The sequence below is a fragment of the Lathamus discolor genome, chromosome 2, assembly GCF_037157495.1.
Source record: "Lathamus discolor isolate bLatDis1 chromosome 2, bLatDis1.hap1, whole genome shotgun sequence".
NCBI classification, from domain to species: domain Eukaryota; kingdom Metazoa; phylum Chordata; class Aves; order Psittaciformes; family Psittacidae; genus Lathamus; species Lathamus discolor.
Genome location: NC_088885.1, coordinates 100,910,472 through 101,054,650, shown reverse-complemented (window position 1 = coordinate 101,054,650; position 144,179 = coordinate 100,910,472). Strand labels below are relative to the sequence as shown.

At 37.2% G+C, this 144,179-nt stretch overlaps 1 protein-coding gene across 3 annotated transcripts; it reads right to left on the bottom strand.

Annotated features, from left to right (window-relative positions):
• Window positions 1-70,246: 70,246 nt before the first annotated feature.
• NETO1 (neuropilin and tolloid like 1) lies at window positions 70,247-142,216 on the bottom strand. Of its 3 annotated transcripts, none has more exons than XM_065667901.1 (11): window positions 141,332-142,216; window positions 137,737-137,790; window positions 136,236-136,373; window positions 126,896-127,144; window positions 105,202-105,243; window positions 104,961-105,088; window positions 90,264-90,492; window positions 77,111-77,224; window positions 74,558-75,116; window positions 73,326-73,400; window positions 70,247-72,543 (listed from the first exon to the last, which is right to left on the bottom strand). In XM_065667901.1, exons 1-10 carry the CDS (start codon window positions 141,357-141,359, stop codon window positions 73,340-73,342), a joined length of 1,602 nt encoding a protein of 533 aa, XP_065523973.1. In that variant the 5' UTR covers window positions 141,360-142,216; the 3' UTR covers window positions 70,247-72,543; window positions 73,326-73,339. The 3 variants fall into 3 exon arrangements, with proteins under 3 accessions (XP_065523973.1, XP_065523974.1, XP_065523975.1); XM_065667902.1 differs by having other exon boundaries at window positions 70,247-72,110; XM_065667903.1 differs by having other exon boundaries at window positions 73,326-73,376.
• Window positions 142,217-144,179: the final 1,963 nt, after the last annotated feature.

Below are 144,179 nucleotides of genomic sequence, written 5' to 3'. Positions count from 1 at the left end.
GAGTCTCCTCTAGGCCAAAGCCTATTAAACTTAACTTTCTCTTTTTAAAAATTTGTCATATTGACTGGATGCAGAAGCAGACTTCACCCCATGTAAACCAGTTTAGCCCTGGATTAAACTGAAATCTCTCTCTGTTCCTCCTTCAGAGGTGGCTAGCTTCATATCCACAATGAAACAACCACCGGAATATATGGAAAAGTTAATTTGATAGTTCATACCTAAATTCAAGCCTTGCTCAGACTATTAATGAATCACTATAATAGTAACATTTCAAAATATTAAACACTCCAGGGTTTTGGAGTTGAAGCACCTTTTTCTAATCCTTAGAAATTTCCCCCGTTCACCTCACATTGTTATGTATCTAATCATTAATTTAAACTTTAAAAGTCACGATGGGTGTCTAAAAATTAAATCTAATCAGACTGCAAACACTGACTTGTAATATATCAAGCCCACACTAGTTCTTTTTAGGATTTCTTTTACAAATGACAAGTTTCAAGTGACACAGACTTTTTCTTGCTTCAGAGCACATACCCTTAGCGTTGTCATTCTTGCAAGACATAATGGATATTTCAGAGCAATGGATAACTGGATCTATCAAAAGATTGATCATGAAGTTTCAACCAATTCTGAGGATTATTGTTATCTTCAAATCCATAGCTGCCTAGTGTAGATAGGCATCATTCTCACCTCTTGGTCTCCACATGGATTGCCTTAGGTCGCATTTAGGCTGGAGTCAGTCAACTTAAAATATCCAAAATATCCTTCTCTATCTTTTTCTTATGTAAAGTAGATACCTTTTCCCTCTGCAGAAGTTATTTTCCTAAAAACACAGGTCAGATGAAATAATGTGGTCCTTTCTTCAGAGGGAATGGCAATTTATGACAGGGGATTATTACAAAACATTTACTACTCAAATGCATTTCTGCAGATAAAATGAGTTAAAGGTGAAAGAAAATTGCCCCTTAAAATGGGATACTTCAGCTTAATAACCACATTGCATAGAACTGTATTTTTTCATTCCATTATATAATTTTGTGTGATCACACATGTCATAGACAATAAATAGCTAGACTACCTGGGATTGTCAACAGATCAAACTAACTAAAATGAACAATTGCTATGACTACTTGTTGCAATTTAAGACCAAATTGATGGCATGGAACACTTTCACAGACAACCCCTTGTCGTGGGGAAAGAGCTTGTGTTCCCCTTGTGAGGTTGGGAGTTATGCTGGTGGTGGCATATGCCTCCGGTAGGGTCTCCCATGCCCAACAAGTCTCAACTGAAGGGTCAGACAAAGTGTGTCCATGGGCAGGATGGACTCACTAGCCTTTGGGCAACCATCCTAGGAGAAGGACAACTCTAACTTTATACCCTGGCAGATGGAGCTCATTTAGCCCTGTAAGGCCATCCATCTAAGAGAAGGACACTCTAACCAAACCTATGACCTGACGACTTTGCTGTCACTGTCCAAGCTCGCTAGGCCCTGACCGATAAACCTCAGGTGTAAAGGGTGGGGCCAGTTCTGTGCACGCTGTGCTTCACCTAAAATATCCACTGCACAGGCCCGAAGGGTTTACCCACACTTGCAAAGCCCTGTAGCGACAGGCGAGGGACAAAACGGCAGGTGATAAGGTGCACTGGAAGTCACAGACCCAACCCTGCATGCAGGTGGTTCAGGACATTGGCTGCTCGAGACTGACTCAGGAGATGACAGTCTTGTTCAGCAACATCCTGAATGACCAAGCAGCCTTTTTCCAAAGAGAGTCCTGCTTGCTCCATATGGAGAGAGGCCTAGAAAAGGTGGCCTAACCAAAGCTCATCTCCCCCTCCACCTGGCTGGCTAGCTGCGGCCAATGGGCATCTTCTGTTGCGGTAGATTAAAGACAAAGAGACAAAGGCATACGCCTGCCTCCAAAGGTGTGTCCAGATTGACACTCACATGTTGGAATATCAGAACCGCGCTTGATAACAGTGGGTGTCCTGAGTGCCGTTCTGCCTTAATTGCCCATGAACTGTCATGACTCAACATGGATATTGCTGCTTTCAGTGAAGTTCGCCTTCATGAGGAAGGTAGCCTTAAAGAACATGGTGCTGCCTATACACTCTACTGGTCAGGCAAATCCAAACCTGAAAGTCATCTTTCTGGAGTTGGCTTCATGATTAAAAACTCCATCGTCTCTAAACTTGAAAATTTGCCCATAGGTCATTCCGATTGTATTACCTCCTTACGTCTTCCACTACAAAATTAACAACACATTGTTCTTTTCAGCATATATGCTCCAACTCTGCAAGCTGACCCTGCAGAAAAAGACAAATTTTACTCCAACCTGCATCGCCTCACTCAAAAGGTTCCTATAAATGATAAGATCATAATCTTTGGTGACTACAAAGCCCGCATAGGTAACAACTTTGAAGCCTGGAAGGGAGTACTAGGCAAGCACGGTGTTGGTAGCTGCAATAACGGTCGCCTCTTGCTAGAGTTTTGTGCAGAGCAGCAGCTTACCATTACCAACACTATCTTCCAGCAGAAAGACAGTCGGAAGACAACCTGGATGCATCCTCGATCTAAACATTGGCACCTTATTGATTATGTCTTAGTGTGCCAGAGTAATGTTCATGATGTCTGTCACACCCGTGTGATGTCTAGTGCAGAATGTCACACAGACCACCACCTTGTGTGTTGCAAACTTAACTTCCACTTCAAGCCCAAACCTAAGAGAGGCTGCATTCCAAGGAGGAGGCTCAATGCTAATAATCTCCAAATAGTTGCAGTGAGGGACAGCTTTCAGGCTAACCTTCAAACTAAGCTTGAAGACCATCTTATAGATTCTTCTTCTGAAGTGCTTTGGCAGCATATTAAAAATAGCATCCTGAAGTCCTCTGTAGAATCCTTTGGGTTCTCCTTAAAGAAAAACAAAGACTGGTTTAATGATAACAATCAGGAGGCCAGAACTAGCTGACAAAGAAGAGATCTGCTCATCAAGCATACCTCGCTCAGCCACTTGTCATGTAAGAAAAGCAGCATTTCGTCTTGTATGTAGTAAATTCCAACAGAAACTTCGAGACATCCAGAACAAGTGGTGGCTCAGCCTGGCAGAAAAGACTCAATTATGTGCAGATTTGAGTGACCACAGAGGATTCTATGAGGCTCTGAAAGCAGTTTGTGGACCCACATTTCAGGTACAAAGCCCCTTACTTAGTGTAGATGGCCAAATGCTTCTTACAGATAAAATCTCCATCCTGAATCATTGGTCTGAACATTTTCAAACACTCTTCAGTGCTAACCATGTAGTCCAAGGTGAAGGAATCCAGCATATTTTGCAACATTTGGTGAAAAACAAGTTGGATATAGACCCTACCACAGGAGAGACTCTTAAGGCTATACAGGAGATGAAAACTGGCAAGGCAGCTGGGGTCGACGGAATCCCACCCGAAATCTGGAAACACGGAGGCCAAGTACTTCATGCTAGATTTCACGAGCTAGTTGTGCGCTGTTGAGAACAAGGTAAATTACCATTAGATTTTCTTGATGCAATCATCGTCACTCTGTATAAGAAGAAAGGTATAAAGTCAGACTGCTCAAGCTACTGAGGCATAACTCTGCTCTCCATTGCTGGAAAAATTCTTGCAAGAATACTATTGAAGAGATTAGTACCCGCTATCGCAGAAGAACTTCTACCTGAAAGTCAGTGTGGTTTCAGAGTTAATAGAAGTACCACAGACACGGTATTTGTTCTCAGACGGCTGCAAGAAAACTGTAGAGAACAGAATAAGGGGCTCTATGTAACTTCTGTTGACCTCACCAAAGCTTTTGACACTGTGAGCAGAAAAGGCCTGTTGCTGATCTTGGAACGATTAGGTTGTCCCCCCAGGTTCCTCAGAATAATTATTTTGTTACATGAGGATAAGCAAGGGCAAGTCAGATATGGCAACGCACTCTCTGAGCCCTTCCCAATAACCAATGGTGTGAAACAGGGTTGCATTCTCTCACCAACTTTATTCACAATCTTCTTCAGCATGATGCTCCAAAGGGCTATGGTAGACCTCGACAAACAAAACAGCATTTATATCCGATATCGTACCTATGGGAGCCTATTCAATCTAAGGCGACTGAAGGCCCACACTAAGACCTTAAATCATCTTGTCTGTGAACTGCTTTTTGCTGACAATGCCGCCCTTGTTGCCCACACAGAAGCAGCTCTGCAGCGTTTAACATCTTGCTTTGCAGAGGCAGCTGAGCTTTTTGGGCTGGAAGTCAGCTTGAAGAAGACAGTAGTTCTCTACCAACCTGCACCACAGGAAGATTATCATCATCCCCACATTACCACTGGTGAGTCAGAGCTTAAGTCAGTTCAACAGTTCAGCTTTCTGGGATTTCCTTGGATGCCACGATCGACAAAGAGATAGACAACAGAATAGCAAAGGCATATAGAGCCTTCAGACAACTCCATAAAAGAGTCTGGTACAATAATCACCTGAATAAAAGTACAAAGATTAGTGTCTATAGAGCCATTGTACAGTCTACTCTTTTATATGGGTCTGAATCATGGGTTATTTACCGCCATCACCTGTGACTCCTCGAACGCTTTCATCAGCACTGCCTCTGTACAATTCTAAACATTCACTGGACTGACTATGTGTCAAATGTTACTGTCCTTGAACAGGCAGGGGTCACCAGTATCGAGGCCATATTGTTGAAATTGCAGCTGTGCTGGGAAAAGCACGTCTCTAGGATGAAGGATCATCGCCTCCCTAAGATTGTATTTTACGGTGAACTTGCCACTGGTTGCCACAAGAGAAGTGCCCCAAAGAAGAGATATAAGGACTCCCTGAAACAATACCTTAGCCTTGGCCATATTGACTACCATCAGTGGTCCACCTTGGCCTCCAATTGGGAGACTTGGAGAAACACCATACATAACCCCATTGTCTCCTTTGAGAACTCACGCAGAACTAGTCTCGAGGAGAAAAGACAACGTAGAAAGAATCGTGCCCCGCCTATACCAACCAAGGAGACCTTTCATTGTGCTTTTTCTAACTGGATTTGTCTATCCCACATTGGCCTTTTTAGTCATCAGCACGCTTGTAGTAAGCATGGATAAAGCCCTTCCTAAATCTTCGTTCGCGAAGTCAAGCCATGATGATGATGATGGCATGGAAACTAAATAGACTTAGGTAACAAACTAGTTGCAGATACATGCAGAGTTTTACAATACTCAATGCTGCAAATTTTCTTTGTGTTTGGTTTCATTTAGTCTGTTGTCCTTGAATAGATGCAAGAGGACTGTTGTCATGCACAAATGTCTCTAAGCCATGGAATATCATACTTGGGTTTAAGTAACCCCAATGATTTTTGCATACCAGCAAAATCTGCAACTCACAAGTTCTTTGTTTGCTAGGGACTCAGACATGATATCACAGTACAGTTTGAGGATAAAGCCTTCCAGTGGCCTTCAGTATATAGAATGACTGCCAAATCAGGTGAAGTCATTTAAAATACATTTCCCATACTGCATCTGGTGTCAACAATACTCTCAATTTTTTGTAAGGAGAATGTAGTAATAATGGAATAATAATAAAATGGTAATGGATTGGTAATGGTAAATGAGGTGAGGAAAACATGATTTTTCCAAATTCTAGGTAAAGATAATTCTATCCTCAGTTGATGCTGGCATTGGTATCAAGATGTGTTCCATTGTGAACAAAAAGCAGTTGGTAGCTCTAAATTAATAAGCGAATTAAATGCTTGTGAAAATGCCAGCTGACAGTCTCAAAGCTGAAAAGATTTTTCTTCTGTAACCAGTTCTGCCAAGATTGAAGTACTAACAGCATTTCCTGCAAACATCTTACAGTGAAGGCATTAGTCCATCTTGAAGAGGCCTCAACTGCCATGGTCAAACCAGGTTACTAATATCTGAATTTGAACACACTGGTCCCAAATAAATGAGGAAATAGATCACTGAAATAATCAAGTTAAGCAATGGAAATGGAAAGTACTTATATGTGCCCTATTTTAGCCTTGCTATGTGAAAGATCAATGTAACTGTATGAAGTGGATTAAGCTACAGTATTTCTCACTAGCTGAGGAACTGATCAATAAATAAATAACAACTAGATCTACAAGGACAGCATTTTTTATTCAAAGAGCAAATTGAGCAACAATCAAACTAAAAAATGTGAATTAGCTACATACTCACTTACTGATCAACTTCTTATCTGAAATCAATTTCAGCAATAAGCATTATAATGTGCTACAAGAACAAAGATTTCTTATAAAAAACAACAGTTCTGCTTAGGTTTTGTGCTGAAGCTTCTCAAAACATAGGGCAAAGTATCCACGAATGATATGACCATTACAAATTATGTAAAGAATTTTTAATTTTCAAATTTTTATTTCCCTGCTAATATTTAGGGTCTTCTTTTCCCCTAGAGAATTTTTATTAATTAATTTGCAATTATTTTGATCTAAAATAATATTAGATTTCTTTCCCAGATAGAAAATTAATGTTTTAATACTCCCCTTTCCATGACTGCTGATTACCTAAAAAAATTTTGGTAGTCAAACAAATAGTTTGACTGTTGAGTTTGAGGACAGACTTCTGGAAGACTATGAATCAGAGGTTAATTTGGCTTTTCTTCTCATTCATGGCATCAGATGTTCTGTCAAATTTACCAGCTCTAGTACAGCTATCCATGGAAACAACCTATTCTTGTAGTCTCCTGTTTGGAGCTTTGATAACTTACATTTATTTCAGGTCTCATAAGTAGCAAACTCATCTTGGAATTTGGGGATAGAGTGTCTAAAAGTAGTATGCCAAAGTTCCTTTTGGGTCCACTCTGTTTTTAGGCTGTGTTGTTGTCATGGTTTGAGCCCAGCTGGTAATTCAGAACCATGCAGCCACTCGCTTACTCCCTCCCTTTCCCCACCTCTCCACGTGGGATGGGGAGGAGAATTGAAAGAATGTAAACCCCACAGGTTGAGATAAGAACAGTCCAATAACTAAAGTATAATACAAAACTACTACTAATAATACTACTACTACTAAGGGAAATAACAAGGGGAGAGATTATAAAATTAAAAGGGGAAAAGAAAACAGTAAACACAAGTGATGCACAATACAATTTTTCACCAGCTGCTGTCTGATACCCAGCCTGACGAAAGCAGCAATCTGGGCCTTCTGAGTAACTTCCCTCAGTTTATACACTGGGCATGATGTGCTGTGGTATGGAATCCCCTTTGGCTAGTTTGGGTCAGGTGTCCTGTCTCTGTTCTCTCCCAGGTTCTTGTGCCCCTTCTCACTGGCAGAGCATGGGACTGAAAAGTCTTTGATCAGGGTAAACACTACTTAACAACAACTAAAACACTGGTGTGATTTCAGCATTGTTCTCAGACAATCTTCTCAGACACTGTTCTCAGCGCTGCACCAGGTAACAGGAAGGAGGAAACCCCAAACCAAACCTGTTACAGCTGAAACCAGGAGAGTTGTGCTTTTTTTTTTTTTTCCCTTGACAGTATACTTACAAAAAATTAAACCCTAGAATTCTGACTTAGGCATACAGACACTTGGCATCTATTTAAAATTTTAATAAAATATGTAGGGTACTTTCCATTCTCAGCCTCCTAGGGCCAGTGAGTAATGAGCTGACATTTGCTCATATCTAGTGAACAGAGTTTTTTGAAAGAACTAATGAAGAGCTTCTTATTAAAAATATTAATAAAATGTTATGTGACTGACAGCCGTTAACAGTTTAATTTGGAAAGAAAACAAAGCAGTATATGTTATGTCTTCTGTATAGAAATGGATAATGTCATATAAAGTGCTGTTCAAAATTAAAAAGTTATTTAGGTTTCAAGTGGAGCTGAAGCAAATTTAAAGAGTTAGAAGAAATCTTTCCAGAGACAGACAGGAACACACATGGACTCCTTAGATGACACTTCAGCATTAAAACATTCTCCTTAAGAATTGTGCAAGTAATAAAGATGATTCTCAGAACGAGAAACTTTCTTTCTATGGGATGAAATAACATTTGGACTTCTTTGAAATAAAATTTCAAATCTCATCAAGCTACAGTGACATTAAAGACCCTTCAGAAAACAAGGAGAAAAAAAAAAAAACTAAAACCAACTAACCAAATACAAAAAACAACACCACGATAGGAATCTAGAACACAAACAAGAAACATGTTAGAGAATAATAGAATCATAGAATAGTTAGGGTTGGAAAGGACCTTAAGGCCATCTGGTTCCGACCCCCTGCCATGGGCAGGGACACCTCACACTAAACCACGCCACCCAAGTCTCTGTCCAACCTGGACGTGAGCACCTCCAGGGATGGAGCATTCACAACTTCCTTGGGCAACCCATTCCAGTGCCTTACAGTAAAGAACTTCTTCCTTATATCCAATCTAAACTTCCCCTGTTTAAGTTTTAACCCATTACCCCTTGTCCTATCACTACAGTCCCTAATGAAGAGTCCCTCACCAGCATCCTTATAGGCCCCCTTCAGGTACTGGAAGGCTGCTATGAGGTCTCCATGCAGCCTTCTCTTCTCCAGGCTGAACAGCCCCAACATTCTCAGCCTGTCTTCATACGGGAGGTGCTCCAGCCGCCTGATCATCTTCGTGGCCCTCCTCTGGACTTGTTCCAACAGTTCCATGTCCTTTTTATGTTGAGGACACAAGAACTGTACACAATACTCCAAGTGAAGGCCCACGAGAGCAGAGCAGAAGGGCAGGATCACCTCCTTCGACTTCCTAGTCACACTCCTTTTGATGCAGCCCAGGATATGTTTGGCTTTCTGGGCTGCAAGCACACACTGAAGCTGCCTCATGTTAAGTTTCTCATCGACCAACACCCCCAAGTCCTTCTCCATAGGGCTGCTCTGAATCTCTTCTTTGCCCAATCTGTAGCTGTGCCTGGGATTGCTCCAACCCAGGTGTAGGACCTTGCACTTGGCATGGTTAAACTTCATAAGGTTGGCATCAGCCCACCTCACAAGCGTGTCAAAGTCCTTCTGGATGGCATCCCTTCCCTCCAGCTTATCAACCGAACCACACAGCTTGGTGTCATCGGCAAACTTGCTGATCCCACTCAATCCCACTGTCCATGTCACTGACAAAGATGTTGAACAAGACTGGTCCCAACACCGATCCCTGAGGTACACCACTCGTTATTGGTCTCCAGCTGGACATTGAGCCATTTACCGCAACTCTTTGCGTGCAGCCATCCAGCCAGTTCTTTATCCATCGAGTTGTTCATCTGTCAAATTGATGTCTCTCCAATTTAGAGACAAGGATGTCATGTGGGACAGTTCTGAGATTCCATTCTCTTAAGGGCAGAAACAATTAAATAATTAAATGACTATTGTGAATTTATCAAGGGTGTCTTCACCAGCTACAAAAACAAGGCATGAACATGCTGAGTCAATTAACAGATGATTAAAAACATATTTACTCAGACTATAAATACCTTTGTTGCGCAGCTTCAGCGAGATTCTCAAGATTGCAGTCTCTGGAGGGTTATTGTTATTTTGTGGCTGGCTGCCTTGGTCTGGCTTTGGCAGCATGAACTCTGTAATGGTTCTGAACCATCTTGGTTCGATAATCCCATTTTGGGGAATATCTCATGTTGAGACTCACAAAAGACTGAGGAAGTTAACTTGGGTATGTACACGAGAAAAGATTGAAAAACAGCGATTGAAGTGGAAACTGTACCTGTCATGACATATTCTTCTTTCAGTTTCTATAACCCTTCCGTCTCAGAAGGGTTTTTTAATTTTGGTTCTACACACTTTTTTTCCCCTTTGTTTTATTCCCCGCCCCCATACCCTCCCCAGGCAAGTACATAACACCATATGGCTTCGAGGCTACTATATCAGTATTTTGCAAAGATAGTACGAAGGAAATATCATGAAAACGGGTCATTCTCTAAATGAAATGCTTAAATCCTGTTGTTACTGAAAAGGTGGCAACACCTCATCTTACACTGTTTTTGCAGTTTAAACTTCAGATTCTACAGAGGTGATGCCTCTTTGTGAATAAGAAGAAATGGTTTCATTTATCTGAATTTGAGATTTCTAATTTCCACTAACTTTACTGGTTAAATATAACACCTTCAGGAACTCCTCTTAAGAATTTTCTTTGGTTTTAAAATGCATTGAGTTATTCAAGTAGTGTATAAGAAGTTAGTGCAAAGTCCTACAAAACTAAGTACGCTTATCCTACAATGAAAACTCATCTTACTGATGACATATTCAAGGAAAGCTGACTTCTAATTCTGGAATTAATACACTTTGTCTTTGAATTTGTGAAATTTGATGATTTCAAATTTGTTACCATTGTCTAAAATCTCTAAAAGGAGGTTATATAAAAGACATTCTGACTGAGATGATCATTAGTTTTCGCTTGTGTCTTTAACTTTTTTCCTCAGATTTGCTTTTATTTATGATTCAATTATGACAGTTCATAATTGTAATATAGTGCTTGATTTTTAATATAGTGCTTGATTTTTAATTCAGATGTTGTAGCAAGGCAAAGATGTGCAATACTAAAAATCTCAAGGGGCATTAGGAAAGACAATGATGAGAACTGACCTACTAATCATTGTGTTCCAGATTTCAAGTTAGTAACTTCTGGAGCAAATTTATCTAGCATTCAGTAATTTAACACTCTTTTCTTTTGTAGGAGTGACATTTTTGAAGATAACTGGAGTGTAGTTTATACATTAAGTAGTTTATTTTGAGGGAAAAAAAAATCATTAAATTCCAGGTCAGTAAGAATTCAGGGACAGCAGCTGCAGTTTAACAAATGTATTTGAATTTTCCAAGGATAATAGAGCAAAGAGACAAAGGCAGGTAGTTGATATTATTTGTTTTAGACTTCTAAAGCACATTTTACATGGCATGACACATAAAAGCCATTTTGAAAATAAAATCTCTTGGGGTTATAGGAGGAATAACAAAGTGAATTGGAATGTGGCTAGGGGAAAAGAGCAAAGATCTATGATTTGTGCGGTAAACCTGGGCTAAAAGGCAGTCATTCCTGTAGTCCATTAGAATATATTTGTTAATGTTCTTGTGCAGCTCCTGAATCTTTTTTTCTAGCAGTAAACGACAGTTTATAAATTATATTAATTTTTTGCCACGGTAAATGGTATGAAATTATAGATTAGCAACCTAATTCTAGATCCTGGTGAACCTGGGTAATCAAATTCAGCATAAGCTAATTAGATGTTGAATGCCAATTTATTTGATCTCCTTTACAAATACCTATTTTATTGTACTTCTATAGTATTGATGGAGAAAAAAAAATTATGATTTTGTACCTTTCTACTGCTTATCTTTATCTGCTTATGTTAAATAACATTTTAAAAATGTATAATAATTGTGTGTTAAAAGTTGTTAAATCCTTTCCTGTTACTAGTCACTAGTTTAAATTAAAGTACGGAGTTAATCTGTATTGTCAGGTTTGCTTGTCTTTATTTTAGTGTCGAACTAGAGACCAATTTATGTTTTACAGCTCTAGACAAAAGCGTACCTTTCTGTAAATGAGAAGGAAGTATCTTGAGTTGGAAGTGAACCATAAAAATCATTCAGTTCATCTCCTGTTTAATACATCCTGTATGAACCATGGAATTTCAAATATCTTCTGCAGCTATAATTAAGAAATATGGGAAATTATTGGGGAAAAATGGTATTTATGAAATTGCATATTAAATGACCAATCAAAAAATTAAATTTACCTTTTTTAACTGAGAACTAAGTGCTTATGATGAATAGTCGAAGGACATTCAGAATAAGAATCATAAAGCACTTTAACTCAACACTGGGTGAGTTTTTTTGATTTTTCATTACAAAGTCTGGGTGACTTGGCACAATATAGTTCTACAACAGGAACTTCAGATTTTAGATCTATTAACAGCAAGTAAATTATTTATCAATTTACGGTATATCAGGATTAATTTGCAGCTGGCAGGCATCAGTGAGCCATAGATTAGCATAACACCACTATGGCTTCCAATACCTTCTGAGCAATCTATTTCGGACCAGAAGTTTTTAACAGACACTTATTTAATTTTTACTGAAAACATAAAAGACACCCAAGTTGCTTTGCTCGTTTGCTATTACTCTGTCTATAGGCATAACACTATGTTTTATAGTGACTGGAAGGAGAGACTGAATTTGTTGCCAGTTGTTTCTGAAAATGTTAAATACAGCTACTTAGAGGAAGGGACTTTCACTGTATGTGGAAACCAGCAACAAAACCTGGAATCATCCTGAAACAATTTTGTGATCTTGTTACAGTGGGAGAAAAAGTGGCAATGACAGCAAGACACAGTTGTAGATAGCAATAGCCCATTTCTTCAGAGTGATCTCATCAGGGGGACCAGTCTTGTTAGTTTCTTCCTTCCCAAAGGGCTTGTGCCAGGCAAAATTTAGCAGGTAAACAACTGCCATTGCACTAAAAAAAGATGTTCCGATTCTCCCATTGCTTAAACTTTGTACTTTTACTCCATATCATGCAACTGTGAACTCAATAGCATATTGTTGCCTCCTTTAGCTGCTGCTGCTTCTTCTCTATATAATAACTGCAAGCAGTGATAGCCTTTTAGGTCTTTGCTGCTTTCTGAAGTATCCTGAACTTTCTAAGCTACCTGACATTTCATTATCACTGATTCTCTTCCCTCCTGAAACTTTATGTCATACTAGATCAAGAGCTTAGAAAAAAACCCAGGAAATGTTAGGCATTTTTCTTTTCAGATGTGTTCCAATGGAAAAGAAAGCTTTCAGCAGAAGGGGATTTATCCCAAAATAGGAGCTTCTGAAAATTCCCCTGTAAATTTCAGAATAGGCCTTATGCATACTTAAGATCCCAAGTTAAACCAAGTGAAAGGAACAGATGAGGATATCATCAAGGAGACAGTTTTCTTTAGGTGAACTAAAAGTTTTAGTATATTGAGTTAGAAATGGTCAGTAATGTATTTTTAATTCCTTAAAATACTTGTAAAATTACATTTTTTTTCCCATAAGAACATTAAAAGGACTAATCCCCAATGAATACCAAGTTCTGAGTGAGAAGTGAATCTCCTGAACTAGCACTAGATTTAGAAGAGAATGTTATGTATCACTAAAATTATTCACATAGGGTTTTCTTTATTAAAAATACAGTTGTGTCGTGGTTTAAACCCAACCACAAACCTCGTTCACTCACTCCCCGCCCCTTCTTGCCCTCCCCCTGCTCCTGGAGGGACAGAGAGGAGAATCGAAAAGAATGCAACTCCCACGGGTTGAGATAAGAACAGTTTAGTAACTAAGGTATAACACAAATCACTACTGCTACCACCAATCATAATAATGATAAAGGAAATAACAAGGGAAGAGAATCCAACATCTCAGCACCAGCCAACAGATAACTCGCCCCACTCCCCCCAGCCGAGCACCGACCAATACCTCGTCCAGCCCTGCAGTCCCTAGCCCTTCCGGGTAACTCCCCGTTACATCCTGGGCATGACGTGCTGTGGTATGAAATACCTCTTTGGTCAGTTTGGGTCAGGTGTCCTGTCTCTGCTTCCTCCCAGCTTCCCCTCCTCCCTGGCAGAGCATGAGGCTCAGAAAGTCCTTGGTCAGACCAAACACTTGAGCAGCAACTGAAAACATCAGCGTTATCAGCTCTCTTCTCAGGCCAAAAAATGAAAACATAGCACTGCACTAGCTACTAAGAAGGAGAAAAATGACTGCTACTGCTGAACCCAGGACAAGCTGTAATCAAAAATTTCTTTTTTTATTTTCCCCCACAAGAAAACGTCACTTATAGTCAAATATAATTTGGAAATGCCAAAATTATTTGCATTTTAAAAATCAAATATGATAATTTTAATTTATTATAAAATTTCATCTTAAAAAAAAAAAACAAAACAAATAAAGAAAAAAAACCCAACACTGAAAAAATACATGCCCCAAGCCCATCAACTACCAAAATTTGAAGTGGTATGGCATACTGAAGTTCTGTTTAAAAATGACCCAAAACCTCACAAGAAATTATGTTTTTCTAACAGATTATTTTGACTATCTGAACAATCATTGACTAATTTTTTTTCTTTTTGCACATTTTTATCAACAGAGTTGAATCCATCTCATAACAAAATTTTATTTCTTAATGAGAAGAGCATTTTCTGTAGCACTGGATGAGAGGATGCAGTCAGTTCTGTTCAAACCAACACATTTTTGTAACTTACAACATCATGAATCTGTCAAAATGCCAAACAAAAAACTAATCTGAAACTTTTTCTGAGTTCTATGAATGAATAAAATTTGCATCAATTTTCTTTTGATTCAGCCTGATGTAGAAAAATCAATAGAAAGGAAATAAGACTGTGCAATATTTCTTAAAAAAATAAATCAAACAAATGATCTGTGATTTATTTTTCACTATGACTGATACACCTATGCCACCATTATGTCAGGGTTGGCTGATGTATATTCTACTTCTCCAACGTGTTCTAATTGGCCTTATGTCATGGAAACAAACCTGATTTTTTTCTCACCTGTAGTTTAGAGAAAGTTTATTTCTTCCAAATTAAAATAACCACTGTTGGAAGTAAGAATTGAAAGGGTAATAAAGCCAGCTCACTAGGTAGTTTTTGTGCATATGTTAAGTTACAAAAGCATTTAACTTTTCAAACAAGAAATAAATAGTTATTAAAAATAGTGATTAAATATTACATTCTGATTAGTGATACTTTAAAAGGTAAAACAAACAAACAAAATCTCAAACCTTAAAAAAAAAAAATTAAACAGCCCTACCAATATCAGTATATAATCAACAAGAAGTACCCAAATGGTGTAGGGTACATTAATAAAAAGGGCAAAACCTGTGAGCTTGTCAGAATAGAAGGTAAGTTAGGTTAATTAACCGTACAGTGATGGCCACTTCTAGCAGATAATGGACCTCAATTATGTACTGTGATTGACCAAATAATATCTATGTATATCCTTGTTCGTCTACAAAGAGAAATAGCAGACAGCTAGTCATAAGGTACAAGCAGAACCAGTTCCAGAAGTACTTATTAACATACATAAGAAATCCAGTGATTTTGATAACATTTGTGTAATTTCTTACCACTTCCATTCATGCACTAGCCACGTACAGTTTGTCACCCATCAAATGTTGTAAATGCGCAACATTTGTTTGGCAAACTTGTATTTCTGGCTCTCCTTGAATGAAAGATCTGTGTTGGTTTTGTGGCTTGCTCAGGTTTTTCTTGTTTTAATTTTTGGTTTGCTTTAGGTTTAGAATTTTTTTGGTTGTTGGTTGGTTTGTTTTTTTTAATCTCAAAGTATGTTCATCCTGCAGGTGTATTATCGGTTCACACTTCTAAAATAAACTCCTTGGAAATCCTCAAGACAGGCAGCTGGGAATCTGGCGTATAAATGAGAGAATAAAGCAAATGAGTGTACTTAAAAGCTCACTGTCAACTTTTGCCCTTTTTTCCTTTTTTTTTTTTTTTTTTTCCCTGTGCCCTGCTATTACTATAAACAGTGTCTCAGATTATGGTAATACAAAATGATGAGAAAGGGGGTGTCATGGTTTAAACCGAGCCACACAGCTCGTTCATTCACTCCCCCTCCTTTTCTCCCTCTTTCTTTCCTTCCCCCGGCCCCTTCCCCCCCCCCTTCCCCCGGGAGATGGGGAGGAGAATCGAGAGAATGTAACTCCCACTGGTTGAGATAAGAACGGCCCAGTAACTAAGGTATAACACAAATCACTACTGCTACCACCAATAATAATAATGATAAGAGAAAATAACAAGGGAAGAGAATACAATACCACCTGCCAAACGAGTTCGACCCCCTTCTGGGTAACTCCCAGTTACCTCCCTGGGCATGACGTGCTGTGGTATAGAATACCTCTTTGGCTAGCTTGGGTCAGGTGCCCTGTCTCTGCTTCCTCCCGGCCTCCCCTCGCCCCTAGCAGAGCATGAGATTCACAAAGTCCTTAGCCAGAGTAAACATTACTTAGCAACAACTAAAACCATCGGTGTTATCAGCTCTGTTCCCAGGCTGAAAGTCAAAACACAGCAATGCACCAGCTACTAAGAAGGAGAAAAACTGACTGCTACTGCTAAACCCAGGACAGGGGGGAAAAGCCATCTTTCCGTTGAAAGAAACACATGTACTCAGGTAGGCATCATGTAAAGTTATTTTCAACACTTTACACTCATCTGATCTGATTTATAGGCTTGCCACATATGACAGGAGACTCAAAAGTTAGAATAACATGTGTAAACCAGACATATTGGTAAAGGAAACCAGAACAAGAATCTCAGTGTCTGATGTCCCTTAAATTCATGTTTGTACACATGTATACACATCCTTATCCAAACACACATTAGATTTAGGTTACCATTGGCTGGAGATGTGTTTCCTTAAAACAAAAACAAACAAACAAACAAACAAACAAACAAACAAACAAAACACAAACCAGACAAGCCAAAACCAAAACGAAACAAGAAACCAACAAAAAAACTTAGGCTAAAGATAAAACCTCTGGGCAGGAACAAACCAGGAATTGCTGGGTAAGGAGGGGCAAAAGAACTCCTGGGCAGAAAATAGAAAGAAAATGTTCAGGGAGGAGGGAAATATTGTACATGAACATAAATGAAGCAAACCTGAAATTACACAGAAGTGAGTCAGGCAATGGTAACAGTAGTAGATTTCCTTATTGAATAATTTACCTTGCGCCTAGACTGCCTTCAGAAATTAAGTCAGGTTTTGGCATCCAGACAACCTTGTGCACATACTCTTAGAAAGAAGATTCTTCACAGCATTCCTGGAAAGATGAAAAGATCAACAGTTTTATTTTGTTTTGGTTTGTTTTTTAATAAATAAATATTGCTACTTAAGAAAGATGAGCTACTACTTTCCTACTCGATGAGTACGTGATATGGAGTACTTTCATAAACAGAGATAGCCTTTTGTCATATTGCTGTTACACTCTAAACCAGAAATTGAAAGCTAGGAATCTTGATATTTAACCTAACTCAGATGAATAGTCACGTAACATGATAGCAGAATGGATACGATTTTCAAATTCAGGTACAAAGTGTGGATGTCTGTCTTATACTATCTGATCTGCAGATACAATGCGTCTGAATCATCCACAACAGTTTTCTTGACCAAACAGATGAGGGTTTAATTTTGCCATATGGTTGAAACCTGTATCAGCAGGGGTTGGGTTGCAGAAAGCTGCTACATTTGGTATTATATTCCTTGTTGTTGTCTTTTACATGGGCAAGATAGAATTCCCATTTGTCCAGTAAGGCTAGAGTCAATGGCTAATCTAGAATATGGAGAAGACAGTTTCGAAAAAGTTTAAAAAGTAATTAACTGTCCCCGACTCAGTAACAGAATGCCAGTATTTAGTCTAATTAAAATACTAAAATTATTTGAGGGATGGAGAATGAAATTTTTCATTTCTGAATGTACTTCCATATAGGAGCAGACACAAGGGTTGTATCTACACCTATAAGTAACTCAGAAATAGTGAATCTACCAAACAAAATGGATGATGATAAGGATCCAGTGTCTACACTACCTTTTTTTTTCTCTTGAGTCTTTATTTTAGACTTGATTTAGTTTCATCTGGTGGCCTGATTTCCCAAGAGCTTTTGGATGGCATTCAGTGCGGTCCTAGGGAAGATCTAGAATAGCTTCATCCCAAAGAAATATAGCTTTTGCATGCCTGAAGCTACTCCACTCTGACAACTAAAGGAGTTCAAAATGCACAGCTTCAAAACAATCTGTGCACAGCTAAGCTATTCAAGCTAAAATGGTAATGTAAGTGCACCCAGCAGAAGTGAGAGACTCAAACTGGCACTGCTGTATCAGTTTGAGGAAAAGCATATGATTTTACTTTCTAGCACATGCTTCCACTCTTATTATCTTCCTATGGCTGAGAATGAAGAGAACCTGCTTCCTCTGAAAGACCCAGGAAGGATAAGGGTAATGATATTCAAGAAAATGTTCTCCTATCATCTTCATTCACAGACTCCAAGTAGGGCATTTATCTTGAGCCAGATTGAGGGATGTATTGATTTGAGAACCATTATTTATGATAACAAATACTGTTTTATTTTTCAGAGAGCTGACATCTGATGTTCTCTCTGATGGAAATGAAATTATAGATGAGAGAAAAAGGAAGTCACTCATGAATCATTGCATTTTTATGACAATGAATGGTTTTACAGACATCAGAAGACAGATGCTCACCACATACATTTTAATACATTTAAATTATCATTTCCCACTTCTAAATTTTGTGTGTTTATTGTGTTATCTCCTGACAGATATCAGGGCCACATCAATAAGTATCTTCCTGATTTTGTCTATAAAGTATATATCCCAGGGCAGAACATGTAAACATTAAACCAAAACTCTGAAAATCCATGCTTGCTCTTTATAATCCAAAATAACCCCTTCTCTGCAGTTTAATGTGCCTTTTTATTGTATGTATTCCAACAATTACCAGTATATCTTTGCTATATTAACATCAACAACAACATAAGAGATATAGTTTACCTCAGAAATTGCTCTTTAAAATAAGCATATTTAAGTTATGTTTATATATATTTAATGGTCAAATATCCACCACAAATAGCCACCATATCTAATCCAGCATAACAGTTCAGGAAGCTATCATTACTCTTCTCACTTTGTTTTAACTTTTTTTTGTCACAAAAATTTTGAAATGATCTTAAAGAAATTCATATTAAAACATCTGTATTTCTTGAACTTTTTGTTAATGTCTTTTTAGAATTCAGTTTGCTGTCCAGCGATTTTGAATAAAAAAGCCAGAAGGATTAGATTTTGTTTGGTTTTGCTGGTCCAAGAATGAAAGTAACTCAAGGGATATGAAGTTGCGAGACTACAAGAAGCTGTATAGAATTTTGTATAAATTTTATAGACAGTCATTCTTGTTTACCTGAATCTACATGCATAGTATATCATACTTATCTCTATACTTTCTACAAAGCAGAAGCTGCCTGGAGAAGGACAATTCCTTTTTTCTTAATAGGCCTAACCACGGCTTTTAAACCCAGTGTGGCCTATAATAATGTTTCCAAAAGTAGACTGCTGCTAAACATAAAGCAAATACTACTTTAAGAATATATTATTTCTTCAGGGATCTGCACAAACAGTTTTATGGTAATTAAGAAATCTGGTTTAACATGGTCCCTCAAATTTGTTTTACTAAAGAACATGCATGGTGTGCTACAGCACCATAAATTCTTTGTATACATATATAGACACATACAGACTTCTTCATTCACAAATATTTATTTATTTATGTGCAAGCTGAAATATATGTGTAAATGTAAGAACTTGATAAATACATTTTAAAACACAAAAAGAATTACTTAAACCTTTTCTTGCTTCTAATTTTTCGGACTTCATGAATGATATGATAGGAAACACTCTGGTGTTTAATTACTTCCAGATGTTCAACAGAAATTCTTCATACTTTTAAAAACAAAATCTACTGCAGATTGAATCATCTTGTTTGGGAATCTAATGCTTCATAAGAGCTTAATGCTTTCAAAATGTTGATGCTTATGATTTTTAGTTCAATAATGAAGAAGTTTGTACCAAGAAGTACCAGTCTCTATCTATTTCAGCATTTCTGAATGTATTTCCATTTCTGCCTTTCATAAATATCAACAAGTAATATCAAAGGAAAGTTATAATATGAAACCAGGAAATACTTAATGCTTCAATGTGAAAATTATCCTATGGTCACCTGTGACCTGTTTTCCTGTGCAGAACTTCTCTGTTAGACTAAAATAAACAACACTGATAACATGCCTGAAAGCAGTATTTTTCTGTGAAAGTGCAAGCAGTTAAAATCAGGCTTTTTTGTTTAATGTTTTGGAATGAAACATCGTTTGCGTAGGTAAAATATTGTCATTTATACACTGTTCTGAAAAACATTGTGACATTGAGGAAGTTCTTCAATATTTTACCTCTGAGGATGAAATTCTAACTCTGCCAAAGTCAGATCTTATACTCACTTTATCAAAGTTGAAGGTGAACTATTTTTTTTCAGAGTTTATATCAGAAGATAAATACACGTCTTACGTATATACTATGGTTTTTTCTGTAACACACTGCTGTGATAGTTAAAAGTACTGGAGTGGACAGAATCTTACCATAACTGAAAGACCACTCCTTGTACTGAAAAACAAACAAACAAAAAAAAAAAGCTGAACATATAAAGCCAACTGTAACTGATAACTTGCTTATGTAAGCACATCTCCCTAAATATACTTGCAATCTATGTATGATGTTCAGAGATAATGTAAAAAAAAAGAAGTTTGTGTTTTTGGTTTTTTTTTTTTGCAATATTTGGTAACAATGTAGAATGGAGAACCAGAAAAATCTTTCTACAACAATCAATTTCTGTTCTACAATAACCTTACAGTACAGCTGCTGGTCTATTATGCCAATCAGTGTGTAAAGTTTGATGAAATTATTGTTCCTGTAAATGAAAAAATTTACCTGAGAACTTTTCATTGACATTTCATTTTTACGTCAGATGTACTCAATTTTGAGTGAAAGGAGAAGTTATTATACAAGAGATTAAAAGTCAGGGTAAGCTTTTTGCTGATACTAGTTCTAACTGGAGGAGCCACATTGTGCTGAAGTACAAGAGTGGCCAACAAGACATGTATGTACATGCCATAAAAGTGGTTGAGATGCAATAATTACACCAAACTTTACAGTCCAACTAGAGGATTGCTACACAATTATTGCAGAATTCCATGATTCTATGATATGAATCAGACATTCAAGTACAACCAGAGAGCAATGAATCACAGAAAAAAAGGCAAATATATAGATATGCACCAGTCATTTTAAAACATTATGTCTACACAGAGATTATTTATATCTTAAAATATAAAAGCACCACCTTAATGTTTCTTTGATGGGCTTTTGGTGTCATTAAATTCTGAAGGCCTATGACATTTTATGAATGTCTTTAAAATACCCAACAAACTCAACTGAACCCAAAATAAAAAGCTAACAGAACAAACTTCCTATGGAAGAATACAGATATACTGCTGGTATATTTTTATGGAAGTTGTTGATGACTTTACATAACCATGTCTTTCATTTCTGAGCATTTGCAGACCTTGAAAAAATTTGTTGGTGTTATGTCTAGTATGAATATGAAATTATGGTTTAAAATGCATTTCTTACAATAAGAAAATACATCCACAGTGAAATTTCCATTTTGTGATATAATTCTGATGCAATGGTAAGTCAGCTGCCTGTCTGAGGGGCTTATTTTCACATCTTCTAGTGAGGATGTTAAGTTTTCCATGAGGAAATCATGCAGTTATGAAATGTAAAGGCTTCTAGTTTCATCTAAATTATGATAATTTCTCTTCCACCCAATTTCAAAATGTTTTCTAGCTAAATAGTTGTGTTAAGAATGTCACCTGACTTTCCTTTTGCCTAAAAAAAGAAAGCAATGAAACCAAACCCAAACAAACAAAACAAAATAAACCCAAAGAGACTAGAAAAACTCCAAACAAACTCAGTTTCTTGGGAATGGGTTGGGAAAGCAAGAGTGGAATGTCAGCTGGAGTGTGCTGAAAACAAAAACCCCTACAGAAACCGGGAGAAGACGAACTATAACATGGTGACCATGGGAAAGATGAAGAATTTTTTTTCAACAGAGTTTAATAGAAAAGGAAATCTGAACTATGAGTCAATAAACTGCCTTCTAGTATTTGTCCTTGCTGTGTTCAAAAAAAGAGTACATTCTCTCTGTATCTGCTGTCTAAATAAACAAATCTGTCCTAGTAAAATACCCATATATATATATATACATATAATCTTCTAACAAAAGGCTATTTTCATGAGTTCAAATATTAGTTAAGTAGTCACACAGAAAGGGAAAATATATTTTAGCATATAATCACCAAATAATTTAGGTTGGAGTGACCTCTTGTATTTATCCGGTTCAACTTTCTTCTCACAGTAGGGACAATTTGTATCAGGTGGCTGGTCACCTGTACTGTACTGTATCACAGTAACGGTATTTTTCTAATATGTAACTGGAATTTTTCATGTTACAGATTGTGTTTGTTGCCTCTCATCCTGTCACTGTGCCCTTCCAGGATGAGTCTGGATCCATCTTCAAGTATATCTTTTATTAGAACATATATGAAGACAGCAATTAAACCTCCCCTCAGCCTTCTTTTTTTTTAAGTTGGAACAAAGCCAGTTCTCTCAGCATCTTCTTGCACTTCATGTGCCTCTTGACCATCTTGGTGTTTCTCTGCTGGATCCAATCCAGTATGTCCATGTCTTCTTCTTCTGCAATGCCAAAACTGGACGCTGTGCTTCATATATAGTTTCACAGGCATTGGATAAAGGAGAATAATTGCTTCTAGCCTGCTGGTTACATTCTTTCTTATAGAGACCACAATGCACCTAGAAAAAACATCACCACAAGGACACACTTTTGACTCAGGTTTAACTTGTGGACTACCAGGATGCTCAAGATCTTTTCTGTAGAGCTTCTCTATACCCCAGCCTGTATGATCGTAGGGGGTTATTCCTTCCCAGATGTAGGATTTTTCATTTCCTTTTGTTAAACTTATAGAGATTCTTGTAAGCCCACTTCTCTGGCTTGTTGAAATCCCTCTACATAGCAGCTCTGCATTACAAAGTATTGACCACTCTCCCCAGTTTTGTCCAGCAGCAAAATGAGAAATGCCTCTAGTAACCAACTTCCACATGGACTTCGTAGCTTTAATCACAACTTTTTCAAAATCAGGCTTAAGACAGTTTTCTATCAAGCTTCTTATGCATATATTTCATCCATATCTCATCAATTTGCCTGTAAGTATACTACGGAAGAATATTTCAGAAAACTTGCAGAAATCAAGGTCAACAACATCCAGGGATCTCTCATTGCATAGTGCCAGTAATGCCATTACGGAGGGCAATCATGTTGGCCAGGCAAAATATTTCCTTGGTAATTTTGTGCTGGCTCTTCCTTCCCATTCATCCTTATCCTTCTTAAGCCTGGCCATAGATTCAGCATCTGAATACTGCACATGGCCAGGAACTAGATCCAAATGAGATCGGAATGGTTTCCTTTAAGCAACATGGTATCATCTTAGACCTGAGCTGCTTGCTTTTTCTTCCTTTTTTTTTTTTTTTGACTCCTTTTTTTCTTTTTTTTTCCCTTTTTTTTTTTTTTTTTTTATGCTCTTTTCTGAGGTCGGATCATTATTTGCAGTGAAAAGCTCACTGTCTTGTTGCAGCTTTCTGTTATCAATAATGACCATAATGTGAAAAAGTTCAGCTCCAACTTTTCTCTGGTCTCAACTGCTCTTAGCATTACTATCTTAGGAACAATTCTTTTTTCTATGAAGTAATTTTTTCTGAGGCCAATTTCGCATTTTCTATCTGCAACAAAAGGAAGGTGTTCCAGGCAAACCCTAATGGCTTGTACTCTAAATCAAACAGCAAGGTAGGACAAGTTATTATGAACATACACTGAGCCTCAAGGGTCCTGAAAAGTGTAACTCAGGTTTTCTTTTTTCCTTCCAATTAAATTAACAGATTAAGGGAGTTTTTTGTCTATCTGACAATAGTGAATATTTTATTTGACAATGTTTTGTTTGAGAAAACCACAGGGAACTCCCAGGTTGGAATTTTGATTTCCTCTCTTTATAATGGACTTTGGCTGCTACCCTGTCATATAATTAATATATATTCTAGCCACCAGAGAAGGATACTCTGTCAGTACCTTTCCCAGATAAAAGCCACATTAGAAGCATTTCCATATCTGACTGAAAAAGGTAGAAGTTAGCACACAGAAAGTTATCTTGGTGCATCACCCTTCTGCATGATTTTTGACAGCTAAACCTACCTGAGAAATTTGATACCTTCTCAGAAGCAGGTCAATAAATGTGAACAAAATTAAATTAATTGCTAGATAAAATGAATTCTGAAAAGTATGAATAGCTTGACAACTATAATGGGAAGGGTAAAATTTCTTGTGTAAAGTTTGAGAAAGGATTCTGGTTTTAGATTATTTTTACTTTGGAGAAAGATCAGAAGGCCAGATAAGCTGAAACATGGCACTAAGAATGACACTACATATTTTGTAGCCCTTGGCTCAATGACCTGGGTTTCTACATGGACTTGGCCACCTTAGTAGAAATGCAAAAGAATAACTTAACATACAAAAAAACCCACAAAAAAAAAAAAAAAAAACAACAAAAAACCCAAACCTACAAAACAAAAAAAAGGAGAGAAATAATATAGATAAAATAAGAAAGACAAAGGTGGGTGTCTCATTCCTAATAAAAATATTATGGTTTTTAGAGACTGTGAAATCAAATTAAATCAAGATCTGTAGATGTTCTGAAAAGACAAAGCACAAACGAGGTAGCAAACAAAGTCCAAGAACCTCAGCTGAATTGATGAAACTAATTAACAAACTAATTAACACAGAAATGCCTGCTTTTATAGTTGACATATGAGATATTGTAATCTTTCAACACAGACTAGAAGTAAAAAAAAAAAAAAAAGAAAAAAAAGAAAAAAGAAAAGAGGCCCACTATTTAGCAGTGCTGATGATACGACTAATTTCTAAAAAAGTACACAGTAGACATAACGGTGTGTACTACTAGTACACATAACAAATTTGTGGGTCTCATAGATGATGCATTAACCTCTCTCAGCCTTAGAACTGTCTCAAGAATCTACCACTAAAATGAAAATGCCTTTCAACTGTGTAACATTAATAAAACAAAACATCCAGTGTTATTAGTGCAATATCAATAAGAAAGATAAGAAAGGATGAAGTCAGATTTGTTACTTCCAACACTCATGATGGGATAATATTGCCTTACCCATAATTTTAACAGACCCTTTATAGATTAAAACACATAGAACGAGTGTGGTTTCAAATGAAAATATTTCCTTTTCTCCTCTCATAAATATCAGAAGTATCAAAACCCTCTGCTTTACGCTGTGTAAAAATAAGACACTGAAAGTCTTCCCCTTGGTAGCCATTCCAAGGCGTCGATGTATAATGTATTTAGTCACTGCAAGATTAGAAAGCCTTTCAAATAACATCAAATTTAGCAAAAGTAAAGGAAATTAAAAATACATTTTTACATTATGAATCTAAAGAAATAAGTAAGATACTTCAAGTGAATCCTTCTACAAGAACCTGACTGGTTACCAGAAACTCTATGGCTGCACCATGCTGATAATCAGGGTAGTAATGCTCAAAGTGCATTTTCTAGCACATATAAGCACATTATTACAAGGTTTGCTTGAGAAGACACAAAATAAAAACAAACAACTATTCCCCTCATGCACACAAACTCCAGATAAAAGGATAATGATCAAAAGAAATTTAGTTATTTAGAATATGAAAAATAACTTTAAGTGTGGTTTTACTACTTGCACTGAAGTCTCAGATTCACATTTAGCGATTTGAGCATCTCAACTCATGCACAGAAAAAACAGCATAAAGTCCAGTGACAGGCAGGAAAAGCAGCCCCGTGAAACCATGTGTACCTCCTTACTCTAGTATCAGAAGATAAAGCATTTTTTAATACAACCTTCTGTACCTTAACGGTTGCATTTGTGTTGGAGAAAGGAGGAAAAACATCTTCAGTGGAGCTCATAAAATGAAAAGATGTGACTAGCTTTAGCTAGCTATAACAATAGAATTTGGAGGGAATACCATTATGGGAAATTAGTAGTTATTGTTACTGTCTGCAAATTAATGGTGCAATAGATCATATGTACTGAAACAAAGAAATGATTGTTTGATCTACATTTGAGTTTATTTTCTTTGCAGAGTTGTTCTGAGTTTAATACACAAGGTTTGCCCCTGATTTGAATTTGGTATACAAAAAAGTACTAGAATTTGCATTTTGGGATTGTTTAGACTCAGGTGGATTGGCTTTTCGAGGAGTGTAAGGTAGCTTAGAAGCAATACAGATCATTCAGAAATTAAAGAAATGCACCACATTAACTCTTAACTTGAACACATTCACTTTAGAGCTATCTGTTTGCTCTCAGTAATTTCTTTCAAAATACTCACTATTGAACTCACATATTTTCAAATACATAATTACAACAGCAACATAGATTAATATTTTCTCCATTTACAATACTTAGCGTGCTGTACTAACTCTTACATTGAACTTCAAGATTCAATGAAGAATGGATAAAGCCAAGAAAGCTGAGAAATCATTTTGGCTAATAGGTGTTTTTATAGACTCAAGCACCAATGAGGCCAGAACAACATTCCTACTTAAAAACACCTGAAATTATAGTTTTTCAGAGTATGGAGCATTATCTAGTTGCTCTTTGACTTAAATCTGGTACAGGTTTTCTCCAAGGAGCTCTTGGTTTCTACAATCAATATTTAAATAAAACTTATAAAATTATTAAAGAAAATATTTAAACAATCCAAACTCCTTTCCAGTGCAGACTTTAAATGTAAGCCACCATCTATCCTTTTGAGTTATTTTTACTGTTTCATAAATGTCCCAACAATTATTCCTGTATATTAGGTGAAACATATAAATTAATAGATTTTTACATTATTAATTTAAAACACTTATAAAAAAATTGAGAGTCAGTTCTATAAACAAGAAGGGCAGAGAGTTCATATTATTTAACTCATGAATTATAAATCACTATTGTAGAGCTCAGAGGTGCAATACAAAGAGAATAGACAACACAGCTGTCCTTGACTTCAAGAATAAAATACTAAGAAAACACAAGAGACTGGCATCCGTGATTATCTCCAATACATCATCATAACAGAATCACAGTTTGTCGGGTTAGGCCTCACATTTTGTGGATAGCAACTGAAACTTGACCTGGTATCTTCAGAAGAGATACTATGAAGTAGGTGGTAGCTTGCCTTTTTCATGACTGAACATTTCAGTGGTATTTTCACAGAACAGCCATAAGGTGGCTTTAAGTTTTGCATTAGAACAGGCTGACATGGGTTTTCTTCCATTATTTTTTTTTTTGAGTAACATCTTTAAAGGTGTGGAAAGAAAAAAAGTAGGACTTTTAGCTTGTAACACCTTTCCCTTTGTTTTTATTGAGAGTTTATAGGCTGAATATTATGGTGCTCAATGGGAACTGAACATAAGCACATTAGTGGTTGGCACTGTTAGAGTGGTTTTAAAGAAGGCTCTTCCATATGCCTTCTTCTTCTTCTGCCTTCCAAAAGTACTAACGGCTCACTGGAACTTAGTTTAGTAATACCTGTAATTATCAGGAGTTATATGGACAATTTCTTTCCTCTTTTTTTTTTCTTCTCCTTTTTCTTATCCTCTAATCCAAAACATTGAAATTCAAGAATGATTATAAATGTTACACTAAGATACTGTAGCTGAAAGCAGTGCAAACTGCAAATAATGGCAATATAAGTCCAAAGTTAGAGAAAACAAACAAACAAAAAATATAAATTAACATTAGTATCATTCTGGCATGAAGGTGGAAGGAGTCTGAGTCAACATAATGCCCTGGGGAAAATTAAGGTCAACACCCCAATGCTCAGTTTCTAGACTCCATATCTGTGGCAGAAATAAAAATGGCACTTTATAACCAACATCATTAATCCTAACTATCAACACTTAAAAGCAATTGTGTTAATTAAAGACTTTGCACAATGTTTATTTCTTTTCATATGTATGGTATTATAGCATATCTTAACAAAACTGGCATTGTTAATATGTAATGTATTCTCTTGTTATAGCTCTTTCAGAGATAATTATTTTGACCATGAGAAGAGATGTTTTTAATAATTGCACTTGTGTAATAGGACTTTAGGCAGCTATATGACAAGGCTCATTAACCCTGTACCATGCAAATGTTAACATACTGTTAACTGGGGAGAAAAAAACAAACTCTATAATACAAGAAATTAGAGAAAACACAGTCTAGCGCAACTGCTAAAGGCTGCTAGAGCACGAGCTTTACAGATACCCCGACTCTTTCTGGAGTATCGGTCCTTATGTACGGTGACAAAGCTCAACTTATTCCACTCTCACTTCGATAGCAAATGTCTTTCTTCCAAGAAAAAAAAAAAAATTGTCTTAAATAGCTTTTCATAATAAATAATGCCTGTCTCTAAGTCTCAAGTTGAACTCGAAATTATATTTTAGAATAAACCGGAGCAAACAAGTGAAACCGTCACATTCAATTTTGAAACATATACAGTTTTATTCAAAAATTGTTAAATCTCTAAAGCCTATTATGTTAAACAGTTATTTATGATGTCTTCAAATGTCAGGAGTATTCAGACTAGTCAGATGCTAATGTCTGAAGTTGCTACCTATCAGATTTAAGAGTCTACAGAAAGAAACAAACAAAAGATCATAGCCTCAGTTTCAGCTTCTTTTGAGGTTTATCATGCTTCCAATTATTTTTGACTCCCACAGATTTCATTTTGGGAACAAGAGAAAAAGCGGTAATAACCAGACTGTAATTAAAATGCTGGGAGCACAAAAAAATAACAGTAAAATAAAAGAACAAAACTTCTCCTTATGAAAAGTTTCATACTGCTGGAGGTGGTCTTCAAAGACTTCAAGCTTGAATTCAGGAAAACAGATCTACAAAAGAGACCTACAAAGCTATTGTCATTTGGTTCTGAATGACTGAAATCACAAGGGACATTTCTTTTGGTCAGCTCAGAGAGAGAGACAAAGGAATGAAAACAAACACAATATTCAGAGTAGGAATAGGGAGGTGCAGCCGTTGCACAACGCCGTTGCAGAACTGCCAGTGAAATACTCTGTACAGTTCTGAGTACACAAGGAGCTCAAGCTGGGACATGAGTAGGAAGGGAAAGCCACTGCAGGCAACCAGATTTATAAGAGGAGGTTTCACCTCCACCTAAATGGATGGAAACTGCAGATGAGAGAATAAACCCTGCTGAGATTTTCTCTTTCCCTTCCAGAAACATTTAAGGTATTGAAACACAAACACAAAATGTTAAAAAAGTCAAAATAATAGACCTTTATTTGGACGGCTAATTTTTCTAAAAGTAAAACTTTTTCTGCATGATACTTCTTACATTTTAACTGTAATTCCTCATATGTAAGACAGATTCCTATTCCATTACTGAGACCATCACACAGAAAACATGACTCCAGTGAGTGCTGTAGCACATCATTCTCTTCAAAACAATTGCACATAGACAGCCTCCTGTCTAGGAACAGCAACACATTGAGAATATTGGGTAGAAGGAAACCTTCTAAAAGCAAGTAAAAAATATAAGTGGTTTTGAAAGCAAAAGAAGCTTTTCAGTAGCTTCCACTTCTGCTGATCTCACAGTTCAGAAATACTGGAGAACCACTTCTGAGCAATAAGACGGGCTTACAGTGAAAAGGAAGGCTGTTCTACTGTGCAATAAAATATTCACCCTAAAGAATTGAAAACCGAACATTAACAAGGATAAGAACCAAGAATAAACAATTCATTATGTCAAAGAAAATAGTAACAAGCTTACCCAATGGATCACCAAGTGTTACATTGCATTTTCTTACAGCACACAATGCTATGTATTTTAAGAGAACGATAATGATTCACTTAAGAAAATATCATCAGTTTGCAAAGCAAAACCAAAAAATGAGTGAAGACATTTCAACAGAAGACATCTGCTGAGGACTCAAGTGGTACTGAATAGAAACCTACCAATTAAAAATCCAAAATATTAATAAAACAAGCTTCAACACGTAAGACTAAGACACTTCAGGTGTCTGTGTTTTCGGATGATAACAGGGAGCCAGTGGCAGTGTGCCGTCACTTTTATAAATATACCCTCTTTCATCTAAAATACAGTAGAGTTCACTGTATTTTGCATAACTTTTAGTAGAGGCTACAACCTAATTGCTCTAGTGCTTTCTGAGGCCTAATACATCCATTTACTCTCATGCTAGCATTATTCCTTAGCTCAAAACAAGACAAGCATGTTCCTTATCTACACACCATGCTTTTTTCTTTTTTTTTCCAGAACAAGTATAACCTTTCTAAATATTTATAGTGGTACACTGTTTAAGACATTAAAGACACAAAAGGCATTACAGCTTACCTGTATTAGCTTTCATTAATAGCTGGAAAATGTATTAAAACCATCAGTTTCTATGATTCAGCATTGAAACATCTTTATCTCTTAGTCTGGATACTAAGAAATTAGCAGTTCTTCCTTCCCAATGACAAGCAAATTAAATCAAACAAAATCTATGCAAAGGGATAAAAGGGATAAAAGGAAAGTATCTTGTCAAACTGAAAAACAATTAGTAGGTAAGAGAACCATCCCCCAACAACTCTGACCTCCAGTCTCCTTCTGTACATGACTGGAGAAGTAGATAGCCAAAGCTCCTTCCCACTACAAAGTTTTTACCCATCTCAAAAGTTATTGTCCATATTTTGAGAGCCCAGCTGTGGGGAATTTACTGTAATTGGCTTCTCCTTGAAGGCAGTTTTCAGGAGTTTTACTACCAAGATGAAGATAATAGGTTGAAAGAAAGCTCTGCACAGTAGCTTTTAGCCTGGATGGCCATTCAGGATGGTTCACACATGTGCAGATTAGCAGATTGTCATTCCTCTCTCTGCCATGGATTATGACTTCATGTTGGCCACCCTTCTGGCTGTCTGTTTGCCCTGGTTTTTACTCTAGAGCAAACAAACCTACCCAAACCCACCACCACCACCACCAAAAAAGCCCTCCCAAACACCCAAATCTAAACAAATAAACAAAACCCACCACCTATTTTAGAACTGGCAGCGAGGGGTGTATGTGTGTGTATGTGTGTGTGTGTGTGTGTACTGCATGTTTTCTTGTTAATTGAGAATCTGGTCCCCAGGAGTACTTTCTGTTTCTGAGAGTCCATCTCTTTCTAGGGGTGGGAAACCTTTGTATATGTTTTCATCGAAGCTTTTTTTTATATATATATAGGTTTTTTTAGGTTATTTTTAGTTTTTTATTAGAGTAATGAGAAATATCCTCTTTCTAAATGGGGAAATTTTCTTTTACAGAAGGAAAGTCAAACATCCAGGCATTTATCTTTCTCTGCTTTGAAGCTATTTTCTCTGTGGAAGGATCTGGCACTCCATATCTATACAATAGACGAAATTTGCAAAACGTGTCACTTTAAAATCTTGGATGGCCCTGAGACTGTTATGCAGACAATTAAACAGCAGATCATACTTACCAAACACAGAACTACTGCATCAATTAAACTAATTAATGCATCTCATTTTCTAGAATTTACTTTCATTATTATCACTTCTATTTGGAGAGTAGTTTGAGAAGGCTGATTTAATTCACTAAAGGCATCTTTTTGGTTTGGTTTGGTTTGGTTTGGTTTTCCCTGAAAATGCTAAGTACAGGAGAAACCAAACAGAAAGCTAGAACACCTGTCCTAAGTGGGGATTTACCATCATAGCAACAGACTGTCAAATTGAAAGAAATCCAGAAAGAGCTATTTACTCAGGAAGATCTTTTTCTATTTCTTTTTATTTTTTCTTCCTGAAAAAGTTCTTCTTTTTTTTTTTTCCCCCCACAATGAAATAAGAGAGAGTAAAGCCAAGAAAACAAACCCCACCTACAAGCTAAAGCTATATTGCCTATTAATGTAATTCAAACTTCAAAATCTTGTAGCCTACAATAAAGTGATACAGTTTAAACAAAATTAGATTGGTGTCTAAACACTGAATCATTTATGAGCACATTACATAAATATATTTACATTTTGTGCTACATTTTCTGCATTTGGCCTAAAATGCAGCTCTGTAGTTTGACACTTTAAATTACCCTTTCTTCAAATCAAGTCCTTTGGATAATTGAAGCTACTTTAACATAAAATGAAAGAACTGAAGTATTTCTAATCTCAAGATGTAATTTTATAGGGTTTATTGCTTTATTTTAAAGTAAATACTAAAGATATTTGTCAAACAATAACATTTAATCTTCATACCTATTTTTTCCATGCAAACTTTAAATTAAGTACCTTCAGATAGATTTACTTCTGTAAATTAAAATGAATATATTTTATTCAGAACTACCTAAATACCTGGAGCAGGTTATGAATAAAATATGATAATACCTATCCACTTGTCACTTGCGTCTGAGATCATATGGATTTGAAAATGGAGTTGAAATTTCTTGTCATTCAGGTTCCTGGAAAATTATTTATGGATTGCACTGTAGGATCACAGTGGCTTCCCAAACTTTCCATTTAATGTAGAATTTTTTACGAAGGAGCATCTTACGTACAAAGAAGTAAATATAACTGCATATAGAACATTGTCTTCTTGAGTTTTCAGACAAGTCAGCAGATGATTCAGAAACACAAATAAGATCCCAGCAGAATATTTTGCAACTTGCCATAAAGTTATTAAGTTTCAAATACTGATGAACATGTATAAAACAGAAAAAAAAGAAAACACCTCACTGTAGCCCACTGGATGTATGATGACAATGTAATTGATGGTTGTGCTGAACAATTTTATGGCTATTGTAAAGAAAAGAAGGAAGCAGGATTGAAAGACACATAGACAAAACACAGGCAGAGGTCAAATACACAGAGAGAAAGATCATAAACAGCAATTGTCCTAAGCACATGTGATGGATTCCTAAGCTGGTGAGAGCTCTGAGATGTTTATGTGTTCAGACCTACTTCCACATAGGACTGCCCATAAGGACCCAGACTTTCAAGTTCTGAAGGCACAATTTTATTTTACTGTAAATCAAGACTGAGATCTTTAACAAAGAAAATTCAAAGTGACTTGGGCAAGCATAATACGGATAAGGTTCATGCCCAACTCACCCATTTCGTCATATTTCTTTGTCAAGTTAGTTTGCTTCCAGGCTTAATTTGAGTTACTCAGTAAGTTTTTGAGCTGCAGTAAACTGTGCACAGTTTAGAAAAGGAGTTTAGAGAAGCTCTTCTTTCTCTACTAAAACTGGCCTCCCTCTGCTCCTTTCAGTAGCCTCACAGTCTTGCTGTTTGAACTGCTGACAACCATTCCTCTAGTTCTTCCCAGCACCCCTTGCAGTTTCTTATTTCTCCTGTGTTTGACCAGGATCAGTAGTCACTGAAGGCAAAGGACAATATCCCTTTTAAGTGGCTCTACCTGACCCAGTCTTTAAGGAATTAATATAACCTAATTATGTATAAAGAGGGAAAAGTCCAAGTATCATCTCTCCCGACACCCATCTTCTACTAAATTGTTGTATTTATAGCAAAAGGCATCAGAAATAACAAATAACAGTCAGATACTACAATATCCACATTTCCCATGAACACCAAAGGAATTTCATTAACACTGGAGGATGGCATGCTTTTCCATGTGTAATCCCACCCACAATAAAACTGACAATCACTTGAAATCAATCTGCAACTCCTCCATATGACATTTCACTCTTGTCAGGTCAGAAATCATGGGTGATCTACTTAAAGTAATTTTTCCACCCCCAAAATACCCTCACTAACTCCTTTAATCCCCACTATCATCAAGAACCATTTTTCAGTTTCCCTTAAGTCCGTTAGATGGCCTCCTTGTCTCCAAGACTCTGAAAACAAAGACATAGCTTTCTGTGATGTGAATGAACCTGCAGTCAGTGCCTCTGGAATGCCACGCAAATCCAGATGGGCAATTTCCTGCCAAAATCTGTCTAATCCATTATGTCACTTTCTTACCAGTCTAAAGAATTGTACATCATGCTAAAGACAACAGCATCAACAACAACGACAAAAAGGTAGAATGGTAGTAATTTTCATGTGCAACAGAAACAGCCTGGAACTGATAAAACAATCACCTTTTTAGTTACCAAATACGCAGATTTTCTAGAGGGAATCCTGTGCCTGCTTAACATGGAGATCAAGGACAAGCAGGTGTGTCATTGTCTTTGCAGATCCTATATGTTTCCTAATGACATTCCCGATCACATGAGCTCCAGATCTGGTAGGGGTTGGTAAGGGAATGGGTCACATTACAAAGTCAGGGCCTGTAAAACAAGCACCTCAGTGAATGCTGATATATCCCTCCTGAGAACAACTGACTCCTTGACTTCCTGACTAATGGACACTTACAGTGCTTTAAAGAGACATAAGAGTTAACATTTCCCCACATACAGACAATTATTTTCTAATGTATTTCCTCTGTCTGCTTGGTCAGCTCTGAGCAGAGGCAGCTCTGTGGAAACTCCCTGACACCTTTTCTGAAGCTGGAGGCAGAAGAGAATGTGGTACAAACACATTAGTTACGCAAGTTTCTTTCTAGCATCATTTTGACCTAGATTCGGCTGAGGACTGTGGCTTTAAGGCTGTAAGAAGTCCTACCACATTCAAAATAGAACAAATTTCACAGTTAAAATAGTCATATCTCTGATACTTTACTGCAGCAGGCAACTGTGAATATCCTTCTCTGCTGTGTTTTGGTTATGGTCAAAATATTCACTGACAGTCCTGGTAGCCAAGAATGAGATTTCCTACTTATCACAGACACATTTGGTTACGAGAAGTTCTTAACCTTTCTAAACTAAACCACTAGACAATTAATTGATTTACCATTGTTGTCTGGGAAGAAACTTATTTGCTGGAAAGTGAAGATGTCAATAACATTACTTTGGGTCAGACAGTGGCTTGGCATGTAATGTGAGTGGACACATTAATTCATGCGCATTGAGGTAAAACACGAAAGTATCTCACGGTGAAACCGTAAAGATAAAAACCAAATTTCTGTAAGTCTGGGATGCCACAGGGCACGAAGGCATCTTGAGTTTAATTCATGGAGAAGTCTTGAGTTTAATTTATGTCCACTTCCTTTTTGCTCCGTCTTCCTCTTAAACTGATACTGTTACATCTTTGGGGAAAATAATCTCTCAGAGAAAATTAAGTAATCAGGCTGTTATTTATTATACTGCCTATAAAGTGCTTTCTTTTGCTGCTCGTCTCTCTATCCGTTAAAAAACTCTTCCAGAGCTCTGGCTACAGCAAAACCTGTATGGTGTCCAAAGTGTACACCCTGCTGTACAGCCTGCAGTTCCGTCTTTCAACTAGGAAACCTCAGCCTCTTGCTGAGCTCAACAGATGTCCCTTCCTCTTTCAGTCATGTCTACATTTCTCCTTTCATCTTGGTATTTAAATGCTGTAGTGTTTCCCAGCCTTTGTGAGCAGAGGCTGTGATCCCCCAAACTAAACACAGCCAGGGCAGAGCTGAGCCCCTCAGTCATGGGTGTAGTGCCCCTGGGAACATGTGTTTAAGACAGGGTAAATTACGCTGCACAGGAGCTGAGTAATAAAAATGTGTGAGAAACACCGCTACAAAGACCGAAGCGAGAGAAGGAGGAGTGGGAGACGGTGCTCCAGGTATGTGAGCAGAGACCCCCCCGCCAGAGGCCTATAGTGAATCAGATATCCACACTGGGGAGGACCCCACACTGAATCAGGTGGACATGACCTGAAAGAAGCTGCAGACTGTGGGAGGGACCCATACTGTAGTAGGGGAAAAGCATGGGGGAGGAAGAAACAGCAGAGATGACCTTTATGGACTAACCATGACCCCCTTTCCCTATTGCCCTGTACCACTGTGGGGGAAGGAGGCTTAGGAGACAGGAGTCAAGAGGTGAGTTTGAAGCTGGCAGGAATGAAGGGTGGAAGGAAGGTGTTTTATTGTTTTATTTTGTTTTTCGCTGACCTATTCTATTCTTAATTATCAACAAATTAAATTAATCTTCCAGAAGGTGAGTCTGTTTTGCCCATCACAGTAATAGGTAAGCAGTATTTCTGTCTTTATGTCAGCCCATGAGCTTTTACATCCTATTTTCTACCCATCTTGTTGAGTAGGTGAAGTGAGATTGGAGCTAGGTGAGCATCTGGCAGTCAGCCAAGGTCAACCCACTAGCCAAAAAAATAGAAAGCAACTAAAATAGGACCACCACTGCATGTTTCACTCTGCTTCAGTATTACAATTTTTTTTCAGCTGAAGTGGATCCTTTCTCTATGTTTCCTATTAGTAAAGTGGCTTCTTTGGAGGTTCAGGGAATCACTAAAGCTGTTTATACTGGGAGCATTTGCAGAAAGGAACAGCTGCAATAGAAAACAGGAAAGGGCAAGGGAAGATCCTTATCAAGTGCATTGTCTGTAACAAGAAACCTGCTGTCATCACACTATTTTAAATTTCACCCATGCAGAGAGCAGCATATGCAAAGATGACCAAATTCTCTGCACACATCACAGTTATAATGCTATACTTGGAGTTTTCTGCCTGCTCTTCAAGGACGCCATTCCTAACACATCTCTGTGCCCTCACACCTTGTTAGTCACCCGTTTTCGTGCAGATTTCTCAGCTGTGGAATATCATATGCTTTAAAGTAGCTTTTGCAGACACTTACTCAATTCATACACCTGATTCTGTCTCTGCAACCCAGCTCAGGGGTTTGTGTCACACAGCCCTTAATCACAAGGCTGTGTGCTCATGTTTTGGCTCATGTGACTTTATGCTCATGAGAGGTGTCATGCAGAAGGCTTTGATAGTCAGTACAATGCCCAGCACAACCTTCTGAACATGTCCACGCAGTAAATAATGCAGCATTTATCTGGTAAGATTGTTTCAGAGATTATGAAAGTAACTGGCACCCTCTGGTGGTGTATGGTTCCTACTGCTTAAAAGCTCTGTCACTACATGTCATATGCAGTGCCAAAATTACAGTACCAGTTTCTGACTTGATGACAAAATCACCTACAAGCCCTAGGAAAAATGCCAGAGCTGTCCAAATCTGAAATCAGGCTCTACTACATTAAACTGCTTAGATTTCAACCCACCATGCTCTCCAGAATGAGAAACAATTAAGAAAAAGCCATTCCTCTTTTCAGTCTTAGACATTTTAAAAAATAAAACAGTGCAACAAAGAAAAAAAAGTAAAAAAAAAAAAAAAATAAAAAAACCCCAAAAAAAACAGAAGACACCACACCTGAAAAATGTCAACAGCCTAAATTTGTACCTTTTCTTTGGGTTTAAGGTGCTGAAAGTTTACAAAAACACCATAGGCAATTAAAATGAAGTCAAGCAGGAAGATAACAGAGCTATAAAGTTTGCAGTTGCTTTCCTACCCATGTGTCTCTTCCTACAAGAAATGTTACGGTAGAATTGAGATCTGGTTTTATTTTTTTTTTTATTTTTTAGGTTTTACAATAGCAAATCATAATTTAAATGCCAGAACCAATCTAATTCAAATTTCAGATTGGTTTGATTGACATGTAGGAACAATTAAGGTGGCTTTACTGGTGCCTACTCAGTCATGCAGAAGATTATGTAAACTCCCCCAGAGCATTTGTTCATAGAAAGGGCAACACACAGAACCATACACATCACATGTCATGTTAGGAAGGGCAAAAAGGCAAATATTATCAGACCTGGGGCTGGAGATGCCCTCATTCTTTTCTTTTTGTCAATGGAGCGTTATTGCTGACAATATTGAGAATGTCATGGCCATTACTCTGACAGCACATGAACTAGTGGGGTAGGGATGCCTGATTTTGCAAAATCATGTCGTTTGCAGGCAGCACATGACACCTGTAAAGTACAGGTGGGAGCTGCAGTGTATTCAAGGCTCCCCGAAGAGCCATCTCTGCTGTCTCATAATAATTGTGGTGATGTATTGAGCAGTTTGCCAAACAAACCAACCAAACAAAAACTAAAAAAAAAAAAAAAGATAAAATTGCCTGTGTACTTGATAGCTTTTGTCTTAATTACCTGTTCCTCCTGAAAAAAAAGTATTTCTGCTAGTATCAACCCAGTCTTGCCACTGTTTTCATGGAAATGCATTAGATCATGCTTTGCCTTTCCTCTAAAGAAAGGGAACAATTGGAGAGATCCAGTGTCAGAGATCAGCCATATTTTGGCCCCAGCTTGATTATTTCTAGGTAGGCTGGTATTTACTACACTTTTGAGTACTTTCATCATCACTGTCATTGTTTAAGTCCAGCAGGCAACTAAGTACCATGCAGCTGCTTGCTCAATCTCCCTCTTTGTGGGATGGGGAGAAGAATAGGAAAAAAGGAAAAAGAAACGTGGGTTGAGATTAGAATAGTTTAATAATCAAAAGAAAAGTAATAAAAGTAGTAATAATAATAGGAAATAAAGAGAGAGAGAAAGGAATAAATCCCAGCCCACCAGAAAAAAGACAACAGATGATGTACCATACAAGTGCTCACCACCAGTGACCAGCTCATCACCAAGCAGCAGCCGGTCCCTTCCAGGTAACAGCCCCCAGTTTATATACTGAGCATGACGTGCTGTGGTATGGAATACCCCTTTGGCTAATTTGGGTCAGCTGGCCTGGCTGTGCTCCCTCCTGGCTTCTTGTGCCCCTCCTCACTGGCAGAGCATGAGAGACTGAAAAAGTCCTTGATCAGAGTAAGTGCAACTAATACTTCATTACATTGTCAGCATTATTCCCAGAGTAAAGTCACAACACAGCACTGCACTAGCTACTAGGAAGAAAATTAACTATCTCAGCTGAAACCAATACAACCATGCTGGATGATCACCATTGTGAAGAGGAGATGACTGCTGTCTCTACCTCATACACAGCAAAACTGAAATGAAGATTTACAAGATTACTTGTGCAATGTCACACAGGTTGTCTACATCAAGTTCCTATAGCAAATTTATTGTCCTACCAGCACAAGCATCTTTCACTAAGTTTTAGAATCTATTTTGGTAACTAAACAACAGACAAAACCAATAAAAGTAATGTTTGCCACTTGGTTTTCCTAAATCCCCTATCACAGAACAAATAGAAAGTGCCTTTGAAAGTCACATAATCAAATTCCTTGTTCAAAGCAGTGCTAACTTCAAAGGTATTTGGGGCCTCTAGTTGATCAAGATTAATCCAATTCAGCAAAATATTGCAACATATTTGTAAAAGATATTCAGTGATTCATAGAAAAACATCCTTTCCTCATCGTTAAAGCTCTTCCTTTTAGACAGTATTTTGTTTGACTCATATATAAAAATAAGCTATATTTAAGCATCATTTAACACTTTTTGGGGCTGGGGAGAATTCCTCAGTTTCCCATTCTTCCTTTCTTCCAGTGGTGACACCCAGTCAGATATAAAATAGACTGAAAGTGGAAGTTCCCACAAAGCAGCGGCTACCGGGTGCACAGTGTACAAGTCCAGGTGAAGTCTGATGAGATGCCAGCACTACTTCCGTATGGATCTGACACATTAGTATCTGATTAATGCTTCATGAAGAATTTTAGTGGTGAGGAAGAAAAAAATATTCTCTTCTCTACTATATGGTAGGGTGTGAATATCCCCGTTTTCACTAAACCTGCTCTGTCATCAGCTAAGCTCTCCACATTTCATTTTCAAAGATTATGTAAGCCCCCCTGGTGGTTAGAAGTACAGACTTTAAAGCTGAAATAGGTTTAATCTTGTTGCTTTCCACCCTGGGACAAGGAGGAAATGGAAAACTGCCTATTTATTTAGCAAGTTAATAATTCAGCTATTGATCGCAACAGTTTAAGGAAGTTCATACTTTCACCACAATTCTAAAAAACACTAATTCTAATTAAAACTAATTCTAGAAAACAAGTCAGTCTTCATTTATTTATCTATGTTATAATTTAACTTCTGGCAGCATAAAATACTGTTGCAATATTAATTTTATATTTACACCAACTTTCTTTAGTCTGGAAAGTTTTCATCTATTCCGCACTTCTACTTACTGTGGCAGTGGTCTGAAACTGCCTCAGAAAATTGGTTTTCAGGTCTCTTCATGCAGTGTTTGGTCTTTACAGTCAATTAAGTTGAGGAGGACAATTCTGGAAATGTCAACTAAGACTTTCAGTGTAAATGCAGGTAGTATTGTTTGCCAATGTCTGTCTCCTGTGCTCAAGTCTTCCCTCTGCTGATGAATATGGATGTTTATTTTGCTTCAACTGGTAAGGAAAAATGTAATATAATGGTCATCGTGTTTACTTTCCCTTTCACATTTTCTGTTTATGCTGAATGCGGATCTCAGATGCAGTTGCCATAGTCATTTAGAAATGAAACTTTGGTCTGTCATGTCGTAATTTAGCTACCGAATTTAGTTTTGAGCTTGCAAAATATAAGGACTGAAAATACAACAATCCACACATACAAGACATACAAGAAAAAACACTTGTTTTTCTCTTGTATAAATAATACATAATAAAGAAGGTTAAACTTGTCATTAATTTTTGCAGACCTCTGTAAAATGTGACCTTTCACCAAGCTGACAGATTTAGAAAAAAAACCAAAAGCTAGTGCAAATATTTGAACATAGGGCATATATGTTTATTGTGAGACTGGTACTTACCAGGAAAAACCTAAAATCAGCTCTGAGTTTGGCAAAAAAGTTACTGGAGCAGATTCTGGTTCAGATTGCAGAAGGGTATGCTTGCATGCTCTAAAGGTCACCATTATAGCACTAACGCATACATCAGCAGAGATCTACTTGCTTTGTGTTTCTCTGGAACTGCTAATGACTCCTGGGTGTATTTAAAGCTAATCTTAGCTTTAAAGGGTTGGGAGCATTGTTCAGGTTAGCAAAGAGCTGTAAACTAAGTCAAGGGTTGTGTATAGAAAGACTGAACAGTTCAGAATTAGTGCTGCAACCATCAAGAGCTGGAAAGCCTGTTCCAGTGGTGGTATCTGAGGCTACCAAGGGTGGGCAAGTTTTGAACACACTCCCACATCTGAGCCTTTCCTAATTCATCCTGAGTCTGCCAAGGATGGCTCATTTGCTCGGACTATCAGAGCCTAGTGAGCCACAGCTTTGACTACTGCCTCCAAGAGAAATCAAACAGGCTATTGGGAAAACCTGGTTTAATTTTGTTTTGCTTTCTGGAATTGGCATTGGGTGTACAAAGACTGTTCCAGTCATCTGAAAATTTAGAGCTGTAGCTATTTATAGGGTGGGCACTTGTATATATTTGATTCAAGCATCTGCAGGGCCAACTAGCTTTGTGTTGGTCTAGCAGGGGCTGCATGGCTGTGATTAAAACTAGAGATGAGGTTAGGATTAAGTCAATAGACACCTCTGGGATCCGGTGGGTTTACTGCATACAGATTACTAAATCTGAAACCAAGTAATATTTAGGATTTGTGCAGGCAAGGTTCCCTGTTCAAATTTTTATTTAAAACACTCGTTGCTTCTTGGCACAAGTGTTTCCACATGATGACACCATAGCACTTGATAACTTTGTATAACTTAGATTAAAAATTTATATTGGTAAATTGGAGATTTGAAGCTCATTGTAAGGAGGAGACATTTTAAGACTTGGGAAAGCTCCTGGTCAAAAGCACAGAGCTTTAGACTGTGGTAGATTTGTCTACTGTCTCTCTCTTCTAAGGAGAGAGGTATAAAAAGCACATCAACCCATGAGTTGCCTCACTATGAATGTATTTTTCACTAATAAATTTCATTATAAAGAAAATTATCTTTAAAGGACTAAATCATTTAAAAATTGCAACATATTTTCTGTGTTAAGCCTCTTGTTTTTATAAATACATGTTGGGTGAAGAGCTCACTTTTCTCTATGTCAGACAAAAGTGGTTTGTATCTGCTGATACTAAAATTAAAAAAGAGGCAAAAAGGCACTTACATGACACAGAGTGTTTATATAAAAATATAATACAGGGATTAGTATGGATGAGAAAATCCAGGAAAAGTTTAGAAATACCATTTTGAACAGTTGTTCAATGAGGAAGAAAATTGATTTTTAATTTCCATACATCATTTTGATGTATGTGTGAGTGAGGCTTTTTGACTTTTCCTACTGAGAGAGAGGAAAAAGGAAATGTGATCCTTTATTTTTCTTTAGACTTCCTCCTCTCTCTTTTTATGTGGCTAAGATAGAGTAGGAAAACATAGCCAGTTAACACTGAATGTTTTTAAGTAGAAGATTGTCTAGAGAAAGTTGATTAAAAACAAAGGTAAAGATTCTGAAGCCTTTTGAAATTAACAACCTTTCAAACACTTCCTTAAATGAGACACAAAACCTGATCATTTCTCAAACCAGTCTAATAGGTGTGGTCAGTAGTATGCTGCAACAATAAGTCTAGCAAAGAAATCTAGCAAAGAATTATAGCACAACTACACAGTTTTATGGATGTCTTAGAAGATTTTGTAACTGGGGCTGGCACTTTCACTTCACTTCAGGCTGTATCACAGCCCTAAAATCCAGCCTAATTAAGGAATGTCCAGACATTTCCGGGGCAAAGAGATGAACAGAAAAGTCTCACTTTTCTTTCATTGCTGGTACAAGCACTTTGTAATAATTTGCTAATTTCCGACTCTTTGCTCTTGCTGATGCTTGATCACAGAGGATGAGACCTCACACTCACCCTTGTTCCTTTCTTGATCAATAGGAGAAATAGAAGCAGACAGCCATGTTTTATTTCTCTTGTGCAGCCTAGTATCTTAAACACATCGAAGACTGTCCATGAACTTCTTTCTCTTATAGAGTTCAGCATGCTTTATGCAAGTCTGTAACTCCGCAGGATTTTTTAAAAGGTTGTAGACTGATAGTCTTAGCCCTTTTCCATTCTCCCTGTTGTACCCAGGAACTACATTATTTCAACATTTCACCTCCACGTATCACTGTGATTTTGGTGAGCTCTCTGTTGATGCCAGCAGAGTAACATTCGCTTAAAGAGGCAGCTATTCCAAATGCACTGAGTTTCATGTACTGCCTGTATCTGGTTTATATGGGAATTTGAAATGCTTGTTTGAAGTTGATCTTTGCCTGCTAATGAACAAGTGGAACCTGATTGTCAGTTGTCATGTGATTTGCACTTCCACTACAGGTTTAGGAAGAAGAAGGAGGAGATAGGAAGAAGAAGGAGGAGATAGGTGTTGCCTTTTCAAATGTTTACTTTTCTCTGTAAGAAAATCCTCAGAACAAGACCCTTCATATCTTCCTAACTATTTGAGCTTGTATCAAAAATTCAATTCATTACAGTTGTAGTTTTGACAAAGCACTATATTTTGATTGAATAGCATTTTTAAACAGATTAAAAATATTTTCTTTTTTAAAAGAAAAAAAAAATCATTCTTGCGATAATATTTGTATAGAAGACCAAAAAAAAAAAAAAAAAAAAGAATTAATTATTTGGAGGTGAGAACATTGAACCAAAGAAATAACCAGTTAAAAGCTATCACCAACTAGTGTCAAAAGCATAATTCATATTCTTTCTGTATCTATCTATATTACAACCAGGCTAGAATATCAAAAGGAAAATTTTCTTTTCTTCATACTTCACGTTACCCGGACTTTCCCTAACAGGAATGTTTTGTTCTCTTTCTTTGCCAGTAGGTGTCTCTGTTATCCTTTGTAAAACACCAAATGTATGACATTCAGTTTCCTGCACCGTGCCCAAACAAGTCTTTATTCCTCTCTCTTATGCTGTTATTTGGAAGGGAGAACATATGTACTGGTTGTTTTAAAGATGTTAGAGTGCATCTCTCCGTAGGTTTTTAAAGTTTATGCAGGACAACTAACTAGGAAAATTTTTGCAGTGTTGCATCCCAGCAGAGAGAAAAGAATTTCTTAATACTGGTTTGTCCGAGTCCAAATAAAATTAAAGGCGTCAATTAAAAAAATGGCATGAGCAAGTATTTTTTTCAGCAATTTTGTACATATCTTTGGTCAGCGTATCTCTTTCACAAGTGGAGCAAACAAGCAAGATAGACAGGTTCTTACAGCAGTAAAGTATCCGTTGCCTCTCACAATCTCTGTGAACTTACTATTTCTATATTGTCATTTGAGTGAAGCAACTCCTGTTACTTCACATAAAAAGATTAATCAAAGCTGTACAATCAAAATAGAAACTTTATAAAATAGCCCTGACACAGGTGGCTGTGAGCGACCAGAGTTTTTCATCGTAATCTGTACTGTCTGGGCAGCAAGGAAACTTCATCTGTCAGATCAGCCAAAGACGCATGGTCTGCCTGAGTATTAGAAGCTTCTTAAGCAAGAGCTAGATGCAGGCTGATGCAGACTCTATTAAGCTGACAGAAATAATTCAAGAGTTTATCTGGCTGGTCTAAGAGAAGGGTTAGTAATTTTCTGGTTTACATATTTTGGTCCTCCTCTTTGGTAAGGCTAGTAGATCTGGGGACTGAGCTAGAATTTTTACCTGACTGTATTACATGAACAAAACTGGTACCTAAATCATAGACTCATAGAATCAGCTGGGTAGGAAAAGACCTCTAAGATCGAATCATCATTGCAAAGCCCTTTTTGTTTGTGGATTCTGGTAGCATTAAAACCAGCTTTATTTTCACAAACCACCCAAAGTTGTAAGCAGTTGGAAAACCCAGTTTATAACTTCTAAAGAATAGATTATTTCATTCAAGAATAATTGAGAAACAATAAATGTGGAATCCACAAAGTGTATTTCACATAAATCCCTTTTCAGAGCAGAAACAAGTTTTAATGCCAACTGAGTGCATGCTTTATGTTGAAGAAGAAACAACTTAGTGTACCATCTGTTGCTTTTAATAGCAAATGAACAACATAAGTTGTAGTTAATACTGTTGATGTAAAATATAAGAGGGATGTTATAAAACTGCTCACTGGCAGATATAAATATGTTCTGAAATATGAATGAGCTCAAGCTATTCAATATGCAACTTTTATGAGCCAGCTGTTCTCAAAAGATAAGGCAGCACTACAATTTTAACAAACCTTTTGCCAGGCAAACGCAAGCGCACTTCACTGGCCCACAGAATGATAGGAGAAGGCATTTCATATCTAAAGCACAGACAGTGTGACAGATCCATTCTATTAAAACCCTTCAATCTTAGGGGAAATAATTATGTCTTGTACAGAAGTGTCACACTTCTCACAACCTGAGAGGTGGTATGAAAATGTCAGCACGAATATATATATATATATATATATATATATATCTTTAGAAGAGACTCTTGTGACAAATTAAAGATTTTTTTTTTTTTTGCAGGGGTGTCCAGAAAAGTCCAAATAGCAGTTCTTCATTTTTTGCTTGACATATGATGCTGCAATGAGATTAGTTATATAGGTCTTGGTCCTGTACATGCTTATGTACTGGGGCATGCCATATGACTAACAGCCTAGACAATCCATACTATAGTTCCCCTTGACAAACAATATTAAATTACAAAGGAGTGGATCTGTATCATTTTTCTCATTTTAAAACTTAACTTTATACTCCTTCTGTAAAATATGCATTTTAAAATCCTTGGATGATTAACACTATGATTTAAGAAGTTCGTTTAGCTTATTTTCATTAATAATTGTTGTTTTCCTTCTTCTAGATCGTATATCATTGCTTTTATTTTCTGTGAAAAGTTCTTTCTTGTCCTGAATGGTTTAAGAAAACAGAAAAAAGTGTTTTTTTGACAGAGAACAAGTTGCTGAAACCTTTTCAATATTGCCTATTAATGTTTGAACTTTTGGGGGAGGAACCTTTGGTAGTTTTGTTGGTTCGTCTAGAACACAACTAGGTGCTTTTTGTCTTCATTAATTTTAAATAATAAACCAGGAAAACACTAAGGCAAGCTATTTTTCAAAGACTTTTTAAATTTCATTGAAAACATGCAAGTTATGAATCATGCAGTCTTTAATTCAGTGTCCTGTTGTATTTCTCACCAGTGATGAATTATATTCTAGTTAACTAGAATTATAGTATCTTCTGGCCTAGGTGCCGGCCCAGACATTCTCAGATTCTGTGATACTTTTCAACACCTACACAGAACATTGGTCAATAATAGGTGGAAACTATCTGTTTGAGTCAATTTAGACCAAAATTATTACAAAATTGTCAGAAAAAAATGGTGAGATCATCTCACAGAATTTTAGTCATCCAGAATGTGTGTTGCCTAAGCTAGTCTTTTTGATTCCGTAGAAAATATTTGCCTTGGTTTTGTTTTTAATCTTGTTTGCATGTGTGAGTATAAATGAATAAATTAGGTCAATGATGGTAGTAGTAGATTTATTTACATGTGGTGCTTGAATTTATTCGTCTTGGAGTAGGGTGTTAAGAGGTTTATGACAGTCTTAGTGCACATAAATTTATCTAATTTAATCTACCTCACACATTTGATGCATTTAGCCTGTAAATTTACACATTTGAAGATATATATCTCAAGAGAACTGTTCTTGAAACTTCAGCTTTTTCTGTTTCATGTGATGTGTGCTTTGTCCTGCTTTGCCTTATTTTTATAGAGCTCTGAAATCCTTTAGTATTGATCAAATTGACATTTCCTTGAAAGCATTCCAGGGAGCCCTGTAATGTCCTTGGCAATTCTGCTACTAAAAAATTGTTTCCTTTCAGATGGCAAGGGCTATCTTAATAATCCTTGGTAGGAGACATAAGAAGACAAGTATTAAAATGGGTTTTAATAACGTAGTTCAGTATTGCGTGTTCCCATCATGGAGACGATAGCTTCAAATTATTGACAACAGAGAGGTTTATTGATGCACAGATGTCTCATAAAACCTTTTCATCAAGATGACAATAAACACACTCTATTAACTCCTTGCAGTTTTTGATTACTCTAGCATGACCACATAATATTAAAAAGAAAACAAATAACTAACCTTAAAGGAAGACAACCTGCCCAGGATTCTATTACCTGGATTCTATGTTTGTTTTAATTCAAGTGTGTGGATTCCTTTCAGTAATTGTTGCTTTAGGTTACAAAAAGTTTGCTCATGATATTTCAGATCTCAATCCATTTATTTAGGTGATAACTGTGGATGATTTTTTAAATTCCAGTTTTACACAGATGCAATTCATTACGTGTAAGTGAATTCAGAATAGTACTTTTGGTGTGTTCAGTGTGTTCAATAAGCTTTTTAAAATTATACTGAAAAAACTTTCCATAAATTCACAGTTAGCAGATATGCACAGGGCTTTCTTGGTCTTTTCTCCATACCATAGAGCTGTACCCAGACATGTATCTCACTGAAGCAGTAACTATGACAATGACAACAAAGAAATTCTGTAACTATGCACATACATACATACATATTAAATTCTGCTGAGAAGTGAATCCTTAAAACAAGTGAAATCATTCTTCAGCTTTGAAAGAGGTTTTGGATTTAGTGAATAATGTTATAAAGCAAAAAGATTTATTCTTTCAATTATATAAGACAGTAGCAATTGCTTTTGATGCAAAACAAGTCCAGAAAAAAATGGTACTTGAATGAATAAATGGATTAGCCTGTGGTCTGCTGTTGGTTAATTTACACACCAGTCATACCCTTTTATACTTCATATAGTGACACAGTTCTTTCTTCAGTATAGAAAAACATGTGACATTGTTCCACTGGTTAGCAGAAACTGACAAAATTTACAAAAGACTGGCTGATGAATAGGAAAAACTGGTAATGAAAAAAAAAAACAAATTCAAGTAGGCTGACATAATAAAAATGAAATTAATAGTTTCAGATGATAACACTGCACTAGTAACTTGATTCAAAACAGAAAAATATGTCTAGTGGGTATTTTATTTTTTTTATATGCTTGAGATTAAAGGATTAAAGAATGACAGACATTTTATTAGCAAAGAAATGTAGAAGAATGGCATGCCAGGCAAATACATTTTAAAACAAAAAAACCTTATTTATAGAGAGCAGACATGGCAGGAAGCTTGCTATTTAGTAAATTTTTACAAATGATCAATGGATTTAGCTATCTCAAAATACCTTTGTTGCTCTCACAGTTTGCCCCTGTCTCTTTCTAGGAAAGAAAGTGGCAATGAAGATTATAAAAGCAGAACTGAATTTTCCTGCCTTAAAAGTGAGAGGCTGAGCATGAAAGGGGCTAAAGAATAGCAAACTCCCTGTAGATCCAAGCTTGCTGCTCGGAAGAGTATGGGACAGCAGCCAAGATCTATTGCTGCTGCTCTCAACCCCAACAGTAATTGCCTAACTCCTGATATTTCGCTCTTCTTCAACAAAATATTTGCTTCGCTATACAGTGCTGTGACCCAGGTGGCAGGGTCACAGCCCCAGAAATCACTTCACCCATGGTACACGTTTGGTACAGTCTTGTACCGAGGATGTATTTTTTCCTTCCTTGATTGTAATTCATGTCATTTGTAGGTCTTCCCTAACTGGGAAATAGCTTTCCCTGCTTGTCCCCATATGCCCAGAATATCGCAAAATTTGGTATATTGCATTCTTCAAGTATATTATTCTTGCCCTGCTGGGATACAAACTCTTGACTCTGTTATTTTTGTGTACATCAACTAAAACATAAGCCTAGCCAAAAGCTTTTTCAAACACCTTAAATTTAGTCCAGTTTGAGAATTTTCATGGTGATTATACCACTTCTTCAATAGTCATATTCAGAAGTACTGACTGCAATGCATTTCCTTGGTTTAATTTAATATCAATGCCAAGTAGTTCCAAGGACGCCTTTTTTTACTGTTTTTAAATTGCAAATCAGCTCTTTATCCAATTGCTTTATCAGAATTTTCAGTTCCTTACATTTTCTGCTAAGAGGCAAAATATCACACAGTATTTAGTGATCTATAAATCTGTGCCTGCTATAGCCACATTATTTCAAAAACATTTGACATCTCAAAAATGTTTGGTATGTACTGGTTCTTTTCATCACAACCTATGCTACTATTTTGTAATATTTTTTCTGTGGAGAGATAAATTTATATAAAATTAACAAAAGTATGCTTTTGTAGACCATAATGAGGAAGATATGAACTTTAGCTTTCATTTTGTTAGTCATTAAAGAGATTGAAAGTAAACTGAGATAACAACCATTTTCTTTCATTAATTTGATATTTCTTTTAACCTTTAAAGATAAAATTGCTTTTTATATTCTTTGACTTAAGGAGGGTTGGAAATAGATGATCTTTAAGGTCACTTCCAACCTTAACCATTCTATGATTCTGTGATAATTAAGCTAACCATGGAGGTTCTGTTAACATTTAGTGTGTTGCTGCACCTTACCAGGTAGCTCTCAAAACTCTCCAAAAATTATAAATACTAAACTAATGGCTCAGGTAGTGTGGAATGATCTAATTGTCTGGGGAAAAATGCAACCAACCGAACCCTACAAAAACACCAAACAAAATCAACCAATCAATCAATCAATCAATCAACCAACCAACCAACCAACCAACTCCTCCACCCTGTGAAGGTCAAGACTTAGTTTAGATTTCTCAGGAGAGGTTTGGAGGTTTTCCCAGATATGCTTTACAGCCTTCAAAATATAGAAGCAAACATTCTTGTACAAATTTTCAGATATCTCCATTGCCTTCAGCAGGAAGCGAGCCTAACATGTGGAAAAGGATTGTTTCATTTCAGTTCTTTTTCAGCAGGATGACTCCAGTGAATACTTTTCTTTGCTTGAATTTCCCAAGAGACGAGCTGCTTTGCTGCCCTGAATGTCCCCTAAGTACCCAGCCCTGCCAAAAGTGCATGCAGATGAAAAGCAGACACTAAGCTTTTATTGTTGGACTTTCCTGATGTGGAACCTGGATCTGGGGTCTACATTTCCCTTCCTTTTCTCTATTTACTCATCATGTATATTCAGTACCTACTAGATCGTCTTCTTTCCCTGGGCAGGACACATTTCAATAGCAATAGCACTTGAAATTAGATGTAGCCTTTACAGATTCTGACATTATTTATTCAAGTCAGGATCAATTTCAAATATTTTCTACTGCAGCATTGCTACAAAAGTATATATCCTTAAAGGATATAGCCATCACAATACTGATTTCAAAATTAGTTTTTTTATTAGAACCAAGCGAATCATACCAATATGTTGAGTAAACAATGTCTTTATGTAGGTTCTTAGATCTGTTCACTTCCCAGACAGCAGGGAGGGATAATGCCTGTTTTTATATTCCTCCAGCAATATAGAGCATATGCCTGCCCAGTTTGGCTGCCAGACACCAGTGGATTTCTGCCCTCAATATTTCCTGTTTATACAGATGGCTTTAAAAATGCTACTGGAAGAGAAAACAACTTGCACTGTAGGAATCACCTTATACAGGATACAAGAATTAACAAGGAAAACTGTTTTCATCCTTCTCTCCTTCTCAGCTAGAAAACTTTAGCATAACTTGGCTGTGGGTTTTGAAACTAAACTTATTTTTGTCTGTTATATTTAGTCATGTTAAGATTTTCAACATGGTATTTTGAAGATCCCATTTAAAGGATTCGTTACAGTTTTGGATATTTGACTTCCCTGTATTAGTCATGTTTTTCATTCCCCTCCAAATGCATGGAAGGAAATAATTCAGGTGAATCACCCATCACATACTTCACACTTGACTTTGGATGTAATGAATCACTCTCTAGAGAGGCCTATGCTTCCTGCTGACTGCAAGGGGAACCAAGCAAAACAAGATGTAGATAAACTATAGGTAGAGCCAGCATTTCATTCCAGAATCATGCTGAAGTCAGAGAAAAAAATTCCTATCACTCTCAGCTGTCATCAGGCCTCCAACCTTTCTAATACGAACTGCCATCTGTAGGACTACTGCCACCAGTTATATAATAATAATGTGCCTCAGCAAAGTTACATATTCCTTTTAAAAGTGTGGGTGGCAGAAATTCTAGCAGCTGGTTTTCCTGATCCAGAATATGATTAATGCTCAGTCAGTCAGAAAAAGAGTCCCATCCTAACTGCCTGCACTCATATCTGGTGAATTTTGCCCCTATCACTTTCAAACAAACAGATTGATGCAGAAGAGCTGCCACTAACTTTTCGTTTAGTCACTAACTTGGTTTACGGTGAGTGTAAATATTAGAGGTGAAATGTGGCCTGTTCTGCTCAGTAAACCTTTTAACATTGACTTCAGTGGGACTAAGGTTTTGTCCCAGAAAAGCTCCTCTTTTTGTGGACTAAATCCCTAACCTACAAAAAGTGCAAAAAGTAACTCAATATATTTTGCGCAAACAGTTAACAGCCAATCTTACGTTTCCTTTAACATCAGTACATGCTCACCTCATCTGACAGTTCACAAACCCCATGTATAATACCTGTCGCTACGTTAGATTTGATATGATGACAGTACCACACTGCTGTTTGCTGACATTGCAGTTGTTCTACAGCAACAATATGTAAGCTTGCTATAGCAATATAGATAGCTACTTTGGTCTATCATTGAAACAGAAATTAAAAAGAAAGAGCTTGCAGAAATTAATACTGCATGCCATTAGTTGGCATAATGGAACTATAAGGAGTTAGTGTTTTTCTTATTTTTATGAATTCTAAGTATAAAATCAAATACTTTTAAAAATCTTACAGTAAATTTGTAAACAAATGAAATTGTTGTACCTGGAAAAATTATAAGGATTGCCTCTGAATGAATATGATGGAGATAGAGTCACATAATCTCTTAATAGCCACCTTATCACCTTCATTAAATTAGAGAAATCAGAAAAAAACTCTCCTTGGCCATTTGATCTTAGAAGTCAAATCCAGAAGCATATTATTTAAAAAATATTCAAAGAAAAGTTTCTGTATTTCAGTGATCAGCAGTGTACAAGTTTGCGGATTACACAGTTGTTGCCTAAACTTTCAAATATCTACACTTTTATGTAACACATATTCTCCGAATAAATTTTTGCCAACACAGGATTCACAAGCAACACAGCAAAGCTGTTGCCTTTGAAGCAAAATGCAGTTTTTGTGCAATCTATTCTATGAAGTTAATCTGCACTAAATAGAATTTATATTTGAACCAAAGTTCAGTCAATTTTAGATGAAATGCAATAATGACTCTGCATTGGCAGTACTATGATGAAAGCTTTACATAAAGAAATGGATTTTTTTTTCTTTGTTCTAAGTAAAATGAGGTGGGTTTTTTTTTTTGTCGCAGTACCTGTAGTACTTGGAAGCAATTCATTTTACTTCATTGCATTCAATACTGTATTAGCCCTGGGAAAATTATAACGAAAGAGTTGAAAGAGTCTGTCATGTAAAAGATAGAGGGTTTTTATGGCGTGTATGTGTGTGTGTGGGGAGCCTGTTCCGAAGAATGAAGTAAAAGATAGCTAGTCATTACACAACAGCCACATACACTTACCCAATCCAAAATGCTCATTTTCTATACAGACAGCAGGCTAGTGGCTACTTCAGTGAAGCTACTGTATAGATTTGGACTATACAATTGTGTCCCTGCTAACATGGTATTGTGAAGCTATTAGGTACATCTGAGAGCATTTAAATGCAAATAGGATATGAGCTTGTCAGTGACTAAAACAATCTTCCAGGCAACGGCCTTAGTGATTAGAAACCATCTGGTATTGTGAAAGCATACAATATTTTCAACATTTCCACAAGGCAAAAGGATGCATTTTTATCTCCTACAACAATAGAAACACCTATGCTTTATTCTTAGATCTCTGGCAATTAATATACAATATCAGATCCATCTTGCTATTTTTCCTCTGGGTTACTCCTGGAATATAAATAAATCAGAAACCTGGAAGAGATAGTGCCATAAAATACAAAAACAAAATTTAAGAAGAACACACACACAAACAGATGAGTACCTGACAAAATAAAGGAATCTTGTTGAAAACTTTGTGTCCTTTTAACCTGATAAATGTATGAAAGACAGAAAGCAAAATGTAAGTTTGATAGTTCACCTGTGAGATTTCCTTACAATTTTATGTTCTGCATTTTCAGTGTGTTATATAGAAGTGGATTCAAAATAATTTATCTAAAACCTTTCTCTTCTCTAAACATTAGAAGCTCAGGGTTTAGAATTTTAATGCTGCACAGACTGAAATGAAAACATTCTAGTCTGTCACTAAAGCTAAACTACTCTACACAATTTTTGTTTCAAAGATAGTATAGCCTAAAAAAAATATAAGGGCAGGGTGTTATCTACAAAAAAAAAAACAAAAAAAAACAAAAAAAAAAACCCAACAAAACCAACCCCCCCCAAAAAAAAAACCCAAAACAAAACCAAAACTAATGTCACCACCTTCAGTGCTAGTCTAGGAGGTTAAGTAATAGTTAATACTGATATCAGATAATTTGAAATTTAAATTAATAATTGCAGTTATTGTCTTCAACATCATATTTATATGACATTTATAATTTTCAGCTTGATTTGGCAGTTTGTAGAAGTTGACAACAATGCAGAACTTCAGCTCCAGAATTTGTAAGTAAGTGATAAGAATTTATAAAAGATATGGAAGAAAGTAATTATAAAATATTTCATTTGGAGAGTTTCACTAGTTAGAGGAATAACAGGAGATGCCCACCACAGCCATGTAAACGATGCAGGTTTTAAGCATGGTGAAACTGTTGAAACATACAGGTCTGTATGCCTATCAAAATCGGGTAGTGGTTAATCCACTGTAGTTCTGATCAGCTTGCATGGGTAAGATTTAACAGGGCCAGCAGTGCATGTTGCCAGGCTGAATAGACATCTTCTACAGATCATCTTAGATCCTGTACACAGAAATGTGGTTTTGGGACTGCATGATAAAGAAACTGGAGCTATTTCTGCATGTTATTTTTACACATACCAAAATCAGATCTCTATTTGCTATTCATATAATTCATGGAACATCTTTCAAAAAAATTTCTCAAAAATTAAACACACCAGAAGTACTGAAACTGAGTCGTCAAAACAGCGAATAGCAAATAGTTCAAATGTGTATGAAAGAGAATCACAGAATCACAGAATCACAGAATCCCAAGGGTTGGAAGGGACCTCAAAAGATCATCTAGTCCAACCCCCCCACAAGAGCAGGGTAACCTACAGTACATCACACAGGAACTTGTCCAGGCGGGCCTTGAATATCTCCAGTGTAGGAGACTCCACAACCCCCCTGGGCAACCTGTTCCAGTGCTCTGTCACTCTTACAGTAAAGAAGTTCTTCCTGATGTTAACGTGGAACTTCCTATGCTCCAGTTTACACCCATTGCCCCTTGTCCTATCACTGTCTGAGTGTGTGTCTGCGTGTAGCACATTTCCACAGCTCAGTTAAGAAACAGTAATTTTTTCCTTGCATAGGTGAGTATGTACAGTGAGACTTTCTTTCAAGCTCTCAAAACTCAAGATTCCTAGATGCTAGTGCTCTGGGATATACCAAATCTAAGCAAGGAAACTAATTTCCAGTGACATAAATCTATGTGAGACTATCAATCAGCTGTGAATCAAAATGCTTATTTTGCTTTCTGTGTGTAAAATCTTAGGTTAAGAGACCTAGATACGGTTTCTCTCTTAACATGCATTGCTTCTGTACAAAATCAACATTATTACTCTTCAGTACTCGTAAAAGATGTGTCTCCACAATAATAGATTATTTTACAAGTAATAGATTCTTTTATAGCCTTATTTCAATCATTAGATGCAATACAAAGTAATCAGTACTGTTTGCCAATGTTTTATTCAATATCGCTATGTGTAATACCTATTTAAGTAATTAATTTTCATATCAGCACCCACTTGTTTTCTTTTTGTATATGAGAGGATGAATTATTTTTCTGTATGCTTTTGAGTTATTATCATAAATAAACCTTAATCAATGAGAAAACAAACCTGTATCGACATTCAGTTCCCCATAATTTTTGATTCATTTTCTTAATTAGATAACAATAAGATATTCCTGATGTATTTGAGATAATGATAATTTCATAGATATCTACACAGCTAACATAACGTAAAAGATTTTAAAGATAAGATGGCAGCAACTCTTAGTTGGTCTGTAGACAACATGAAGTTCTAGAGATAACATACAAAGTTTCTCCAGAACATGCTGTTTGAGCTGGGACAATATGCAATTTACCACACCACATTGGCATACTTGAACATACTTGAATACCTGTTTTTCATATTTCTGTGTTATTTCACAGAAGAAGAAAAGGAAAAAAAATAGGTAGACAAAAGGAAGTTTATTGACAGCCCTGTAATTTGGTCACTTTGAATTATCACACATATGCAGATTCCTTTTCAAACTGAAGATGTAACTCATCATAAAACTAAATACAGTCTTCTTTTGTAACATCAGTCACTCACACTGCTGATCCTCCAAATCCCATTCATCCTTGCACACATATTTTCCTTGTATTACTTTTCTTGCCAAAGCTGTTGAAAGGTTTATAGCGTGCGCCCTTCACAGTTTGTTAACTCATCTTTACTGAATTAAAATCTAATAACATAGATGACAGAAGTAATTTACACAATATGAAGGAAAAAAAAATCCATAACTTTTCAGTAGTGTTATAGTATTTTTTCAAGAATATAAAGAGACATATCACCAACATTCTCTTGCAAGTGAGGAAAAAGAGATTCATTAGAGCAGGCAGTATATTAACAGTTTTAATTAATGGTCGTGCACAAAGTCTAAGAACTAGTAATACGAAAATAATAAACTGAAATGACTCTATAAAAGAACAAGTGAGTGCAACATTTATTAGGAAACCATACAATATAAGTGCAACCTTCAGAAACTGGTGGCCCAAAGTCAATCTCAAGACCATAGTTCCAATTTACGCATACAGATTTACAGTTTGATTGCATTAAAAACTATAGTCATACCAATCTGCCCCACAAAATATAACTTTCAAAACTTAATAATCTACCTTTCTAGTGTTGAAAGATAATTTTTGACCTATACAACATTGTAAACTGCATAAATGGTGTCAAAAAGGTCACACCAATCAAGTGAGATATGAACTATGACAAGAGTCATCTAAAAAAAAAAGTAACATTTTCCTAAGAAAACAAATTATCAGGTGAAACAATGGTCCAAATTACAATGCATTGACTATAAATTTTCATGTAAAATTTGTCTTAACTAATAAGACTAATGCATTCAATTTGTAATGGGAAAAGAAATTTGGATTAGATGTAAAAGCAAGAATTCTTCAGAAGTTCCACTATATCATTATATTTCCAGAAAGGACTTTTTCAAGCAGTGCCATTTCCATTTAAGCTCAGTTGCTGTCAGAGAGGGGACTGGAATTATTGTGGAGGATGGAACAGCCTCAGAAGCACTAACAACCTCCCCCATACTATTTTTTCACTAGAAATCATTAGTTTTGTCAAATATTATGCACATACTACAGATAAGTCTCTGTATACGTTCCAGGTAAAACAAAATTTTCAGAGTCATTTCTTTCTATGCATCCTATTATGCCTAGGAAAGGAGGACAGAACTCTCTGTTAAAAAATATGACAATTTTTGACTGAAACTTTAGGCTGCCAGCCAGAAATGGAAGATACAAACACCCTCACATAGAAAGATAAAAAATAGACGGTATCAGGAGTGTCTGGACTTGAGATGTCTCTGAACATCTGACAGAAATCTTTCAGGCTCCCTCTTCTTTCCTTTGCAAATAATTTGTTTTAGAGCTGTGGAATTTGCAATTGGCTGTGTCCAGGTCCTCTCAATATTGCAATAAGGATTTCTGGAAGCCAAAAGGCTTTATGAGACACTCTTGAACCTCTAGCCTTGACTGCAGGCTTTTTGTTAGTCCTGATCACAAGGTTTTTAAGGTTCTCAGTTTGCATCTGAAGGGATGCAGAAGCAACTCATACGTGCAAATTTATATGTGTTTTGAGTTGTCGTATTTATTCCTCTCATAATGAGTGGAGAGATAGAGGTAGTTTTGAGGCACAGTTCATCAGACAACTTCAAACAACTGCACGAGCTTAAAAGATTTCTGCTACAAAGTTGCTATCTGTAAAGGAAAACTTGAGCAGCTAGCTCAGACAGAGCTCAGTCCTGCAAATATCTATGTACCTACACCACGTAACTTATCAAGCCTATGAAGCCAAAAGCCTTGAAGTCATTGCTCAGACTATGCTTTCAGGCCTTCAGGATTTCAGACATTTACATGACTTGAAATAGAACTATTCCTTGGAAAGTACACAGGTTCAACAGGTATGGAAGGATTTAAATTTCTTTTACTTCCTCTTTAATTTTTAAAAAATATTTAAACTTATTCAGGAAAAACAACAACAAAACAGGAACTTTGTAACCCCCTACTATTTGTTCTTTTTAAAGAAATCCTTTAATTTCTTTCCATTTTGTAGCATATTTAGATCCCTTTTATAGAAATAAAAATTTTGAAAATGGTCACTCCAATGGAAAAATCAATGTCTTTGTGTTGTTACTATTAGTTTTCATTACAGCCATTGTCACACAAAATGAGGTCTCTAGTGAGACTGGTTTTTATTTCTGAATTTTAAAGATTCACATGCTAGACTTCTGGGAGCTTTAAACTTAGTTCATAAGAGGAAAGGGAGAATTTAAGACATACTCAGAAATTTATCTACATTGTTTCTCATAATTTATCATTTTATGATATGAATATGAAGCCCTGCATTCTAGACAAACTATTTTGAATGCAACTGGCAATGCTTAGACTTTAATTTTTGTTTTTTTACTTTTAAGATACGCTGGGGATTCCCCATGGGAAATGAGCCATACACATAGCCATACTCATGAGCAAAATATGAGTGTACCGGTGTCTTCAGCATCTTCTAAGATCTCAGGAAAGGATGCCACTTGCTTATAGCAGGCTTCTGCTGGGACTCAATTCATTTTAGGAAGTAAAGGCCTGATCCAAACCCCGCTGAAGTCAATGGAAAAAGACTCCCATTGACTACAATGGGCTCTGGATCATGCCCTAAATCCAATGTCTTCATAAATGCAGGATTAAAAATAAGATGTCCTTCCAGTAGCCTGGAGTACCTAAGTTCCCATCAATTTCAGCAGAACAATTTCACTTTAGATTGCTGTCCACTGGATTTTGAAAGGTGAAGCCAAGGTCTTTTTCAGTGACAAGAAAAACTTGACTGGGAACATTTCCAGTTCCTAGTTATATTCATTCCCACCAGTTCAGTCAAAAGCTGTAAGCATCCTAATGAGAAAACAGCAAGAACAAGAGAAACCAAAGAAACACATGTTGTTCAGTGCATGCTTCAAAAACACAGGATAGGCTCAGATTTGATCAATCAAAAAATTATAGTGCAGTTAACTATATTAGGTTTTTGGTTGCATTTTTAAACTAACAGACAAGGTAAGATACAAGGTTTTTCATAGTGTTTTCTCAGTTTGCACAACAAAGCACAATCAGTTCATAAACAGTGAAAAATAGCAGATAGATATTAACATTACAAATAATAACAGCTTTAAGTTTTCAGAACTTGCAGATATGAAATGTGAATGTTATATTACCACAAGATTTGACAGAGAGACAGAAAATGGATAGAATTACTACAGTGTAATTAAAATCAGATAAAAAATATATCTGTATTATGATCAGATTTATAATAAAAATTTGAAACATATACAGTTTGTGCTTGTACTGTTTAAAATTTGTATTTCTGATGAACCACTGGACAGATCAGCCATTCCAAAAGAGCTCTAGTGTTATCCTTTGTTCGCACTTCATTAAGTTGCTATTGGTAGCAATTACGATTTGGTTATTCATATTGACAAGAATGTCTCAAAAGTAGAAGCAATTTACTTTTGTAATTGATTACTATTTGTTTCACTAAAAAATAGTAGATAGGCATGCACTTTATAATAAAAATCTTTCTAAAGTATACTGTGGATTTCAAAAAATAATCAGTTTTACCATAATTTCAATAGGATTTACTATTAACACGTCAGCACATTTACTGTAATGTTTGCAGACATGTTACTACTCTACCACTAAGCCAGTGAAATATATCAATTTAAACTAAGTTTTGAGCTGAAGAAGAACGGGGTTTGTCTTCACTTTTACTTCAGATATTTTACCAGAACCATTTCTGAAATACTGTTTGACTACTAATATTTAGCTTAAGGCAACTCCAAAACCTGCTGCTAACATTTAGGATAATTAATTTAGAGATAAAGGAGGCAGATCCTAAATCTGCACAGAAAAATGCGCCAGTTTTCCAGAAGAATGGATTTATTTTTCATGCGCATGAGTATAAACTTGGTCATTCAAGGACTCTCCCGAAATACAGAAGAAAGTTTGCATGCATAGCATGAATCACCTTAGGCTCATGTACTTCTCTCCAAAATACCTGAATATTATAATAAATTGGTGGGGTTTGGATATCTTTCTTTTCCTTGTTGAATTTAAAAAAATAAAAATAAAAAAATAAATAAAAACCCAAACAAACAGAAACCTACATGACTTTTTATTTTTTTTTTTTTCTGTAAAATAAACAGATAATTTTACAAACTTTGCCTGTTTCTGGCAAAGGAAAATTTGCCTTGATCTACAGCATCTTTAATAATATCTAAAACTAGTCATGAGTGACATCAAGGAGCACCTGATTTGAGACAAATGTCTGTGACATTTATTTCTTTTTCTTCTTCACTGAACAAGTTCTATGATTCTAAGTTCTGCCCAGACACACTACTTCAGCCTAGAATTTAATATTTAGTAACACAAAAGCTAATTCAATTGCAATGCGGTTGAACAGATGAAGTACAAGGCTTTTTTTTTTTTAGTTTGATTCAGTAGCTTTTTCCATCTCTTCATTATTGTTTAACTTGATATATAATCAGTACTTTTTCATTCAAATCACAGTTTCTTGAACTTGACGGAAAAAAATGAAAGCCTCCCATCACCTAGATCATTTGAAAAAAGAAGAAAATTCATGTAGGTCATCTGTTGTTGGTTGAAGACAATATAGACAAAAAAAAGTTTTAGTATCTATTTTTTAAAATAAAAAGCACTAATTTGCTTTGATGTGGTTTTAAATTTATCCAAGGATGTCCATTTACCACTTTCTAGATGAAAGGTATAGCTATGATCAGCAAGATGAATAAGCGAGGTTTAGCAACTTCTTTCTCAAGTCATATAGAGTTGAGCTACTAAAATTAGATATGGTCACTGGATTGCAAATTATATCTTGATCTATGGCTCCCATTTCATTTAACTAAACAAATGTTAAATCCTTGCCTCTAGAGTGACAATGGCCGAAATACAAACCCTATAATTTGTCCAAGATGTACAGTGCACAGAAAGTGTTCCCTGTTGATTTTCAGACAGAAAATATATTAGTATGATAAAATGATTTGCTGGAGAAGATTTCACAGCACAATGCTGTATTGAGAAAAAATCTTTTTTTTCCTTACTTTGTCTACAACAAGGAAAAAGGAAAATGCTCAAACATCTTTATCAGAGGGAAAAGTTAATGCTATGATGGCATCTGATATATTGTTTAAGCTAGTTTTTAAGTCAACAATTAGACAAAGGTGTTTGTCAATTCTAAATCTTTCAATATTTATTTCAGACAGAAATTTCAGATCAGTCTGCAATGTTGCTTGGGGACCTAGAGAAATCAATAAACAGGGCCATGATGAATTCACGGGACAGTTTTGCCATTAGAAAAACTTGCAAGCAGACAACAGCTCAATTCTTACAAGGAGCAGGAATCACTGTCATGCATCTAACACCCTAAACAGTGTAACTTAGGTTTTTACAATAAAAAAAAAAAAGTTAGTAGCCTTAGTTACATTGAACGTAGTTAGAAATAACTTACTGACTTATCAAGTCAGTAGATGGGTGGGATTTTATTGTCTGCCTTCTATCCCCCTACAGACATTAACTCCAAGTAAACATCTTATTTTTATTTATTTTTCAGATGCCTAACAAAGATCACCAGCTATCATCTTGCTGTGTGCAGCTGCACAGAAGAGAGATAATTAATATCTTTTTCACCTTGCACATACAGCCTAAGTCAGTAATTGTAGTGCAAAATCTTTGCTTAGACCAAAGTTATGATTTTCAAATATCTACTGGAAAGGAGAAAAATATGCATTCATTCAAGTAGCAGCCAGGCTATGTACCTACTTCAAGCCAAATCATTCCCTTTCTCTTTCCTATCTTCTCTCCACCACTAAAGTAAATATCCTCTTCCTATATATAAGAACATACTAGCATTCTAGCATGTTTCTAGAGGTGTTGCTTTGCCCACACCTCTTCCTTCACACTCTTATCTGAATCTGTAGTCCCTGGTATCACATTCTTTTCACCTGCATTGTCAGGCACACAACCAATGCCACAAAGTGGATCAAAAGGGATCACTTTTAGTTGTCACTGATGTAAAATAATAAGTACTGGCCTGATAGCTTTAAAAAGAATGAATGGATATGAATGCAATGAGGCTTCAGAAATGAAACCAAGAATTGGTAGTATTAATCTTGTTTTCACAATGGGTGTTTTGTGAACTAGAAAGGAGGTTTATTTTGTCTGGAGAGCCTTGAGGAGAACCAAATTCTTATTAATCAAATGATCTTATTTTTTTTTTTTAATTAAAAGAGGAGAGTAGATGCTCGCTCTCATATCCCTTATTCGTCACCTCATTTCCCAATTCATCCTCAGGCAATCACATTTGGTAGATCAAGCCTCCAATAGAAAAAAAAAAAGCTATTTTTTTTCTCTTTTTAGAAACCATCAAAAACTGAATCTTTTCTCTAAAGTTTTAAAATAAAACAGCCCCCCTTTATCTACACACAAAGGAACTCTTAATTAAAACTTAATGAAAGGCAGAAGAAAAAGTGATAATACAGTATCAAGGGACAGGTAGACAAGAAGGAAGCATTCACCCTGAGATATTTAATTGGTTATCTGGAAGTAAGAAGAAACTGTGGGTTATGAGTCTGATTCTAACCTTATTAAAGTCTGTGGCAAAAAGCCCGGTAAGTTCATTTGGGCTGACATGAAGCTCTAATTGAATTAAGAACCAATTTCAGATAGAATATGTTACATTCTTCCCTTCATCTTCCCATTTTAGCAGAAAGAAATAAGAAAGATTTATTGGTATCTGTCACAGACAGAGGTAGTTGAGTTTGTTTTTACCTGAATCAAAAATAAGTACTCATGAGGAAAATAACTTTGACTATGAATTCATTGAAATAACACTGCTGGACACTGAGTCTTTTCAGAGAAACTGACTGCCCTACTGAAGCATCTAAATCCTGTCCTACACTAAGACCTGAGGTATCAAAAGAGAATTAGTTGAGGAATAAAGATACACCTCCTTGTGCTTGCAGTCCCCTATGCTACTCAGTGCCTGCTGTAAGTTCACAGAAGGTGCAAGTTCATATAAGGAGGAGCTACCTAAAGAGACCTTCAGTCCTTTTTACTGGATGCAAGATGACTTATCAGTTGCTAGTGGTGAAAGAGCACTAATAGTAGATCAGGAAAAGACCTCCATTTCCCCTTGCCAACAACAGCACCTCAGGGGGTCACATTCCTCCAGCTGCTACTGGTTGCTGCCACTTCATTGACTTTGGTCATCTGTGACAATGACAGAGCTGGGACCAGGGAGATCGGTTTCAGAAGTAGAGACCAACTCTATTTCAAGAAGACCAATGCAGATGAACAATCACCTAGTACTAAATGAGAAGAATATCAAACAGCTTGAATCTCTTTCATATTCTTTTTGATGACAGCAAAAGAAGTACTTACACAGAAGAGTGACTTTATTTACAGTGCTTTGGTTTCTTATGTACAATAGGGCTAAGGAGAACAACAAACCTCTAGAAGTTTTTCAAACAAGGCTATTTCCTTCCCAACTCTCCCTGCAATGGCACAGGCTTGGGGAAATATCAAGTACCCATCATTCCCCTTGGCTCCTTTTGTATTTATCCCAGTAAGTGTCCAACCCATCTAAGATCTTCTGAAGGCAAATTTGCCTTTGAAACACTAAGTTCCCCTGACTAACAGCTTTTAACATTCATCAAGAGTAATTGGAAGACATAAAAAACAATTACAAAACAAAAATAAAGTAAGTATGGAGTTTCTTTAGTCATAATCTGTTAGAACAGATGTTTCCTAAGCATTGTGACATTTTAGCTGTATGGGTTTTTTTCCCCAGAATAAAACGATACCAGCAAATTGATAAATCTTTTTAATTTATGTTCATCACCATAACAATTGAAATACATTTTGTAATGCCAAGCTTGAAATAATCTGGAAATGGATGAATGCCTTCCTTTGTATTTCTCTGTCCAACTTCCTTGTGCAATATCAGTCCAAATGCTTGCAGCATTATCTTGGGCACATTTGCAGTTTTCAGCAATCCTATGACTGGCTATTGCTGTCTGGGGATATATAAGCTCTTGTGTTCATAATGGAGCATCCACGTACCTGGGAGATATGCATATTAAGTGATGGAAAGCTTGCCATGTTAGAAAATTGTATGCATATTTCAGCATTTTTACAAATTAGTCTGTTAAACTCTACTATATGCATGACTGGGGGTAGGGGAGAGATTCATGACTGTTGTTCAAATTTGAGCTTCCTGCAAATTTTTAATCTAGAATATATTTCCTGTTGGAAACAGCAAAGGCAAAATGCTGCAATATTCTCAAATCCTGTTTTTTGGATTTATGAATTTTATGAAACTTCAATAACAAGCTTTGGGTAGGCTTGTATAAGCATCAGCACTTCATGTTATGACCGAAATCTTGTATCAGCACAGAATTGTCCCCAAACAACACATACACAAGCAGTAGATGTAGAGATAAGCATTATTATTAACATGAAAGAAAAAACCTGAATTATGCTTTTCTTCTCCCTTTCTCCTTCACAATGCTTATCATTTTAGACATCAGAATATGAAAAAGGACAGATGCAAGCTCCTCAGAAATAACTTTGCACTGCCTTTTCTCTAAAAGGCCCTTTATCAGGGTTTTGTGGATTTGGAACTTGAATGTAACCTTATATTACATCACTGCATATTTTTCCCCTATTTTTCAAACAATACTAGGCTCAACAGGACTTCCACACCACAGTTCCTCTTTCTGAATAATCTATAAAATATGTAGAGAAGAAGAAGGTGTTGGAACTGTCTGGCTAACAGCTTTCAAAAGTATTTAGGCATGTAGAAAGTTCATAATTCATAGAACTATATGAAGCAACCATAAATAATATTTTAGCAGACAATACCTGATCCATGTCTAAAAACCTCCCAAAACATAAACTCATTAGAGGATTTGAAAATTGTCTAAAAGGAACAGAAGCGACTACAATTCACTCTATACTGTACATTAATTTTATGCACAAGTGTACAGTAATTTATTTACTTACCACTGGCGCTGTTTTGGATGTGTTTTTTTTTCTCAGCAGCCTCCTTTGTATTCCGCTTTCTCTTGTATGTACTTTGAAACTGAGGATAATAAGGACTGTTTTCACATGCTGAAAATAGAACTGTGGCATAACCTTAGCTAGCTGAAACTTTAGGTTTTGTTTCTACCCTAGCAGTAGAAGGATCCAGGTGGCTACAGTATTCAGATTCTTCTTTACATTGAGAAAATATATTAGCGATCATCACATGCAAAGATTTTCTTCTTCCTTCTGAACCAGCTGGTACTCACCACTGACAAAAGTCAGCTCCCAGTGGAATAACAGTTCTTGAAGGGTTTGAAGAGCTTAGAAACATTACATACATGTCGGGTGGGGGTGGTGACATACAAAAATTTTGATCTTCAGAGTTTCATGCTCAAGGTAAATGTCATTTGAGCCATGTTCAACAAGAAATACTTCAGATGGGTGTTTATCAGTGAACAGGTCTCAAGAAAGTTAAAGAAAATCCAGAGTGATTTAAAATTAACTTAGCTACTCTATTATATCTACTTTGACTGCTGAAGTGTAGAGATAGATCCAGATAATACAGACATAAAGTTTAACTAGGCTAAGTTCTCCATCACCCACTAACCTGTTACTACTGTCACAGGTGAAGGTGGGATTTGCAGTGCTAGCAAAAATTACCCCAGGTCTGTCACAAACAGCATTGCCTCTGAATAATCAGCCCATTTAGTGTCATCAGCAACAAGGGACGGTGAACCCACCCTCACAGATTGGATGACAAGATTCCAATTCAGGAGCTAGACTGGAGCCTCAGTAAGAAAATTAGTTTCCTTTCAACTTCATTGGATATTATCCTTGCATATGTATGAGCTTGAGACCTTATAGTATGGAAATCAGAGGGAGATGCTAAGTTTTTCAGAATTTCATATTTCCTAGGTTCAGAATCACAACCATACTTATAAGCTCTTTCCCTACCATGATATACTTCTGTTGCTTCTCAAAGACTGCATTTTTTACCTCATTTTTAAATGTCTGCTTCATCATGGTGCACAGATTCTACAGAAAGGCACCTGTGCCAAAAGTATTTAATTCTGAGATAGAAGAACCACTCATTTTCTCAAACCATTAAAAAGTTTCTAAATGTTCACTTTCTTTTCGCTATACTCCAAACAGATGTGTGTTTAAAACTTTATGCTACATAAATGTTATGTTCTTGTTGAGATTTCCATAAAAGTGCATGCCTGTTGAGATTTCTGCCTTTTGATCAAAGCCAGTTGAATAATTAAATCTTAGAGAACTAAAATCATGCAAATCTTCTAGAGTACTTTCCTCTTTTTATTTTTATTCATCTTGGATCTAATCATTTTCCAGCAGCACATTAAGTGATTCAGCTAAACTCTAATGACATCTGATAGTCTTTTGTAAAAAAAGCTCTATATCTTATCACAGCAAATTTTTTGACTCCACACCAAGATAAGAGACTGAATTGCAAAAGACATGTTAATCCAATAGATATATAAAGAGTACAAAGTTTGCATTACAAAAGGAGAAGGCATAAAACTAAGAATTCTAGATGATTTTAAGGAGAAGAATCACAGATCTGAAAACCTTAGCATACATAATAGTAATGTCACATTATCTTTGATCCCTTCTGCTATGAACTGAAAGTTTCCAATATTAATATCACGCTTTTTCAATCACCAATGTGATGGCAATAATAAAAAATGGAGCTGACATTCACATTATTTCTAATAATTTTAAGTTATTACTAGCTGACTAATGCTCAATGCCTAAATTGGTGTAGACTTTCCACCAACACACTGAAAATTAGCAAGCTTCTTTATGTCACTAAAGTGACTCTCAAATGACAGCACAAATCTCTGGTCCTGCATCTTTGCCATGCGACTTAGATAACAGTTGAAGAAATTCGCTGGAAGAGCTTTAATGTACTGTTTCATTCTTAAAGAGCTGCCAGATATACTCATAATATCAAACAAAATCACCCCATGCATGTTTTCTACACCAAAACAGTCAGTAGAATGTGTGAATGAAAAAGTTGGAAAGGAATTAAAAATCTCTTCTATTTGGCAAGGAAAACTTAAAATGCAGAGACTCAACTCCAAACAAAAAAGAGAGTAATTCTTTTGGGCCAGCAAAATCATTTATACTTAAAATGTCTGTCCCAAAATAAAGGGCATTTAAAACAAAGGCTCTTTGTTACAGATTTTTAAATATTAGATTTATAATTGTAAACTGGTATACAAATACAAAATAATTTATATTCTTCAGTTGAACTCAATTTTATGATAACACAAAATTTGTTACAAAATGCGGTCTGTGTAGCAACCAAGTATTCAGATGATGGTCTTCTAAGTTAAAAATTATTGCTGCATTGATCACTGGGATAATATGATTACTTTAGATTTCTGGCATTCTCCTTTATTGTTTTACTTCCTTTTCTCACTTACATGGGTCAGTTAAGTATAGAGCATTGAATCATTGATTTGTCAAACCAAGGGAAAGAACAGCTCACCTTTATTTTCACTGATGCTGAAAGCTCTTCTAGCACTAAGCATGAAATGAGGACTGAAGCTTTCCTTCCCCAAAGTAAACTGTGTTCTGTGCATCACTAAAGATGGTGAAAGCTATTTGCTTTTAACAAACTCATTTTTCCTAATTTAAATTTTTGTTCAACCCAGGAAAAAGCAGGATCTAGAAGGATAATGTGAGCAGAGCATGAATCATGACCTGCAGTTTAGTTAGAGAAATCTCAGATGGAAGCATCTTCATTTACAGGTGAAGTTAATGCAGCTGAATGATTCATTTAACCAGATACATGTATCAAGCATCTGTGCAAACCCCCCCCATTATTATTATTATTTTTACATTATCTGCAGTAAGTGCCATGGATGCCTTTCACATCCAACTAAATTATATGCCAAGTAATCACTTTCAAATGAAACCACCATTTTAGATGTAGCTGAGTGCTTTTAATATGTCCCTCAGTGGAGCTGAGGACAGAATAAAGAACGGCAAACTTAAAAGCTCTGAGTAACTAGATATTGCAGAGCTGTCCACTGCATGTGGCAGCACAGGCCTGCCACTGTAGGCCCTGTAAGCCCTTGTCTGCCTACATTTATGTGAACATCTGTAAGTCCTTCCAGAGCCCTGAATAGAATCAGTACTCGCAGTTATGGTATCCTGCTTTCTGGGATAAAGTAGTATTGCACTTCTGTCTTCACTTATCTGAGAGTTAAGAGGTGAAATGCTGCTGCACAGTGTTGGTCAGGCCTGTTTGGTAATGCAATCTGAGAAAGCTTGTTTCAGTTTTTCATCATGGGCTGCTCAGATTGTTTTTCTACTTCTAGTTACAGTTTGCTGGTTGAAGCGGATGGCAGCTTCCTTTTATTCCCATAGTGACCCTGTTGGGAGATTGCAGACCAGCACGACTCCTTTTCCTGGGGAAAAAGATGGAGGGAAGCAGCAACTCCTGCTTCTCCTGTTAGCTGATGTTCTTACTTTGCTGATGATAGCCCTGCCACACTACTGGCTGATGTTTGCCAGGCTGTGCAGCTTAAATGTGTTTTATCAGGCATGTGAAGGAGGCTAGGAGAGTGATTTATGTTGTGTGAAGGGACGTACTAATATAAATACAGCATAGGAGGAAAAAGGAAAGTGCTTGAAACAAAATTTGGCTTGGCAATGATGCAGCTGTCACTGGTAGAGGAAAAGGAGTGGAGGCGAGTTCTCTTTGTGGCACATTGAGGTACAATTATAGGAGGAGCAGGAATGCAATCCCAGAGGTAGATGGCCCAGACAACAATGAAGCATAGGCATTAAAATACAAATCTGGTGTCCCTAATAAGCCCATACTCCAGTCCGTTCCCATGTGTCTTCATAGCTTTTGTTGTCCTGCACAAATTAAAGGTAATTAATATATGCTGCAATCACATGTTTTCATTTTGCTGTTTATAGGTAAGGTAAGGTTAAGATGGCTCTGAAGTGATAGATGGGAATGAGCCAGGCAGATGCAAAGATAACACACGGTCAGTGAGCTAGTAAAATTTCAGCATTTTCCATGCATTTGGAGGGAACAGAACTAAATTCACTGTGACAGCAATGAAAAGCAGCAGTGATAAATGTGTAAAGTGATCCTCAAGAAGAAGAGAGATGATGCTAAGGTAATGATGAAGAAGAGCAATGAGACCATTCACATCAAATGTTGAGTCAGGAAAGAGGAGATAAGAGACTTCTAGATCAGATATGGCCTTTTGTGTTAAAGAGTTTTAAATGGTTCAGATTTCATCCTTTGTATATCACTTAGTTTTTCAGCTGTGCTCCCTCAGCTGGCTCAGCTGGAGTATCTTTGTGGTAGCAGGGAGATTGCACATAAAGTGGAACATAAGAAAAAACAAAAGGGCCAACTTCTTGTTTGAAGCACAATGTTCTCTAAAGCACAGGTATTACAAGTATCTTTTGGAGTTGTACATAGGTAGTTGGACATTTTTATTTTGTGGCTAAGGAATCTGTCCTAAATGCATCTGCCAGTTTGTGAGCGAATGGGAGCAACAACCCTTCCTTCTTGTAATTACCATACTTTTCTCTGTTTCTTTTCTTTGTTTGGCCTTATTTTTTTAATTTTTCTTTTAGCAGGAAACATTTCTACTTTCTCTGTTCTTTCCCGTTGGTTACATCATTGTTCAGGAGAGTAACTCCATCATAAAAATGGAGAAAAATAGAAGGATAAGGTACTAACACTACTCGGATCTTTTTTTTTTTTTTTTCCCAAGAGGTTTTTTAGAATTGAAAGGATAATAAAGGTTTACACTGGAATGGTTTACAAAATGGATTTCCTGAGATCTTTAAATGATGATTACAGAAAAGACTTCACAAACTGAAAAGTCCTTATTTCATAGAGCAGACGAAAATGTTTGGGAGTGGTTGTGTACATTATCATCCTAAAGGAAAAATACATACATAACACTATACCCATGGGAAAAGGAAAAAACCAAACTCAAACAAACAAACAAAACAAACAAAAAAATGAAACACCCCACCCCCACCCCCCGGAAAAACTATGAACAATATTGTAATGTGCTGTGATAACAAAAAAACCCTCACCTTTAAAAAATATATGAGAAATGAGCATAGTGTCAACATAGCTAGACATCACACACACACTGAACCAGTCAAACCAAAATGATCTAGTGAATATCATTCTTAGGTTTAGCTTAAGGCAAACATCAGGTAAAATGCACGAAGCTAATACCAGCTCAGCTAATCCACAGTAATTTACTAAGTTGTATACAGAACACATGTAGCTGTGTTAATCAGCCAAACTTTCTTCCCATAAAATGAAAAAAGTATGTAGTCAATTATCAGGTTTTAGCATTCTCTTTATAGCTAATTGTACTTGCATAAACTTGAAGTTGCTTAAACTACCTTGTCTGTTCGAACCAGCTTGCTTGAACTGCTTTCTGTTTTTAAGTGGCTGTATAATAATAAAAAAAACTCATAGGAAAGGCAAAATATTTACTTTAAGAAACAACCCCTTTTAATATTTTGAGTTTTATAGATCACATTGAGGTATTTTGCTATTGTGTGATACCCAATAAAAGTTATCTATCTTTACTGTTTGCAGTATAGTGGACTTGGCTAATATTTACAGTGATTATATACAGAATAAAATTAATTGAAATGAAATATTTCAGTTATAGCATTTTAATTGAATTCATTTTTGTTTATTTATTAAGAGAAAAATTTATAATTTGACTCTGTTCCCACAATATATGCATCTTTTGTCACTACAATAGTGTTTTTTTAAAGGTTATACCTAGTTATTAGACAACTTGTTTCTAAAGGAGTTTCCAAGATCAAGTAATCATTACCATTCTCACTTTGTCTGGCCTGCTCTGTTTATACAGGTCAACACTTCACTGGAAAAATCATTGCATTTCATTGTGTACTTCTCTAGGAGGTACTAGACCAACTCTGTGTTTCAGTGGGATTTAGGCACTTACATATAGCAATTTTAAAATCCAAGGCTTCAGCATTTCCCTAGGTGACAAATATAATTAATTCAAATCTGAATTCACATATTTAGATTTCTCCTTATATATTTATTTATACACTATTTCCATTAGCAAATACTTATAAATATACATAAATGTGTGTGCATGTTCATGTATTTCCTTCAGGAAGTCTTTCATTCTTCCTTGATTTTACAATGGATGCATGGATGTGCAAATAAAATATTTAAGAAAGGATCATGAGAGAGGTCTTGGAAAGATTAAGGAAAAAAACAGTTATAAAGTATATGAACTTGGTAAGAGATATTGATTTGTAAATGAACTACTAATATATGCTAAAAAATCCATATAATTCAAAGATGACTCAATGACTCTCGATGACTGCAGCCAAGGGAGGACTGCTTTTTTGCAGCTAACGTGATAACAAACAAATCAATCAAGCTAAAATCAACTTATGTAAAATACATTACAAATATAGTATACAAAAAAAAAAGGCAAATACCTGAAACCCTTGTTCTTCTCGTGTCATTTATAAATCACATTCATAGAAATTGTTTTATATAAATCAGATTACCTGTACTTTTAATTACACAAATTATGTATCATATATTTAAATAGGTGATATAGATCACCTTTTTTTTTGTGTCAATCTTTCGATTTCTTCTCAGCTACTTATGCTTTGGGAAGATCCATGGAATTCTTCCTACTTTTCCAATAAAACTAGAAATATTTTTATGTAGGAAAACCTAACAACCATGAATGACACAGTATGTTTAAGAAGGAACTGGGATTTGTTTTGAAACAGAATTTGGAAGACAACACTTTACACACTAATAAAACTATAATTTTATGCATATTGACTTCTTAAATGAGGGGGGGTTCAACTTTACATAATTGTGGCTTTTCAATCTGCAAAAATTCCTTAATAACATAGCCTCTAAAGTTTGATTTTGTTGTTGGTTACTAATGTTTATAGCATGAATTATGAATTTGAGTTTATCTTGAATAAGGAAATTTTTTGTATTTGCAGCACTAAAACTGAAGCCCAGCCATAACATTTGTATGACTGGTAAAAATGATAAAAATCTCTGCTACACTGAAGGAAACCTCCTACTAATTGCCATGGAAATAAATTAGTTAAGAGCACAGAATTGAATACAAAGGTTACCAGAAACCTTTTAACTGAAATTAGGCAATCACCAACTTTATGTATGATAGATTCATTTAAATAATTAAAAAAAAAAAAAAAGGCATTTTGCTTTTCAGTAAGTGAGGGATGAAAGACAGTTGATTCTCTGACGTACCTGTGTTTCAAGCTCCTAGAAGCTACATTTTGAATTTAATCTTCTGAATTACACAAGATTTGTATATTTGGTAAAAGAAAACATTGCCATTAAACTCAAGGTAAGAAATTATTCTACATTGTTTTATGTATTTTTATATAAAAAGTTACAAGTAGCAAGCATATGACACAGAAATGGAACAGTAACGGCAATAATTGTGAATGCATGCTTTTTACAATGTATCTAATAAAGGGTTTTTTGCCAACTCAAATATTCAGTAAACACACATGCAGATTATTTTCTCAATGTCAAATTCAGTCATATTGCTAGATGCTTATCCAACAAATATTTCTATCAAGGAAATTATGAATGGCTAAATACCTGATTTCAATAAATTCTTCCTGAAATTGGGAATTTAACTTGCAACAAAAAGAAGAGAGAAAAAGAGAAATGACCGATAAGCATAATAACCAAAGTCTTATTGCCTTCTAGTAATTTTACTCAACACTGTTTGCTGAATTTTGTCATGATATGAGAATAGCTGGTCAGAGAGTCCATAAAACCTCTAGCTGGTGTTTCCGAGGACGATAGTTTCATATTTCATTGTAGCATGTTCAAAATCACCCAGGAGCGCACTATTCTCAAGCAGTCTATATAATGAAAACAACGTACATATAACAAAAGTTCAATGAAAATCTTCTCCTACATATCACGCAACATACAAGTAAACAACAGACATAAAACATATCAAATAAAACTGAAAAAAAAAAAAAAAGGACAGACCTCAAGAGCTAATTTCTTCTTCAGGCTTGCAGCAAATCTCCGAATGTATTTAAAAACTAAGGAACACTTGGTGGCCAGCAGCCCAATTAGAAAATAATATATTATTGTGCAATGGGAATATTTTGCTAAGGAAGTGGGATATGTCTGTACTTCTTGGGTTTGGACAAAGGCAATGAAATGAAATTAGAAACATGTCCACTCTCAGAAATTGAAATAATTCACTGTAGATTTTTCCATTCAGAATTTGAAAGACTGCATGATTAGTTGTCTGAAAGCAAAACAAGTTAAAATATGTTCTCCCTGTGAGGAAAAATACAGAAAAAATATTTACCTAATCTAGAAGCAGTAAAAGCATTAACAGATTCTTTCAAAGTAAAATTGCTGTACAAATACATACATATAAACATGTATACACACATATCTAAGTTTATATACATATATACACATATACATATATAAATTGACAAACTAGCAGCTATCTACAACTCCATTATAAACATCTGAGATTATATTTATTAAGTGTTGATAACAACTTCTAAAAAAAAAAACAACCTACGAAACAACTCAAAAAAGGAAGTTTAATTTGCAAACACTAACGTTACTGCTACAGAATATCTAAATTTCTCAGTACTACCACATACCCTTCCCCTGACACCTCAACAGGTTGGATTAATAACAAGAACTGAAATTAGATAGTTCCATATCTTCCTGTCTTAGGTTAGATTACCAGGTTTTACATGCTATTTCATATGCTGGGACTCTAAATTATATTTTCATAAATAAAAAAAAAAAAAACCAAACAAAACACCAGAACCATGCAAAACATCTGCATTTATAAAGTGTTTGGAATGAAGATTATGTTTAGCTAGGGGATGACTATAATACTTTCAGGAATAAGGAATTATCAGATTTTGTTTTGTTTACAATGTGGTCATCTGTCTTTCAGTTTTCTCAGTATTCAAACATGGCACTCTCCAAACAAGGTGACATGTCATTTGAGAACTAACATGCATTTTAGTAATATAACAAATACAACGGAAAGCAACAAATTGTTCAGTTGTTGTAAAGGTATGTTTACTTACCTCAGTATTTTCTCTTAGACCCTAGTTGTGTTGTACTCAGACTCATGTTTGCTTAGAGACCCAATGAGGCAGAACCTGGAATGTTATGGCTATTTCATTCAAAATAATAATGTTTGCATAGAAAAAAATATATACATACAGATACTTAACAGTACAACTTGATAATCTGATCAATATTAATGGAACAATTTACATTGGCATGCAATTAGATTAAAATAATCACTTTTTTTAAGAGACAGAAATGCATTAATATGCAAAGAAAATATGGAGGGCATGTAAACAGTAACAAGAACTGCATAAATAATGCTTTTATGAAAATACAAATATATATAAAAAGTTTCTGTGGCTGGGTTTTTTTTCAAATAAATTGCTCATAAATGCTTTTGCATCTGCTTTTTTTCTTGTACTTGTAAAATTTTAATAATTCATATTTACAGTCTTAAAAAGTGCAATATACAGTAGAAATAGTTCTTTTGTTAAAAATATGCTTGACTTTTTTTAAATTTGTCAAATATTTGACAATTTTTTTATTGATTAGAAAGATTCATTTTAATTACATTCTTATGTATAAATATATAAATTTTCTTTATTCACTATGTTGTCTCATGTTCTAGTCTATCTACCTATATGTATGTTACTATGACAAAACTAAGACACTGCGATTAATAATGGAACAGCTACAGTAAAGTTTGGAAATATTGAAATTCAGTACATGAAAAATAATGTTTCATGTGAAAAGGGGTTTCTTTACTCCCGAATTATGCTTCTCATTACTGGCCATGCATCAAAATGAATATATGTATGTTTTTATTTATTCATGTATTGATTTAGAGACATTAGATCGATAGTGGATGATACTCAAGGGCACCTCAGTTAAAAGGAAACCACATGTATGTGGCTCTTATAAAAATGAGATTCACACAGAATCTTTGGTTTTTAAAAATTATACCTGTTCTCTGTTGACTTCTGTATGTATGTGAGTATGTGTAAAATGGTGAAAGAAAAAGACAATGTAGAAATGTAAAACTGAGATACAGGGTCCTTCAGGAAACAGGAACAGAGATGAGAGAGAGACAGGAAGAGAGAGATAATATAATGGTATGTGCTATCAGGAAACAGAAATTCAAACAACAAATAAAGAAGAAATATGTCTTTACTGAATAAAGTGTGAATATGTTTGGGCAATCAAGTCCTTACACAATAGTCTTCATCAAAAATCTATTGATACTGACCGCTGAACAGCTTTATCATGTCTGGACAGCCTGTGACTTGTGGTTGGTACCTCTTCAATTTCGTCTATCTCGCACGCATCTGCAGCATCTTGTGAGTAGCTATGCTTCATGACAAGGATATTTCTCCTGTTCATGGGCTGAATGAGTGGTTTTACAGGCTGGGGTTGAATTTCTGTCAAGACAGAAGCATCTCTTGTGCTGAGGTTACTACGGCTGCCCTTAATGCTAGACACTTGTGATCCACAGTGATGGTCATGAATGCATTTTGAAGAGGATCTCCGCAGTTTATGATAATTTTCAAAGTCATCTGCAACATCAGCAAGGTCAGCTGTAGGCCCTGTCCCTCTGAGGGTGCATAACTCATAATGAGGAGGCTCAAATACCTCTTGAAACACGGTTTGATCAAAGTCTGTTTTCCTTTGGACAAATTTTTTACGAGGCTGCTTGATCTGTACTATAACAGAGATAACAATGAGGATGATCACAATGCAAGAAGTCACTCCAATTATAGTCCCACTGGTATTTGTAAGTTGGTCCAACAGGTTAGCTTTTCTTTTTTCTGTGTGACAGAAGAAAAAAAAAAGGCACAGCATTAATTGCAGTTTGAGAGACTCATGAGTCCCATGCTCTGCCAGTGAGGAGGGGTATAAGAAACCGTGAGGGAGTAGAGACAGGACACCTGGCCCAAACTAGCCACAGGGTTATTCCATACCACAGCACATCATGCCCAATATATAAACTGGGGGCAGTTACCCAGAAGGGGTAGATCGCTGCTCAGGTTGGGCTGGGTATTGGTCAGCGGGTTGTGAGCAGTTGTATTCTTTTATTTCCCTTATCATTATTATTATTGGTGTTACAGAAGTTGTTTGTGTTATACTTTAGTTACTGGACTGTTCTGATCTCAACCCATGAGAGTTACATTCTTTCGATTCTCCACCTCATCCCTCTGGGAGCAGGCGGAGAAAGAAGAGGGGAGAGTGAGCAAACAGCTGCGTGCTTCTGAGTTTCCAGCTGGGCTTAAACCACGACAGTTCTTTGTGGTGCCCAAAGTGGCATCACATTACTTCTCTGTGATTTGCTTTCGTATGGCTGCAGACACATGATATGGTGACTGAGCCTTGTAGAACTGCTGCATGTCAAAAAGCATTCACATAAGTCTCCCACAGGCATAGCAAGACTGAACAACAGTGATTAGGTTGCAACACCCAGTTTAGTGTAATTTTTCTTGACAATTTAAAGTGTATCAAAGGGCTTAATAAAAAGCTTTTGAAACTAAAGTTATTGGCACCAAAGCAATAACATCAATCTCTTCATAATCTCCTAGATAACAAAAATTAACTTTTCAGTACTCCCCATTGCGTGCTTTTGTAGTGTCACCTGGGGTTTCTCTCACTGACACAGGCTCTGGAGAAGTAGCAGAATTAGAAAAAGCAACACAGCAACAAGCAACATTTTTGTTGGAATCAGTCAGAAAATAAGAGAGGATAATCTCACAAGGCCCAGTAGAAAGGTACTTGACAAATTAAAGGTGAAAATAATTCTGTAAATGAGAGTGGGGAAGTTTTTCTGTTTTTTTCTCCTTGCTGAATAAATAAACAGATAATTATTTCTCATTCATATATTTAGTTTCTTTAAAGAATATTATGCCATTTACTGTGTTCTTTTGAAGTACGTTTTCATTTGTGTTTTACCCTATTGCACTGCTTGTCAGGATTTTACAGGCTTCAGCAGACTTATGGCCTGACTGCTAATCCATCTCATTCTGATTTTTTTTCTTGATTGGTTCCTAAATTTGGCATACCCCATGTTTCCAGGAACAAATCTGCAGCAGACGGAGGGCAGGGTGGGAGGGAAGTAAACTATCTCCCTAGCTTTCAATGTCAGATTGTTAAGCTCTTTTCCCTGAAAACAACACAGATGCTGATTTATTTTTCTTTTAATTTTTTTATTTTTTTCCCTAGAAACACAGAGCAATATTTAGACACTGTTCTCAGCACCTGGTTAAGAACATCAGCTCCCACCCGTGAAAGAGATATTATGCTTGATTTCCCGTGTTTATTCCTTGCTCTTCAATTTCTCTTGATTATAGGTAGATTTGGTTGCTTTTTTACAGTGTTAATTACACTTCACCTTGGATTTTTAGCCCACCTGGGCTGTTACAGGTATGGAATGTAGCTAGAAGACACCTGCTACCCGTATGTTACTCCACTACAAAGGGAACTATGACAAACAAACCAAAATATGACTTCTAATTACATTTTAGAGTGTATAGGAAACAGAGACCAGGTGATCAGAAAGCTTTCCAGAAGGACATAACCAGCCAGGAGGACATAACCAACACAAAACACCAAGCAAAACAAATGCAGACACTAAAAGGAAAACCCACCCGTAATTTTACCTTTCTTCATTTTCTCAATTGCTTGGCGTATGCTCTCCCTAAATTGTTCTTCCTGAGCTTTGACCCATCTGGCACATACTTAACAAGAAGCTAAGGATAATATGCTGTATCCCATGCAGGCAAAATGACTTGACATTTCTAGTTATGCACATTACCTTTGCAGTGGTTTTCATCCCAAGGATACACACAATTCTGGAGTCCATTGCAGACCAATGTATTATTAATACACATATTACTGTGGCAAAAGAATGCGTTGGCTTCACAAGGGGCTAAAAACAAGAAACAAAAAAGCTGATATTAAGCAGTAAATCATTCAGCTCTCTGTGACAAACATATCCAGGAGTGATCATGCAATCTGTGACAGAAAAAATCTATACAACACAGGTTTCTTGAGCTTATTCAGTAGTTGCCATGCAGCACTGAGAGCACTCATGTCATACACTAGTTATTGTTCTGTGGCAAAAGATTTTCAGCTCTGAAACAGATGGACTTTCCTATAGTCTGACTCTCATAGCTGTAGTAGGCTGGCCCCCTGTACATTGTTATGGAGTCATTGATGTGTTACCAACAGTTTTAGCCACAGATCCAAAACAAAATTAACTCTATCCCAGCCATACGTAGTATATGAGAAATAATCTGTACTGAAGTTTGTTGCTAAAACTCCAGCTTTATATGAAAACTTGTGAATCAAAGAAGACATGTACTTAGTCCTCATACCAACTGTGCCTGGACATGTATACACAGAGAAAATAAATTTATTTTTAAAACATTTTGGTCATAGAAAGGCTACAGCTTAAAAAGGACCCTTTTGAGCACAGATATGAAGACTGGAAAAAAGCAACTGTCCTCTGCATCCCTGAAGTCTAGGAGAATCTAGGTCTAGGAGAATTATGCAGATTAAAACTGCAGGATGATGGCTTTGCTGATGTCCATTTAATATTACTGTGAAGAAGCAGCTTGGAAGCTATCAGGAGGAATTGTACACATCAGAAGGAACTGGGCTACTTGCTCGAGTTTTGGGAGATTTGTGTTAGCATTGTAAAGATGTACTCCAAAATTATGCAAGAGAGTAAAGTTAAATTACTCCTTATATTTATTTTTTTAAAACCAAACCAGAAGGTTCAGAAAAATAACTACAAATTTTATAAGTGTTAAATCTGGAAAAAAATAAACTGTTTATGTATTTTTTTTTAAGTCAAACAAACCACAAGCATTATTATAATTATTTTTAAAGGAAAGCTAAAAAATAGCATAAGACCCATAAGTAATCAGAAAGGAGATATTCATATTGTTGATACTTAGAATTTGATGCTCCATGGCAGTTTTTCTCCTCTGCAACTTTAAAAGCAGTTCCTATGACAACATATATGCACACTCCAGAGGCTGGCTCAGAGCAGATGACTGCTTCAGTGGTTTGCTAACTAAGGGTTGTACAGAGGATTTATACTGTAGAACTTAATGACTCTATATATCATGGCAAGAAATCCACTTTTCAATAAGTGCTGAAGTTCAGATATCCATAACTGACTATAATGTCTTCTTTAGAGCAGCTATGGTTTGTTAAACAAATAGTAAATGACATCAGAACTTGTGCACACTCCCAAATACTCAACTATCTGCTCAGATACAACCATATACATATACCGTATCTTTTAGCCAATGCGGAAAAAAGATGAGCCAGACTGGTTCTGCCCTGGTTCAATTTTCGAAAAAATCTAGTATACCATCCCCTAGCCTGAAATGACCCTAGCTGGGTGTTAAGTTTGTTACAGGAAGGATTTTACTTTAAACTGGACAGAAAGAACAGAAGAGCATGTATTTGTGGATTCCCCAGCACTGGGCACTTTTATGATTCAGCTGGACAGTGTGCTGGGACATCTAGTCTTGGTCATGCTTTGCCTAGAAAGGTTGCACCAGATGATCCTTGAGGTCGCTTCCAACCTGGCATTCGACAATTCTACAATACAGGTGTATTAGCAAGGAGCGTGCTTTGGGGAAGTGCTTATATTTCTGTTCTTCTCATTTGGGGACAGTGAAGGCTGAGCGTGGAAGATACTTCATCACATCATCCTGGGCTGCATCAAAAGGAGTGTGACCAATAGGTCGAAGGAGGTGATCCTGCCCCTCTGCTCTTGTGAGACCTCACCTGGAGTATTGTGTGCAGTTCTGGTGTCCTCAACATAAAAAGGACATGGAACTGCTGGAACAAGTCCAGAGGAGGGCCACGAGGATGATCAGGGGACTGGAGCACCTCCCGTATGAAGATAGGCTGAGGAAGTTGGGTCTGTTCAGCCTGGAGAAGAGAAGGCTTCATGGAGACCTCATAGCAGCCTTCTAGTACCTGAAGGGGGCCTATAGGGATGCTGGGGAGGGACTCTTCGTCAGGGACTGTAGTGACAGGACAAGGGGTAATGGGTTAAAACTTAAACAGGGGAAGTTTAAATTGGATATAAGGAGGAAATTCTTTCCTGTTAGGGTTGTGAGGCACTGGAATGGGTTGCCCAGGGAGGTTGTGAGTGCGCCATCCCTGGCAGTGTTCAAGGCCAGGTTGGATGAAGCCTTGTGTGGGATGGTTTAGTGTGAGGTGTCCCTGTCCATGGCAGGGGGGTTGGAACTAGATGATCTTGAGGTCCTTTCCAACCCTAACTATTCTATGATTCTATGATGTGATACATCATATAAGGAACCCAGCAGAGGCACTATTATCCTTTTACGCTGCAGCTGTAGTCCCTGCTTCCAGGTAAGACAAGGATCTTTTGGGAACTAGTTCTTTCCAACACACAGACAGGATCACACTGCCTGCTCTAAGCAAAAAAGTGAAATGGAGAGAGAGAAAATTTATGAAGGGGAAACCAAAGAAGACCTATGTAGCCACTCATTCAAGTTGCATGTTGATAAGTAGGAAGTATACAAGAAAGGAAGACCTACATGGCAATGGAGAAAGCACAAGGAGTGACAAGGGAATGAAACAAAAAAGAAACAGGATTAGGAAAGTTTATGTTAATAAAGCCACAAATAATACGAAGAAAAAAAAAAACAATCAAACACCAAAACACCAAAAAACATGCAGAATGGCAAGAAAGGCCTTAGAAGTGAACTGCTGAAGACAAGAGTATTGTATCTGAGCAGAAAGAACCTCCTAGATGTCTATGACATGCGCTTGCTGCTTTAAAATCTGATTTAATCCTGAATGCAACAACAACAAAAGAATTAATAGTGGAAAAACAACTCCCAGAAGAATAGACAGCAATTTAAGGGAAAGGACAGTTGTGCAAGGGTGAAATATAGGAATTTAGAAGAATGGTGGTGGTAAGCAGGAAAGGAGAACTAGAGGAAAATAGCAAAGGAATTGAAAGGAAGAGAAAGAGAAAACTGCACAGCAGACATAGGTGACATTTAAGACATTCTGTACAGAAAGGAATGATGAGATTTTATATAGAATGAAAAATATTAGGAAATGTTTCAGAAATTAGAGAGAAAAATAAGAGCAGATTTAAGAAGGGATAATTATACAAACTGATGGCAGGGAGACCGGGAAATGAAAGACAAGAGAAAAGAAGAAAAAAGAAAGAAAAATTCAGTTCCTCTAAATTGTGTTGTTGAACTCTGGAGGAAAGAGATGGTATGTGAATAAATGTCAAAACTAGATTAATAATGAAGCAGAGTAATTTCAGATTAAGTGCAACAAATTTGCATGAGAAAAACTCAATTCTAAGATTCCTAAACCTAATGACAAACAACTCCTTTTTTTTGTTCATGATTACAAAATTAGTATAGTCAGGTCCTCTCTGTGGTGTTGAACTTGGAGTGATTAAGCTGGACAAAAAAAAATCAATACATTCTCCACACTCTAATGAAGGCTTTCTGTTGGAATGAATGAAAGCATCAAGGGAAGCTGAAAATTTGTCAGTCCCACTGTATGCTGGAGGAATTAAGGGGTTTGCCCTTGAAGAGGCAGAACAGAGGGGTCTTGGGATGCTGCACCAAGGACATTCTAGTAATAGCAAAAAGATACATGAACTGGTAGTAAACAGGATTCTTTTACAGCAAGATCAATCTGGTCTGATGCTTTCCTGAAGCTGTTACAGAACACAGGATGAGAATGGAATCAAGCAGACAAAGCATGTGGCAGCAACACTCGATGGCTTAACCTAAGTCTTGAACACCATTTATGGCAATGCCTCAGTGTGTAAATACTTAAATATGAAGAAAGGTTGTGGATGCTTCCACAAAAAGAAGCTACTGCTATCCTTAGCTTCAACTAAATAAAGCAACACAAACCTCTCCACCCAGCAAAACCCCTACTCTGTCAGTCAGTGGTCTTCCCCACAACTATATAATGCCCTTTATATGAGACAGCAGCAGGAATTCACAGAGCTATGCCTTGAGCTGAGCAAGGATCCAAGTGAGAGTTTTTGGTTCAGGATTAGTAGGCAGCCCAGTGTCTGCCCACAGCCACAGATACTGTAGTTGGTGTCTGTCTGCTAAGAGCTACCCGATCAGGGATGAGAAGTAGATCAAACCTTCTTCAGAGATCTAGAAGAAGCCTTGTATTTGCAGGTCCTGGTCTTTATTGGGAATTTTAACCCCTTGATATGTGGGGAAAAAATACAGCAGGGCACAATAAATCCAGGAGGTTTCCAGAGTTTGTTGATGATAACTTCTTGACACAGGTAATCAGGCTGATAAGGGGAGTTCTGCTAGGCATCATACTTTTATAAGCAAGGAAGAACCAGTCAGGGATGTGACTGTCAGGTGCAGCCCTGCTGCAGTGATCATGAGATGGTGGAGTGTAAGTTGCTGCAAAGAGGGACTACGGCAAAAAGTGGGACCACGACTCTGATCCTTGGGAAGGAAAAAATTCCACTGTTGAGGGGTCTGCTTGGAAGAATGCCATGGGAGGTGGTCTTGGAAAGACAGGGGTTCCTGAAGAGTTTGTCGACTCTGTCAGATCACCTCCTCCAAGCTCAACAGAAGTCTACCTGGAGAAGCAGAAAATCAAGTGAAGGTGGCAGTCAGCCTGCAAATGAACAGTGAGCTCCTGACTAAACTCAAACATAAAAAGGACACATGAAAGGATAGCAGCAGGGCTGTAGAGGGCAACAAAAAAGACTTCTACGGGTATGTCAGCTGCTAAAGCAAGATGGGGCAAATGTGAGTGTGATGATAAATAGGGCAGGGGACCTGGTGACAAATGACATGGAAAAGACTGAGGTACTGTATGCCTTCTTGAGTTGAAAGAGAAAACCTGGAGCAAGGAAGAGGACCACGTTAGTGAATATTTAAACAAACTGCACAGACATGAGCCCATGGGCTCTAATGCAATACCCCTAGTAGTTGCCTAATGTAATTGTGAAATCACTCTTGATTGTCTCTGAAAGATCATGGTGATTGGAGGAGATTTCTGAGGACTGGAAGAAAGGAAATGTCCCCCCATCTCTGAGAAAATCAAGGAGAATGCTGAGAGCATTCAGTCAGCCTCAACTTGATCCCTGGGAAGGTGACAAAGCAAATAATCCTGAAAGCCATTTCCAAACACATGAAGGACAAGAATTTTGTCTGGATGATCTTATGAAAAGGAAATCATGCTTGACATGACTGCTATGATTGGCTTGGTGAATGAGGTGAGAGCAGTGAATGTTGTGTTTCTCTACTTAAAAGCTTTCAACCCACAAGTTCCAGGCAGTGCAAAACTGTGAGGACTGGTTAATAGACAAAGTGGTTGGGTGGCTGTATAGATGGGCAAAGAAGGTCACCAGTATCCTGGGCTGCATTAGAAAGAGCATGGGCAGCAGGCTGAGAAACGTGAGCTTCCCTCTTCTCTGCACTGGCAAGGCTACATCTGCAGTGAGTGTGTACATAGTTATGGTCTCTTGGGCACAAGAGAGGTATGGATATACTGGAGTACATCCAACAAAGGCCACAAAGACCATCAAAGGCTTGGTTCATCTGGCAGATCTGATCAACATGTACAAATACCTGATGGGAAGGAACAAAGGAGACAGAGACAGGCTCTTCTCAACAGTGCCTAGTGACATGACAAGAAGTGATCAGTACTGAATGAAATACAGGAAATTCCCCTTGAATGCAACAAACTTTTGGAGGCTGGTCAAAGACTGTGCTGGAGCTGCTTTCCCAGAGAGGTTGTGGAGACTCCGTCACTGAAGATATTCAAAACCCAACTGGATACAGCTAGCCCTAAGCAACTTGCTGTAGCTGACTGCTTCAAGCAGGAGGATTGGACTAGGCCATATCCTGTAGCCCATTCTAACCTCAACCCTTCTATGACTTTCTGAAAAGACGGCTTCATAATTAGATTAAAAGTAACAGCTGGGAACACACAGTTATGTTATTTCTCCTGTGTCCTAAAGCTGCCTTGAGTCAAGCTCTGCCAAGATATTGGCCTAGAAATAAGTGAGACAGCATATTCAGCACAATGAACAATTCATAATAACACCAGTGAGCAAATTAGAACTATACATATAATTCAACCTCATCTATTTCAATAACTTTGAGTATCTTGATATTTTATTTTTTTTCTGCATGAAAACCCTATAGTTTAAACTACTTATTAAATCCAGTCTGGATTTGAACCAATAATTATTTTTCTGTAAAATGATATTTTATATGAATAATATAAATAAAGGAAAAAATCTTCAAGCACTATCATTCTACATTATTTTTAATGTTAATATTTTGTTTTTAAGAATTTGTGTGATGTGTAGGGATATCTTGTATTGTAACATATAAGAAGATTTTATAGTTTCTGCAATAATTATAATGTAACATCATCTGCATTGCAACAATTATTTATACTGAACACAAGATGGTGCACTTAACCTAGAAGATCTACAAGCAAAGTATTTTGTGAGTTAACAGGAATAGACATAATATCCCAGAATCTTCTTCAGGTTTAGGAAACCTATACTTTAAAAATCCTACAATAATAGCAACCCTACTTCTGTTACCTGGCATGTAAATATATTTTTCTTCCAATACAAGTTAGGAGATTGTTATAATGATTATCTTTCAAGAATCGGTTGCCCAGGGAGGTTGTGAGTGCTCCATCCCTGGCAGTGTTCAAGGCCAGGTTGGATGAAGCCTTGTGTGGGATGGTTTAGTGTGAGGTGTCCCTGTCCATGGCAGGGGGGTTGCAACTAGATGATCTTGAGGTCCTTTCCAACCCTAACTATTCTATGATTCTATGATTCTATAAGAAGGTTACCATCACAGTATTCAAAAAAAGCCTGAGTTCAGTATTTGAAGGTAACTGCTTTCAAAATTCATAAAAATTGAGGCAATGGAGTTGTCTGTATTCTCTTGCTTTTAGAATGTTTTGGGAATGCATATGGAGCCAATAATCTCTACTTTTTCATTTATTAATGTAAAATGATCATAAATTCTTTTAATCCTGAGTAGCCCTAAGGCAGAAAAACATAAAGAGCATTAATAGTTCTTCCATATGTCATTTTTACAAAGTAACATGAAATAAAAGCAGTCATATTGTATATATTTTTTAAAAAATGACTGCTTTCACTGAAACAACAAAATAAATATTCACAGGTAATGCATGCGCAGTTATACATTAAAATGTCAATTTATATAGAAACATAGAATAGTTAGGGTTGGAAAGGACCTCAAGATCATCTAGTTCCAACCCCCACCTCACAATAAACCATGCCACACAAGGCTTCATCCAACCTGGCCTTGAACACTGTCGGGGATGGAGCATTCACAACTTCCTTGGGCAACCCATTCCAGTGCCTCACCACCCTAACAGGAAAGAATTTCCTCCTTATATCCAATTTAAACTTCCCCTGTTTAAGTTTTAACCCGTTACCCCTTGTCCTATCACTATAGACCCTAATGAAGAGTCCCTCACCAGCATCCCTATAGGTCCCCTTCAGATACTGGAAGGCTGCTATGAGGTCTCCACGCAGCCTTCTCTTCTCCAGGCTGAACAGACCCAACTTTCTCAGCCTGTCTTCATACGGGAGGTGTTCCAGTCCCCTGATCATCCTCGTGGCCCTCCTCTGGACTTGTTCCAGCAGTTCCATGTCCTTTTTATGTTGAGGACACCAGAACTGCACACAATACTGCAAGTGAGGTCTCACGAGAGCGGAGCAGAGGGGCAGGATCACCTCCTTTGACCTGCTGGTCACACTCCTTTTGATGCAGCCCAGGATACGGTTGGCTTTCTGGGCTGCGAGCGCACACTGCTGGCTCGTGTTCATTTTCTCATCGATCAACACCCCCAAGTCCTTCTCCACAGGGTTGCTCTGAATCTCTTCTTTGCCCAACCTGCAGCTGTGCCTGGGATTACTCCGACAAAAGATACAAAGATATAAAGAACTACAGCAATTAAATATTCTGAGTGTTATACTATTGTGATGTGGTGACATTAATGACAAAACACATTATCTCTCTGTGTTGAGCATCATTTCTGGGGGCAAATTTTATACTTTTATAAATGCAAACACAGCCAGGTCAAAATATTTTTACAAGATGAAGCTGAAAGCTAACTTGTTACAGACCCGGTGTGAAGTCTGGCAGTTCCACTTGAGTGCAGTGCTTTTCTCAGTGTATTTACACTGTTTCTCAGCACTGTGCAGAGTTAAGTGCAACTTTCCTTTCCTGAGCAAGCTAGCTTCACTGTCTATGTCATACTCCATTGAACAGTGTGAACCCTTTGAGTCTGTTTCAAGACAAGGATTTCAGTCAGGACTCCTAATCTTAACTGAATGCACTACCTTACTTGCTATTTTTAGGCTTCTGTCTTTCCCTGCCCCCCCTTTCCTTCTTGTCATAACATTTTTGAAAGGTCTTGCTTTCTACTGAGGGTGAATGGGAAGTTTCTGAAATCTGAACAATGGTTAGAGAAATATTTTACACTGAACTCAGACATTTCACACCTACTCTTCACGTAGTCAGGATTGCTCATTGCATTATGCTCTGCACATGAATTCTTTAGGTAGAGATAATTTGGATTTTTGCACTCTTCATTGCTGAAATATAGAGCTTTCTTTCTTTAATGACAGAAAGTTAAATTCTTCAGATGTTTCTTGAATCATCCTTGAAACAGAAGTTTTCTCTCGGCCTCTCCAAAGAGCAGTCCTCCACTCAGGTTGAGAGACTGTTTCACCTACTTTGTGAAAATTATTAAATTATCGAAATGGTTTTAGTACTGTACACCACAAGTATATTACCTAAAGTAAAATTACTTCTATTTTCATTTGCCACTAATGAAAAAAAAAAAAAAACCAAAACCAAACCAAAACCCAACATATTAAAATACAGCCATTAGACACCTGAAATGTGCTTAATATTGAATTTTTCTTCTCAGTCACCTTCAGGCAGCTCTGCTCAAGATAAATGTAACTTTTATGGACAGTTAATGGCAGATACATATTGATAATCTAGTCTTTAAAAAACATTTAATGTGATTTCATGATAGCTTTTTTTCTGAAATAAGAAGTAAACAAAGAATGGCCGCTCAGGAACATATGCTCAGAGCTCCAGTCTGTGTTCAGTTTAGACAGTTATTTTGTTCGGGGTCCGACAGCTATTGGGATGCTTAGCCAGTGAAGAGATAGATATTCACTAGAGAGAGCTGCAAACAGCACAGAGAAGAAAATCACAGGTGAGTGCGCACCACTAACGTGGCAATCCCAGTAGTTTCTTTTTTATATTTCAGTGTGGAAGCAGGGAGCAAAACCACCAAAACTGTAATCTATTTACACTCCTAAAGGGAGTGCAAAGGGAAACCATCTCTTCACTTGTGTTGCACTTATCACTTTGCTGTTCCCTATTTCAGTAGTTTCTTTTGCATCACCAGAATAAACACCATCATTAATACTGCATACCTGCAGTGCCTTTTCCCCATTAGAGAGTTGACCACTTTGGGATGATCATCTTCAGGGATTATGGCTGTAAACAAGGACTTGGGCACTGTTTCTCAGTAAAACTGTGCACTACTCTTCTAAACATGGCTCTAGGTTTCTATCAAATATTAGTTTTTGTTAATAAAAAGAAAACCAAAATGATAGAACTTGTGCTCTGTTAGGAAAGCCACATGTGACAGGGCTTTAAAAACAGGCTTAGAGCTCAAAGCAGAAACAAAATAGAAGAAGGAATGACATTTTTCTCATCTGGGATTTGTGATACAGGGCTACGGATGGAGGAAGAAGCAGTGCAACCAAATAGCAGTGAGAAGTAAGAGAACGAACATCTTGCCTGCTGTGCATACAGAGGGATCTTCTCTTATCACGTATGCCCCGGTTCTACAAATCTGCTTTTAGGTTAAAGTGTAGGTGTGTCTGCTCAGCAGCAGCTCCTTGAAGAAGCTGTAGGTGTAGAATGTCTGCCATTAATCAGGCTGGCGATTATTCTCATAGTCATGGAAAATGAAACTAACAGTTAGTTGGTGGATGAAAAAACAAAGCCACATTTTTCAAGTCTTCTTACCAGATGAAGAGAAACCTTTTGATGATACCAGATTTCTTGTTTTCCTTTTTCTGATTCTTAAATTAATTTCTTGGAAATTTAAGATCTATTGTAGACAGTAACTACCATACACAAAAAAATTATTAGATATGGATGCTTTAGAAGATATGTTAAAGACTATAAAGGTAAAGACACCAGCAGACAAACCCCAAAATGATAGTTGGAATACCTTATAATGCTGATCACAAATTATCAGATCATCACTTTAACTTATCAGCAATTAAGAATTATTAAGCTTTTATTAAGGTTATTAAGCATTACTTAGAGATCTACTACTATTTTGATAATGTGAGAATCATTACTAATTTTCTGGCATAGAAAATTTAACTTCCTGCGTTATATGCTTTTCCTTCAGACATATTTATTGCATTGCTGCTCTGCAGAACATCACTACTTAGAGATTTGGAAACCTGTAAGACCACATCAAGACACAAATCAAACTCTATGAAAATAACCATGTAAGAGAACTCTTTTCTACATAGCTGTCAAGTCCCCAAGAATATGGCTCTTTAGCAAGAATTAATACTCAACAGACTCACACAGAAAGAAAGCATTCCTCAGGCTAAGTAGCCTGTCTCCACAAAAAAAACCCACTGCCAGTGCACAGTGCCTTGCGTAAGGGAGCTCAGTCTTGACAACTTCACACTAACGAGAGGGACTTGGGGAGCTACAGATCACAACACCTCATGGTCAGTCCCACAGCTACAGGAAATGCAGGAATTTACTTTGTCACTCTTTCCCATGCACACAACCACAACATAAATATAATCTTTTTTTTTTTCTTTCTCATCTCTAGGTGAACAAAATAGCTTTTTTCCTCTTTCTTTGTCTCTGAGTAGAGACACAGGTGTCTGTTCCCTGATGCACATCTCCCTGAATGAGGTCTGACATTCCTTCTCTTCCATGCAGATGATCTAATTATTCCCACACACTGCAGAAAGGCATCGCAGTTTACATGCTACAAGATGTGTTTTACAGCGTATATACCAGCATCTGCTCTAGCTGACTCTTGACAACCAGCACCAGTCTGCAGCATAGGGCAGCACTAACAGACACCTGACAGGGCACAGAAAGTACACTCTACATCACCTTTAAATCGTTAAAGTCAGCTTCCAGCATTAAAACCACAGATGCAGTTTCTTCTACTATTTATGAGCAGGCTATGTATATGTATCTCAGAGAACGTTTTAACCCTTAATAAATTTTTCAGCTTTTAGTGTGCAATGACTGATCAGAATAAATTTACAGAACAAACATCGTATTAATATTTTCAGCTTCCCAGTAAGAATACCATGAATTTAGTTTATTCTAACTGCTGCCTGTTTACAAGAATGAAGTGACTGATAAGATGTAGGATATCATGTAAACATATTAGGAATATTATAAGAGAAAAAGAAAAAAAAAAACATTTTCCTTACTCTTGTTTAAAATATGAAAGCCTTGCAAACACACACTTATTCAAACCTTCATTTCAAGTTAGTCATCACAGTGCTTCACTCCCCGGTTCTTTAAATGTTGTGAACCTCCAGTGTCTAAGCAGTTGTTTCTAAGGTAACAGATCAGGATGCCTTGTGAAAAAATGAATCAGATCTTGAATATTCAAGACATCTCCAGTTGCAGAAATGAGAAAAGGGCAGTATCAGCTCAGTTGAGGGTTCTCAGTATCTTTTAGACCCCGGACTGATTTACAGACAAGAAAAATGTAATCCACCCTAAAGCTGCAGTGTGGAAGTACAGTGGCGTATGCAGTTTCAGGCATGTAGACTGTCAGAAATTTCTAATCAGAACCATAATTACGGAATTACAGAGGCTGTTCGCAACAGTCTCATTTTGTTATTGCAGGGTATACACACACAGAATACAGATGAAGAATGTGCTTCATAGGGTTGTGCTTCATTCCAATCACTGACAGCCACACAGAAACCTTTGTGTCAGACACATGATGCGCAAGCCAAAAAATGCATTAAAAATGAACATGAATCAGCATGTGAAAATCAATGAGTATACTTCTTCCTCAAGGGACCAGATATGCATTATGTTCATCAAAGAAAACAAATCGAAATTTTTCACAGGTGGCAACCTGTGCCAATCTTTTTCAGTGAATAGGATTATTGGGTTTTCTTGAGAGGTTTTTGTGATTTGTTTGTTTGTTTGTTTTCAACTGGCTAAAACTACCTTTTGTTTCTTTCAAAGGCTGTTTTCCTTGTTATCTGAGTCCAGAAATCATAGATATATGAATGCAAGCAAGGCACATAGAGAATATTAACCAAAACATCATGTAAGACTTTAGAAAAGTGGTATTACTATAAAAAAATTAATTAAATTCTCTGCTTAATGATATCACACACATACATTTATTGTTATATATGCATTTTGGAACATGCACATCTACACCCACCATTTGTGATAAAGTAATCTTAAAGTAGTTTTCAAATGCTTGTCATAATGAGATTTAAAAATCGAATTCATAGAAAAAGTTCAGGTTTGATAAAAACTTTCAGAACTGTATTTCCATGTTGTGTAAGGGAAAACTGAGACATAGCAGCCATAAAAGTTGTGGTCATACAACTGGACAGGTCATGACTACTTGCACCTGCCTTTCTGTCTCTTAAACCAGTGCTTTATCTGCTGTGTTACAAAGTATTACATGCTATACATTTTTGGAATAAAACCTGTTCTGAATATTTTCATAGCTTGTTTGGAAACATTCTTCAGTGACTACTCTGCATGAAGGAAACTTTAACAGTTTTGGGGACTTGTATCATTTATCAGCCTGAGAGGTGGATGCATTGATTAGGATCTTACGTTCTTGGAAGGATGTGAAGAGCATCTGGAATCGGCTGCTTCGACTGCCTTCATCTGCCCACATGCGGATTACACCGAGACCTGTCCGCAGCATTACATCATTAGCAACAGTGCTGCAAAACTTTGCTTTCAAATCCTCCACGGAGCTGCTTCCATCATAGACAGCTACAAAATTCCTTTTACATTCATTGGAATTCTGCATTTCATAGTCCAAGAATCGCAAATAGATCTATGAAATAAACAAATGACAAAAGTAACATGTACAGACACTTGACAATGACTAAAAAAATTAAAATACCTTTGCTTTACCTTGTGGGAGAAAGACCACACAAAGCTACCATCACAGTAACTTTTCTGGAGGTGGTGAATCATAGTCACCTCCTTGCAAGGGCATTAATATGGAAACTGAGTGGTGTTTATAGTTCTTGGTATTTTGTCTTGCTTCAAAGTAGAATCTAGAGGGACATCTCAACATTTTTGCTCTTCTTTGCAGTGAGGTGCTGGTTTCCGTATATACACGTGACTCTGAGAAGTATCCACAATGGTCCTTCAAGCTGAAGGACAGACAAGCTAGAAATTTCTTCTTTCGCTGGCTGGCACAGTATTGCTCTATTACATGCCTGACATGGAATATAATAAGGCAAATAATTGCTGCTCCCTCCCCACAGTCAATATGTGTCATCCTTATGATATGTCTCAGCTACACTGATTCAGGAAGTGAGAATGTGGGAGCCAGGCAGAACTCGATCACTAATATTTTCATGTTTCTTCCAGCAATCTGGACACCATCTCAGCTTTTCTAAACAAAACCTTATGGTACATATTTTCATAATTTAACAGGGTTGAAATCAGTTGTATTTTGTGGAAACTGACAGAAACCTAGAAAGCTTTTTGGGTTTTGGGGTTTTTTTTGAAATGTCTCTTGCATGCAAGCTAAGCTCTCTCATAAAAGTAATAGATGCACTGGCCTTTGCAAAGAACTCTTTAAATCTACCCTAAAAGAAGCAGGGTTGAAGAGAAAATGCTATTATTTGATATTCAACTCAATCCAGACTTTAATAGGGAAAACCACTCATTTTAAAAGCAATAATACAAGCAATATCGAACATTCTAGTGACAGAGAGGACAGGTAATATTTTCAAAAGGCACATGATACATAATCAAACTGCCAAGCCTACCCAGGAAATTTCAAAAGAATGATACAGAAAGGTGAAAGGCGAAGTAGGGTACAAATGGCATAAAAAGCCAGTAAGCATATTCAGCATCCAGCTATACACATCTTCACTTGCAAAACAACCAAAAAGAAACTCCACTATATTAGACATCAGATACACTTCTTTACAAACAATCTTATTAACTTCAGGCAGTTGTTTTGCATACATAGAACAATTGCTTAAAAAGCTTCTCTGGATTTACATAAAGTACATAAACATAGTATATCCTTGCAGCAGCAGAGCTCACCACTTCACCTCGATAATATATTAAGTCTGTTATGGTTTGAGAACTACGTATTATTAAGCAGTCTGCCACTGTTTAGTAATAGCCCAGATATTTAAATGATCCTTTTCAGGTAGTGTATTATGTTACATTTTCATTCCTTGTTATGCTTTGCAATTGGTCCCTCTCAAAAGAATATTTGTAAAACAATTTTTGCCAGCATATGAAATTTGGTATACTATCATTTTGTTTGTCTCACCTTTTTCTAGTATGTTATTCCTTACAGTAATCCTTACTATGTTCCAGCATTCCCATCCTCCAGAAGAACTCAGAAGAATCTACTTCAATTAAATTGCAGTTAAGTAAATTCTACTTTAGCTATGTATCCTGGTTCTTAAATACTATAAATTAAGGAAGATGCCTGTATTAATCTCTACAAAATGGAACAGTTAATAGCAAAACGAAATTCAGATGGCAATATCTTTTATCAATGAATACTTTTCATAGTGTTTTAAATTTCATTTACTGGTTGCTCCACCCCTGTAAGTGGAATGAAAAATCACAGAATCACAGAATCCCAAGGGTTGGAAGGGACCTCAAAAGATCATCTAGTCCAACCCCCCCACAAGAGCAGGGTAACCTACAGTACATCACACAGGAACTTGTCCAGGCGGGCCTTGAATATCTCCAGTGTAGGAGACTCCACAACCCCCCTGGGCAACCTGTTCCAGTGCTCTGTCACTCTTACAGTAAAGAAGTTCTTCCTGATGTTAACGTGGAACTTCCTATGCTCCAGTTTACACCCGTTGCCCCTTGTCCTATCACTGGATATCACTGAAAAAAGCCTAGCTCCATCATCCTGACACCTACCCTTCACATATTTGTAAACATTGATGAGGTCACCCCTCAGTCTCCTCTTCTCCAAGCTAAAGAGACCCAGCTCCCTCAGCCTCTCCTCATAAGGGAGATGTTCCACTCCCTTAATCATCTTTGTGGCTCTGCGCTGGACTCCTTCAAGCAATTCCCTGTCCTTCTTGAACAGAGGGGCCCAGAACTGGACACAATATTCCAGATGCGGCCTCACCAAGGCTGAGTAGAGGGGGAGGAGAACCTCTCTTGACCTACTAACCACTCCCTTTCTAATGCACCCTAAGATGCCATTTGCCTTCTTGGCCGCAAGAGCACATTGCTGGCTCATGGTCATCCTCCTATCCACCAGGACCCCCAGGTCCCTTTCCCCTTCACTACTTTCCAGCAGGTCACCCCCAACCTGTACTGGTACATGGGGTTGTTCTTCCCCAGATGCAAGACTCTACACTTGCCCTTGTTAAATTTCATCAAGTTTCTCCCCGCCCAACTCTCCAGCCTGTCCAGGTCTCGCTGAATGGCAGCACAGCCTTCTGGTGTGTCAGCCACTCCTCCCAGTTTTGTGTCATCAGCAAACTTGCTGATGGTGCACTCAGTTCCCTCATCCAGGTCATTGATGAAAATATTAAACAGCACCGGTCCCAGCACCGACCCCTGAGGAACTCCACTAGTCACAGACCTCCAGCTAGATTCTGCGCCATTGACCACAACTCTCTGCCTTCTTCCTTTCAATGAGTTCTCGATCCACCTCACTACTTGATCGTCAAGCCCACACTTCTTTAGCTTATCTATGAGGATGCTGTGGGAGACAGTATGAAATGCCTTACTGAAATCAAGAAAAACAACATCTACCACTCTACCCTCATCCCTCCACCTAGTCACTTCCTCATAGAAGGCTATAAGGTTGGTCATACATGACTTCCCCCTCATAAAACCATGTTGGCTGTTCTTAATGACCCCCTCATCCTTGATATGCCTAGTGATGGAGTCAAAAATTACTAGAGTTTGGTCACACAGCATTGCTGAAATTTTCTCACACTACCCACTACTTTTTATGTGTGTTGTATTGAAATGTCCTGCCATTTCCTCTCCTACTGGAGAGCATGAAGTTTACATTCCTGTTAAAACAGGCCACCTACTTCCTTGGAAGAGTCATACTCTTGGTTTGAATTCTGAAGATTTGTTCAGTGCAGAAAATGAATTTCATGAATGTTCAATGAAGTTCATCTGCACCGGTTACATCTTTTTAAAAGTATTTCTTTCATTCTTTAGTCTCTTCCTCCTTTCCCCAGGTGCTTAGGCACCTGACCCTCCATGACTCATGCTCCAAATACTTGCTGTTGGTGTTCTGCAGCTATTTAGAGCATTTCTATCTTACTGATATCTGACTACCTCAGCCCCTCAGGTAAATCTCATCTTCAGTGTGTTTCTTCCTCTTTTCTGTTTATATAGCATCAGCCACTTCCATGGCCACCAGGCATATGGCTGACCTTCGCTGCCAGCTGCTTCCTAGAAATCATTACAACTCTGATAGGAAGTATATGAAAATGTGGAGAAATTAAACTGGAACCAAGCAAAAATAAACAGCAAAAGTCCAGTGAGAGAATTGCAGACAAGAATTTTGGACCAGTCATTGACTCAAACACAGCCATGAAGAACTGAGCTCTTACTCTTCACTCTCATAGCTTGATAAGACCCTCTTACATTAGTGGCTCCTGGGGTCCACCCAGTGCAGGCACTCTGCTGTCCTGCCAGAGCAAGATTATATGTGATGGTGGGAGGTATGGGAAAAGACAGAGCTGTGACACCCACACCAAAGAGCTGGCCATAGCTAGAACACACCAGAGAGCTGCTGCTGTGTCCTAGAGACCATTTGCTCCTGCTCAAACAAGACTGTAACAGGTGCTGTGAAACCCTGGTACCCACCCTCTCTTGTGAAGCTTCTGAGGTAGTCCATAGTCCATCTCTGCAAAAAGTTTCACTTAGAGTAAGGAGTTAAATGTGCACCTTGCTTCCTCCTTTCCTCTGCTAACAGAAGCAGCCTGCCTCTGATGGGTACTTGAGTGCTAGCCAGCTTCATCACAGGTAGTGCAATACCTGTGCAATACCTGTGCAATACCAGTCATGCAAAATGACTGCTTTCCAGGAAGCAAAGCATGTCATATAAATGTCTCATAGAGAAGCACAGATGGCTTCCAGCATATTATTTTCATGAACCATTCTTTTTATGCTATATATGATATTATGTGTATACCATCTATACCTTACAATATGCCATATAAAGATAAGATATACTGTAGAGATATAATGCAATGTATATATATTACATTTCACTTTTAAGGAAAGCTTTTACCTACTCCAACTTCAGCAAGTCCAACTGCAGAACAACAGTAAAATTATACTTTACCTAATGGGGCAAAAACCTCTTACACTTGCTCATTTGTTCTCTATTTCTACCCTGCTGCTTTATATGTATATACATTTACACATACGTATGTATGTGTGTATGTATAAGCAAACATATATCTTGCATAGGTTATCCCATTTCAATATTGCAATGTAATTTATGTCTGTTTATATTCTTACAGGAAATGTGTGCTAATCCTTACAGTGGTTATAAAATACCAGCTCTCACAGCAATTTCCAGCATTCATCAATTATTTCTGATCTCTTCAAGCAGATTGTTCATAGAACAGTACACCCATAGTCTTATATCTATGGACTTATCATTTGACATTCTCTACTTTCTGGTGGCAGACTAGCCTTATAAAATAGTACAATATTTCTCAGAGTAGCAGTTATAAGTGCTAAGAAGGAATCAGGAGAACAATAACTTAGCATTTCTCTCTGAGTCTTTTAGTGAAGAAGCCATAATTTTCAATTCTTCCCAAGCCTTAGTTCTGCTGTCAGTCATGCAAGTTCATTCCTGTATGTGATAAATTCAGCTAAGATCGTAACACATATAGACCTGGTAGGTACTGGAAGCACTGGAAAGAAAAATTTGACTTATAAATTTATGTCTATCCTTTAGAAGAAAGATGGCACCTTCTCCAATGTTATAAAGTTTCATAAAATAGAGAAAATAAATTCCTGATATTCTGAAGTGAGTTGGAGTTTCCTTCTCAACATCTCTTTTGGAAATGACTATTTCAAGAACTTTATATAAAGTAATAAGGACATGATACAAGGCACACTAAAATCTGTGGATATCTTTCTATTTACTTATTTGGGTCAGACCTATGGATTAAAGACTGAAGGCATTTTAAAAAAAACCTGGAAACTGATTACACAAACTGACAGCCTGATACTGGATCAGATTCTGTTTTAAAGAGCTGGAATAATTTAATTGCATCTGCACACCTCTGCCAATTTTTATGGATTTATTACTACATTTTTGCCATTGTTCCTGTCACCGGCTGTAAGACCCACACTGGCAGAAGAAAATGACTAATAAATTGAGTTCCCCAGGGAAAGAATAAACCTAATGATATGATATACTGTTATCTAAAGCAAAATGTTCCTGCACATAGTTTTTTGAAATCAGTGGCAATATTCTCATTACTTTCACTGGCATGTGGATCTCACTAAAAATAAGCAGAAAGTGAGAGAAAAATTATCTTTAATATTTCAGGTTATTTAATTTACTGAGATCTTAGTTATTATTTCTACCAGCAGGATAATGGATAAGAAATTTTTCTCCTCCCCCCCCCCAAAAAAAAAAAAAAAAAACAAAAATATCAAAACCTCAAATACCACCATCTGCCTTCATTAAGCTTTTATTTTTTCAGTGATGACAATAAGAACTTTTGGAATGCACATTTCTATAGATACTGACACACTATATTAACACAATTGGCACATTCTTGTTGAAGATGTCTTATTTGAAAGAAGCAGCATAACTCTCATATCTTCTTCTTTCACATTTCTGTTGTAAAGTTTTAATAAGACACTTCCCTGAAATCATCAGTTCCATGTCACTTAGAAGAACAGGCTGTTAGTGCACAATATTAACTTTTACTGAGTTTTGAGATGTGGTTGTAAATACCAATGCCATTAGAACAAAACTCAGAAAGCCACACTGCAACTGTGGCATATCTATTTATACTGTCAAACATTTCAAATAATTGTCTTGTCACCTTTAAGGTTTGTATTGTCAACATAATACTAAAAAAGCAAATGATGGATAAGTTTTACTATTTTTTTAATTAAATTTGAAAACAACAGAGATTTCTGACTGCATACACGAAAAAAAAGGAATTAAACTATAGATAATGTATCACCTCAGTAAAATGGTCAGATTATAATCTCTTCATAGTGAATCATTTTTGATGAGTTCTGCTTTTTAATCAATCACTTAAGCTTAGGGCTGACAACATGATTGATCAGGCCAGTCAGGAAAAAGCTTCAAACCATATCCCAGCATATCAAACTTAATTTATGTGCACAGATATTCAGTCCCTTAAAACGAAACCAAACAAACAAAAAAGCCCATCATTCACCTGCCAAAAGTAATTTAGGTGTAAGACAAAAACCTTCTCTTCGTCAGGGACTAACATCCAAATTTTACATATTCAGCTTCTAGTTACAGTCAATTCTTTTGTAAGCACAAGACGGGGTTAAATGGCCCATCTTTCCACACTGCACAGTGATCAGTTGCAGTGCCTGCTTTATTCTGTGCCTTGTTCAGGTTTATGTGATTAGGCACATGGCTGGGGTAGAGTTAGTTTTCTTCATAGTAGGTAGCATGGGGCTCTGCTTTGGATTCGTACTGGAAACAGTGTTGATATTCAGGGACGTTTTCGTTATTGCTGAGCACTGATTACACAGAGCCAAGGCCTTTTCTGCTCCTCGCATGACCTCACCAGCAAGTAGGTTGGGTGCGCACAAGAGGTTGGGAGGGGACACAACTGGAACAGCTGACCCTAACTAACCAAAGGGATATCCCATACCATATGACATCATGCTCAACATATAAAGCTGAGGGAAGGAGGAGGAGGAAAGGGTGGACATTTGGAATGAAGTTTTTTGTCTTTCCAAGTAAACATTACACGTGAGGGATCCTGCTTTCCTGGAGATGCCTGAACACCTGCTTGCCCATGGGAAGCAGTGAATTAATTTCTTGCTTTGCTTGTGTGCATGGCTTTGCTTTGCCTATTAAACTGTCTTTATCTCAACCCACAAGTTTTCTCTCTTTTACTCTTCCAGTTCACTACCCCATCCCACTGTCGGCAGGAGTGAGAGAGCAGCTGTGTGATGCTTAGTTGTCAGGTGGGGTTAAATCACGATAGTCCTTTTTCATGCCCAACATGGGGCTCAAAGGGTTCGAGGTTTGATTGGAATGTCTTAGATCAAATTTGTGGACTGTTATTGCCATTCACCTATTAATTGGCAGGCTCCTCTGCTTGCCACGGGCTTGCTTGCCTAGCTGTATATTAAAGTCTAGTGCTCGCTAGTGGGTGCTCTTCACTTTTGCTGCTCGCCGTAGCACTGCACTGCTGATCACCTCCCTGCTGTGCCTGGGAGCATTCTGATAACAGCCATGGCCCTGCGCCTGGGATGGCAGGTGGCCAGGGCATCGCTGCTGTTTCTGTGCTGCTGTGCTGGACAGGCTGGAACTCGAGTCAAAGGGACTGTGTCCTGTGGGTAAGTCCATGCAGGAGCAGGACACCTTGAGGTGTCTCTGTGGCTGTGGATAAGCCCATGCCAAAGCAGGTACATCTCAAATTGTCTATGGCTCTGGTTATGTCTGTGCGAAAGAAGGTATACCTCTGAAGAGACTGTGGCCCAAGAATAAATCCACAGTGGAGAAGTTATACCTCAAAGCATTTGTGGCTGTGAGGTCCATGCAGGCACAGGTACACCTTGAAGCACTGGTGGGAGTGCAAGAGGTCATGCTGGAGTACCTCAAAGCATGTGGCAACAGAAAAGCCCACAGCAAAGAGGGTACGCCCCTGGAGGGACTGCAGCCGTGGGTAAGGCCATGTTGGAGCAGATTTACTTCTGAAGGATGTGTGGCTGTGGGTAAGGCCATGCTGGAGCAGGTATCTCTCTGAAGGCATTGTGACCCATGAAGGAGGCCGCACTGGAACAGATGTACTTCGAAGTGACTGTGGCTGCGGATAAGCCTGTGCAACAGCAGCTATACCCTGAAGAGACTGTGGATACTTGGAACAGGTACACCCAGAAGAACTACAGTCTGTGGATAAGTGCAAGCCAGTGGAAGGGCAAGAGGAGGAGTTCATTGCAATGTTAAACCCTACAACCTGGCCCAATGGGACTGGGGTGGAGATTGTAATGGAAATACTTTAAAATTGTTGTCACCCATGGTTTGAGTTGCATGTGACAGGAATTACTATATGAAACAGTGGAGGATAATCCTTACAAGAAACTGTAAGTGCAGCAGTGACCCAACCTGAGTTTTCTATCCGCCATCCCACTGGGGGAGAGTGAGAGAGCAGCTGTGTGGTGCTTAGTTACCAGCTGGGGTTAAACCACAACACAAGGCAAGAAGGCTAGAAATATATCAAGCTAAAATACTTACAATGTTTGGATTTGTCTTCAAAAATGGCCTATCCTATTGTTTGGATCCTGAACTGGGGTTTGGGGGGGGGGGGGGGGAGGGGTTATTATTTTTTTTTTTTTAATCCACTTTACTTCAGCCTGAAAGTATTAACAGGACATGTTCTGTTTGGTTTTCTGTTTGGGTTTGGGTTGGGTTTTTTTGACATTTTGGGGCCTGCTGTTACTAGTCTGGAACCATACTGTGCAAACAGATAACTCCATACCTCATATTTTCCTCTCAGCTGGGGCTTGGAGAATATTGTCCATCAAAGGTGACAACCTTATATGGTACTTCTAACACCCTGTGATTCACAGCTAGGATCAGACATCAAAATACCATTTTCCTGGACAAATGAAGCTCTTTGGATTTCTTTGCTTTGTCCTATTTGCTTCTTCAGACTTTTATGAGCCCCCAGTAACTGACATTTATTCTGTCATTTTTTCCTCTCATACAGTGGCAGAATGCCTGCAAGTGACAACCTTTACAGCTACTTGGTGCTGTTCTGCTTCTTAGCGCTGAAAACTGTAGAGCACATCCTGATTCTGCTGTCTTCTTTGGCAGATGTTTTTTTAATCAGTAGCTTTTTAATCACATTTCCTAACAATTATTTGGTTTGAGGTTGCTTAGGTTGGCTATTTTTCTATCCTTGAATGGAATAGATTCATACTAACTCAAAGTACATTTTGTCAGTGCTACTCTGGCTTGTGTATATCATGCCTGCTAGAAGGCATTCTACATACATGATTCTACACATGCACTTGTCTTGAGTCTTCATCTAACAAAAACTGTTTCAAAGAAGTATTTTTAATAGTTTAGCATGGGTAAACAGTATCTTCTACTTCTTTAAACATCATTTGTTCACCTCGTTCCACAGCTGCAATATAAATATATTGGGTTATTTTCATTCATAATATCATTTGCTTATCTGTATGTTAGCAAGCTTCAGACCTTCTTCAGAGATAGAGCTCATCTGAAGCCTGCAAAATTGTCTATGGATATTAGGGGTTTTGATCCCTATATTCCATGCTTCTGCAATATTTCAGGAATCACTACTCAAATGACTTCTATTAAATTTTAGTGTACTATTTAAAGCTTTTCTTCTATACCTGATAAAGAAGCCTCCGAAAACCAAGGATAAGTTAGTCTGCCAGCGCTGGAAGTTTAAACTGTTTTTCTTTCAGGTCTCATCCAAGAGCACAAGTTTCTGCTTCACATTTGAGAGCAGAAAATGTTTTGGTTTAGTCAGATTGGTTTATATAGACCTGTAGATTTGCAATTTGCTTCACTGCATGTTTCCTCTTAGCTGCCTAGGAAATGCATGTGCAACAACCCAGTCTCTCCAGACTATATTCAATCCTAAATCAGGCACCTGGAGCCAAAAGCAACATCTATTTCATCAAGCACATGGGCCCACTGTGAAAACAGTAACAGGTCATTTAGAGCCTCTACCAGGTAGTAGTACCTACCCTTTGTAAATATGCAAGTGTCAGTCCCACTTGGGACTTTTGTCCCACACTTGCCTTCACTTCTTACTATCCCAGCCTTGTGCATTGTTAAGCTGCTGCCCGGCTTGAGCTGGGGCCACGCGCAAACCCAGCCACCATCACAACTTAGCTGCCATGGCCAGGCCCACCTGGTTCTCCCTGTTGGTCATGTCCTGCCTCTGTGGCCAGGCTCGCCCTTACCCCCTCCGCAGTGCTGTCCATCCCCCTCTCACTGCTCCACAACAGTTGTGCTTGAAACAAATGTCACCACTTATAGACAGCTCAGGTTTAACAATACTGCAGTGATTTGTCAAAACAAGATACTCATTATTTAATCTTTTCAGTTTCTTGAGCTTTTTGTTAAGTCTTGCATCCTAGAATTTGTAAAGATATTTTGTTTGCCTAGGAGAATGCTGGGGGGGGGGGGGGCAGGAGGATTAGGCATCACTTTTCCTAACTTGCTTCCAACTCAGTTTTATTTCTTACGGTGTACATACAGAGGTCACTATTTGTTCATTCCTTCTGAATAGATGACTTCAACTGGACTGGAGTCAAATTCATACTTGCCTGTCTATAGTTAGGATGCCCTTTCCCAAGCTGCCCAGAGGTTCTGATTATAAGCACTGCTTACTGTTTTTTTCCCAGCATCAGGACTTCATCTTTGTGAATTTTTTATTGTTATTACTGTCCAATTGTGATGACTGGGTTTTTTTCCCTACAGAATCTCTCAAGGAACAAGCAAGACACAATGGTACCTTGCTGGGAAAGTTGCCCACCAAAGAGAGTGCTACCTGAGCAGAAACATGAGTTCTGTCTTCTGGGCAGTTCTTGTAAAACTGCTGACACATCCAATACAGATAAACAGTTGTCACTGATATTATCCTCCAACATTGCACCCTTAACAGAAAGTGAGAAATATACTATCATTCTTTTAATTTTCTTATTTTCTATTCATAAATAGAGATCCTTTGCTTATCCACTGCTGTACACAATGATACGTCTGAAGTTTTTCAAAACCTAGTACAATAAACTTATCCACTTCCTCCTTCGGGCTTTGTTCTAGACAGAAGAATTTTGGGATGAGGAGGTTTCTCCAGCTCTTTACTATTCTGGGTGGGTTGGCACAGTCAGTCAGCAGCTCCCTCCTTCATTTTCCATTTTTGCTCTGACTACTGATAGAAGTCAGCTTCTAGACAAATTGCAGAACCCCCAGTATTTCTAAACTCCAGATTCACAGCCACCTTACTCAGCAGGAACTGACTTCAAATGATTACAAGAAACATGCACTTTGCAACCAGTCACTGTCAAATATAAGGCTCCAGGTCTGTGTATAGACTGAAGTAATGTTTAAACCACCTTCTGCTGTCTTCTGCACTTTAAGAAAGTTTCAGTTCTGCATGCATATTCAGTATTTTATTCTTTGTGCTATAAGGTAATCAGTGGTGGCTCTATTTTAAGTGTGTGCAAGAAATTTGCTATTCCCTGTCCCATTCCAGCTTGCTTAGGATAGCAACAATGTTACACTCAGACTGTGGGTTTGAAGCTCAGGCTCAGAGAACTCAAGTTCATACCCGCTGACTGATCTCATTGCTCATATATTTTGCTCAGACTTGGCTTGAATCTGGAATTGGAAACCAAGGAAAGAACTTACTTCTGCAGTTTAGATTGGATGAGCTTAAGCCAAATGAAATTGCAAGCAGCCCACATTCTGGCACAGTTTAATTAAGAAACTCAAGATGCAAAGATCCAACCCAAACTATATCTGAGAAACTCTGGCCTTTTAGGCATAATTCCCAGTAACAGACTGTGCAGCCCAGAGTACAGGAACATGTGGATTTAAAGACCTTTCCTGAGTTCTTACTGTTCTTAGCAGAAAAGACCGTTTTCATAGGTGCAAACTGCCATAAATTAGAATGATGTCACAAAATTACTGTACTGAATATGTCATTAGTTCAAGGTCAGATAAGGACAAAGGAAGCTGACTGTAAAATATGGACCATACAATCCAGTTCAACTGACCAATCTTACTAATAAATCTTACTGCATACAAGTTTGGGGTTTGGTTTGTCTTTTTGGGGTTTGGTTTGTCTTTTTTTTTTTTTTTTAATCCACTATTTTATTCCATGATGTCTAAAAATTGTTCAACCTGTCCTAGTATGATGATACCATAACCATATGTGTGTGTGCGTTTGTGTATAGATATCTGTGTGTGTGTGTGTGTGTGTGAAAATCACACCAAGAAAGTTCAAGTGCTAAATTGGACTTACCCCTTTGATAGGAATCTAGGCTTGAAAACTGTTGGCTTTTTTTCCCTAGCTTGCTGAAAAACCTTTCAACTCCAAATGCTTGGAAACACTGATTTATGTGCTTTTATACTGCCCAATCTCTCTACCTAGAGAATTCTGTAAGATGGGAGCAGCAAGATTTATCAAGAGATGACCCAGCACAAGCTTCTTCCTAAAGGCAGGATTAGTAATGTTTTTCTCATTTTTCATAGACTGTCACCTAATCTGCACTTGCGATGCTGGCTAAACAAACTTCCTTAACCAGTCATTTATAATCCTCTCCCTGATGTTTGAAATTTTCTTCCCTAGTATCTAACCTGAATCTTTCAGAGTGCAGGGCCATGACTTATCGCACAGACATGGACATCAGAATACTCCTTCCTTGTCGTTAAAGGAATGTCGTTTTTATTCACAAAATCTTCTAGATGACCTTAAATAAATATCAGTGTTTCCTCAGGTTTTCTATAATGCTCTCATCACTCTCCCTTCCAGTTGCTCTTCTACTGGTGTACGCTTTTTGAAGTGCAACTTAACTAAATACACGTATAGAAGTTAATGAAAAACGAAACAATCTTTAATCTTCTATTAACAGTGGTAAGGTGGCATTCTTCTGTCACATAGTTTACAGTTATGTAGCTATGCAATTTGTATTTTTACATCAGGACTGAAGTGTCCCACTTGCAGATACATAGATATGGGATTTCTAGAAGGGCTCTGAATGATATGGAATGTTAATGTTAGATCAAATAAGAATATCACAATGACATTATCTGACCAAACAAACATAAACTGGAATTAAGACTACAGGAAAATGTTATTATTTTATTTAACAGTCCTGGTCCTAATAAATACACACAATTCTATTTTTGTGTTTACCTGTTTTCTTTCTATTAATACCTAAATATGTAACATATGTTATAGTATGGCCAGTCATTAGACTGTAGCTACTTACTGTAGCAAAGTGGGAACCTCATCTACTTAATTAAAAACCTCTATGAATATTGAATTTATCCAAAAGATAGAAAAAATAAAAATTTAAGTATATTCTGAAAATGATTTATCTGTAGTCTTTATGAGCCAACTACTCAATTCCCAAACTTTCACAATAGAAAAATGCTGATATTCGTAACTTTGTCTCTTCTGGAAGTCTTTTCTCCTGCTCATTCGATACCAAATGCTGAAACAGATATATTCAGTACAATACACTCTGAGATTATACTAAAATAACCCTTATCTGTTTAAAGATAGCAGAGATTAGTAGATATGTAAATTCTATCTTATAAAACCTTTCCTGTCCTATAAGACACAGCTAGAAAAAATACAATGTGGAGTTGTCCTTAACATTGTGAATGAAAACAGATGAGAGGCACAAAGGTGTTCCAATTGCAAAGAAAGGAGAAATGGTAGTGTAGCCAGCAACAATTAATCCATATAACAACTGATAAACCATGGATAAGAGAGGAATTCAGAATCCAAGAAAATAATTGTGAAATTCATTTCAGCCATTTCTTGCCTGTTACAAAGGCACAGCTTGCTGACTGTGGTGGAAGAGAAATGAGGATACTATCTTCTTTTGTCTGTGGCTCTGAATCAGAACAACTAAAGTTCTCATACAGAGGAAGGTGAATTTACTTTGACTCCGTTTTCTTGGTTCCCAGATGAGGAATGATGATCTTAGGTAGCCAGCAGTGTTCACTTAGTAGTTTCAATATTAGTTATTTGAAATATATTGAAATTTAAATTGACAAGATTACCTCCCACTTAAAAAAAAAAAACACATTGATTCTTTTAAAATATGAGAAAAAGTAAAGATTAATTGAAGAAAATTCCTTATGGAAAAAAAAGTCCATTAACACTGCCTGCATCATTGTTTATAGAGAAAGTAAGTTATTTCTGATAAAGTGACAAATTGCCCTTGAACAGCAAAAGGAAAAAAATAGTTTGCAAGTTCAAGTAGTAAAGTTATTAAACAAGATCTGACTGTAGTAAGAAACACACAACATATTAGAAAAGCCAATTTCTTAAATTAAACCGCAAATCAGCAAGTGAACAAAGGACTGACCTTGGATCGGGGTGGTGCTCGGATGAACCATTTACAGTCTACTGCTTCAGTTTCAGAAGCTTTTCCTTCTTTGACAATTTGCACAGATTCCACAATTCCTTCAGGTCCTCCCATCTCAAACTCACAAACTAAATAACAAAATACCAGAAAAAATGAAACCTGAACAGCAAACAAAAATATTTTCTACAGAAGAGTGCAAAGGCTTCCAAGTTAAAAAAAGAACACAAAACAACATACCAACCTGGCAATGGTTTCAAAACACCAAGGTCCTTAAAATCTGGATCTTAAAAATTGAGAAAGAGAAAATTAATTTTGTTCAATATCTTTGCTATAATGTTTATGTGGCAAAATTTGACAATGTACTTCATAATATAATTATGCTTACATTTCTTAGAAATAAGAAATATTTCAAAACTATGGCAACACATTAATTAGTAATGAAGAAATTAATGATACTATTAGACCAAGATTATTGTGGGTTTTTTTCTGTTATGAAATGCCTCTTTTGCCTCTCTGTGTCTGAAGAGTTCAAAAATATTTCTGCCCGCAGTAGAAAGCAAAAACATCACACAGCTAACCACACAATATTTTAATACATCAGCCTAATGAAAGAGGATATATTTACCGATCCATTCAGAGTCCTTTTGCTTATTTTACATTTTGTAGTATGATGCTCAGCTTAGCTAGAGAAATTGAAACTCCATTCTGTGTTTATAAATACTCTGCCATCCCTACTGTCAAAAAGGAAACTCTTTGTCAGAAGCATCCATTTGATCTTCCTGGAATAGATACCACAAGGGTTTGCCATGGAATTCATATGCTGACAAGGTAGTAAGTCCAATACATGCGATATTTTCAATCAGATAAATATGATCATATTTACTGTCTAAGACTCTTTGTATCATGCTTTTATAGCCAGTTATAACACATAGATGAAATGAGTTTTATCTTAGACCTATGCTTCAGTAGACAATTATCCAGTGAAAAATTATTTCACAAAATTTGTCCCTGTTTGAAGATACTATCCAAACCCAGAAATGTAAAAGAGGCTGAAGTATTTCAAGAGAAAATTACTTCTTCAGACTACACTAGTCTTGTCTGGGAGATTTTAACCATTTACACTTCTTTTGTACCCAAAATTAATATTCTGTACAGGGAAAATAAACTAACAAACCAAGAATAATAAAAATAATAATAAAAGAACAAACAAAACCCAAACCAAACAATCAAACAAAAAAAATAAATCCACTGGCCTTTATTCTTTTTCTTTCCTTTTTTTTTTCTGGAAATTTGATAGGATCTGGCCATCCAAAATCAGCGATAAAGACTTTCATACAAACACTCTGCATTAAGTTTCTCCTGAGCCACATACATAGTGCGCCCAGGCCTCAAAGCATTGCACATGAGGAAAGCCAGGGTACAGTTTGGGCCATGAGTCTATTCATGGAACTGATCTTACTGTTTCAGAATTGGGTCAGTGTAGAAAAAGCTATAAATAAAACAATGAAGAGAGAGTTTGGAAGTATGAAATACATGAAGTGAAAAAAAAAACCCAACCAACCCACCACCAAAACTGCTGTTCCTCTAGCCTTAGTCAAGTCAGGACAGCAAGAATCATAACCAAATAATATCCTGAAAAAAGTCTAGTGCTCTGTAAGCAAGATCTGTCATTTTAACCTGAACAATCAGAATGTCTTGACTTCAAAAACTGGAGTTGTAAGATCACTTTTTTAAACTGTTGTTCTACAACCAGGCTGTTTTTATTTTTCCCAGTTATCTTTTTCAGTTGCACAATATAAATCATGAGTAAACACTCATGAACTTAAGGGACTGCAAATATGAGTAGGTAATTAGCATTAATTGTTAAGCAGTTTTATGGATCAGTAGATAGATATGGTAACCAACAACACTACATGTACTGAAATATTTGAGTTAATGTCCTCAGATGTTGATATCTAGTGCTGAAAGCAATATTCTAAAAGGAAACCTATTTTGACTATTGATTCAAATTACCATCCAAACTATTACATTTCTTCATTTTGCTAAATTTGCAAGGATCACTCTGATTTACTGAAAATACTCCAACATTAGCAAAGTACAGAGGAGGAAAGAAGAAAAAGGTCTTGACATGATTTCTCCCATATGAAGAAGTTTTCATATAAAGGAGTGCAAGCAGCAAGAATCCAGGCTGAAATGTAATCTAGACCATGAAATTTGACCCATGAAACAATTCTGAAAGTAAGTTCTTATTTGTTAACAATACAGTAACACTAGTAACAATGAACACTAAAGTGTGAAATCCGTTAGAATTCTAGAAATCTGGTAGATCTTGCTTAGATTTAAAAAAAAACTCAGCATCTCAAGTGTTAGTGAAACAGAATCTATGACACCTGAGGTGATACACTTCATTAAACATTGATAGTATACCAAAATTCTTATAATGAAACAAGAAAGTTTCATTAAAATAAAGTATTAGATGATGAAAATTAAACCATGTTTAAGCATATTTAACCAGCAAATGCTTGTTGTTGGTGGTTTGTTGGATTTTTTTAATAGTCTACCATTAAACAGGTTATACTTTAGCAGCTCTTCTGTACGTAATTCAATCAAGTTATTATTAGTCTGGATGAGTCAGAACCCTTTTAATGATATCTAAACAGTGACTGGCTGTATCTTCCAACAGACAGTCTTAATGAAAATCATGCTCCCATTAGGAAAACCTCCCAAGACAGATTTTTTTCCCCTTAAAAATAAAATTAATCACCTGTAATGAAAAAGAAAAATGGGAGGGAATAGGCCTTGAGGGAAATGAAATACACGGAATTTTTTTATGGGATCTCCTTAATGGAGGAAACGTAAAAAGAAACACATGAATTTTCATAAGAAATGTGAAAATGTGCAAATGTTATAGAAATTGAAGATCTTGCATACAAAAGAATACCTGTGGCTCTTTCTGAAGCATTGGATGCCTTTTTTAAAAACCAAACAAAGCCAACAAAATAAAGGTTATCCAGAAATCTCCTTTGGTGATATATTGCAACAGATTCCACAAATAATGGATTCCTGCAATGTTTAGTTACTGTAATCTTTTCTGTAAATCCTCTGTGAAGCACAGAACTACATTTGAAACTTTTTATAAGGTTTAAAATCAGTGCCAGGTTATTTAGATTTAGTGGCAAACAAGCAGAATGAGAAACTTTAAAGTAAATAAAGAAGAAAATGGTGCTAATCTGTAATTTCCTTTATCAGTAAAAAAAAAAAAAAAAAAAAACATGGATGAACAGACAGTGGGGTGAACTGGAAACTAGTTGAACAACCAGGCACATGATGGTGGGGATCAGCAGCATAAAGTCTAGTTGGAGTCCAGCAATCAGTATTGTATCCAAGGGGTCAGTACGTGGTCCAATCCTGTTTAACATCTTCATTAATGATCTAGGTGATGAGGCACAGTGTACCCTCATCAAGTCTGCTGATAACAAAACTGGGAGGAGTCCAGGGTCATGCTGCCATCCACAGGTTGGAGTAATGGGCTGACAGGGACCTTATGACGTTCAACAAGCAGAAGTGCAAATACCTTCACCTGGGGAAGAACAGGCTCGTACATCAATATATGCTGGGTCCACCCAGCTAGAAAGCAGCTTTGCAGAAAAGCCCTTGGGAATCCTGATAGACACCAAGTAGAACGTGAGCCCATAGTGGTGGTCTTGGGGCAAATAAGGCCACCAGTTTCCTGGGCTGCATTAGGAGTGCTGCCAAAAGGCTGAGGGAGGTGATCCTTCCCCTCTACTCAGCGCTGGTAGTGCTGTGGCCAGTTCTGAGCTTCCAGTACAAAAGCAATACAGGGCTACTGGAGACTGTCCAGCAAAGGATCACAAAGCTGATTAAGGGACTGAAGCACTTCTCATATGATGAAAGGCTGAGAGAGCTGGGACTGTTCAGCCTGGAGAAGGGAAGTGTCAGAGGTGATCCTACTAAAGTGTGTAAATACCGGACTGGAGGGTGCAAAGAAGATGGAGCCAGGCTCTTCTCAGTGGTAACCAGTGACAGAAAAAGGCGCAATGGGCACACACTGAAACACAGAAGGTTCTGTCTGAACATCAGGAAACACTTTTCCACTGTGAGGTTTTCTGAGCACTGACACAGGTTGCCCAGAGAGGTTATGGAGTCTCCATCCTTGGAGATAATCAAAAGCTGTCTAGATGTGGTCCTGGTCAAGGAGCTCTATAAGACACTGCTTGAAAAGAGGGGTTTACAGGAGGAACTCCAGGGGTGCCTTCTAACTCCAGCCATTTTGTGATCCTGTGATTCTACAATAAATAAACACTGGAATGGGCTAATATTGAAAAATACCTAGCCAAAAGACAAATCTAAGATATTAGCAGAGGTTAGAAAAATCACAGAATCATAGAATGGCTAGGGTTGGAAAGGACCCTAAGATCATCTGCTTCCAGCCCCTCTGCCATGAGTAGGGACGCTTTCTACTAGACTAGGTTGCTCAAGGCCCTGTCCAACTTGGCCTTGAACACTTCCAGGGATGGTGAATCCAAAACTCTAGGCAACCTTTCCCAATGTCTTTATTTAAAAACATTAAGTTTGAACAAAATATCCATTATCAAAACTGTTCAACCTGTCTTCAAAGACAGATTCACGAGGCTTTTAAAAGCAATTTTAAGTACCACAAGAAAAATTACAGTATTTTCTTTCTTACAGAAGCACAAATTTGTGATTAAACCTCTCACATTTTATTCATCAGTTTCTTTATCTTTTCATACAAAGTTCTTTTGGACACTTTCTCATAGTGTCAACATCAAACCTGTTTCTTGTACTGATAGAAATAACAGATATCTCACTCTTGGAAGTCAAATTATTGAGGTCTACAGAATTTTCAATATTTCTTTTTTAAAAAAGGAATATTGAGCTGGTGTGGTCCATAGCATAGCTTGGCTAGAATATACTTCATTGCACACAATTATGCACACAATTACTGAAGTACAGGAGATACACTAAAAAATACAAGCAATTGCCGTATGGTCAGAAGTCAAGATGCAGGAAATGTGCTCCACAGAATCCTGGTGCAGGTATGAAAACTGACTGTGATTAACTTTTGAGGTATTTTTCTTTTTTTCTATGAATGAGAAACGAAGGAATTATTTGATCAAACTATACGCTACAAAAGGTTGATGTCTGAAACATAAAAGGACTTTTTGCTGTTTGTGAATACAAAAAACCTCCAATTTTTAATAGTTATATACACAAAATAGACACAATATGTAGAAAACATTTCCTAATGATAAATATGGAAACTATTTTTACTCACTGAAGAGACAGATGTAGCTATGTCTTTTCATTTTCTTATCTCTGACTGACTAGAAATAGGCATTCAACTTCTACCTATCAATATTTAAGAGATTTTAACAAATGCATATGGTTCTTTTAGAGACCTGATTTTACATGTAAATGCTCATGGAAAAGTAAAGAGAATTGCACTATTCAGCAAGCCATGAGCTATTTATTTTCAAGTTTTTGAAGTCAAGCTCTTTTACAATGATTTCTGGGAGCTTAAACCAGTTTTGCCATCTTGAGGGGTGAAATATAATTCTCTGCAAAAGCAGAGCTTGCCAAACTCAGTACAGAACAACAAGATTATTCTACAGTATTTTATGTGGTTGCTTCTTAGTATTTGATGATACAGCAAAAATACTGGCTGATGACCAACAAATTTTAAAAGCTTAAAAATCTGCTCAAAGAATCACTAAAACAATTTTAAAATAGAAAAACATTTCTATAAGTAAACATCGTCTGTGAGCTGGACAAAGAGGGCTTAGCTTTTCTGCTGGACAGAGTAATGGAAATGTACTTAGCAGAAATAATACTAAGTGAAACAGATGTGCAAAAATGTACAAATTATTGCCTTGTTAGTTGAAAATGAAATTTGTCCTGATGAATGTTTTCAGCTCTGTAGTCTTCCAGAAAGTTCCACTTCTGGGATTTTGGTACACATATCATATAATCCAAACACCCTTTGATACCTATGCTCTTGTGAGTTCTCTTTCTTTATAACATGGTTCCCACCCATACAAAATTTAAACTGGAGAAATACCCTATTCTGGACAGTTTACAGAGTAGACAAGAGATGCAAGCAGGCTAAAATGTCAAAGCCTGCCTTTGTGTGCATGAAAAGAGAAAGCTAGGTGCAACCTCTTCAATCACGTGTCTGTTACAATAGAGTTCACTCAGGCACTTTTTGTCTGCTCTGTTCAACTTGTCTTAGCAAGAAGTTATGCAAAGACATGGATTTCCGATTTATGGTGATACCACCTTTTCATTTCCAAATATATGTTGAAGAAACAAGAATTAACTTCTGGTATACAAATGTCTAGCTACTGCTCACAGTTGCAATGTATCTCATATTAATGAGGTCACTATAGCTGTGCAATTTGTAAACAAATCTAATATATTAACTATACTATAAAGATACTTTGAGAGTTTAACTGAGATTAGTAAACCTGACAAAAGTAAAACTAAAACAAAACAAAAGAATTTGGAAATCAAACTTCTGCATGGCAGTTTGTGTTATTACAATATAAGGAATCTGGTTAAAATAACTAGAACAGGTTGGTTGTATTTTTCTAAATATGATTATAGTTCATATAATCATATGCAGCATTGCATATGATTGCAATGCTGCAGAATTCATTTATAAAAGTTCTTCATAAGACAAATAGTAGCTTTAGTGTACTTTATTGTGCGTCAGATCAGCAAAGGCAAGACAAAATCTCCTCATGGAGCTAATTCCTCAAAAACAACATTTCTCAAAATACTCCAGACTACAAAACTTTTTGGCTTGTTTGTCTTCTTATGACTTGCTCATCTAATAGCAGGTAGAACTTCAAGGTGAAATAGCAAAAGTCATATTCACATCTGCTTTTGCACTTACCACCTTTCAGTTCTTTCATGTGAAACTGAAATTGTTGCAGTTCTTGGAACTGTATTTAGTGGGAAAGGAGAGTAAGAATGGGCAGGCAACAGTGTCATACTCAGGCTTGATGATATGTGTGGGATTATTTGGTGGATCATTTCTATTTTGTTACATATTTCTAGTGGCTGAGTGCTCCAATTAGGCATCATATTACCCTAACACAGTACCCTGTGTGGGGAAACACAGGGAAAAATGATCTTATTACAAATATTTCAGGGGCTGCATATACCTTTATCTACTGTGTGAAACAAGACTGAATGAGCAATGCAGCCTTGCTGCAACAGTGCAGCTGACAATGCCAGGACTATCAGTTAATGCAACTCCCCAAGATAATATCCCGTGGCTTTCTGTGATTGACTAATGGTCTCTGAACTTGACTAGGAAGAATGATGTGCAACATAAGAGTGCTACGGAGCTTTTCCTGAATGATGTTAAACAAAAAGCATAGCTTAGTCATGCAATTTTAGCACAATACTAGTAAGGCTTGGGATTTGTCTCATTGGTTTGTTATAAATGACTACTAGACCAGCCCAAGAAATAACACTTTAAGTTCATGGCAGAAGAATAGGGAAAAATGATCTAGAGGGCTAGGCCACAATTGGTTGCTAGGAATTACTTCTTCAGATTTAATCAGTTTATGCATCGTAATTGCTAGCTGTCATTGAGTACTAAATCTGCATATTCTTTTCAGAGAGGCCATCAGTCCATGGAGTGGATTTCTCAGGACAGAGTGAACTTGTGGGAATAACTTTGTATTGTGGTTTAAGCCCAGCCAGTAACTCAGAAGCAAGCAGCTGTTAGCTCACTTCCTCTCCCCACCCCCCCCTCCCTCTAGGCAGTATATGGAGTAGAACTGAAAGAATGTAAATCTCACAGCTTGCAATTAGAACAGTCCAGTAACTAAGGTATAATAGAAAACTACTACTGCCACCAATAATAAGAATGATAAGGGAAATAACAAGAGGAGAGAATATAAAGCTAAAAAAGGAAAAGAAAAAATCCAGTCAACACAAGTGATGCAAAATGCAATTGCTCATCACCTGAGCAGCGATCTGGGCCTTCCGGGTATCTCCCCCCAGCTTATATACTGGGCATGACGTGCTGTGTATGGAATACCCCTGTGGCTAGTTTTGGTCACATGTCCTGCCTCCGCTCCCCCTTGGCTTCTTGTGCCTCTCCTCACCGCAGAGCATGAGAGGCTACAAAGTCCTTGATCAGGGTAAACATTACTTAGCAACTAAAACATCGGTGTGTTATCTGCATTGTTCTCAGATTAAAGCTGAAACACAGCACTGCTAGTAGGACGGAAAATAACTGTTACAGCTGAACCCTGGACACTTGATGATACAAAGTAACCTTTGTTATTTTATTATAGCAAAAATGTTTTCTCCTACTTTTGCCTCAGAACATTCAATAGAATGAATACATTCATTGCAATGTTCCCAATACTTTTGAAGAAGTGTCTTTTTCAGCTATTATAGTCAACAGAATATATTACTTGTGCTACTTCAAATAGTACTGAATAACCTGTAGCTGACCACACATTAAGACACATTTCCACTACAAACAGAAATATCAGCATAGTGTGTACATCTAACATTCTTCTGCTGCAGGTAGCCACACCAGCTAAGGCATGTATGCTATAGGAGTCTTTTTGAAGAAAACTGCATCTCACATGAGAAACACAAATACCTCCTTCTAGTTTTCATGTGTGAATAGTTTATTGTCCACAAAGAGATTCCTTGCACTGTCTCCAGTATTTTTCTATCACAGCCTAGCAAAGCATGAGGTGGGCTTTTGCTAAAATGAATAACTGTGTCAGAGAGTACTGGAAGGGAGCTGAGTTGTGTTTGTAAAAACAGCAGATTGCTTAATCATCTGACCATGTAAGATGCCAAAAAGAGATGAACCAGACACAATACTCCAGAAAATAAAATCTTAAAATGGAAACAAGGGAAACAGCCATAGACAAAAAGCTATTCATTAGTTTACTGTACAACTGCTAGACTTTTGAAAGTTATTGGCTCAATTATGTTGTAGTGCTCTCCTATAAAAGTCTTTGTATGATTCCAAAAGCCAGTGTCACAGGATGTTTTTAAAATATACTCAATATCCAGAGTATAAATCTGACAGTGTTTAGGATGAAGGGGAGAATTCTAGGGTTTCATCCCCACTGAAGCCTGAATGCTCTCTTTCTAAGCGAAGAATATAAAACCAAAACAAAACTAGAACATATCAAAGGAAGAGTGAAATCCATTCATTAAGCAAAACTGTCAGCACTAATTGTAATTTTATGTGCCCACCACAGATATTTTCAGTGATCAAAAAGAGGAATTCTAAAAGCCACATAGTCAATGAATTGCTGGGGAAGGCATATCAACACCATGTCCTAGAAACAACTGCGGGAAAAATAAGTCTTCTGTTCTGTCCTTTTTAGCATCCATAGTAGTATAGCTGTCAGTGACATCAGAGCTTTCCTTTTTGCTCTGCTGCTTCTAGATTTTATGCCGACAAATTCTACTTTCAGGGAGCTATACAGAATACTGTGGAGTTTTCTTGCAGATAATCTTGCACTTTCTTTTCTTCAACTTTGTAACAGCATAGGGTAACAGCTTTTTCTGAGGAACTGTTTCAGGAGGAAGATAACCCCCTGTGTTAAACTGTGAATTCCTATTTACCCACAAACTTACAATTTTTTTTATTTTTTTTTATACAAGATAACATTCAGATATCAAAAGGATATAAAAACTGTATGGAAAGGGACCAATAATCCCTCCACTTTTTCTAGTATTATGAAATTCAACCTTTCCTGAGATTATGGGAGGAAAATATTTTGATAAATTCTTGATTAAGAAAGGCTTTACAGTTAGGTTTTTGGCCTTGCAGTTCGTTTCCTGTTGGTTACAACTTCATGACAGTGACATTCCCTTTTGTTCAAACAGATCATTCTTCTTCAATTTCATGCAATTTAAAGTGCCAGAGAACACTCCGGACTATGATTACTTGCTAATAGTGACCAAACATAGGCATAATCTGTTAGAAAAAAGGCACCAGGTCAACTGGGACTTTAACTATTTTGATGAGGAAAACCCTACTGCATGCTTTACTATGCATTTAATTAAAACAAACACAATTCCTACCAACCGTAGCCCAGAATGGTTTCCACTCAGTGACTAAAGATTCATCAGGAACAGGAAGATGTTTTGTCATATGCCCATGTGAAAAAAAACCAACAAGATGATAAATTCTAAATCAAAAGGTATTGTCTTCAACCTTTTTGATATTTTCTTTAAAAAAAGATCCTTCTAACAGATCCTCAATGCTCTTTGAGTATCATTTATGCCACATGCTCTGTGTTCACTAAACAATTCTCAAACTGGTTTGTCATGAACATAAGCAAACAAATGGGTCTGAGATAATTAGAGATCTGTAATCTAGAGTTTGAATAGTTAGATTTGTGTCTATAAAATTTCAGTTACTCCTGACTTTTTTCCTCAACCCAGAATCTAGTGAGCCAGCTATCTCTAAACAATGATTGTACCCAGTATAGATAAGTGATTTTTTAATTCTATTATTCTAATTTGGAAATTTATGTTAAAAATTTGTAGTTTCCATGGAATTAAACACATTTTCAGTTTTCCCTCTCTATTCAAAAGCTACCAGTCTGAATCAACAATCTGATTTCTACTGGATTTACTTACAATTTTAATATTGATTTTAACAGAAGCAGATTTAGGCCCACAATCTAAGCTGAATTTAGCAATTGGTTTATTGATTGCTACACTGATTGACTGACTCAGCCTCATATAGAGAATGAAAATTGGCCTTCTGTATCACAATCACCATGAAAAAGACATTGTTATTCATTGAATCACACTTTGAAAAAGCAGTGTTCGTAAGTCCTTATGTCTACTTCATACAATATCCAATACTGCCATTAACTGGCTGAAGAAACTGAGAAAAGAACAGCAGAGTGGGTACTGATTAGAGATTGGCCAGTTCTTCTTCTGATGTGGCAGGACAAACATGCCGGTCAGTCACAGCACTCAGGATAGTTAAGTACGGGTCAGCTGCTTATTCAACAAGAACGCAGTAATTAAATTTCATTTGACCAGATCAAGTTTTTGACTGCCAAACAGCAGGATTTTTCTTAGCTTTATTTGAAAGAGTCATTTAAAGCTCTATCAATAAAAACAAATAAAAAAATAGACCCTTTAAAAGTGCTATAAATTCATTATCTATATGTGCATACAAAATGCTCTGAAATACAAAAAACTATATTAATACTACAAATGATTCCTCAGAGGAGAGGATATGTAAATACAGAGATTCAAATTACCTAAATCTGATTTTTAAACTACTAAGACAGCACGTATTTTGTTAAAAAATCCACAGCCTATAAACTTACTTTATATCATTTCAGTATGGACTTCATAGTTGGCAGCAGGTAGTAACCTCCTGCCTAATCCACCTAAAGAAATCAGCATTAAAGAAAACAATATTTTTAAACATGTTTTTCTGCATTCTCTTTTAATATTATTTTTCACACAGAGTTGAGAAATAAGATACAGGAATAAAAAGAAAAGAAAAAAAATCAGGAGAAAACAAGAAGTGGTATCATACAATCTTTTATTAACCCACATACTGCACCGGCAGATTTGATAACATTGTCTCTTGAGCTTCAACTATCAGATAACATCTGGCAAATGATGCTTGTAAGTCCTGTTACACAACATCTTTTGCCTTCTCAGTGTCATCTAGGGGGCTGATATGTGACTAGAATAACACATTTCGCACTGTCTGTTTCTGTCATACTAGTACAAATTTTTAATAATGGATGTGCTACAGACACCAGTTTATTTAAAACTGAATTCTCAGAAAATATTTGGTAATTCTGTTCCCACCATCTTACTAATGACGCAAGCAATCTTTCTTAACACAAACTGCTGGGTATTAGATAAGGTCTTTTGACATCAAAGTATCCAAATAAACTTTCTGCATCTTTAGTGTGGAATGATCTCTGAAGCAATTATTTTTTAAATGTTGATCAAAAGCATTTGCTTAATTATTCTACAATGAATTCATTCTCTTTGATGGCATTTAATTCCTTGGTAAATTACATCAAACTAAACTTCACAAAAAAAAAAAAAAATTAATCTATAGTCCATTTTCAATTGCACACCACAGACCAAAACATTTTGTCTCACTGAAGTTAAATTCTTCTCTAGAAATCTATTTGAGGAAATACTAATGTCAGACAGTCATTCACCTAGGCAGTTGCAGACTATGCTGTGATCAAGTAAACAATGCGCATTTGGCATAGTAGAGAAAAGTCTTTAGAACAAGATAATTTGAGGGCACTGGATCCCTCGATTTCAAAAGAAAGATATTTGTATACTTAAATATTTGTGGTATATATTATATAATTAATTTTTAATAAGAAACAAAATATCTGTCTTGAAAATTGCTAAGGGCAGAAATAATTTTGCTCACAGGAATGTGACCTGGTTTGATTATGAAAAACTAACATCTTTTTAATTAAGGGTTTTCAATTAGACTGTATGTCCACATGATTGCAAACCACTGTTAAATCAGATGGGATATATCATGACAGACCAGAATACAAGCCTAGACCCAACCTGCCTGACTGTGAATCCAAGTACACTGGTATTAATAGAGGTCTCAGTCTTAAACCAGAGAAGAATTTGTTCTTTTCAGCTGAGGGTTGGTGGGTTTTTTGTATTGTATGCCATTGTAGATAATGCTTTTATGCATCAGTTATACTAGCTAAATGAACACTGCACTGCAGTGAAAACTAGGAAGAGTTAAGGAATCCTGTAGTTTTCATTCAATAATTATGAATAAGTTTTGAAAGTAGTTTTAAATGTTTACATACAACAATAAAATAAAAAGAAATCTCATTAGCATGCAATATCTAGCAACAACCAAGATTTTTGTTTGTGGGGTTTTTTTGCCCTTTTAGTTACAGGGAAAAGAAACAGCAGAGAATACAACTGTGAAAAAAATAACTGAAAGACAAGAAAGTGACAGGTTCACAATGAAAATAAACTGAAACTTGAATCTTCCTAAATGCAGTTCTTTTGCTTAAATGATTGCTTATTTCAACAGATGTTTCACCATCTAAATGTCTTCATGCTTAGTTCTAAATTAATTAAGAAAGTATATTAACAGAGAACATAGGTGCTTTAAATGTCTGCAGATTGTTGAATAAATGAGTAAACAGTAAATAAACTACTGATAAATAGTCATAGCTGTCAACAACATGCAGCATGGTAGACAGACCCCATTCTTTGAAAGACCTGCAGCTGAACTAGCTCAGGCTCAAGAGGTCTGAGTTTCCTCATTGTTAGAAAGGTGTGCAAAAGGCAACTACTCCTCAGTCCTGACATCTACTAAGTTCCTAAATCAGCAAGTGATGAGATTTTTTTCAGAAAAAGCAAGATACTAAAGATCGTCTTGGCTTTCCGTAGGTATCTCTTGTTTCTGGAGATTTTTAAGTGGGAGTTTAGCTTCCAGTTTTAGAGAAAAGAACACATAACAAAACAAAACAAAAAAATAACAACCACAGGCCTCTATAATTGTCCCTCTCAAAAAAAGTTGTCCTTAAGTACTGATCTGTTTTTATTTTAAAAAGATGATTTGGCAATTATGCACTATCATCACAAATTTAAGTAGTGGGAATGTAGTAAAAAATCTACTGAAAACTTTATGTTTAAATTTAAAATCTAAGGAGTGGAACCAGTACTCAATGGAGAAGTTTGCAGAACTAGTACCACTTCATTTTACAATTTGTGTAACTGATTGAAATACTGAGTTGGACGAAAAAAAACTTATCTGAATGAATTCTGTTCTAAGCACGGTTTAAGAAAAACATACATTTTTACATAGAGAAAATTTTATTTTATTTTCAGAAAATTCTGACATGATTTTTTAGGGTCAAGGCTATCTAGAGGAAGAATAGCAGGAAGACAGAGAAATTACTAATCATGATGTTCTAACCAGCAAAAACACAGCTTCCTATGTACTATGTGATAGAATATGAAAAGAAGTGAAAATTGGGGGTTAGTGGGCCTACTTAAGCCTATATTAGTGTGATATTGATCAAAACCATAAACACTGAATTGGTACGTATGTATCTACTACATAACTTGTGTACGGGTAGAAAACTAGTTTTTAACTCATTAGAAGAGTTTAAGAAAGTAGTTCAGCCATCCAAAATAAACAAATATTTCATTTTGACTTAGTTCAATAGATAAAAATGTAGAAGACAGTATTTAAATGTACTTACCTTTAAGTAAGTACCCATGCTGAGAGATCAGCATGATCCTTGATTTAGGAACATGCTTAAATGTAGGTTTCCTGAAGTTCTTTGCTAAACTGGGACTAGATTTAGTGGTCAGTGCAGCATTTTAGTAAGCTTCAGCAACTGTTCTTTGGAATTATCCTTGGGCATATCAGAAAGTAATTTCAGAGATTTTTGATGGATTACAGTGTTAAATTATAGTAGTTGTGACTCCTATCTGGCCTGAAGGCCTTGGGGAAATTAACAGGTTTTGCAGAGAAAAAAAAAAAAAATACCTAACGTTTACAAAACGTACTACAAAAAAACAAAAAAACAAAAAAAAAAAACACAAAAAAACAACCAAACAAAAAAAGCATAACTTGAAAATATCTAAACATTGAACATAAATTGAACAGAAATTATTTACTGGCTCTGGCTTTCCCAAAGAAAAACAGTTCAAAGGCGTAGATACTCTAATGGGCCAGCTAAAAGTTTATTTACAAAATAGTTAGGACAAAATTTCTATCAAAGTTGAAGGAAGCACAATCTTACTTTTGGACCTGAGCAGCAAAGAAGCTCAAATGTGGTATCTGATAAAAAAATTACATAGTCTGCATTTCTCAACAGACAGTAAACAAATCAACATAGGTCATAGCCATCAATAGCACAAAAGACATATTAACATGCAGCTACTAGAACTGCAAATATACAAAACAATATTCAATAATATTCACTATAGTACTGGTAAGCAAAAGAAACTATCTGGATTGACATCTACAAAAAATATTAATATTATCCTCAAAAATGAACCAATGCTAAACAGTTGTGTATGTACAACAAAGGCTAAGAGAGGACATGTTTAATTTACTGACTATTGCAAAACACAAAACTGTTCAGTTCTAGAAACAGAAACATGACTGACTTTACCAAGGACTACAGTGTGCACAATCAGAGCTACTAATTATTGGGCAAAAACACTTTCTATTACTTACAAAGGACTGGGAGCTTTCTAACAAGTGATTGTGTGCATTTCGTTAAGGAGAATTATCTAGAAGCACTATTCAAAGAGTAATAAAGCTTTTAACGAAAGGAATAAAGCTTTTAACTGGCTAAATATGCCAGTAAGGATCCTTATTATTGTTGTTAGAATTGAGAAATAGTTCATTAAATGAACAAACAACAACAACAACAAAAAAAATCAGCAGTCACAGTTACTTGAACCTATACAAATATCAAAATAAAAAAATAGGGGTGACTGAAAATAAATGATGTGAACATGGATGTGTATCTAACACAAAAGTACAATTTTCTATATGGACAGCTAAAGAATCATACCACTTGCAACTCTGTGGCTAGAATAAAAAATAGTTTCTCTGCCTAACAGAAGGGACAAAAAGCACTGAGGTTATTGTCAAGAGTTATTGGCTATACTTGTAACACGTCAGAAGCCTATAGATAAAATACATAAAGATGAAAATTCAATGGCTTAATGTAAGTGAAGAAAAAGAATTGCTTCAGCAATTCTCTGCCAAATCTCTGCAGACATCCACATCTCCAAAGTCACTACGAGAAACTTACAGACAACAGTGTTGCCAGGATGAGGCCCCAACACAATCAGTCAAAAGTGCATCCCAGTAACAGCTATTAGAAAATATGCCAAATGAGGAAGTCAGATGATCTGGAACAACTTTGAAGAGTGTTCAAAAACTCTACTTATCATACACGAGGCATGAAGTTTCTCATTTTTTACCCTGAAGAAACAGGTGTTAAAATATTTGAATGAGCACTACCAATTAAGAGGCTTAAAAACAGGTTTTGGAAGTGCTACTCTGAATACGCATGTTAGTAGTGAAAATTATCATTGTAAACAGGTTGTTTCCAAGCACTTGTGGAAGGTGACTACCTAGGTTTGCTGCTCAGTATCATTTCTATACTATCTTCCCTGCCCTGCCATTTCAAGGTGCTTCACAAATATTACAGAAAAATCAAGAATTAATAGGGAAAACAAATTCACAGAGACACTGGTTATTTCCACATTTTGCAAGAGTTTAAAGCAAAGGATAAACTGCATTAGGCATAAGGCGAAGCTAAGTATAGTATTTGCATAAAGCCAACGGTATTCTTAAGGGAAAGAACATAGGAAAACGATGCATTTAAGGAAAATCCTCTCCTACTTCTAAGATTTAGTTTTAATTGTTCTATAACAAGTAATAATATAAATTGCATTGAGAATTATGGCAATGCTGTTGTAAAAATGCAGCTTAATCTAAAAATGTTGAGCTGGTTAAAGGTTCCTTCCAGGAACAGAACGACAGATTTTTTTGGACAGACTTTTTGTCAGAGAAATGCGGTTCCTCTAAGTAATATTTAGCAATGCAACATCATAATCATCTTTATTAGTGAGATCACCCATATAACAAGAAGGATATCTCCCATGGAGGTAGAAAAGAATTATTTGAAACTGCACTGCAGTACAGTATCCTAATGTATCCTTCTCTAGAAGTCTATGTTCAACTTGTGGAACAGGTACAGAAAAGATATTCTTGGAGGGACAAAAGGTTGTACTGAAAAAAAAGCCTATGTTAGAAAAAACCTATACAAGTATTTGGCTTATGTAGAAAAGGAAACTGACATCTTAAAAAAAGATGACTGCCATCCCTAACCTGATCACACAGTAGCATATAGTCCTGGTGAGAAAAAAGGTTTCAAAGCTAACAACTAACATTGGTATAATCAAAGACAAAAGCTGGCTATGAACAATTTTAGGTAAAAAGATCAGAAGAACATTCATAATAATTTGGATCCTGGAACAGGTCTTCCATAACAGTAGCTGAAACAGAAAATACCCAAATAAAATTAACTCTGAAATTCTTTTAAGATCAATCAACAGAAGGATATGAATTTAAACATTTGGCATGAATTGGAATCTTGCTCCTTGCAGTCCCAGTGTCAAAGACAACACTACATGCCTAGGAAAGCTCCTTCACTCTGATATTCATGCACAGTAACTACAAATACATTTCTAATGTGCATAGTTAATGCAGATTTGTCTTTTTTTTTTTCTTTCTTATTAGAATACTTAAAACTATATTTTATATTTCTATTGTTGTTATTTTTAATGAAAGCTCAGCAAGGTAGGAGTTTAATTGTTCAGCTTCTTTCTGTTAGTAATATGACAGTCCCAGCATGCAGGGATTTCTAAACCAGGAAGTTCTATAGTTGCTTCTTGAGTATTTTTGAAAGAAAAATAGAAGCATGTGATGACAAGAGGTAATATGGGACCTGAGAATTCCATGAGATCTTTTAGATACTCATTTGCTCCATATGAAGAATTATTTTTCACTTGAAATTCAAAATAGCATACTATTCCACTACATTCTCATATTTATGATACTGAAATACTTCAGGCCTAATCCTACAATTCCTGTAAGCTAATGGAATCTACAGAGCAGCACAACACAAATCAGATTTCCTTGAAAATACAGTATTTCTGTGGCTGATCATGATTTCTGATGTAACATGCAAAGGCATCATGCTAGATGTTACACGGAAATTCCTTCTCATTCACAAGACCAGACGCCCTAATACACTGCAAATAGCAATGAAGTGCCTGACTGTTGAGTGCATGTATGAACTAGAAGTTCCTAACTCAAAGAAGCTGTTTATAACAATTGGAAGTGCTGGGAGCTATAAATCTCAGTATAATAAATTAAAAAAAAATCATACTTTTTTTCTTTTTTTTCACATGAGTAGTTTCTGGCTCGAAAGTTTGAATGAAGAAGTATGAGTAATTTCTCATAAAAACCAACTCCTATTCCAAAGGAAAAAGATTGACTCATTCAAAGTCTCATAGCTCTGAGATTGTTTACTGTTTCTCCAAAACAGCTGAATTACAAGTTGGTTAAAAGCTGTTGCCACTGCTGATGTTAACTTAGAAACAATTAGATCAAGGTCAGAAGAGAAAATGAAAATAAATAAATGAAAAATAAATAAATAAATAGAAAAATAAATAAATAGAAGCAAGTAAGCAATGTCCCACAAGCATTCAGCTGTCCCAGATGCCTGGGAAATACCCCTTCCTTACACAGAAGACAGGACATGTACATTAGATGGCAACACATTTCCACAATATCTTATCTGTTTTTTTTAGAAATTCATGTTAAACATTTCATGAGTCCTAAAATACGGAAATTTCCCAATTAAGAAGAATTTGGGTTATTTGGCTTTTTGGGGGTTTTGTTGTGGTGTTTTGTTGGGTTTTTTTCTTCAAGATAAATGTTATTATTCTATTACTCTGACATTCTACAGCTACTTGTACCACTTATATGGGGATGTAAAAGTCCTGTTATTCTGATTAGGCAGTGTTTTACACTCCACTTTTCAGGACAGAAGAGTATAAAGAATTTTTTTCTTTTTCCATTACCAGGCATTCAAACGGAAAACATTACTGATTGACCGCTATATTAATGAGGCTAAATAAAAACCCAGATGGCTTCTACTAAATGAAGGAACTGAAGGTAATGATGTGCTATCTTAAGCTAGTGTCCTGCAAAATCAGGGACCAGGATAAACAGAAATCTGATTATTCTAGCTGAGTAAGAAAGGTCAAATAAGCATCTCTCTGTCTGAACTTTTGTGTACACTAAAAAAAAATTCCTCATTTTAAAGAAAGATTGTCAAGGGTAAGTCCCATTGAAGTAAGAACTGAATTTTTCTAAACAGAACAGTGATTTAATACCATTTTTGAAAATACTCTTGAAACGTGACCTTTTAGGAAAAATTAGGGTAACAGATCTAAAGACCCAGAGATGTGTGATGAAATTTCAGGTGTAGACATTTCAACGGCCCAAAGAAAGACAAAGTAAAAGCAAGAAAGAACTAAGTGACTTGCCAAGTGGACTTTTGTATTGGTGGATGGAGTTCCAACCATTTTAATACCAAGGATTCAAGGAGTCAAAGAAATTATTAAACAGAAAATTTTGGTAATTGCAAAATATTAGCCTATTCCTTAGAATTGCTTTATACAATTTTTTTTTTTTTTCCGAGGCTTAGTCCAAACTAGTTTTAAAATGCTTCAGGTGACAAGGCTCTTTCCATTTGCACAGACTAATAGATCTTCAGATGGAACATTTTTCCTGATACCTTAATAGATCTCTTTTTTTTTTAACTTCATCCAGTTAGCTGGTTTTGTACACTCTGGAGACCTAGTAAATAATTTCTTTCCCTGCTTCTCCAGGTACTATTCAAATAATAATAATTGGTTGCAGCTTCAATTGAATCAAATTTGCTTAAGTAATTATTTTAAATCTTGCTACAACCACACATTCAACATTGCATTTCTTGTCTTTATAGAGAAACGAGAACCTCCATCAAGATATCAAACGCAAGAGTAGTAGCTGAGGAATGTGTCAGTGGTGGGTGGGGAACCACACAGGTGGGGAACGTCAAAGACTGCTGGTACTGAAGAAATAGCTCTGTTGCACTTGTCACTGGGATGAAGAAAGCCTCCTTTGCAGGCTGCAGATAGGCAGAGTGTGTTGCTTGCTCTCAGTGAGATAGTACAACAAACTGTATCTCCCCATAGTGTTTAGCTGCTTTGGGCATCAGTAATTTCCAAGTGTGTCTTTGCTCTAGATAATTATTTTTGATGCTCCTTGAAGAGAGGATAGCTGAAAATTTTCTTCTGATCTCTCCTTTGTTCATAATTAAATTTCCTAAATTGTCACTACCTAAGGTCTGAACTGTTAAGGCGGTAATTTCTGGAGGCATTTCCTCTCTATGCTATTCTTTTATACACTTTTGAAAGCCACAGGTCTTTTTTATGAGTTGATAGTGTCCCATCCGAGTGTACACATTCAAACAACAGATCTCAAAATGTCAAGCCTTTTTCATGCCTACATAGTAAAGGACTGGTCAAGTAATCATGAAGAATGAGAACTGCTTCCCATTACTGATGATCAAGGAGGCAGCAGTGCTGTTTTGCACTTGTCAGATTAATCACATTCTCACTTGGCCAATATTCCTAGAAACATTCTGTCATTTACAGAGCTTCCTACTGAAATCTATTGAGATAAAAAAAGAAAAAAAGAAAAAAAGAAAAAGAAAAAAGAAGATTTTGGTATTCATCTGAAGTCTGGAATAATTCATGCTGCTATCACAATTTACCAGCATTGATCTCTGTGTAGAAATTCAACTTACATAGTAGAAAAGGAATGAGGATAAAACATGGTCCATGAAATTGTTTTTCACTTGAGAGTTTTTAGACAGAATAAGCTGCAGATTGTGCTATGAACATCATTTCAACCCTAATACATAACTCTTTGAAACAAGAAACACATGAAATTCAAAGCAAAGAACTTTTGGTGGACATGGGGAGGAAAACTGCAAATGCCTACAGAGCCATGGTAAATGAAAGATACAAATTTAAGTCACTTTTCAGAGAGTATGCATGAATATAGAAAATTGCATCCATTGTCTTTTCGTTTACAATAGATACATATATCTGGCTATCAGGTTATTTGCTACAGAAACTCTTTGTTCTGTTGCTGTTTGAACTTTCTAAATATGCTTATGGAAGACAGTATCTTTCACTTAAAAGAAAATTGAACTATGTTGGGTAGAACTATTTTAGAACTATTTTCCTTGCATTAGGGAAAGACAACTGCAGAGAGGAAAATTCAAGTAGTCCTGCAATCTTCTATGATGGTACTGGAATAATTAAGCAAACAGAATTTGGAGCCTGTTAATTTTAGCAGATATGCTAAAGAATACTGTTCCACCTAATATAATAATTTAGCTGAAACAATAGTGACATAATAGACAAAATTACATAATAATTACAGTGCTTTAGAGCAAGCTATATTAAGGTATGACTCATCACTCAATACGTAAGAAGGTGCAGAAATACATCAAATCCAGCAGTGCAGTATAAGTGGCTCCAGCCAAAAATGAAATTTAAAATCAGCAATCTTTTGTTAATAAGTGGGGGAGAAAAGAAATTAAAGGAAAGTATGGCTGTGAATTTTGTTTTACTTTAATGAATTAAATTTTTAAAGTAACAAGTAATAATTGTACAATTACAATTAAGATTTACATCTTTTTAGAAAAATACTTAATACATTTTACTATTTGAACCTCACACTTCCTCTGGCAATACTTGTAATAGTTTGCTTTATTGAGAAGGGAGAACTATTCCACTCCTCAGGTAGGTAAATGATTGGTGAAGTGGAAAAGCAGTGATGGAATTTTCTAAGATAATTACTTTTTTTTTTAATTAGAATACTTTATCTGTAATTATTTTAAGAGAATAGCTGCACATTGCAGCAATCAAGCATAAAACACACATCTTCCCATGAAACATTTTGAATTATTTTCTATAATAGAATTCAATTGAAAACAATTCTCTTAAGCACTGCAGAAGCTGAATATATGCATCTTGGATATAAATGCTTTGAAAATGTCTTCTCTGGATAAGCTTTACTTGAATAAGCAAAAGATATATGTACCTTCTATCATCTTCCTACCTGCTAATACTTTCCTTTATAATAAACATAGTCCCAGTTAAAGATATTTTTCAACAGCACAACACTACAACATTAGCAAAGCTACTATGCTAAGCTTTTTCTTTCAGAAACTATGATGGCTTGTACTCACCAGGTGTAAAGTTATACCGAGCAGAAAACCCGATAGATTCCAGCTCACCATCAGCAAAAAACTTAATCCATAAGAATCTGCCACTGGATTTTATCATAGGTGGATTTTGCTGTCCACAGAAACGTCCAATGATTGGGGAAAAGCCAAAAGGTCCATCTCGTACTTCAATGTGGTCAAATTTGCACTCCCAAGAAGGCTCTATGGAATATTTTTCATCAAAGTGTAGTTCAATGCATTGTCTAGGGGCAGCTAGAAGTGAAAAGAAAATTATCTTTTTATTTTCTAAACCAAGACTTTTCAAACCTAAAACAGAATTAAAGAAAAACAGATATATCAATTTTGTATGCATTATAATATTTTGCTTAATAACTCGCTATATGTACCTCTGTATTTTTATAGACTTTTTACACCATCAGCTTATTTGTCTATTGTTTTCCTTTTAAAAAGTGCTCATGACAGAAATTCTTGGAAAAACTAAGAGCGATATCTATGATGTAAAACAAAATACAGTTTAGAAACTATTGGCTTCTAAGAAACTTACGCATGTGGAAAAACAGTGTTTTTCTATATTTAGGGGTGTGTGCTGAATGTTACTTTTTTACCTAATGCTTGCAAAGATGAAGAAAAATATTATCAGAACTGTTCTATAGTAAGAAGGACAAATTCTGTTCCGTATGTATTGCAGTCAGTGACAAGCTTCAGTGTAATTGTTTTTACACGGAATTGCTTGCCATCTCTTTTGAAACATAAGGACAAATGTAATGAATTTTCACTTAAGAAACCAGATAAGGATTAAGCAAAATTAACATTTAGCTAAAGAGCAAACAACATTCTACTGCAAACCCTGAAGGAACTTTAGAATGGTCACTTAGACATAAACCCCCCATGTCTATTCATAGATACTACGGCTAGTGGCAGTCAGAATGATCTCTAAAACAAATATTTCCTGGCATCTTCTCCATAAAGCAATAAAGTTACAGGTTGAACTATAGTAAAGGAGAAAAAAAAAATACTCAAGGTTTTGTCTACAAATTTTAACAGATACAGCGCCCCTGGGGTGTGCTGTTCCTATAGCTTAATCCTGTCTATAGCAAAAGAGTATCCCTCCAGTGTCTAGATCACGGTGCAATATAGGCTTTTGCTGACAAAGCCTGCTAAGACAAGGGTTTGTTGTATCGCCACCTGCTGTGCCTCTCATGGGGTCATTCATGTCCTACACTTTACACATATTAGAAGAGCCTGAAATTGTTATGACATTTGCCTGAATTATCATTCTTTTCACATGAAAACATGCAAGATCAAACTCCAAGCCAAGTGCATAAGCTTAACATGGAAACTGCTGCAACTCCAGCGGCAGCACTTGTCCATATCTTTCCACAGGAATGACAGCAAAACTATTAGTGTGACAAGAACCTAGATCTTGCATGCATTTTGAAATGTTTAAATTGATCTTTTGGGATGAGCTCACTACTCCCATAAGAGAGAATATTTAAAATAGACTAAGTAATAAGATATCAGGTAAACTTTATGATTTTACAGAAGAGCACACAGTCAGATCGCATTTACAGCTATTTCATGTAAATAAATACAGCCTTATTTTATACAAAACATTGAAGTTAATAAAACACATTATTTGAGAAGGAAGATAATTTTAATAGCTTTGCTTTCAATGTTAATATGGTTGGGTGATTGATATTTATTAAAGTATTTAATTTAACATAAGAAAGAAACCTTATTTCCTATTCTCAATTTGAAGGAATTCACATTTAGGGAAGTACTTACTGTTGGCTGGTTGTCATTTTTAACAATTTACAGGAAACTTGTGATTTTTGTGCCATACAAACTCAATAGCAAATATCAAAACCGAAAGTTTTATATATAGTTACACCAAATTCAAGGCCTATGGAAATGAAAATACTTTGAAAGTATGAAACAAAAATTTACAAAATTAAAATCAGATAATAAAGCTTATAAAGAAAATATCCATGCTACCCTTGGTGTGGTATGAAGACCAAATTAGATCTTTTATATTATAGTAAAAGACTGACTAACTGGAAGACACCATCAATTAACATTATTGAGAAGTTTCTACCCTTGCCTTCACATTTTTATAACAAATATTGATTTAAACTTAACTAAGCAATACTAGGGGAGTAGAGAGCAATTAAGACCTTTCAAGATGGAATCATATTTTGTATGCTTTTATTCCATTTAAGAAGATTTGTTGAGAACTACTCATCATTCACCTAGGGACTGCAGAGTCAGGTATCAAACACACCATCCTGACAACTCTTCAAGCAATCTTAAGAATGCTCATTAAAGCTTGAAAATCATTAGCTATTCAAATATTATGCTATTAACCTACCTAAAGCTTTATTGTAATGTTTTAATGTTGTGAAGTAGATATGAAGATGAATTCTGCTACTATTGTGTCAGACAGCATTACACCGCAGTACATGGCTGCTCTGCTTTCCACGGCAATAAAGAGATACCCGCTTCAGAAATGTCTTACCCCCTTAACATAACACATTTGTCCTTTATAAACTACCTGAGTTAGGCCTTCACTACTCTATTTGATACCAACAGGAGGCTTTTAAGTGATGGCTGGTTACTAAACCTTTTATAGGTCTTCTCTGAATCTAAGGCTCATGTAATATGTGATAACAGTGGGCATGAGGCCCCCTCTGAGTTATAGCTCAGTAATTTGATATGATCTGGTGTTGAAAAGGAGCTCTAAAGCCAATTACAGCCTCAGTATAATATAAAAGGAGGTTTTGTGGGTAAGAGAGAATCAGACCTAGAGAGTTATGCATAAGATCTATTGATTTGGTGAAAGAGAAAAAGGAAAAAAGCACAGTTTCAACTAGCACCATGTAGCTTTCTGAATCTCACATCAAATACTAATTTTACAATCAGAGTATTAGTCTAGCTTTCTTTCCTCTGCTTTTGTTTATTTTTCAAAAAAAGTCAAGATGGGGATTTTCCTAGCAAACCTCAGTTCTTGCTAGAGGATCAGGAAGAATCACGTTAGCTCAGGAAGCACTCAAGAAAGAATTTTTACTTTCACACAAAGCTCCCATGTATAGAGGGTGCTCTGCTTTCAGAATGGAGCACTGACTATTCATTAGCACTGTTTCTGCACCTCAAAATAAGGCTGGGAAATGAATTTTGGGGCTGGACTACTGACTATTCACACTCCTTAAATGTTAAAATTATCTCCTGGCATCATTCTGACCATGACAGTAAGAATAGCCTAAACCCTTTCTTAGGCATGATGTAGTGGTTTGCATCACTCAAGGACCATTTACTGTGAGTAGTTTGTGTCTGTACTCTTGACTGGGAAGATGATAGGAGTTAATCTGTACATGTGTGATTGCATCTATCAATCAGCCTTAAGGCTGATGAACATTTCCTGACCTGTTTTGGGTATTACTACTGCCTGTGTCCCAGCATGCTCCACAAGGCAGTCCAAACAGGATGAGGTCCTTTCACATAAGTTTTGTGTTTCTCTAACTGCAGACTGCGGTGATCACAAAAGACTGGGCAAAGGGAAGAAGGGGTGCTGTACACGCATTCATGCACCTTATCATCATGTGCTTTTAAATGCACCTCTGTGCTTCAACTTGTACAATATATAGAGTTAAAGGTTAGAGGGATTGGTGTTTTTTTTTTTTTTTTTTTTTGCAATAATCTTACCTAAGAAACAAAATTATTCAAATCTTTCTAGAAATGACCATAAGGAATAAAAACCACACAATTCAAACCACCAACTTGAATTTGCTTTTAGCAAAAAGCAAAATTTCTTTTTTGGGTTTCTTTGCCAAACACAAGCTAAAGTGATCAGGTACTGTATAATGATCAGGGGACTGGAACACCGCCCGTATGAAGACAGGCTGAGGAAGTTGGGGCTGTTCAGCCTGGAGAAGAGAAGGCTGCGTGGGGACCTCATAGCAGCCTTCCAGTACCTGAAGGGGGCCTACAGGGATGCTGGGGAGGGACTCTTCATCAGGGACTATAGCGACAGGACAAGGGGTAACGGGTTAAAACTTAAACAGGGGAAGTTTAAATTGGATATAAGGAGGAAATTCTTTCCTGTTAGGGTGGTGAGACACTGGAATCGGTTGCCCAGGGAGGTTGTGAGTGCTCCATCCCTGGCGGTGTTCAAGGCCAGGTTGGATGAAGCCTTGTGTGGGATGGTTTAGTGTGAGGTGTCCCTGCCCATGGCAGGGGGGTTGGAACTAGATGATCTTGAGGTCCTTTCCAACCCTAACTATTCTATGAAACACACATCTTTTGCCACAGTTTTTGCATCAAAATGTGTGCAAAAGCGGTTATGGTAAAACTTACAGAAATACAGTGAGAATAAGTCCAGAATAATGACTAATAATACTGAAGGTATAGCTACAGAAAAACAAAACAAACCCACCAAACAAAAAGCCCAGAACATGCAATTATTCCAGGCTGGATTGGAACATGGCATCTAACAAGAAAAGGAGGGATGGAATGGTCATTTCCAGTATCCTTATTCATGGGTAAAGCCCACTCACACCTTCAGAACTTTTTCTGTGGCTATAATGTTTAGGAAAAGTTGTTGTCAAGTCCAAATGAAATATATTGGAGCTATCTCACAAAATTACTTTAGTTCAAATCTTAAAAATCTTCCATATTTAACTTCCCTTTGTCTTTCTTCAAAAATGTTAATACCATGGAAAGACTACTTAAGGTTTGTTTGTCTCCTCATATTTTTCATCTAATTATCTTATACAAGTGTTGTCTTGAGATTTTACACTCAATGAAAAAAAGACATTGGGTTCCAACTTGTGGTAGAAGAACAGTTGTAGCAAAACCACACAATTAGGATTTTAATTCTGATCAGCCTCTCAATCTGTGTATCTGACAGCTGAAGTTAAGCAAAAAATCTGTCTCAATCTACTGCATGGAAATGAGAAATTGAACTCTACGCCTATCCCATCTATTTGAACTGCTATATTACTGACAGTTTTCCACAATCTTTGGTCTTTCTGGATGTCCAGCTGTTACTGGTAAGAAAGCCACCTACAACTTCCTTTTAAAAGACGATTCTTTTCTTGTTTCAATGAAAACTGTATTGAACACAAAAAAGAAATCACTGTGAAATTCAAAATTACTTCAAGCAGAGATTCTTCATACAGTGATACACGACCACTTTCCAACACCTGTGAAAGATCTAGGATTAAAGAGTCTAATGATCTTCAGGGAAAACACAAAAAGCTTTCCAGAGAGACATCTCTAAATGTCCACAAAAATATAAAGTGGGTATTTTATATCTCCATAAAGCAATTTTAGTCCATACCTATAGTTTTAAATCAACATTTAATTATTAAAGACTGGAGAATGGATAAAATCTTACAAGTATTTCACCTGAAGGACTTCCAAACCAATTCTTAAGATACATTGTGTAAAGTATGAATATCCCACTCCCCAGCTATTTTTTAACACAAACAAGCGCCTTTGCTCCTTTCCCTTTGGAGCACACATGCCAAATTTTCTGCAGTCTGGCAAAGGCTAATGCTGCCACTGCTGCGGTCATTTCAGGCACTTGTGAATTTTGCGAGGTTGAAGTCATGAATGTACAAAATAAGAGTGAAATTTGGCCCAACAGGGAATTTAATGCCTACACTCAGCTATTTCCTATTTTCTATATGCCAAATGAGACAGTAAAAGAACAAATTCTCAATGAATTTTGAAAGGCAGGTAGAACTCACCAGAAGCTCCTTTACAGCATAATAATTTTTGTACTGAGTCTGTGACTTCTGGATGACCTAAAGGATTTGTTTAGAAAGGCATCCAATCTGGACTTTAAAATTCCTAGTTGTTCCAGCAGTTAATTATCATTACTACTAAAATAGAATAAAAGGAAAAAAAAAAAAGGAAAAGGAAAGGAAAAGAAAAAGAAAAGGAAAGGAAAGAGAAAAAGAAACTTCTAGCTGTTTGAGCTTGATCTGCTTATGCCCTTGACTGCTAGGATAGAAGCCTCTACAGTCAGAAATCCTCTTCTCTTTTAGAAACTCAAAGTCTATGATCATGGCAATTTTTGCCAGCTCCTTTACTTCACCAAAGTAATTTTGAGATTATAAAAGGCTTGCATACAAGACAATTGCTAAGCTACAATATGGGTGGAAAAATTGTATTATGAGGTGAAATTCCATACTATTACAATATACTATGTGTTAAAAGTCCTCACTCAGGTCACTAAAGTCAGTAGGAATTGTTTTTGAGGGAAGCCATAAGTATTTGCCCCAGACTGTGTTTGATAGCAAAATACGCAGGAACAAAAGCAAGCAGGCAGGAAGGAACCTGGTGATTCATGTATGTATTTAAACTCACGTCATACGGCTGTTACTATGGTATACACAGTCCCGGACTTCTGAACTCTCTAAGACATACAAAGGAGAGAGAGCAATGTGGGAATGCTATTATGGATCATATTGACAGTCCGCCTAGTTTGTTTTTTGGTATTCAACAGCAGATAGAAGCTATCTGAAGTATGCTGAATCTCAATAACAAATATAGGAATAAGATGCATATGGAAATGTTTCTGCTTTACACTAAAATTGATATTTATGTCCTGGATTAGCAAGGATTATCCACAACATAGATTGTTATCTGACCTTAAAGATAGTGCTATAAGTAAAATAATTAATCCTTTGAATTTTTTTTTTTTTTTTTTTTTTTTTTTGCATTCCTTTGACTTCAACATCTCATGCCAATGAGTTCCACAGAAAATAAAAGGTACGGGGAAAAGTTTTCATTTGCTAGCCTTCTTTACAGTATTCTGTCATTTGTATATGTTGCAAAAAGGAATAAACATGGACAACTAACTGACCAAACTTAATAGTGTTTCTTGTCCTTCAGTGTTTCTTCTCTTGCCTTTTTTAAAAACTGCTGCATTTTAAAATATCACTTCTTAGACATCTTACTACATCTCTGTTTATTTTTGTGGTATTTCTCAGATACGTCTATTCCTGACCTTTTCAGAGGGCAGAAATAGACATGGAAAGATGAGAGTTGAATATGTTGTACATTGTGCATGGTTTTCGTCAGATTATATACTAATAGAGCTGCTATCACCATGGGCTTTAAAACACCCAGTTGCAATCCAAACTGTTATGACTGGGCAGGAAGCAGAAAATATCAATGTCATGAGAAATTATGTGCAGCTGGATTTTGTCAGATTGATTTCTCCCATAAATTATATCAAGATGTCTGTTAAGTTTGGATTACTCCTTTTACTACACATCGCTCCAAACTCATCAACATGGAATTTCATCTTCACCATAAAAGTTGATTGAGTAAATCTTTCCTTCCTAAATTGTTCTTAGATATTTCCAATTTAACCTCTTCTAAATCAGGTAATTTCAACAGTGTATTTTGCCACCTTTCATCTTATTAACTATATTTTCAAAATATGTTAACTATATTTTTTCACCTTTCGTCTTATTAGCTTATATTTTCATAAGTACTTAATTACTGTAATAAAGACAAAGGTCTTTACAATGAAGGGCTTTCAGGTGCTTTCTTACCAAGAGGAGGAACACCTTTTGGCCTGAGATAGTGGACTAGTGTTTTAAAAAACAGTTTGTTGCCTTTTTTTTTTTCCCCACACCTTTTCTCTTTAATGATAAAATACATCTCTGTTTCAGGTCCTTGAAGATACAAGAGGCTTGCTTCTTCCCATCCTCACAGGAATGTCAGAAAGATAATTTTACCAATGCATGTAAAAGAGACCTAGATCAACATAACAAAATATATAGCGCTAAGTAGTACATATTGAACCTACATATTTATGGGTTTTTTTTTTAATTTTAATTTTGTTGTAGCTTAATTACTAAACTATGAAAGAATTTTAACCTTTACCATACATCTGCTTAAATTTCAGACTCAAATGGGAAGAGTTGACAGACATCCATTTTCTTTAAAGGATTTGTCTGACTCCATGATTTATAATCACCTCTTTACTTCTGACTTCAGTCAGGATACCTAACGTTAGAGTGGGATTCAGAGATCTTGGTCATTTGGCTGCAATTTATTTTCCTAACCGAAACATTTACTATCCATCATTCCCCTTGAAGTTTATTATGAATTATATTTTAGTAACTCAACACTAGATTTGAAAAGGCAAACTGGTTTCTGAAAAGGGTCTAGTTGGGGGGTTCTAAACCAGCTAATTCAATTTGAATCAACTATACACCTTTGGAAATCTCTTTTGGTACTACCTGCATCTTTAGTAAAATAACTATTTCTGTAATTACTGGGTCCATCATTTGTAGTTGATAATTCTATCCAACCAAGCATGGATAGAACAGGCAGCAGCGTTGTATTCTGCATGTATTCACAACTCATGAATGAACCTTCTTGGTTCTGGTGACTTAACATTTTGTACCTGATCCATCTTTTCTGCTACTAAGCTCTGACAGTATCTAATCTCCATTACTTTCCACTGATTCATTTTTACAATAATCCTTTCAACATCCATTGTGCTAAAACTGATGAAAAGAAACTGCACTAACTTGCTTGCAATCCACCTCTAGCCTTTCTTTGTAACACCTCCATGCCTGCAACTGTCTACTCTTTGAAAGCTGTGTTTTACAGCTGTTTGGTGTTAACATTTATTCTTTTCTGGTTTTGTTTTGTTTCTTGGAGCTTTTTTTAATCTGGTTATTTTTATTTCTCATGAACAATCGGATGGAAAATTTTTATGCTCACTATATGGATATTTTCTGAATTACTTCCCTTACTATACTTTGCCTTATATACATATATACATATATTATTTTCCCTTACCATACTATACTTTAATCTCATCCCTGATTCAGTTATGATAAATGTAAAGAATTCATATGAAATTCAAAACCTTTTTTTTTCCTGTATTCATATTTTACTAATTTTAAAATATTCTTTCTTCTGTCATCTTACAGCATTTTAGCTTCTCTTCATTCTCTGAATATCCTGGAATAAATTATATAGTGTTTATTACTAAGTGAATCATGCATACTTACCACCTGAACTGATATATGAGTGATTTCAGGAAAAAAAAAATCAAGTATTTTTCAGTATTTCTTGCTATGCACTACCAAATTTTAAAATGACAAACCAAATCAAAACAAAAAAATTAACAAGTGCAGGGAAGGAGCTTCTCTAAATCTCATTTCTTGAAAAGATTTATCACAGTCACATAGGCTTTACCTTCTCTTCACATATAATAAAATGTGCTTTCTATACTTTTATACTTTTTATACTTTTATACACTTGCAGTTTTTATACAGTGATGATTGAATATAAACATTCTTCAGCTGGTCACCTTCTATAATGTAGACACACTCTCTGTCAGGAGGATACTTGTTGGGGTAATTGGGAGAAGTGAAGATGCCTCCTTCTGCATATTTTGTCCAAGTTCCACACTGCACTGGTTTCTGTCCTTCGGAAGTAGTTTGCTTTTCTGTGAAATAATCACATTAAGCATTATATAATTAGCTCACAAATTATTATGTCCCTATGACACTTTGAACTATCTTAGACAATAGAACAGTTCCTCCTGTCAGTGTCTTCAGGAAGCCACTCTATCAGCAAGCTACTTGCCTTAATGTAGGAATACATCAAAGTCTCAAAATCAAGAAAATTTAGAGAATTATGATAGAATATATAAATTCTTTTAAATTTGTAGCAGCTTGACTCTATATTCATCAGACAGAGATAGATGGGGGAATTCCTGGATTATAGTTCACAGATTTTCTTCCTGTAAAATGAATAAACAGCTCTAGGGCAAGGAATCACAGCCCCAACTTTCCTCCTCCTAGATGAATCAGAGAGCAGAGTCAGACCTCATTTGCTTTCTTCCTAGCCCTGAAACTCTTGCACTCCTTTCTGCAAATTGGCAGAGAGCCTGGAGACAAAGTTTTGAGTCTGTTCAGGCTGAAGAAGATGAAGCATCACTTTCTGGGCATCATGATTTAACAAGCAGGCTAAAATAAGATGGTTTCTTCAGAGGTGAAAATACCTATGCTGGTATTAAAAGGAAGTATAGTAGGTTCTAGACCTCATACAGGTACCTGAAGAGGACTCCTGTGTTTTGCTGTGAATGAAGTACCTATGTCCAAGGAGCGCCCCATTTAACTTAAGCCTTTGATGTGCAGAGATGCGCTGTTTGAGACTCCCACTCATGACCAATGAAGGGAGACAGGTACCTTCCAATGATGATTTTAACCACCTGAGATCTGTCTTATGCTCTGTAAGCATTTCTCTTTCTTTCTGGTCTGTATTCAAGTTGAGTACTACACAGTTCCTAATTTCCTGAAATGAATTCAGGCCTACAAGGACTGATCATTCAGACACAAGTTCATACACATACTGTGCTTAGCAGCTTTCCCCACTTGGCTCTCAACACACTTAGCATCCTGGGCTTTAGGAACATTTTTCTATCCCCACCTGGCATAAATGCACCCATGATACCTAATTCCAGATTTTGAATTCTACTTCAACAAGCTATCTCAAGTGTAAATAGCTCAGTGCTCAAACTGGACTTCCCAATATGAAAGTGGCGGTACTTTACAGTCTTTAGACAGACAGAATCAGGCGCAGTTAGTTAGGTCTAACTGTGGAACAGGTCACTAACTTGTTAAAAGAAAAAGTACCACCGGATTTTCGCACACGTACAGGCACACTAATACTCAACACAAATGAACAAAGGACAGACACTGGCAGTAGGTGAGCTACTAAAAATTTCAAGAACTGAATCAACAATTCAAGTTCATACTTTGGACTCTTAATATGATGTCTGAAAAAAATGTCTGAAGTTTACATACCTGCTCCTTTTTTGGTTGCCCCAGACAAATGTAAGATGATTAGACTTGCTACAACTGAAAAAGAAACATGTGTTAAATGTCACAGTGTGACAGTGCTTGCAATCAAAACAATTGTAAACATCTGTTTTAGAAAGAACACAAAGAGAATTGCTGTAAAAAAAGTTTCATTTTTATTTGCATCTTAAAATTGCTTATTTCGTATAAGCAAGTTTCTTTGTGATCTGTCCTTGTAAGTATTTAACTTTGTAAAAGTATCCAAATAAAGAGATCTTTTGGGTTTAACACAAAATCCCCAGGCACTGACATTTCTCTCCTTTTTATTTTCTTTTTTTCTTTTTTTATATTTTTAGTATTAGGGAAAAATGCCTTACAAATATTTGTTTATATAATCACAGCCTGGGAATAACAGAAAAGTGGCTGCTTTTAACAAAGCCGTGCTAAGTTTCAGTGCCATCGGACTCACTAACATCTCTAACTACGGCATAATAAAATTTGAAAATGAGTGCTGGGAGTAAGGAAGAAGTGAGGGGTTGGGTTCTTCACATCTATCAAAGAATTTGCAAATCCCCAGTGAAGTAAATCACTGTGTGTGCTTAACAGTCTCATTAATCTAGTTTGTTTGACTTGTCGAGAGGGTGTTGCTTTGTGCTGCAGGGACTCCACAGCCCATTTTGCAAAGAGAAATCTCCTATCTCTAACCATGACAGGATAGCTATGCCTCTTGGGAACAAATGTGACCTTTCTGAGATAGGCTTCAACCTGGACATAATTTCTGAGTTTCTGGGATTTTCTGAATAAAACATTTTAACTAGAAAAGGCTAAGAGACAAACACTTTGGCCAGTCATAACAAGACTGCTTTGGAAAATCAAAGTGATTTAGCTAGCTATGTGATGAATCATGCACTGATTATAGCGTTTTCTTGTCATCCCCCATACCTTCTTTGGCTTTTGTGGAGAAAGTAGGATAGCTAAAGCATAAGAAAACAGATCCATAAGTTCTTGGAGTACTTGGGGTTTTGACCCTAGCTAGTTTGGCATTAAGCCCAGACATACTGAAGTTAAAGTGGAAATGAAGTTGTGTGTTTATTCCAAGCATTTTGGATTGATCAGCTGCCACTTGAATGCTTGACCATGATGACCTGTGGTCTTTAACAAACATAATCAAATGGCGTGCTTTCCTCTTCTTACCCTCAAGACACACCAAGTGTCACCATGGGCTAGCAACTACCTACCTTCATGACCCTTTCAAAGATGGTGCTTTCCTGATTTTCAGCTTTTACACTGCAAATTGTATGCAATTTTTACATAAGCCAGTGTCCATATTTCCAGTATTCTGATAGCACTGGGATCTCTGTTTCTATGCCTTTGACCCTGTTCCATGTGACAAAGGGTTTGAGGCACGGATGATGGCTATCTTATTAAGCATGGAAAGGCTTTAGCTCTGGGAAAATGAAGACTTGGCAGCATATTCACTATTTCTTGGTCAGGCTCACAGCCCCTGTGTCTTTTTGAATCCCTCAGCTAACAGAGACGGATGTTGGCAGAGCTGGTAGTTAAAAACTTCTGTGTTGGAGACATTCAGTGAGAACACTACATCTTCTACTTGGATCTGAATGCTGCCCAGTCATTCATACCCTTACTCTCCTCAGGGATGGATTCTGGAAATATGCGCTATCTGGGACTCTCCCCACCAGCTGTGTCAAAATCTTAAGCCAATGTAGGATTCACCCATTTTAGAAGTTGCTCATTTACTTTAGCTGTGTTTCATGCAGTGAACATGCTGCATCTATGCCTGTAATCCTCACCAGTCAGAACCAATTTTTCAATAGTATAAGGTGGAATGGTGTTAAAATATGAAACCAGCTGATGATGGTCTTCCTGCCCACAAATTTATGGGAGCTAGAATAGGATGCACAGCAGCCAAACAAAACCCACGTGAGAAATATTTCTTCTTAGGCAATGAATAACAATTCACATCAGATTCTTACAGGTTCATTTCAAACACCTTTACCTATTAGCTTTCCCCTCCTTTTCTACATGGAAAAAAAAATAAATCAGAGGAGAGAGTTGGTCCAAGTCACAGATATATTGTTACCGAGATGACAGAAAAAACACAGGTCTTTCCAGTTCCAGCTGTAACTGCTAGAAAGGATGATTCCAAACCACAGAGTGATGTTATTCGAAAACAGGGAGCTGCGCTTGCATATCATCATGTCAGTATTGATTATTACTAAGGAGTCAAAATAATCTTGATAACAAAATCCATTAGATGAGACTAAGACATTAGGGTTTTTTTTGGACATATAATATCTAACCTTTGGATAGATGAAATCAAATACTTCTCCCATATTTCAACAAGAGAGAAAGCTTTCTGATTCAGTGGCATTAACACCAGCATCACCAAAATCTGTGTATTGCCAGAAAGCAATTAAAATTCCAGGCCTTATGGGAAACAGATAACACAGTATTTTTTACTTAAGGCAAGGCAGGCCATTTTATTCTGTGACCCCTTGCCTTTTTATTCCTCAAGCCATAGGAAAAGAACAGTGTTTCTCACAGAAAAGGAGAAAAAAAAAAAAAAAGACCCCAAAGAGGCCAACCATGCAATCTTCACTCACTGAAACCTGTCACTTGGGAAGCTTTGACAGTACGGCAACAATATTGTGATTGTTTGGGTTAGGGAATTATTTTAAAGAAGTTTCCATCAAATTTCTCACTGCATTCTCACTTGTGCTCCTCCTCCCCCTTTTCTTCCTGATCACGGGTGTAGTTATAATCATGCTTTCCAGTTCCACTCTAACTACGCATCTTTGCATCTTTTTGGATCTGTGCGTTTTTCCATTTCACATTAAGAGATTTACCTCTTGGCCGGGCAGCTTTTTGGCGGCTGCGACTTGGCATAGACAGGACTTAGCATAGGATAGAGTTGTTGGACAAGCACCACCTGGCCATAGAGCTGTTCTTGTGCAGGTGTGGGCACACACAGGTGGTGGCCAGCCAGCCCCCTTCAGCAGAGTGGACTCTCCAAAACCAAGACAGGAGAGGGGGTCCCATCCAAGCAGCGTGGGGCCGCCGGGGGTCTTCAACGAATGACTTACATTGTTGTGCCTCCCCGCTTCTCCTGGAGGATGTCACCCCGGGCGGCAGCATCCACCCCGCCAGGATCCGTGATGCAGGATCCGTGCCCGCTGCAGCCGCCCCCGCCAACGGCACTCGGCGCTGCCCCTCTCCCACTCGCCCCATGCCATCCGGTTCGAGACCCGGCTACGGCTGCAGCGCACCGCACCGCACCGCAGCGGACGGCGAGGACCGTTCTCCCTCTCTCCCGCCGTCACGCTGAAAGCCATCAGGCGCGTCGCGCCCCGATGGACCCCCCGTCCTGCGGAAGGGTGTCCCCCGCCCCACTGCGCTGACAGACATCGGCTCCCTCCCGCTGCACCGGAGGGCGGTGGGGAAGGGGTACTGGCTGCGCGGGGGGCAGTCTACCCCCACGCCGCGGAGGTCTGAGCGTCCCGTTACGCTAGTTGTGGAGGCAGCGCAGGGCAGGAGCCCGAGCGCGGTGGCCGGGGGAGGGCGGGAAGAGGAGCATACTCACTGTGAAAGAAGCTGCGCCCATGGGTCATGTCTGTTCCTTGCACAAGGGGCTTCGGTCTCCACTAATTCCATTTAGCTACGGGAGGACTTCCAGTGGCGGGAAGAGGATGCAAGTAGGAAAAGAAGAAGAAATAATAATAATAATAAAAAAAAATCCCTAAGCCCACACACAGCAGAGCGGAGCAGCCCTTCCTCTCCTTCGCTCTCCCTCACCGCCTTCAAATGATCACTGCCGGCTCAATCCCATCGCACCCGAGCTCTCATCAGCACCACCATGAGCGTTGCATCGCAGCGGCGGCGGGCACGGCGGCGGCGGCGGCCCGCGCATCCAGGTGCCGGCGGGCGGCGGCGGCGGCAGAGGGGCGAGCCGAGCCCCTAGTCACCAGTTTCATACAAAACCAAGAGCAGATCGAAGCATTTCCTGCAGGACTCCGAGCCCAGCGACTTCCAGCCTTTCGGCTTCTTTTGATGCATTGAAGAAGGGATTAATGGGTCCGTCATCAGCTCCTGTGCTTGCTCCTCTGAAGGGGTGGGGGCGGGCGGGAGGGAACCCAAAGAGGAGGGGTGGGGGGGAAGAAAGATTTACCAAATAGGGGATTTAGTCATATTTGTGTGCAATGTGATCCTTATTAGAGAAGAAATCCTTTAAAATCGAACAAATCCATTTTTGCAAAACCTTCTCCCTGCGTGTAGCATAGTATCAGGTGGTAGCAGCTGCAAGAGACTGAAAACACATTGCACCGTTTGAAATCCTCTCGGGTATGGATGGAGCGAAATAGAGGTGGATGAGGATAGAGAGATGTCCCCTCACTTCTCCAGTCCAGGGTGAGAAGCAGAAGAAAACCCTGGAGGCTCTTGCGTTCGTTCAGTGCAGGGGCAGGGGAAGGGGAGGGAAAGGGCGGGAGGGTGGCGGTGGTGGGGAAAGAATGATTTCAAAACTGCGAAAGAATGAGTAACGAGAGGGATCGTTTCCCCTCCCCTAATCAGTTCATGGCTCAGACAAAATGCTCATGAGTTCCTCCTTGAACTGCACCTGCCAAAGCGAAATGGGAAAGATTTTCCCCCTTGAGAGGAGACTTCTCCATTTGCACAGACACGCACACTCGCACACACACGCACGCACAAAAGGAAGCGATAAAAGTTTAGCTGCTAATCCTCTGGCCCCAGATACAATGACTGCCTCTTCCAATCAGCCCAGACACGGCAGCAAAATCTCCCCTTTCTCTCTCCCCTCCTATTCTCAAGCTTATCTTCCTCCCCGGCTACATCCCCCTTCAAACACCCACCGCTTTGGCGAGACTGCGGAGGGATATGGGCCAGGGCGGGAAGAGGAAGAGTGGAGTATGGAAAATACATAAATCAGAGTACTCGTAGAAACCGAAATGCTCTCAGCGAAAAAAACCAAGAGAGGAGGGGGAGCGGACAGAGGGAAAGGGCAGTGTCCCCTCTCGGCCCCGGAAGCCGGCCCTGCAGCGCCGCGGTAGCTGGCAGCTGTCTCCCGCGCCCCCATGCCCCCACGGCCCCGGCCCGCAAAGGAGGAGAGCGGCGAGGATGGGCAGGGGGCGAGACGCGCCGCTGGGCCGGCGGGCAGGGCCAGGGGGAGGGGAAGAGCCGTGGCACGGAACTGCGCGAAGAGCAGGGTGGAATTTCCCGGCCTCTGCACCGCTGCTCCGGCGCTGAGGAGGGGGAAGAGCCGGGGCGGGCGAGTCGCCTCCCGCGGGGACTATGGGGACAGCCGGGGGATCACCCAGACCCTTCACCGGCTCCCCCACGCCGCAGCCGGCACCCAGGCACAGGGGAGCCTCCGCTCCTCCTCACCCGCACCTGATGCGTACCCCGCTCGCTACTAACAAAGTGCGCCTGGAAGCGCGCAGCCGGGGCGGGGGTGCGGGAGGGTGGGTGGGTGGATGTGTGTGTGTGTGGGCTGTGAATCAGTTCAAAATAAAATACATCCCGGCATTTAATTCTGCGCGGGAGAGGCAAAGGGGGGGCGAGCGCAGGTCAGACGGCGCCCATGGCTGGTCGCTCCACGGCCGGGCGCGGAGGGGCGTTGCGCGCCCACGGAGTCGGGGCAGCATCCCCAGCCGGGATCTGACGGCTGTCTGGTGGGCAGAAATAACGCTGTCGGGAGACCTGTCTTTAGGGAAGCTTTCTCACGAGCAGGGTGCCTTCACTCCCTTTGGGACACCACCAAATCGCACAACTGCTGTTCCAGGAAGTGAACAAAGATGAAGCCTCAAGTTTCTTTTTTCCTTTTTTTTTTTTTTTCTTAAATCACCGTGCTTTAATAAAGAACCTCAGAGGGTATTTTCATGCCATGGATTGTTTGCTCTGTACTACATCAAAAATGTAACTGTCATCGATGACTACAAATGCAGCCAGTCAGCAATAACAGCATGCCCATTAGGATGAGTCTGAGGTGATCTTGGCTAGCAGAATTCATCCATTCAAATGGCCAGGCAGCCATCATCCCAGCCAGTCTGGCTTTGAGCATTTAAAAATCCTGATGGGTGAGAAGGGCACAGAATTCAGCTACAGGGCTCCGCAGTAAGCTCCTTATAATAAAGAATATAGAAGATATAAGACTCCATAAAAGGATTCACCTATGTTTTGTGTAATCTGTCTTGCCATTAGCAATATCAAGTCTGCAGCTGTTAATCTCAATAAACTGTCCTGCACTGCCTTCTAGCCCTCTCAGCACTTTTCTGTGACCTTCCCTACTCTCTCCTGTCTCAAGTTAAAGAACTTTATTTGTGCAGTAACTGAAGGTTGCCTGATTTATTGATAGGATAAACTTCTATAATACAGATGTGCAGTTTGCCTTAGTCAAGCAACAGCAGACTAACTGA

Bases quoted from the DNA above. Each gene is read 5' to 3' on its own strand.
- NETO1 (XM_065667901.1), bottom strand. From the start codon at position 141,359: ATGACCCATGGGCGCAGCTTCTTTCACA. The intron at 137,791-141,331 runs GTGAGTATGCTC...TTTCTTTTTCAG, and splicing joins TGGGCGCAGCTTCTTTCACA to TTGTAGCAAGTCTAATCATC. The intron at 90,493-104,960 runs GTCAGTCCTTTG...TTTATTTCATAG, and splicing joins GAGCACCACCCCGATCCAAG to ATCTATTTGCGATTCTTGGA.